This window comes from Schistocerca americana, chromosome 1 (assembly GCF_021461395.2).
Source record: "Schistocerca americana isolate TAMUIC-IGC-003095 chromosome 1, iqSchAmer2.1, whole genome shotgun sequence".
NCBI lineage: Eukaryota > Metazoa > Arthropoda > Insecta > Orthoptera > Acrididae > Schistocerca > Schistocerca americana.
The window spans coordinates 12,964,863-13,109,041 of NC_060119.1; the positions used below are offsets into that span (position 1 = coordinate 12,964,863).

Below are 144,179 nucleotides of genomic sequence, written 5' to 3' on the forward strand. Positions count from 1 at the left end.
TAGATGAGGACTGTCCCATACTTTCTAATATCTAAAAATCTTCCTTCAATGTGCCTGTCTGCCACTCAGTGTTTCCTCTAGGTGGGGAGCAGAAAGCTATCCTATTCCATATTATTGTTATTCCATCCCAGATTTCCCAATGCTTAAAAATTAATTTTAGGCTTGCCGTAAAGTATTACACAAACACTAATTGGTTATTTTTTCTGATATTCAAATTATATTTTGCTCTCATTTTTGTCCCTTTATCTAATCAACTTTGCATTGTGACATTTCTGACGAAAGTACGAGTTATTCAGAAAGTAGGTAAAAAGTAGTGAATTCTTCCTTTGAATCACTCTCACTTTGTCTCAGGCGCGAGCAAATGTGTGTACCTGTATATGCATTTAGCTGTATCAAATTATCTTCCCCAACACATAAAATGGGGGTCATTATTCAATTTATCTTGAAAGTATGTGTGAAACGCACTTTCCACAAAAATGCTCAGATGCATAACTCTCAAAATATGTTTGAAAAATAGGTCTGGAATTTTTAAAGACAAGGTGAAGAAACCATTGGATCGTATAATTTTTTTATTAATCACAAAGAAATAACATGATTCAAAGACATCAACAACAGCAATGGAAGTTCAAGTGAATTGTCTGCCTCCAATTCTGATCACAGAGAAACACTCCAATAGGAAAGAGGGCACAACATCCTGCTCCATTTTCAAAAGCTGCAATGTCAAATATTACAACCTGTAACAAAAAAAGGTCATGTGATAAATATTGTTTACATATCGATTACAGTAAGAGAGGCATATATGGTCTAATAGGAAGGGGGAACAGAAGGGCAGGACATGGGGAACAATGAACAGATGAGATGTGAAACCACGGTAAGTTAATAGTGGTGATAATGGCAGTTAATTACATGTGTGGGAAAAGCAACCACTCTTGCAACTCAGAGCTATTCTTGTTTCTGCAACTGATCTTCCATTCCTTCATTGTTCCCATTTTTCTCATATTAATAATTCTAGTTATAGAAGGTTTTCTAACTAAAAGCTTATTAGCATTTTGTAATGAAACCGATAAACAATACAGTCTCATTCTCTAATGGAAGAACACAGTACATCGTGTTCGTAAATAACTCGATCCAACAAAACTTTTTATATGAGTATCTGGACATTCATTACATGACATTTAATTTTAAGTATCAATACAAACACTTACATAAAACATTATTTACACTCAAAACCCATTATTCAAAACTGATGTCCATTTGTGTAACTGTTTACAGTAGCAATTATTAATATAGTTACTATTGCTAGCTTTAATATGGATTGTTAAAAAGTTTAGAAATGTTAACTTAAAAATGAACTGTAAGCAAAATCTTTTCTGTTAAAAAGTTAATGTTGTAACCACTGGAGAAACATTATAATGTATTATTGTAGTCATCATGTACACTGAAAAAAAAAAAAAAAAAGAAAAAAAATTGCAACACCAAAAAGTAATTAATGTAGAGTAAAGAAATTTCAGGAACATATATGTCTAAGTAACTTATTTAAGTGATTAACGTTGCAAGATCACAGGATAATATAAGTGCGAGATACACCATTGCAAATGTGATACACTAATACATTGAAATCCAGTGTAACTGCCCAAATGTAAGCATGCAAACGTGCATGCATTGTGCTGGATATGAGTTTGTGGGATGAAGTTCCATGCCTGTTTCACATTGTTATCAAAACAGAGATGGTTAATGCTGTTTTTGGGAGACACTGGAGTTGTTCGATGATGTCCCGTGTGCACTGAATTGGAGCCAGACCTGGTGATCAAACAGGTCAAGGCAACATGTTGACATACTGTAGAGTATACACCCATGCCTCCATCTTTGCTACCCTCCCTGTTTACCTCTACCCTGTTGCTTCATAACCTGGGTTGTGAGTAACTGAATCCACTTTCTCTTCTTCCCCTTCTTTCCCCTCTCTCCTCCCTGACGAAGAAACAAAGTTCCAAAAGCTATGATACGTAAATTTTCTGTTATGTTTTGTGTATCTATTGGCTGTACTGGCCAGCCCCTCTATCTCTTTGTTAGTATTTGTTTCACGTCTTTATATGAGATTTTCCATCATCACAATAATGTTTATAATTTATGGACAGCCTAATCCATTATTTCCTGTCAAGGTTTGAAACTTTAGTAAATCATAATTTTTGTCTTGGTAAAATAAAGGTGATTAGATGTTTCCCTTATGCACATGTAAAAGACTGTCAGTTCACATCTACGTTTATAATCTGCAATCCACCAGGAGGTGCATGGTACAGGGTAAGTCCCATTGTACCAGTTATCAGGGTTTCTTGCTGTTTCATTCATGTATGGAGCGTGGAAGAATGATTGTCTGAATTTGTCTGAATGCCTCTGTGTGAGCAGTAATCATTCTAATCTTATCTTCACGACCCCTGTGAGAGCAATATGTGGGGGGTTGTAGTATATCCCTAGAGTAATCATTTAAAGACAGTTCTTGAAACTTTGCTAATACACTTTCTTGGGATAGTTTACACCTGTCTTCAACAGTCTGCCATTTCAGTTCTTTCAGTGTCTCTCTGACACTTTCCAATGGAATAAGCAAACCTGTGACCATGCTGCCTTTCTTTGTATACATTCAATGTCTCCTGCTAGTCTCATCTGGTACAAGTCCCACACACTTTAGCAATAATCTAGGGGGGGGGGGGGCGGGGGGGGGGGGGGGGTGGTCACACGAATGACTTGTAAGCATCTCTTTAGTAGACTGATTGCACTTCCCCATTACTATACCAATACACCAAGGTCTACAACCTGCTTTATCCACAACTGAACCTATGTGATCATGCCATTTCATATTTCTACAAAGTGTTACACACAGGTATTTGTACGAGTTGGCAGATTCCGACAGTGACTCACCAATATTATAGTCACAGGATTCTAAGTTTATACATTTCTAAACATTCAGAGCAAGTTGCCAATCACTGCACCATGTTGAAATCTCATCAAGATCTGACTGAATATTTATGCAGCTTCTCTGAAATAGCACTTCATTACAGATAACTGCATCATCTGCAAAAAATTTACAGCAAGATCATTAATGGACAAGAACTGGAACCGCCCCAACACACTTCCCTGGGGCACACCTGAAGTTACTTCTACATCTGATGATGACTCTCCATCCAAGATAACATGCTGTGTCCTTCCTATCAAAAAGTCCTCAATCCAGTCACGAATTTCACTTGATACCCCATATGATCGTACTTTTCACAGTAAGTGTAGGTGTGGAACAGAATCAAATACTGTTAGGAAATCAAGAAACACTATCTACCTGTTGCCTTGATCCAACACTTTCAGCAAGTTATGTGAGAAAAGTGAGAGTTGGATTTCATATCATCTATGGTTTTGAAAACCATGCTGGTTGATTCAAGGAGGTAGTTCCGTTCAAGATACCTCATTATGTTTGAGCTCAAAATATTTTCTAAGAATCTACAACAAATTGATGTCAAGGCTACTGGATGGTAGTTTTGTCACTCCTACAACCCTACTTGTAGACGGGTGTGATCTGTAACTTTTTCCAAAAACTAGGTAAGGTTTTTTGGATAGATTACAGTGAGAAGAGAGGATAACTCAGCCACAAATTCAATATAGAATCTGACTGTGATTCCATCGGGGTCTGGAGCTTTGTTTAATGATTTCAACTGTTTCTCAACACAACTGACACTAATACCTATTTTGTTCATTTTTTCAGTGTACGAGGATTGAATTGGGGCAGTTCTCCTGGGTTTTTATTTGCAAAGGGACATTTGAAAATCGAGTTCAGAATTTCAGCTTTTACTTTGCTACCCTCAATTTCAGTTCCTGTCTCACTTGCTAGGGACTGGACACTAACTTTTGTGCCACTAACAGCCCTTACATACGACCAGAATTTATTTGGATTTTGTGAAATGTCATTTGACAATATTCTGCTACAGTAGTCATTGAAGGCTTCATGCATTGCTCTCTTGACAGCCAAACATGTTTCATCCAGCGTCTCTCAATCTATAATCCTACACTTTGTTTTACACCTATTATGCAGTAATCTCTGTTCCTTTAGAAGTTTTCTTTACAGTGACTGTATACCACGGAGGTTCCATCCCATTATGAACTGTTCTACTAGGAACCTATCTACTCAGTGCGTGGTCAACTGTTCTTTTCAAGTAGAGGAAGAGCACCTCTACATGCTCCTGACCTGTGCTGAAACTTTCAAGTTCCTCACTGAGATAAGATATTACTGATTTCTACTCAGTTAACTGAATGCATAATAAGAGGGAAACATTCCAAGCAGGAAAATATATCTAAAAACAAAAATGATGTGACTTACCATACGAAAGCGCTGGCAGGTCGATAGACACACAAACAAACACAATCATACACACAAAATTCTAGCTTTCGCAACCAACGGTTGCTTCATCAGGAAAGAGGGAAAGACGAAAGGATGTGGGTTTTAAGGGAGAGGGTAAGGAGTCATTCCAATCCCAGGTGCGGAAAGACTTACCTTAGGGGGAAAAAAGAACAGGTATACACTTGCACACGCACCCATATCCAACCACACATACAAAGACACAAGCAGACATTTGTAAAGGCAAAGAGATTCGGCAGAGATGTCAGTCGAGGCAGAAGTACAGAGGCAAAGATGTTGTTGAAAGACAGGTGAGCTATGAGCAGCGGCAACTTGAAATTAGCAGAGGTTGAGGCCTGGCGGATAACGAGAAGAGAGGATAGACTGAAGGGCAAGTTCCCATCTCCGGAGTTCTGCCAACGCAGAAAATCTTTTTGGTTTCTCCATAGATGACTCTGTCAATATTGTCTCTGACGCTATTCCTTATGCTCAACTGGATTCCTTGTCAACTACATTTTTGTCCCTTTTTTCTCCCAGTTTAGGTCGTGCGAACGACTTTGAAGCTCATATCACGCTCAAACCCACTGCTCGGCCTAAGTTTTTTCGGGCTCTGCCCATTCCTGTGGCCCTTCGAGATCGGGTAAAACGGGACTTGGATCATCTCACTGCATCAGGGGTCTTACTTCCTGTCACTTCCAGTGAGTGGTCCTCTCCTGTTGTTGTAGTTGCTAAGCCCAATGGTGATATTTGTCTCTGTGGCGATTTCAAAGCCACTGTAAATGCTCAATGCCTCATCGACACTTACCCTATGCCCCATCCTGAAGAACTGTTCACTAAACTCGCTGGAGGACAGTATTTTTCTAAAATTGACCTGTCAGAAGCTTATCATCAACTTCCTCTCAATGCTGCTTCCCGGCAGTTTCTGGTCCTTAACACGCCTTTCGGCCTCTATCAATACCAACGCTTGCCATTCGGGGTTGCTAGCGCCCCTGCTCTCTTTCAGCGATTCTTGGAACAATTATTGCTCCCTGTCCCTGGGTGTATCAATTACATGGACGACATTGTTGTCACTGCCTCCACCACTGACGAACATCTTCAAAATCTCCGCACACTTTTTAACGTCTTACAGACTGCCAGTCTTAAGTGTAATCTTCAGAAATCACAATTTTTTCAGGCATCTATCATGTACTTTGGGTTCCAACTCTCTCGCGATGGTATTCGTCTGCTTCAACACATTGTCGCTGTGATCAATGCCCTTCCTCGCCCTACATCTGTTAAGGAACTGCAGGCCTTCTTGGGGAAAATAGCATATTATCACAAGTTTTTACCATCTGCGGCGTCGGTGGCTTAGCCGTTGCATCCCCTGTTGCATAAAAACGTGCCTTTTCACTAGTCCGCGTCAAGTGACGCGGCTTTCCGGAAATTAAAGACTATGCCTGGCTACTTATCGACCTGGCCAACATCTTGTTCTTGCCACAGACGCCTCTCAATACGGGGTCGGTGCAGTCCTTGCACACCATTTTTCTGACGGTTCGGAACAACCCATCGCTTATGCCTCCAAAACGCTCACGGATGCCCAACAAAGGTATTCTCAAATTGAGAAAGAAGCTTTGGCCATTATTTATGCTCTTCATAAGTTTGGTGTTTTTCTCTATGGCTCAAAATTTCATCTTGTTACGGATCACAAACCACTTGTTTCCTTGTTCCATCCATCAACGTCACTTCCCGACAAGGCTGCACACCGCCTCCAGTGTTGGGCTCTTTACTTGTCCCGTTTCAATTATGAGATTCATTTCTGGCCAACGGCTCAACATGCAAATGCTGATGCTTTGTCTCGCCTTCCCATGGGTCCTGATCAGGCATTCAATAGGGACGAACTTTTGTGTTTCCACCTGGATGTTGCCGAGCAGAGGGTTGTGGATGGGTTCCCCATCACTGGGGACAGGCTGGCAGCTGCTACGGGTTCTGACCCTACCCTCTCCCGGGTTTTACGCTGTATTCAGGAGGGTTGGCCAGATCGCCCGTCCGCTAAGACTTCTGATCTCTTGCGGAACTACTACACTTTGCGCTACCGGCTCATGGCTAGGGATGGTGTTATCCTCCTCTCCACTGACAATGCTTCGCCGCGTGTTGTGGTACCTGCATCTTTGCGTGTTGCAGTCTTGCGCCTCCTTCACCAGGGGCACTGGGGTGTGTCTCGCACAAAATCTCTGGCGCACCGTCATGTGTACTGGCCTGGCGCCAACTCTGAAATTGCACACATGGTGGCTGCCTGCGGCCCTTGTGCGTCACAGCCCGCTGCCCCGAAGTCATATTTGTCACCGTGGCCTTCGCCTGAGAAGCCCTGGGAGCTCATTCATGCTGACTTTGCGGGACCTTTTTTAGGTACTTACTGGCTCCTCGTAATTGACGCCCACTCTAACTTTCCTTTCACCGTCCGTTGCACGTCACCTACCACCGCGGCAACCACCAGTGCTTTCGCCCGCATTTTTTCTTTGGAAGGTCTCCCCTCTACTCTTGTTACTGATAATGGTCCGCAATTTGCCTCTTCCGACTTTGCAGATTTTTGTGCTCGTCACCGCGTTACTCATGTGACGGCCCCGCCGTTCCATCCACAATCCAACGGTGAGGCTGAACGGCTGGTCCGCACATTTAAGGCTCAGATGTGGAAACTCCTGACTTCTTCTTCTGATGATGATGCGCTTCTCCAGTTCCTGGCATCTTACCGTTTCACCCCCATGGGCGATCACAGCCCGGCTGAGCTCTTACATGGCGACAGCCCCGCACGCTACTTCATCTTCTGCGGCCTCCCACCTGACGGCCGCGGGTGCCTTCCCTTGGCCGGTTCACCGCCGACGACCTCGTCTGGGTACGGGGATATGGCAGGCGGCCAAAAAGGAGCCCGGGCTGCATCTTACGACACCGTGGCAGACGCCTGTATGAAATCCACCCGGACACGGGTGTTGCAGTGCGTCATTCGGACCAGCTTCGGCCTCGGGTGCCAGCAACGCCTGTTCCGAATGCCGCCACACCACCTTTGGCTCTACCTGATGCTCAGGATCTTGGCATCTCTCAATACTCACAACGCAGCCCTCTCACCGTCATCGCGATGCCAGCACCAGAACGGACGCCACCAGGAGACGTGCCCATGCAGGAACCAGAGGATCATCCTCTGTCAGAGTACATCTACTCGCCTCCTCCTCCAACGGATGCTGACACATCGCCCACGTCTCCTGTCATCTTGACCCGTTATCATCAGGGACACTTCCGTCCGTACGGGAAGCCTCCTCCTCGAGACTTTACGGCGAGTTAAAGAACACCTATGGACGTTAGCCATCTCCAGGACACCTCCATCAAGACCAGTGCAACAATTTCAAAGGGGGGAAAAGTGTTGTGACTCGCCAATTATTCAAAGTGCCGCCGCGCAATTACACACATCCTCTACATGCGGGACTGTCTGCCAGCCCTGCAGCAGCTGTGCCACCTAAGCGGCCAGCCGAGCAGCGGCCGCTAGACTGAGACTCAGTGTTGAATCGAATGCAGACTTGTACACAGGTCAACTTACTCAGTGACTTATATGTGTTGTTGTGTTGTTCCTAAATATATGTGTTAAACGTGAAGTTCTAACACTTCCCTTTGGCAGTAACCTTTTATACAATTCTATTCTACTAGAATGATCCTGCAGTTAATGAGGTCCCAAATGTTTCATTGTATCCTCAATTGACTGCTCTCTTTCTTGATTTTAGTTTCAATATTACATTTCTCCCCCCCCCCCCCCCCCCCCCCCCCTCCTCCCCCTCTCCACCCTCACTCCATCATTTTCTATGCTGATCACTTCTGCTTTGCAATCAATATTAGAGGTGAAACTGGCGACAGAAGACATGCAGAAAATGTAAGTCTATACGTCTGTCAGTTTAAATATTTTACAATAAAATATGAGCCTAAAGTATGCTTTGTGAGAAAAAGCTATCAGAAACATAATAGTATGTAAAATAACTACCTCTATGTTATTTATATGAAATCAAATAACAACACCAAAACATTTGATGATGAGCACTGTAAACAGAAATTGTAAATGGAAACCACTGAAATTGTAAGGTACCAAAAATGTTGTCTTACACTTGAGACTAAGAGAACTATGTCTACTCTAAGTGGCGTTAAAAGGGCAATATCACAGCCCTTGACCATTTGGTACCCCAAAGATTTCCAGTTCTTTGCCCACATTCTTCGCCAACTGAGAACATAAAGGGTGGATTTCACTTCATGGTCTTCTTTCCTGCACTTAGCTTCCAAACATCAACTCTCACATATAATTTAAAATCAACAGTACAGGATGTCAACAGCATAGAAACAAAACCAAATACACACAATTAAAATGTTGTTTTCAGACTTAGGCCTGTAAGTTCAATATTATATTCTCTTACTTTTTTGTTCTTTTCGAGGGTTTTGAATGGATTTAAGAACACTAGAAACACACAATTCTATGCCTTTAGCAAACACAAGTGGTCCACTTTTAACTAAATTTGAGTTTTCTTTTACACTGAATAAGATGCTGCACATTGTTCCCAATTTATTTCTTGGGTTGGTAATAAAATATTTAACCAATGGTGGTCCAAAATTTCTATACAGTTATTTTCTAGTTTCTGTTTTTAGGACTTTTCCAATTTAGGAACACAATAAGGATCTGTTGAACCACATGCTGAAAACTATAAATTTCTACATCAATTCTTTAAGTCTGAAGTCAACATAACCATACGATTAAACAGAGACTCACATTACACAGGACTGAAAGAATATGCACATAAAAACACACATCACTAAAAATAAAAATAAAATTATATTTATACACAGGTACTACTCAGGACAGTAAAATGTTATCATAAATGAATCAACCAAAAAGAAGACATCAGGGGTAACATGAGAAACTAAAACGGTTTACAGCTAGTGAAGGAGGCAAGTTGAAAGTATATTTTACAACAACAAGCATTATTGTTACATTCAAAACATTTGTGGTACATTCAAAACATAAATAAATCATGAAGCTAGTTGTTTATCTCACCATTTTTTCAAGTTGCGTGAAAATTGCAGAAAAGTAGGGAACACCATTTGTGCCGTAACAAAGAGCAGAACAGCATTAGATGAAATATAAAATAATCCATTCACTGTTCAATAAAACATATTAGATATTTATGGCAACTGAGTTTAAATTCACACTAACCACAAAAGCAAATCAGAGTAGTTAGAAACAGGATAAGTTTAAGGAAGAAAAGTTGAAGTACAAGATGGAGGAAAGGAAACATGAACAAGCTTTAATATCTGGTACAGTGAGATGTACCCTCTGTTATACTCTTCATAGTGGTTTGCAGAGAACATGTAGATAGCATCATCAAGAACGCAATCAACATGTATCTGAAACTTGAGCTTCTCCTAGTGTGTAGTGTCACAAACGTTTTGACATTATTATACATACTTCTGCCACTGGGGCAATCATAGGTAATGAATAATTTGGCAGTAATATGCAGTGCTAGATTTGTTAAAAGAAAAAAAAATAGACTTCTTAACATGTATTTATGGTAAGTAGCACTCTATCATTTCCTATATTTCTAAGTTCCTACCGAGAGTTTCCATAGTTTGATTTAGACTTCTGAAAAAGTTATAACACTTTTCTCAGTTTTTAACAGTGTGAATACAACATTTGTATCTTGCCGCTACAACTAGAGCAAAAGTTCTATTGTACCACATCTCAAAATCTTTGGGTCTAATTTTTTTTGTCATCAGCGTCTAATATCTCTTTATATTCGATGAATTATTCAGATACAATTCTATCCTTGAATGACGTTTACTAATTTTCTATCTTCATACTCGCAGAATCCATGCGAAAAGTGGCTCATACAATAGCTATGCCATGAGCGCATAAGTATTCTTTGTAGTACTCTCACTGGCGGTTGTTAGAAAAAAAAAAAAAAAAAAAAAAAAAAAAAAAAAAAAAAGAAAGGGAGCTTCCGAGATTGTCTTCGTTCCGATTAGCCTGAGCTTGGTTTGGAAGAACTGTAATCTGATTATTGAGATTTATCACAGAAGATAACTCATACAAACTGTACAATTAAGAGGAAATATATATAGATTGCTCCTTCAAATAAAAGGTGTGTATTGGAAATATGAGAATTAATGATATTTATCTCCCAATGTCAAAATACAAACACAATTAGAGATGAAAATGGGAAATGTAGCAATAAAATGCACGTTCCTTGTAGTGGAGAAGTTATTAGTGGACTGTATTCTTGGTATTGGGAGTATGCAGGAGTACGATTGTCAGATAGATTTTTTGGAGGGAATAGTTAAATTTAGATTAAATGGAGAAGAGATAGCACTGGATTTAAATAGAAAGGAAACGGTGCATGAGAAATATTGTCGTGGTGGCATAATTCAATTAATTGACACTACAAACGGTCATTGGAAGGAGCTTTCAAAGGATTTGATACAACAGGAGGACTTTAACCAAACAACAAAGATAAAAGCTAGTGAATCAAATCAGCTTACTGGAGAACAAAGGCAGCAGCTTCATTATTTGTTAGAGGCATATGAAGAGATTTTTGATGAGAAACCAGGAATTATTAAAGGGTATATTTGTCACCTACAAGTGAAGCCACATCAGACTTACTGTTACACGCACTACCTGATCCCCTGGCGTTTAAAACAATCTGTTCAAAGGGAGATAAATAGAATGTTAGAATGGAACTTGATTGAGCCATCAACTAGTCCATATTGTTCTCCGCTCTTAGTCGTCCCAAAACCTGGAGGTAACGTTAGATTAGTTTTGGATGCGAGAGAGATTAATAAAATAATAATACCTGTAAGAACTCATCCGGAAAATATAGATGAATTAATTCAAAATTTCCAGGATGTTTCGTACTTAACTAGTGCCGGAATATTTATCTCAGTGTTGGATTATGTTCTTGGACCAGAATTGCGTAGTCGTATAACTGTGTTTGTTGACGACTTATTAATAGCCACGAAACATGGGAAGAGCATTTGCATATTTTGGCAAGGATTTTTGCTGTTTTCAAGAAAACCGGAATTACAGTAAACTTACAAAAGTCTCATTTTGCTTTACCACAAATCAAGTTCTTAGGACATATGATAGATGCGAAAGGTATCCTGCCTACCGAGAAGAAGATAAGTGCAATTAACAATTTTCCATCACCACAGAATAAAAGACAGCTCAAGGGATTTATAGGTATGGCATCGTTCTTCCGTCATTTCATAAAGACTCAAGCCATGAATTCTGAGGCATTAAACCGGCTTCTACGGAAGGATGTGCCATGGCAATGGACTGAAGAATGTGAACTAGCTTTTCGAGACATTAAAGACCAACTCGTTAACGCATCCTTATTATATCACCCTGATATGAATTGTGAGTTCTGTCTGTCCACGGATTCATCGGATGTTGGATTAGGTGCTTGTCTCTTCCAAATAAGGAAAATAAAAGGGGTACCAACATTCTGTCCGATAGCATTTGCTAGTCGAGTGTTATCGCCCTGTGAAAGAGCCTATACGACCACAGAACTTGAAGCACTTGCGGTTATCTGGGCATTCAAGAAGTTTAACTATTATTTATATGGTTCAAAAACGATTGTGTATTGTGACCATCAATCACTAACCTTTTTGCAAACATGTAAATTATTACATCCTAGACTGTCACATTGGACAATGGCACTACAACAGTACCAATTTAAAATTATTCATGTGTCTGGCAAAGAAAATATTATTGCGGATGCGCTGTCAAGATCCCCAGAAGGTTTAACGCCGGAAATAGAATCAGTAAATACTTCGGATTTTCCAGTATTACTGTTGCAGGACAATATCTACAAGACTTATTATCTACATCTTTGTAGAGATATGGGAAATTTACAACGAAAAGACCCACGATGGAAGAAGATAATTCAGCTAAAGGAACAACAAAATTCAAGGGCTAGTTTAGATCATTATAAATTAGTAAATGGAGTATTATTCTTCAGACGTGGGAAGGACAACAATCCACGGTGGTGTGTATGTATCCCGAAGGAATATGAGGAAAAATTAATTTGGTTTACCCACTTATCATGGGGACATTTTGGTGTAATTAAATGTGCCAATAAAATAGGAGCATACTGTTATTTTCCAAATATTCGGAGAAAAGTGCACCAAACAATACAAAACTGTTTACTCTGTCAAAAGGCAAAACCGGATAATAGAGGTAGTAAGCATGTTCTGCATTCAATTATTCCATGAGAGCCAAGGGCGTTAATTTCGTGTGATATCTGCGGCCCTCTCCCACGATCAAGAGAAGGAGTCAAATTCATTGTTGGATTCTTTGACGTGTTTACAAAATATGTAAAACTATATTCATTAAAGTGTGCTACTGCCAGAGCTGTTGTAGTGAGATTGGTGCGTGACTATCTTCCGCATGTAGGTTTACCAAAATCCATAATTACAGATAATGCCAGAATTTTTACTGGATTTAAATGGAAGCAAACACTAACACAACTTGGTATTCAACAAATTTTGACATCATTTTACCATCCACAAGGTAGTCCAATAGAATGAGTTTTCCAAGAATTAAACCGATTTATACGTACATACTGTCACAGTAAACAAACATCATGGGCTGATTATTTGTCAGAATTTGAACAAATATTTAATAATCTGACACATACCTCAACTAACTTTACTCCAACAGAGCTTATGTTTAGTCAGACTGGAAAGAACTTCTGGATAAACCATCTGCCAAAGTATGAAGACCAGAATTTAAAATGGGAGGAAAAGATTCGACTCGCACTTGTCAATTTAACTAAAAAGGCAATACAACGGAAATTGACATATGATAAACGGATTCACCGGATTCAGACGTTTCATCTTGGAGAAAAGGTTTTATTGAGGCGACACATCCATTCCTCGAAACTGATGAAGAACATAAAGAAATGGAATCTTATTTATACCGGACCATATGTTATTGTAAATATACCAAATCCTGGATCATACTTGTTGGCATATCCCGAATCCTAAAGGATAAAGGGATTATTCCCGCATAATGATATTAAGAAATTTTTTGAAGGATCGTAGATCTGTGATACCAAATATGGAGAAGAACTTAGAGTGGAATTTGACTATGAGTCGAATGTGTATATAAATATCAAGAAGTTTATGTTGTCGAGAGGTTAAGAGACAGTGAGATTACTCCTGTGATACGTTCAGAGACAGTGAGATTGCTCCTGTGATAGGTTTAGAGACAGTGAGATTACTCCTGTGATAGGTTAGGAGACAGTGAGATTACTCTTGTGATAGGTTAAGAGACAGTGAGATTACTCCTGTGATAGTTTAGCACAAAAATTTTAAGATAGGTAGAAGGATTTGTTAATTACTAGCGTTTGTAAGTGTTGACTGTGAGCAGAAGCCACAGTGATATACAATGAAAGTGCATCTACATTTCCTCAAGACATGGCACTTATGTGAGAATTGTGTGTGAAACTTGAACAGTGTGGGATATGTAGGTAAATACGCTGTGTGTATGACGTGCGCTGTTCGCGCAAGAAAACAAATGAACTGTGAAATGAAGCAACAGTCGATAATGTCACTGTTGCAAACAACTGAAGAAACTCCCTGGTTGCGCGAGAGAAAATTATTATAATGTTTAGATTTTTCATTATGCCTTCTTTACCAGGAGAATTAATTTAAGAATTTTAATTAACTTTTTAAGAATAGCAGTTTGTGTGTTTCATATTATGGACATAATTGTTGAAATATATTTCCATAAATGTTCATGAGAGGATGAAGAAGATTCTACGAGTGGATGATTTGTTAAATGAACATACGTCATCATTAATGATATTTATTTGCAAGTGGATCTATAAATCAATTAATTATAAGAATAATGAAAATTTTTCAAATTATTCCTTTTGTGGAGTCAGTGTCATATGCCTATGTTTAAAATTTTTCATCAGGTGTAAACTTAAATTTTATCCATAATTTTGTAATTGAAAGCAAACCTCGGACAGATTCAATGCTCTACTTCCACCTGCACTATAACAAAACGAAGATTAGATTAAAATTTTTTTTTGAGAGGAATACATTCGATATGAGCTACAACAAAATTTAATTGCCCACAGTCTATTTGGCAATGTTTTGGACAATCAGCAGTTGTAATGCAAAACAACTTTGGTATTGAGGACTACAAAAAAATTCGTGATTGTCAGGACTGATGGATGTTCCAGTCTAGTACAGATGGAAGAATATAAGAATCCACTCCGATTTTGAGTTCAACGATGAAATATGGACTTCGTTGCCTTAATCCTCTCTCTTCCAGGGATTTATTCAGTCAGAACCTTTTCTTATTCCACTTTAAACCTGTTTCATGTTCACGTCCCTGACCATCTGTTCCTGAGATCATCTTCCTGTTTCTACGGCACGTTATCAGCTTCTATCCCGTACCATAAGCGATCGCCTGTCCTCCGTGCCGCCTCCACCAAACGCTGTACGTCGCCTACCCGGTGTCCGTACCAAGTGTTCCTGTTCCATCGACTTCACAACGAGATCGCCGACTACATCGTCGAAAGAAGAATTTTGATAATTTTTTTTTTTTTTAGCAATATTGTAATTTTTTTTTGGCTATGAGGCACTTTTCCTTCGATCTAATCTACAGAGCTTCTATATATTTCAAAATTACTGGATTTAGGCTTTCCTATCTTCTGTAATACCTGAGCTGGGGTCTATTCTTCCAGGTTTTCCAGGGTTTCCCTGTGAATGCTAGTTCCCAAATGAGTAGACCTTTTTCGTAATTACACCAATCTACATCTTCCCTGGTTATGTACTCGGGATGCGGGTATACCCCGGTACATGTAAAAGCTACAGCTTAGGTATTCTCGTAACTTATTGTCTTAACATGTTACCCATACTCTCTATAGTAAAATTCTACTAATTCAAAATATTCCTCTTTTGAATAAACAACCCAACAAATTTTTTCTGTTAGCTCGCAAAGTGTATTATCATTAACTTTGCTCGCTGCGAGGGGCAATTCTAATATCTCTTTATATTCGATGAATTATTCAGATACAATTCTACCCTTGAATGACGTTTACTAATTTTCTATCTTCATACTCGCAGAATCCATGCGAAAAGTAGCTCATACAATAGCTATGCCATGAGCGCATAAGTATTCTTTGTAGTACTCTCTCTGGTGGTTGTTAGAAAAAAAAGAAAAAAAAAAAAAAAAAAAAAGGGAGCTTCCGAGATTGTCTTCGTTCCGATTAGCCTGAGCTTGGTTTGGAAGAACTGTAATCTGATTATTGAGATTTATCACAGAAGATAACTGATACGAACTGTACAATTAAGAGGAAATATATATAGATTGCTCCTTCAAATAAAAGGTGTGTATTGGAAATATGAGAATTAATGATATTTATCGGTATATTGCGTAGTTGTTAATCAGAAGGGAACTTCCGAAAGACTGGATACGAACCTGCATTTAATAATCCAAGAGCTCCATTACTTCTTCGGAAGGTTAAACTTCATCAAAGCCAAATATCCGCTTGATATGAGGTTTCCCGACTGATTATACAATGCTCCCAAAATTATGAGGCATTTTATTTGTACAGATTAGCAGACTGCCGCAAAGCACGAGCCTGCAGAGGAGAAGAATCATCGCCTGATTTCATTCTAACAAGTAAAATTTCAGAATCACTTTGAGTGACTGAGCTATGACTGTATTTCCTATCATGAATGATTGATTGCTCGAACGAATTGAGAACTACAGAATTACGTAGAAAAGGAGGAGGAAAAATTACAAGCGGTATACTGTCACAAATCAAGACTTGGTTATGTGTATTGTTAGATTTTGTTTATTATTATTTACGTGGGGTGCATGAGCAATGCAGCTGACTGGGATTCACCTGCTGCAAGTCATAGACTGACCGCTGCTGTGTTCATTGCCTGGGTCAAAGGTGCTGAAAGGATGTGCTCATTGATGCTATGGAGACACTGTTCTGTGTTTTATTTTGATGACAATTATTGTCAGTTTCTTCTTGTTTTGTTTATAAGAAAGGAATGAGGACATCATTAGATCTTTTGAAAAGTACACAACATAAATCACAAAATGTTATTTCTGTATTAGCAAAAAATTGGACTACATTGTATGATAGAGATGAAAAAGAAACCGTGATTAAAATCTTTCTTTGTTAGATTCCTGAACCTGCCAATCTTTGAGAGAGAGAGAGAGAGAGAGAGAGAGAGAGAGAGAGAGAGAGAGAGAGAGAGAGGGGGGGGGGGGGGGGGGGGGGGATAGGATTTAATTGTATCTCCCCATGCAGCCGTAGCATTTTGGCATGTCGTACATTGAACAGATCATCAGTAGCTTGGAGGACTCGTATGTAGGGCATAAGCAACACACAAACACACACACTTAATAATAGTCAAGAAAATTTGCAATCGCAAAATATTGCCTCGGTACAGGTCATAGAATCTAATATACAACACAGATATTTCAATATGCATATCCAGTTACTGGAATAGTGTTATTAAGAAAGGTGTTGAGAGACAGAAGTTGTTGCTTAAATTCTTATAATTTACACCAGATGATGTACAAAATAAACTCCAAATTACTGTTACAACATAGTGCACAAGGCACTCATTCATTTTCTAATTACAACAATCATACCCCAAACTATAACAATTAAAATATCGAAGACCAGCATTTAATTTTAGCTGCTACAAAATTATGCCACAGATAACAGTTATTTAATTCACTTCTTAAACATAACAATTTAATTTAAAAAAGACAACAAATAACATTTTTAAGTACAATATTCAAGTTTAGGTGCTGCAAAGATGCATAACAATCATCTATGTTTCAACATTCTTATAAAAAATACAACATAAAAAGGAAGACCTGATTGTAGATCATGGCTGGGCTACGTAAAATAAATGACAAAAATCAGCAGCTGTAAAAGGCAGATTTTTTTTCCAACTACAACCAATTCCTCCATTTTACAACAGCATAAATGAATGCAGCTCTTTTTCCCCAAATTTGCTGCTTCAGAGTATTAGTGCCATAATGAAATCTTTTAAGAATTAGAGGCACAAACAGATTAATAAATACATACAAATGCAGGAATATTCAATTTGCTCGAGGCTACCAAATGAAAGAAGAAAGGGGGGTAGGGAGGAGAAAACAAGATCACGTAAGAAGGAAATAAACTGCCGATTGTTTGCATCATTCCTAGACTCAAAACCCTAAGCAAAAGAAACAGTGATGATAGCATTGATTTAAAATCATGTCAGAAAAGACGGCAGCTAATTCTAGGTGATCCTCCATAAAGCCATGGTCTCACGTTGTCAAATCCCTGCAGGATTGTTTGAGGGACAATGATTTGACATTGATTGTTAAGTCAAAAAGGCAATGCATCTCTGACTGAAGAAACAATCAAAAATATATTCTTTTAATGGAATATTTACATTGCAGTGTACTGATCTGAGAAACATACTGAAAAGAAACATGACTATGTTGAGAAATTTTCATTTTGTATTTTCTCATATTTGTAACCACAGTACATGAAAAAAGTGACACTTAACATTTGAGTTAACTGAAAGATGAAAGATTAGGGTTTCATGCCCTGCCAATCCTTGTCCCCAAACGGGGACAGCCCGCAAACAGAATTCTACCAGCCAGCTTGGACTGAAAACATAACACACAAGGATCGTGCCCGTGAGTGTAGATGACACTCGGAATATCACGCAACACGGATATCCGAGGATGGTGTCTGTCAGAGCAGATTGCAGATGAAGCACGAAGGCAGAGGGAACAAATTACAGGCCTGCTCCATCTGATGATCAGTCTCAAGTAGCAACCATCAAAAATTGAAACAATAGAGCAACACAGAGGACACTACCACACAGCTGGGGGAGGGCACAGAGAGAGAGAGAGAGTTTAATGACCTACTTACTCACTTTTTACTGGCAACAAGATAAGAGTGCAGGTGGTGTCATATCAAAATTGTAGAGAACATGCACGAGAAAAAGTTTTAACAATAGCAAATTAACGTACTTGCTAGTGCTTATTTTTTGTTTTAAATATCTCTCTCAAATTGATCAGGTATTGGAAAAAGAAAGATAAATATTTTGAATTAAGACTTAAAACAGGATGGAAACGGGTACCATACTGGCCTGAATATAAGATACACCATTTCTACAAAAAATCTCCAAAAAAATTAATGTATACAGCACACCCCATAAAAACTGGGACTTTTATGAATCATAGAAACCTCAACTGTAGTGCTTCTTCTTAAGTTTGAAATGAAACAAAAATATCACTACAGTTTGTAAATCAATTGTTGTGTATGAGGTAGCACTGCAAACATTCTCTTTGTTGCTATCCCATTTAGGTAGTGACTACAGAGGGATCCAGAGAAGTGTAGACATTTTCTGATTGTTATTACCTTTGGAACAATGTGTTATATGGCTGCAATTTTGAGTGGTAGCATAAACCACTGTTTTCCCAGCAGATGTTGTCGTGTGGGTTTCCAGCAGATGACAATGCAGCACTGAATGAAGTACAACTATTGTTTGAGCAATGCAAGGCTGTACTGAAACAACAATTTATTGTATTTGGTATAAATTTTAAGCCGACAATACTGTTTAAAATGTGCACAAGGAAAGGTCCTCCGAACAAGAACATCAACCTCCAGGTTCCAACACTGCTGTATTGCAACATTTTTCTAGATCATCTCAAAAATCTATGAAGCAGGGTGTATGGGGAAGTGGGATAAGCTGATCAAGTGCATGATAAATTCTGAAGACTGCAAAGTGGAAAGTGTACATTCCAAGATTGTTTCACACTATGAATGAGGACAACCCAAATCGAAGGATGGAGCACTACGAGTGGTCTGAAGGCATGCTTCACGAAGATGATGATTTGCAGGGAAGGTTATCTGGCCTAATGAGGCACAATTCAACCTGAATGGTAATGTAAACTGTCATAGCTGCGTGTATTGGCCTGCTGAAAATCCTCATGTTCACATGGACAAACGTGTTACTTCACTTGGTGTTAATGTGTGGTGTGGTCCGTCATAGTATTGTTTCTCTGACCCATTCTTCTTTGAAGGTACATAACTGGTGAGGTGTATCATATGCTGCAAACATTGATTTTATTAGCCATCCAAGAGGTGTTTGGAAACAAAAGATTTTTACCTACAAGACTGTACTCCGCCTCACCACCACAGAGATATCAGATTCCTCTTAGATGAAAATCTACCTGGGCGACGGATAAGTCGAAGAGGAGCTGTCAAGTGCCCACCAAGGTCACGGGACCATACAATTCTCGACTTCTACCAATGGGGGACCTCAACAAACAAAGTTTACCAACAGAACCCAGCTACACTGAATGAGATATGAGAACCCATCAAGACATCCTGTGCAGCTACCACACTGGCAACACTGACAGCTGTACTTCAGTCAACAATTCAGCAACATTGATGTTGCTTGGCTGCTAACAGGTGTCACTTTGAACACACAAAATGATCTTCCTCCCATGCAAGAATTTTGACACTATGCCATTTTGTTCCATCAATATTGACTATCAAAGAGAGTCTACATTTTTCTGGACCCCTCTGTATTACCATTCTCACAGTTTCACTATTTTAGACAATGGGACAGGCACAGTTTTTCTCTAACTAAAGAATATAATTTATTCTTCACCAATGAAGCACAACATTGAGAGAAAATTTTGGAATTCGGTACAGTTACGTTGCAAATTTCAAACTCACAGTTATTCATCTAACAGATGTGCTTTTTAAAGGTACGGTTCAAGAAATGCTGCACATGCAATGCCCGGGATTGTAGCGACGGCACTGTACTTTGGGAGGAGAGTGACAAAAATACTGACAGTGACAAAACAATGAATGTTAGTGAAGTTAAGAGTGTCTCACATGGAAACTGCAACTGAAAGCTTTGTTTTTGTGTGTAATTTATCTACAGTGTACTACAAAAAAAGTGGTTAAGGGTAAATCACATTTTGAAAAGCTTTTGTAAATGGGCAACTTGACAAATTATTTTTAGTTAAGTTTCTCTCTTTTTCGAAATTAAAGGTGCAACTTATATTCAGGCCAATTCGATGTGTATATAATTTATGATAACTACGAACAGACTTTGAAATTTGCCTACATCACACCAGGTATACTTAACTTATTTCACTGACCCACACAGATGCTCATGTCCGGTGGAAGTCTCCTCTAGTTCCCCCACTTTTGGTCAGAAGCATTATTTCAGATATCACAATGTCATGGCTCACAGCTTTGCACATATCGTACACTGTTAAGGTAGACACCGATACAGCAGTGAGAGCTTCCATCTCCACGCCCGTCTGCCCTCTACACTTTGCCGTGCCAGTTATAATCACACAGTTGAGAGCAGAGTCCAGTTCAATGTCCACAGCCACAGAGGATAAAGATATATTATGACACAGAGGGATAAGGCTGGACGTCTGCTTGGCCCCCACAATTCCCGCCAGGCGAGCAACGCTAAGTACGTCACCTTTCTTCAGGCCATTTTCTCGTACGAGTTTCATCAGTGCTCGTGCTCTAGCAGTCCATTCTGTCACCAGCTTCGAACCCACGTCGACCATTTTCGCCCTGCCGGTCCGGTCAACATGAGTCAGACTTCCGGACAGTGCTCCCAAACTGCAGAAACGGCAAGAGAAGACAGAGGGCTGTGCTCTGTGTGTTTGTCTTGTTAGGAGTCCTGCATTGCACATAGTGCTTGGGGTACAGGGAAGCAAAAGAAACTGTTTTCTAGATTCAGTCACTACACTCAAATTATGTGACAACAACTGAGACAACTGTGAATCCGACACAAACAGGGGCGAAATATTGGTATCTGAGAAGAAGTACTTTTGAAAATCTTGTTTCTGAAGGTTTAACAACTTCCGACTTTGTGCCTTCACGACATCACTACAGCCATCAAGTTCAGTGCCACCTGGAACAAAAATACAAGCTGTAACAAAGAACTCTTCATGATCAGAAAATAGGTTAACTACAAAAGAATTTTTAAGCAGTTGTGTTGAAACACCCCCGATTAATTCCTTTACTGGATTTTGGGTAATTTACCGAAGCCACCAAACAGTTAATTATTATGATATATGACCGTGTGCTTAATGGATGAAAGGCTATTGGTTGTTCTGCTGTGGTTTCAGGAGTATTTCAACCGAATGCGGCTGTTCTGAGACGGAATAGCTAATGATTGAAAGTTTGTCTATTGTTAAGTATCACAAAGGTTGCGAAGTACAACTGATATATATTTCCTACTAACACACAAATTCTGAGGCAGTTGCTACCTTTGCCTTACACGTCTAATTGCGGTTATCTCTTTTTATTGATTGCTGATTTTCAGTACTTTGTCACACGCAATGCTGATGTTTAACATTCACAACAATCCTCACTGCAATCCATGGTTGTTGCTGGCCGACGCGGTTGACGTGAAACACGTAATTCGGCACTTGTCACTTTCTGTTTCTTATCACTCGCGAATCGGCATTAGTGAGAGTCAACCCCACGACGATCAGGGGGACGTGCTCACTCATCATACTCCAGTGAATTTTACCATTTACAACTCACTCGACCACCATTCTTGACCGTCTTTCCCACTCTACTTCTCACTCGACACTCTACCATACTACTGCGCACTCAGCACTAGTGTCACTGCCTACTGCGGCTCTCGACAATCGACTCCTGTCCGCTATCGACCTGGGCGTCAGATACTAGCATCTATGTTTGTGGGATCACGGATCCCTTACAGTGTTCAAGACAAGTTCTTTGAACCTTAATGATCTGTGATGATTCTTTACTTTCCTAAGCTAAGGTCGAAAATCTGTTTTGTCTGCAGAAGTGTGCAATATGAATATTACATAAAGTTGATAGGAACATCTCACATAAATCTCCTCAGTGGCTGTAGATTTCACAATCTTGCAGGAGTGGATACAAGGGGAGGTCATAGCAATGATGGTAACTACCAAACACTTCCCAAACAACATGTTATACTGGGGTGCCCTTAAGAAGGCAGCAGTGTGGTGCATTCTGTGCAGAAAGAGATGGGGAATGCTTTATGGTGCTGTCTGTGTGTTCTCTCTCTCTCTCTCTCTTTCTCTCTATCCCACGACTCACATTTCAGCCACTTCCAACCCTCGTATCTGGCACAGGCCACTGTGTCTGCTTCTGACTCTGCCTAGTAGAATTTACGCGGTCGGAAAGCTATCGCTGTTGCTTTCTAATGTAATACTTGTCATGTTTCCTTTATGCCAGCCATTGTGAACACTAATGGCTAAGTAACCTCACCATACCTAAATGCCTTGTATCGTACACGCACCCCAAAATGCACACTACAGACAGATGTGGCAGAATGACACGATGTCTTTATATTTTTTACTTCACCAATTTCCAAATGCACACATAACTTTTGGAGAAGGAGGTAGCGTGGAAACAGAAGTGTGTCAAAAATGCCAAGTTCTTCCAGCAATGACAAGCTACATGTAATAAAGAACACTTTTCAGTTGCTCGTGCTAGGGTCTGCCCACAAGGACATGCTTTTGGTCTGATTGACAACATTCCAGCCGGGTAAAGCTGCACACCACTGGGTTGAACATACCAGCTGTCAACAACAGATCCGATACAACAACAACAGAAAGAATGACTTCCTGAACACAGTTGGAAATCACTGATAGAAACAGTATTCCCCTCATCACATGTGTTTGCAGACCTCTGTTCAGTCATAATGTTTATTGAAATAATGATGGTGAGCACACACTTTGACAGAGTTCAACTTGGTTGTTACGTGATTGTTCAGCTTTTTCCTTCTTTCCTCCTCCCTTTTCTCTTCCCAAAATCTTTTCATTCTTTGACTGTGTTCTTGTTACCTTTGATATGTACATATTTTCTCTGTTTTCTTCCTTCCCTTTACTTCAAGTTTTATGTTTATAATTTTGTTTCTGAATTTGTCTCTTTCATTCATCATTTCCATTCTGATTCCTGCTCGTTTTAGCATTCTTCTATTTCTTGAAACGACCGTGTTTTTTTGATTAAGGCATTTACTACATCCTAAATCCCTTTGTGAATCTGTCGCTGTTCATTGTGTGTATGTGTCCACAGAATGTTAGTCGGTGTTTTCTGATTGTGACTGAGTCTGCCTCTGTGTTCTTATAATTCTCTGGTTGATCTCTTCATTCATATGCCATCTCTGTGCACTGCTCCAAAAAATTTTCTGAGGATTTTGCATTGTATTCTTTCTGCTTTGTGGTGCCTGGTCCACAGATTGTGGTCATTTCTGATGCGAAGAGTGCTTCTGATATTATAACTGTATTGTAGCGCATGTGTTTGCCTTGTACTGAAATGTTTCTTTTATTATAGTGTGTCCATGTCAGTTTGTACACTTTCTGAAGTTCATTTGTTTGTTCTATGTTTTCTTCCTTCTTTGATTCACCTATTTGTATTGTTACTATTATATTGAATAATTTAATATATATTTGTGTGTTTATTATTGTTATTAAAATTGTAGATGTCTGTCGTATGCTAACAGCGAGGTTGCTAGCGAGTTGCATTTTTGAGGTAAGCTGGGCGAGGTGGGGTGGAAACAATAACAAACCGTCACTCCCCCCCCCCCCCCCCCCCAAATAACCAAACCCTGGATGCCAATACATTTGCCCTGTATAGGTGTTTGTGTCCACAAGTAAGAGTCAATTTAGCAAAAAAAAGCAAAGGAAAGCTTCATGTTCTGGCCCACATAAAAACCAGATGACCAACCACAGTGTAATCCTCTGCAATGGCATCACTGAAAGCAGTATGGTAGGGGGTGGAGGGGGGGGGGGGGGAAATCAGCACACCCTGTTCTGGTCACTGCCACCTTTCTTGACCTCAGAGTCACTACGTCTCAGTTCCTCAGTTCCTCAATGGGCATCACAAGGCTTGGTGCTCCTCGTTCCAGTCCTCCCACCAAGGAAAACCACGGGCAGTACTACGGGTGAGTTGCAGCTGAGCAGCTGCCTTCCCCCTGTACCTGCAGTAGCCACGAGAGGATATTTGTGTTACACATACGCTAAAACTGGCGTAGATGCCACAGGACACTCTTTGGAGTGTCACTAACAACCACACGCTGCTACACACTTTACAGTGCTAGGTGGCCAAGAGTTCTGGCTCAAAGTTCCTGCAACTGTGGTTGGAACTTCCCCAGTGTGACTCTCCCATTCTTTAATAGGGTATTTCAGTGTCCGGGGCACGTTCACATTGGACAACACTGTCCAGTACAGGCTGCTGTCTTCCACCCATGCTCTCTTGCACTGAGCATTGCATCTTGCACAAGTGAGTCATAAGGTCTCCCCTCTTCTGTATGTACACTAAAAAAAGCAAAATTGTCTTTTCAGATGAAAAAGTAAAATTGTCTCATATCCACATTCTATCCTTAAAAATATCTTTATGTCTGGGAGACGCAGATCCACCGAGCAGATGCCACCCGACGACCCGTAGCAAGACTGCAGCACAAGAGGCAGGAGTGCCATCTGTTCCCTTCGATGTTTCTGTCCTGCTTTGCCACCTATCAATAAGTGATGAACCAGCTAAATCTGGACTTTGCTGCCACAAATCAAGAAGCAATGGCTCGGAGACAGCATGAGCTCATTGTCCAAATGACGGGTGGAAGCAACGCAACAGCAACAGCAACACCAACACCAGTCACACCACCAGTGAATCTACTAGAGAGGCCCTCAATATCACCGCAGTAGTCCTCGAGCTGGAAGTGACAGCTCCGTGGAACAAAGATGGACCTTGGAAGCTGGTGGGTCCAAAATGCAATCAGCAGCAACATACATGAACAACTGTGCCTACTGACTCACACGGCAAATGCAGCGTGCTTTTACCAACACCAGTTCTGAGCATCGGTAATATGAGGGACCATACAAACAATTCTGCAGCACCTCAACTACACAACACTACGCCAGCCGCTATGCAGAACACTACACCGACTGGCTTCCCACTGGTCATAATACACAATTACACTTGCCTCGGCAAGCTAAACAAGACATTTGTAGAATGTCACTCCCCACCATATACCAAACACAAAACTCACAAGGGACCATGTATCACTGTATGTATGCAACAAAACAGATTGCACAAATCTCCTGAAATTCATCAAAGCTGGGGGAATTGAGTATCATAAATATAGCACCCAAGGAGGAAAACTCGAATGTACATCATGAAAGGAGTTGACACCACAACCCTCAATGACATTCTTCATGGTATAATCACAGCTCTCAGCTGGGACTGTGAGAGCATGAGATGATTTCTGGGATTTGTGACACACAGATTGCAGCCAAACTATTTAGTGGAGTTGGACAACACAGCTTACTCCTGCAACTTTCTGACGCAGATGCTATTGCTTCACATGGTCGTAGTAGAAATATACACACCTCCGTGTGTCCCCCAACAGTGCCACCACTGCCAGCAGTTTGGCCGTGCGGCACCCGATGTGATCTGGCACACGGTGCCGCAAATGCACTGGTAACCGTGTAGCACGACACTTTAAACTTGGTACAACTATCAAATGTACCAAATGTGGAGGGGTCCGTGTGCAAACTACAGATGGTGTGCAGCATACAAAGAAGCTCTAAGGTGCAAAAGTGCCAAAGACAGACAAGTGGTAACCAGAACAGCTCCAAGACACTCCCCACCCCCCAACCAGTAAGGTGTGGAATCTCTTTTACTGGCATTGTCAGTGGAAGTGGATGAACTGAGGATGCACAGAGCTCCACAAACTCATGGCACATTCCCACAACAGAACCACAACCCACCCCTGCAATGCTAGAAACTGCCCCTGTACTGATGACAACACTGCCGGTCCCAGACAACACCAAGTCAACTCTGTCTGGGCCAGATTGTGACACTTGTGATATCACAGAAGACACACCCAAACTAGGGCAAAAACAAACACACGAAATAAAATGGAGGTACCCAAAAAACAAAAGAGGGGACACTATCACACCACAACAAATACACCCACAACAGACCAGACAAACGTAGGAACACATTCAAAGGAACAATGTAACTGTAACTCACACTCTTGCCCCCCTCACCACAGCAATAACACAGGTGACCCCAGATGAAATACGAACCATGAATAACACACAAGCCAGCCCATCCAGTACACCAACATAAGGACCACCAGCCACCAACACCAGCGCCAGCACTTTGGCTGACATAACAAACATTCTCACCACAATCAGAGGCATAGTGGAGACACTATACCCCACTCACATGGCTTAAGATCCTCTTGAGGCTCTTCATCGTAACACATGCACAAACTCATGATGGCTACACACAGCCAGTGCATGGCTGCTATACAAACTGCTATCACCACACTGCCCACACACTTCCATAGATAATACACCACAAAACACAAACAACAGTACTTTGACCCAGATGCTATTCTGGAATGCAGATGGGATTGGCAACAAAAGGGCAGAGCTAGCTGCATTTATGGAGGAGAAGGGAATCTGGATTGCTCTCATGAACGAAGCTGAGCTCCAGTCACACAATCAACTACTCTTCCCAAGATATTACATCTATTGTACTGACCACCTGAAGGCACAACTGTGCGTGGAACAGCAATCATCATACATTGAGACAAAGAATACACAAATATTAAGATCCCTAAACCTGAAAGACTAGAAGCCACAGCTGTTAGGGTCAAGTCAACTGAGTGAAAACTACATTGATATCGATATACAATTGATCTGGTAACATCATAACAAGCGATATCAGCACAATACTCAACATAGCATAGTGACTAATAGCCACTGGTGATCTTAATGCTAAACACTCTGCTTGGAACTAACAAAGATCAAACACCAATAGCAAAAAAACTGTGCGAACATGCTCTGCGCCCAAACTACATTACACTAGTGCCAGCTGAGGTGACCCTTAAAACAGGGAACAGAGACTAGATGTGATAGGCATTATAGTCACAATCAACATTGAAATTATACGTGATTTGGCCTCACCAAACACCTGTAATACTTTACTCGCAAGAAACACAGCAGTATGATGAATCTGACAGGATACTGAGCAACAAGCATGTGAATTGGGCATTGTTCAAGGAAATGCTTGAAAAGTCGTATCCCACAAATTCCCAAAATTACACAAAGCAGGAAACTTGTTGAAGCTGTCAAAGCCCTTACCACCGTAGTTCAGGATGCAATAGCAGGTACCATTACAGTACTTATACCACAAGAATGCTCAATGGCCCTGCTCCCAGAAATACAGGGGCCAATGTCAATGAGAGATCATCTCGGGAGATACTGGCTGTACAAACAGCATATTAGCAGGCTCCAGGGGATCATACAGGGTAAATTAAAATTTTTAAAACCACTAACTGGGACAATACACTCGCAGGGCTCCATACCACATCACCTGGAGTGTGGCAAATAGCTGTCCACTCCACCAAGAAGAAATACTACACACCAAGTTTACAAATACCTTACAGACCAGCATACTCCATGGAGGAGAAGCATGAGCTGATGACCAGAACACTAGCAACATCTTTCACACTGAATCTGGCTCCTTCCAATCCAGCACTGCTACTTGAAATGGACCAGGAGGTTCCACGGCTTGTAACCCAGCACAAGTGCAATGTAACAATACATACTGCTACACATGAAATTACACAGGTTATTAAGCACAAAACAGCTAGAAAAGCTCCTGGTCCCAATCACTTTCAAAACCGTATCACCCAGGAGTTCACGAATAAAGCTATAGAGCATCTCACACATATGACGAATACCATTCTACAACATCAACACTTCCCTGTCCTGATGTTCAGGAAGCCAGGGAAATACCACTCCCTACCACAAAATTACAGAGCCATCAGCCTGCTGAGCTCCCTGAATAAGATTGTTGAGAAGATGATTCTCAAACATCTTACTATGCACTGCAACACCAATGACTCACTGAGACTGGAGCAATTTGGATTCAGCAATCACCACTCCACAACACAACATCTCCTCCGTGCAGTAGAACATATTACACACACCCCCAACACCAACAAAGCTACAGGAGCGCTGTTCCTGGTCTTCAGTCATCTGCGGCACAATCGTCTCATTCGCAAACTCTGCACTGCTAGTCTCTCCGACGAGCTCATACATCTTACACACTCATATCTCACCCACAGAAGTTTCAAGACCGACATTCAGGGCAAACAGTCAACACAACACAGTATACAAGTGGGAGTACCCCAAGGCAGCATCCAAGGGCCCCTCTTGTTTAATCTCTTCGTCAATGACTTTCCAACTGAACAAAACACAATGGCAATCATCTACGCAGATGACACTACCATCTTAGTGCAAGACTGAAAACCAGCAGGCATAATTCGCAACTGCAAACAAAACTGCCTAGCTGGAACGACAGTGTGTTAAAGCAAATGCTGACAAGTGTGAAGCAGTTCTGTTCACTGACAAACCATAACAACTGCACAAACATTAAGTGTTCTGGCATACCCACAAGCTCTGGAAAGAAAATTAAGATTGCAAGAGCAAAGAAGGCAGTGAACACACCGTCAGCCAATAGCCCACTGGCAAGGACCACACCACAACGGGAGCAGGCCCCTAGACAAAGAGAATATAAGTGCCGCTCCTGCCAGCCTCGGCCACTCAGTATTCGGACAGGATTAGGACAGTATACGGACAGGCCTAGTGCAGAATGCTACAATAACAGTTATTAGTGACCCACAAACTGTGTGTCAAACTTGCACAAACATTGTATATAGCAAAGGACTCGCATTTATACTGCATGTTGCCTATTGCTTGCGACACCATTGTAAATTCCAGTTTAAGCATTGTCAAGCTTCTTATTTGTAATAAAAACTATTAATGTTGTTTGCTTGAATTGTTGTATAGCATTTTGATAATGCAGCATCCTTTAGGCACCATATACGAGATGAGTGGGCAGGACCCCACATTAAGACTGCAGACAAATAACACTACACACACGCCCAATATGTTTCAGTGTGAAAGTCAAATACTTCAGTGACAGACCAACTGAGCAAATGCAAGGCTCAAACAGTGTTACTCTAAGCTCAACAGGTAAAGCACACTGAATAGGAGGGTATCGAGGTCCATGTACATGATACTGATTAGACCCATGATGATACATGCAGCTGCAGTCTGGGGTTACGTGGCTCTGACCACCTGTGCTGCCTACAGGTGATACAGAACGAAGTGCACCACAGTCCACACACACTGTCGACCTTCACAGAGAATAATGCCTTGAAACTCACACACAGATATTCAAAAAACTCACCACACGACTGTACAGGAACTTGAGACACTCTGACAATCACTTCATTCTTAACCTGGGAAACTACGACCACAACCACGGGTGAAAACACAACTGCTGAAAAACACTTCTATCTAGGGACAATTAATCACCTGTTGACAGCACAAGCTCACAGACAAAATAAACACTGGTGAATCCCTGCATTACAGCAAAACTAAATGGCATTGCCAGGTGCAAATATCTAGCTGACCAACTGGCAATACGGGAAAGCAGAATTGCACACTAAACATAAACATATCCAACCAAACCTCTTTATGGCCAATTGACCACTCGTGTAATGACCTTGGCATGTTACAAGTGCAGATGCTGCAGGTGGCCCAGGAGACACTCAGGTGCATAGCCCAGGAGTACCCCTCCTCAATAGGACTGACACTCGTAAAGAGTGTTTTAAGCTGCGACAATGGTATCGAGCATCGCACAATACCCAAAACTAACGACAACCTCAAGCTTGCAGACAGAAAGAAACTGCTACTGCTCTTACTATCTGTCCAGACAATTGCAGAACTTCTTTTCCTTCAGTGCTTGCCTCGGCACTTTTCTCCCTCTGCCCTTAAAACTGCTACCTTCTGATCACTTCTCGAACACTTCTATCGCCTCAAAGTGTCTGTATTAGTGGGTAATCCTACGGACAACATCATGACCCCACATCCTGTGCACTTCTCGATTGTAACAAAGCAAACGGAGGTGATGGTAGAACTTCGGTGATGGTCACCATGTCAGTGTGGGTGTGGAGTAGCTCCGCCCTTTAAAGAAAAAGGCATTACCACGAATTGGACCTGGGTCCTCCACATAGCAGCAAGATATGCTGACCTCTGAGCTGCTCAAATTGACAAGAGAGAATTTAGCATTAATTGCAAAGTTTGCAACCATAACAATCACAATATAAATAATTTCCATAGAGAATATGCATTGAAGCTTAGGGTTAAGAAAACTGTTTTATATTCAGGTGCAACACCCTATTAACATCTGCCAGCTGACATTAGGAGCAATCTGGAAATCCCCAAATATTCAAAATTAAAGTAAAAAATGTTTTATTAGCCAGTCCACCAATAATTTACCTGGATATGTGAATTTACCTACCTGTCCCACCTCAGATACACAACACACAAACACTTTCTAACAGAAAACCATATTTAGCCATGCAACATATTCTCTAGGAGCAGACAGGAATGGTAGACGGTTTACTCCACAGAGGGAAGCTGGCAGCAGCTTTGGAATGCCTTTTGAAGTGGTGATTCCATCATAATAATAGCCTATGTGCAGGTACGGTTGGTTCTCCATGGAACAGAAACTACTGTACCGGTCCCAACGTGGCATTGACAGCATGAAGGGCATTGCACAGGAAGGAAGTATATGAATTTATCAGAATAAGTTTAGATGACAGTATCCTGTGTAAAATTAAATGCCCATTTAGCATGAAGTATTAAATCAAAATAGTGGCAGAGCAGTTTAAGTAGCAGAGCATTGGCTTTTTTCAAGTAGTTGTTTCTCTGTATATTTATAAAAATAAAATGATGTAGAACTGATCCCCTTCAATAATGATTAAGGTGAGCAGATTAGTAGTAGATGAAAATGGTTGTTAGTAGTTCAGTGGCACTTCTCACTTACTCGTTTTACACCCCTGAAGGCTCTCATCGGTGATGGAGCTGTTGGAATATTACATGTGAATGAATGGCTGAACTCGATAATTTTCAATGTATTCAATATTCTTGTACAGTGCATTCAAAACAAAGTTATATAAAAATGAAGAGGGATGTGTACTTCATAAACTGGCTTGACAACAAGCACACAACGAAGCAGTGCGATGTAGCTTACTCAAGCACCTCAGTTTCGCAGGAGACCCCGAGGCAACAAGTACACACATCATGTTTGCTCACTGTTTTTTATTGCCTGTGCTCGAGCACAGCATGAAATGTATTAATTTTTATGGAGTCAGCTATCCGTCCAATTTCCTTCTCCAATCTGGGGCTGCTTCCCATCTCTAATTAATTTGTCATTAACAGGATGTTAATTGTAATATTCCCTTTAATGAACTCATTTTCAGCAAATTGCTAAGCTGGTAATCTTCCTTTCTGTATTGAATAATAATAGTAACTCTGACATTTACATGAAGAGGCATACCAGCAGCAGCAGTTAGCTGTCTTTTAAACTTCATTTGATGCATCCAGAACATTGGAGATATGCTGCAACGTCACTAGGACATATTTACTGAGAAAAATCATACACGACACACTTGCCTCCACTGAACGCATCCACACCCATTAATGTACAGCAAAAATCCACAAAACCTAACATTCTAGAAGTGGAACAAAATGAATAATATTTTTCAAATACAGTGCTTAAAAAAGTTTCACACTGCCCCCACAGCTTGCATACTTTGTTTTTAACCCATTTGTGGGCACATTTTTTGTAGCAGCCCTGTAAAGTTAATTGTTTTGGTATCATTTTAGAAGTTTCAACTACATTTAATTTTTGATTATTTTATTTTTGTGATTTAGGAGCAAAAAACTATAGTGGTAAGTATACTTCCCACTGTCTTTAGTAAGCTGTTATGAGTTACTACTACATGTGAAAAATAGGAATTTTCTGTTTTTTTTTTGACTATCTATTTTACAATCCTAGAAACTTCATTCAACACTACTTAAAGAAACGAGCTGAGACAAGTCACAATAGCATATATTGCAGAATGAAACAACGTGTTCTGTTGTAACAAGTGACAACAGCACTGATGTCATGACAAACAGACACCAGTTGTTTAGCATATTATCACAAAAGGTCAACCACATCCAGAGGAGGTACAACATTTTCCCAAGAGCATAGTAAAACAACTAAATTAGTGGTAAGTATGGTCAGTTGGTGGTAAGTACCTTTTCTGCAGTCCAAAAAAGAAATTAATTTTGTGGTAAGTATATTCCCCTTGTATCATGGAAAAATTACTTTGGTAGTAAGCATACTTCCCAGTGGCCTTCAAAACAACATTATTTGGTGGCACATATATTTGCAACTGCTTCTGAAAGGAACAAGTGACATTTAATGACAATTAAAAGCTACATTTCATAACAGACAGAAAGTTCAGCTGGTGCAGCAAACTAACTTCAGGTGCCAGGTGCATACAGAGCTCGTACGATGTGTTCTCAGGAATACAGTAAAGAAATACAGTTGATGGTAAGTACACTTCCCACATCCTGTGAAATGGTTAAATCAGGAACTTCTCTCACAATATATCGAGCGAGGTGGCACAGTGGTGAGCTCACTGGACTTACATTCAGGGCGACTAACAGTTAAAGTCCATGCATTACTCTCCTGTGGCAACCTGTTCATCTCAGAGTAGTCCTTTCAACCTACAGCCTCAATTATCTGCTGGATGTATTCCAATCTCTGTTTTCCTCTACAGTTTTTGCTCTCTACAGCTCCATCTAGTCCACCCAGACTTGGGTTTCCTGAGCTTTCTCTAAATCAGTACAGGCAAATGCCGAGATGGTTTCTCTGAAAGGGCACAATAAATAGCCTTCCCATCCTTGAAACAATCAGAGTTTGTGCTCAGACACTAAAGACCTCAATGTTTATGGGACATTAAACACTTATCTTCCTTCATTTCTCCTTTCTCAATATTCTTTTGTCTACCAGAAATCACTAAGTACAACTGACTGTGTAATGTAGGTGAAAGCGAACCTGCACTCTCATTTACTTTAGCAGAGTGCACTGTGTCTCCATTCATTAATGGGACAGTGTGACTCACATGGGCAGTACAGTCTGTCAACCTGCTGCAAAGAGTCACTTAAGGCTTTTACTGGTCATGAGAGATATACTTAGCAGTAGCTGCGTTTCTTTACTGCATTTATGGGAATACATTGAACCACTTCTACGTGCTCCTGGAAACCAGTGATAGTCCGCTGCACCAGTTTACTTTCTTTTTGTTATGAAATATAGCTTTTAGTGCTGTGAGAAATATACAGCCCACCAAATAACAGTGTTTTAATGGCTCTTGGAAAATATGCTTCCCATCAAAATAGTTTCTCAGAATGGTTTGGGAAGTACACCTACTGTATTTACCCGAATCTAAGCCGCACTCGAATCTAAGCCGCACCTGAAAAATGAGACTCGAAATCAAGGAAAAAAAATTTTCCCGAATCTAAGCAGCACTTGAAATTTGTGACTCGAAATTCATGGGGGAGAAACGTTTTAGACAACATCTCCAAACCGAAACAAAGTTGGTCCATTGCAATATGAGACAATTTAGGTCGAATGAATGACAATACAGCTACAGTAGTTTGGTGCGTGTGGTAAACTTAGCAGTTAAGCTTTACCACGTAGTCATTGCTCTGCGTCAGGCTCTCCATCCGTATTTATACTAGAGAGCCTTTTTCACGCCCTCTGGTTTGAATTGATTGCTTATTTTTCTTTGATCTGATAAGTGCCGTTCTCTTTGTTATAGGTGTTTCCATCACTCTAAGCTCAAAATGCATTATAGTACTGTGCCATGCATTGTTTTTCGCATTCTGATTATGCGTGTTTACGGCCTGTCGCCGCTCGCGGGATGGCTTGCTTTTGCGCACGCTACTGCCGCTTACAATTTAAAAAAAAAAAAAAAGAGAGAGAGGAATCGTCTCATCAGCAAAACAATGGCAAGAGACTGCTATTTGTTGTTACTTACACTGCCACTTTCTTTGATAATGATCAACAAGAACCATTTAATAGACTGCATATGATAGATGTTCCAAACGAAAGTTTAGCGAAAAACTTTCTCCGTTTGAAAATTTTTGCAGACGCCTCTTTAGTGCATTACATTCTGCACAGAAATTAGAGCCACCTTAGGTTTAAAAATCTAGTCAGTTGCCGTGCATCATTTCTGACTGTATCACTATTCAGCATAGGAATAATACGAATATAAACATGACATGATATATATATTCTTCCGCGTTTGCTGTTGTCTCACTCTAGTTTCGTAGTTTATTAGGAAGACAGGATTTAAATGAGATAGCAGGAAACACGTAGGAATACATGGCAAAATGTTTACATTCGTATTATTCTTATGGTGAAGAGAATACTGCATGTGATTCACAATTCATACAAGTTGCTATTAACAACCATCTCTTGTCACAGGTAGGACAAAAATTCAGAACGTAGACTTGGCCATATTGACAAACATCCCAAACAGTCTTCCAGTCGGATTTTCGTAGTTCATTGAAAGGCTGCAACATTCGGAGATGAAGAATATGGAATTTGTATTTACTTCATTGGATAAAGAATGAAAATGCAGTGGTCAAAACTCGTGGCAGAGAAAAAAACTCAGTTTTTTTTTAGTTTGTTTACTGACGCATAGGTTTTGGCGCCAGTATTTATCTTTGTGCCTGAAAAGCATGCCTGTGTAGTGCTACATATATTCGTCGGCAGAAGTTAGTTGTGGCGGCACCTACCAACATTTTTCAGAACTTCCGCTTACTTTGCACTTGATTCTAAGCCGCATGCGGTGTTTTGGATTACAAAAACCGGAAAAAAGTGCAGCTTAGATTCGAGTAAATATGGTATTACTCAATTATGTCTTTTGTGAATCTCGGGAAGCGTACTTGCCAACCACTTAGTGGTTTTACAAAGCTTTTGGGAATATATATTACCATCTGTAGATGTACCTGGTATCTTGTGATAGTACACTGTAGCAGATGCATAAAAATTGCTACAACAAACAGTTTTTGTTTATTGTCAGATCACTACTATCGTCACTTGTGTAGCTGGAAAAAAGAATTGCCTCATTTTCACAGAGGAAAATAGCAGCTCACAAAAGGGCTCTAGGAGAAATACACTACCACTACAGTTTTTGTCCTAATCCACAAAAATAAAATTACAAAAATAAATAAATAAACAAACTGATCACATGTCCAATATAACATCAAAAAATTTGACTTTGCAAAGGGATTACAGCGTTAATGCTTAAAGACTGCCCAAGCATTGTTACTTTACAGTAAGAATGTTTGTCAGCATGGAAAGTTACCACACAATTGGCAAACGCTACAGCAGCGTCATATGAACATTCCACAGCCTTTGCAGTAACAAAATGTTAAAAATCAGCACTACAGAGATTGCTCAGAGCCAACAACAACTGACAACTGCTAACTTCAAATTATAGCTGACAGGTAGTACCTCGGGAACTTACTGTAACTGCACTGTGACTTTTTTTGCAGATAATGGGGAGAGCTGTGTTGACTCACACAGTACACAACCATCTCGACACATTCAGTGGGGTCTCTAGGTGTCCATTATGTACTACAGTAAAACCCCCCGGGGAATGTAGTGCACAAAGAATCGTGGTGTACCTGGAAACCGGTGGATGGAAAGCGACATTCTTTTTGAGGAGCACTAGTGAGAAAATTTAGAGATATGGCTGTTGACGCTGACTGCAGAACAATCTACTGCGACTAATGTACATTCCATGTAAGGGCCATGAAGACAAGTTTAGAGAGATTAGGGCTCATTCAGAGGCATATAGACAAGTCATTTTGCCCTCAGTCTGTTTGTGGTACAACAGGAAAGGAAATTACTAGTGGTGATACAGGGTGTCCTCCAGCGGAATTTGGATCAGTGGTATTGTATTCCTTTCACAATATGTGAAGCATTTCTTTGATACCTGATGATCCTTGTAGAAGGGTGTGGAAATGGCCAGGTACCAATGCATGTCTCAAGTGTGAAGACCCACAGATTCAGCACATAGCTGAGTCAGTCTGGTTTTGGTCTGGTGTCACCTATGGATATCAAATGCCTCTAATAACTAGTAAGTATAATTTGAGAGCTGTGCAGTACCAGAACTGAATCCTCCAACCTACTGTCTAGCCAACATAATGTCAAAATTTCAGCAATGGGTCTCTCGACAAATAGTGCACTATGGCATAGGTCCTGTTCTTAGCATGCATTTATTGTAATTTCCTGCTTAATGCAAAGTCCTAGGCAATTGGATAAAAGCACGGTAATTCCTGTATATAAGAAGAGTAAAACAATGGACCCGCAACATTACAAACCAATATCCTTCTGCTTCTGTTCACAAATCAGCACAGATTTAGAAATCATCATTCGTGTGAAACTCAACTTGCCCCTTTCTCACAAGATATCCTGCAAATCACGGATGAAGGGAACAGGCTGATTCCACATTGTTATTTCCAGAAAGTGTTTGCCACAGTGCGCCACTGCAGACTACTGTTGATGAAGGTCTGAAATTACAGATTAGGTTTCAAGATATGTGAATGGCTCGAGATGACTTCTTGTGTAGTAGAAGCCAGAATGTCATCCTTGATGGTGAGTGTTCATCAGAGGCAGGGGTATTGGGGTTATTCTCAGGAGTGCCCCGGGGAAGTATGATAGGACCACTCTCATTCTCTATACAGGGTGTTACAAAAAGGTACGGCCAAACTTTCAGGAAACATTCCTCACACACAAATAAAGAAAATACGTTATGTGGACATGTGTCCGGAAATGCTTAATTTCCATGTTAGAGCTCATTTTAGTTTCATCAGTATGTACTGTACTTCCTCGATTCACCACCAGTTGGCCCAATTGAAGGAAGGTAATGTTGACTTCGGTGCTTGTGCTGACATGCGACTCATTGCTCTACAGTAATAGCATCAAGCACATCAATACGTAGCATCAACAGATTAGTGTTCATCAGGAACGTGGTTTTGCAGTCAGTGCAATGTTTACAAATGCAGAGTTGGCAGATGCCCATTTGATGTATGGATTAGCACTGGGCAATAGCCATGGCGCGGTACATTTGTATCGAGACAAATTTCCAGAACGAAGGTGTCCCGACAGGAAGACGTTCGAAGAAATTGATCGGCGTCTTAGGGAGCACGGAACATTCCAGCCTATGACTAAGCGACTGGGGAAGACCTAGAACGACAAGGACACCTGCAATGGACGAGGCAATTCTTCGTGCAGTTGACGATAATCCTAATGTCAGTGTCAGAGAAGCTACTGCTGTACAAGGTAACATTGACCACGTCACTGTATGGAGAGTGCTACGGGAGAACAAGTAGTTTCTGTACCATGTACAGCGTGTGCAGGCACTATCAGCAGCTGATTGGCCTCCATGGGTACACTTGTGCGAATGGTTCTCCAACATTGTGTCAATCCTCATTACAGTGCAAATGTTCTCTTTACGGATGAGGTTTCATTCCAACGTGATCAAATTGTAAATTTTCACAGTCAACATGAGTGGGCTGACGAGAATCTGCACGCAATTGTGCAATCACGTCATCGACACATATTTTCTGTGAACGTTTGGGCAGGCATTGTTGGTGATGTCTTGATTGGGCCCCATGTTCTTCCACCTAGGCTCTATGGAGCATGTTATCATGATTTCATACCTGTGCTGCTAGAACACGTGCCTTTACAAGTACAACACAACATGTGGTTCATGCACGATGGAGCTCCTGCACATTTCAGTCGAAGTGTTCGTACGCTTCTCAACAACAGATTCGGTGACCGATGGATTGGTAGAGGCAGACCAATACCATGGCCTCCACACACTCCCAACCTCAACCCTCTTGACTTTCATTTATGGGGGCATTTGAATGCTCTTGTCTACGCAACCCCAGTACCAAATGTAGAGACTGTTCGTGCTCATATTGTGGAAGGCTGTGATACAATACACCATTCTCCAGGGCTGCATCAGCGCATCAGGGATTCCATGGGACGGAGGGTGGATGCATGTATCCTCGGTAACGGAGGACATTTTGAACATTTCCTGTAACAAAGTGTTTGAAGTCATGCTGGTACATTCTGTTGCTGTGTGTTTCCATTCCATGATTAATGTGATTTGAAGAAAAGTAATAAAATAAGCTCTAACATGGAAAGTAAGCGTTTTCAGACACATGTCCACATAACATATTTTCTTTCTTTGTGTGTGAGGAATGTTTCCTGAAAGTTCGGCTGTACCTTTTTGCAACATCCTGTTTAGACTGGTGGTCCAAAACATTATGACCTGCTTAATAGCTTGTCTGTCCATCTTTGGGACAAAATACATCACTGATTCTGCATATCAGGGATCAGACAGCTTGTTGTTAGGTTTGAGGAGGTATGAAGCATTAGATGTCAATACACAGGTCTTAAAATTCACGTAAATAACATATCACTGATTTGCATACGTGGTAATGATGCTCGATAGCGATCCAGATGGGTTCTTTAGGATTACATCAGGCAAATTTGGCCACCAAGACATCAACATGACGTCACTATAATGCTTTTCAAACCTCTGTAGCATGATTCTGGCTCTGAGACACAGACATTTACACTGCTGAAAGATGACATCGCTATCGGGGAAGACATCGAGCATGAAGGGACATAGGTGATTCACAGCTGCCAGCATGTCTTCGATTACTACATGCAAGTGCAGGAGAAAGTCTCCCAAGCATAACGCTGCTCCCACCAGCCGGCATCCGTGGTGTGCTGCACATTTGGAGCTGTCATTCACCTCAATGATGGTTTTTGTGGAGACACCTATCAACCTAGTGTACCAAAAATGGGATTCACCCAAAGAGCCAACATTTCCATTGATTGATGGTTTAATCCAAATGGTCCTGTGCCCACTGCAATCACAACTGATGATGTTGTTGGGTAGACATGTGAACATGTAGGAGTGGTCTGCTGCGGAGCTCCGTGTTCCAGAATTTACAATGAACAGTGTGCTATGGAACACTTGTGCGTGCACCAGCATTGTTCTCTTTCAGCAGAGTTGCTACAAATCAGCTTCTATCCCACATTGCAGCCAGACATGCCTCCAAACCCAAAGTACTGTGAAGAGTCATGGATGTGTGATAGATAGCTCATGAACATTTGACCAGCACTGCCGCTTTTGAGATGTGTGTCACAGGCTCAGCATAATAATAATCTGCCATTTATCAAATCACTTATCTCAACTGATTTCCCCATTTGCAGCCCATATCTTCCTTAAAGTGAGCCCCCATCTGTGTCTGCTCTATTTACATATTTTTGTTACTGCATCACATGCCCGCAATGCCACCAGGCAGCATCCAACTCGCAGTGGGCAGTGGTCATAATGTTTTGGCTAATAAGTGTACATTAAGGATCTGACAGCCAATGTGGCCAGCACTATGAGGCTGTTTGCTGATGACGCTATTGTGTATGAGCAAATGTCGCCATTGAGTGACTATAGGAGGATATAAGATGACTTAGACAAAATTTGTGATTGGTGAGATGAATGGAAGCTTACTGTAAATATAAAAAAAATGTAGGTTAATGCAGATGAGAAGGAAAAAAAATCCCATGATGTTTGAATACAGCATCAGTAGTATGCTGCTTGACAGTCATGTCAATTAAATACCTAGGCATAATGTCCCAAAGCAGTAAGACATGAAATAAGCAAAATTGGTTGTAGGGAAGGCAAATGGCCAAATTGGTTTACTGCAAGAATTTTAGGAAAGTGTAGCTTATTTGTAAAGGACACAACACTAGTGTGACCCATTCTTTAGCATTGCTTCAGTGTTTGGGATCTGCATGACACTGGATTAAAGGAAGACATTGAAACAATTCAGAGATTTGGCACCAGTAAGTTTGACCAGCACATAAGTATTATAGAGATGCTTCATGAACTCAAATAGTAACCCCTGGAGGGAAGATGATATTCTTTTCACAAAACACCATTAAACTATTGAGGTACCTCGTACTTGAAGCTGACTTTAGGTCGATCCTACAGCGACCAATTTACAATTCATGTAAAGGCCACAAAGACAAGAGAAATTAGGGCTTGTACAGAGGCATATAGACTATTGCTTTTCCTAGCACTATTTGTCAGTGGAACAGGACAAGAAATTACTAAGGTGGCTTGTGGGGTACGTACGTAATTTTAATCAGCATGATGGATACATTTTTGTACATGTTTACTTTCAAGGAACTTTGTTGTGCTGTTCTTTTTTAATAAAAACAAATACAAAGCTCGTGTGGGGTATGTACATAATTTTAATCAGCATGATGGATACATTTTTGTACATGTTTACTTTCAAGGAACTTTGTTGTGCTGTTCTTTTTTAATAAAAACAAATACGAAGCTCGTGCTTATTCACTCCATTCCTGGCTGATGAAAGTATCTATTGTAATTATCATCTTTCTCATGTTCCCAGTACCTTGGAAACTCTCTGTCAATTGTATTTCTTTTTATTTGGCATTTATGGTGTGGACATCTTGGAATTCACGAGCATCTATTCTGTTATCAGAAACATTACATTCTCTTCAGACCATTCTGCTGCTCAAAGATCTTGAGTTGAAGACAAAAGTTCACTGATGAAACACCAGAATTTAGCTCTTTCTCTGCTGCTCTCACCAATGCAGAGATGATGGAGACTTCGTTTGACAGTTCATCGAAAGACTGATAATGGGCAGAACATGAGTGAACACCTGTGAATGCTAACCAAATGCAACATAATGGTGTCTGCTTGTGCTCAGCTACTGTTCAGAGCCACAGAGAATTCTTGTTCATTTGTGTCCGCTCCAGTGAAAAATGAGTTTCAGACCTGCAGTCCAGTCTTTTAAGTTTAGCAGGCAGATGGATCAGTCATGTTTTGGGCCAGTATGGTATACAGATGTCTGACACATCTTATTTTCTAATGAGGCTATTTGAGGGCTATGCAATATGATGATAGGATCCTCGAACCTACTGTCCTGTCATATAGTCGACATTTGGATGATCATTGGTTGTGTTTCAAGATGACAATGCACAAGTACACCATGGGATACGAATGATGGAGGAAATCAAAGTCAAAATGAGGGCAGCTCAGTCTGTATTATTGTAAAATATTAGGAGAGAGAGAGTCATGGACATGATATGCGAGTTGAGATGGTAATCACAAAAAGAAATACTTTTTTGCTGTGGCAAGATCTTTTCACAAAATTCCAGTCTCCAACTTCATCCTCCAAATGCAAAAACATTTTCATTTTCATAGCACTCACCTTCATAGGGAAAAATGATCGTTATAATAAAACACAACAAATCAGAGATCACACAGAGCAATTTAAGTGTTCCTTTTCCCCACACATTGTTCAAGAGTGGAACGGTAGAGAAACAGTATGAAAGTGGTTTGATAAATCCTCTGTCAGGCACTGAGTTGTGAAATGCAGAGTAGTCATATAGATGCAGACATTTCATATCCCATAAGCACGGTGGTTGTGGTGGTCTAGTGGGTAGCGCACTAGACTCCAATCAGGATGTCCTGGGCTCGATTCCCCATAAAACATATAAGGTGGGGATTTTTCCTTGTTCCAGTGACTCCTGGATGGCCCCAGGTGGCACCAACCTGCTATCAGATGACTCCTGGGGATGTCTCCCAGGGGTAAAAGGAAGCTGGGGTGATAGGCCATAACCCTCTCCCTCCTATTGCCACAGTGAACAAAGGCTGCACCCTACCTGCTGTCAGGACAACAGCCCAGTCACTGCCTGCCATCATAGACCTTACTTTAACTTTTATGTTGTATGCATCTGAACAATTACTTTAACGCAGAACAAATACGGAAATGAACAAGACCAGAATAATTAACATATTCTGTTGGATTTTCTGTTGCGGCTATATCATAAATTAAACAACAACAGGAAGACATCTTCAATCAATTTTCTAAAATTCATGACATAAAAGTATTGTATAAATCATTAAAACTCTACTGTACTCTATCGAAATTGTAATACTCCTGGGTAGATGCCAACGTTAGCATGCAGCTAGAGCCAGTGTGGACATGGTTTTTAGGCTGTTGTCCACATCCGACTAGATGAATAGCAGACTGGTATGCAGACCCCACATCAGTTACATGATCCTCAAACATTTTGAAAACATTCTCACACTTTCACACACGATAATATTAGATACATACAGATACGGGGCACATAACTTTCATCCTGGTGTGGGTTGGAAGGGGGGGAGGGGAGGGGGGGAGGTGGCATGGAAAGGGCATCTGGCCACAATTTACCACTAATACTGCCAAATCCACATTAACATGCTGAGACTGTGATAGCAGGGGATAATGACTAAGAAAAAGAAAAAGTAAAATGTATCAAAGTTGTGAGGTAAAAGTCTGTGCCCACTGCCAGAAGAAAATTCACTCCAGATTTAATGTTGCAACAGTGCATATGGAGTACATGAAATGATCACATTTACAGATCAATACTGCAAATGCTTCTCAGCTAACATGTATCGACCCGTGCCAAAACACACACATTAGTATGTGGTGTAGCCCTCACTGGTGACAATGCAGGCACTGACTATGGCATTCAGTCGATAGTACAGATGGCAAAAACTGTCCTGAGATAAATTATGTCACACATGCTCAATCTGTTCACATAGTTATGTAAGAGTTGTTGGTTGACAAGTTGCACGAGTCACTTCTCATCCCATGTTCCCACATGTGCTCGGTTGGAGACAAACTCGTAGAACATGCTGGCCCGGGAAGTCACTCCTCATCTTTCGGAGAACACTGAGTTTCGTGGGCAGCGTCTGGGTCAGCACTATACCGTTGGAACAGTACATTACCTTCCAGTTGCAAGAATGCAAAAATAACAGGTGTAACATCATTCTGCATGTACCAAGTGCAGAAACACCACAGACGAATGAGAGTTGTAGTTTATCGCACCCCAGACCGTAAGGCCTGGGGTGGGGCCACTGTATCTTGGACGAATGCACTCTACAAGAGAGTGCTCACCAGATTTATGTCATTTGCTGATACGACCATCACTTGTGTGTGAGCAGAATCTGCTTTCATCACTTACGACCATGGCGTGCCATGCCATCCTCAAAGAGATCCTCTGATGGCACAACTCGAGCCATGCATGTCAGTGCTGAGGCACGATTGGAAGACGGGATAGATGTGTGCACGTCCGTAACACAACTGGCAATAACTGCTTTGCAACAGTTTGTGTTGACACACCTGGGGCTCACAAGACCTTTTATCTGTGCTGTGGTAGCCGTACAATCTGCAACTGCTGCCCTTTCAGTACAACAATCCTAGTAAGCATCTGTGCTGTGTGGATGTCCAGAACCTCTACTACGTGTGTGAGAATGTTCACGTGACTACTGATACTAGCAACGTTGCATAACTGACGCAGCACGTCCAACCTGTGTGGCAATTCCCCCGAAAGGACCATTCTGCCACTCGGAAGCCTACAATTTGACCCCTTTTTAAACTCACTCGTTGGCTATAACAATCACGAGTGTGCCTTCCTGGCATGGTTGCCTGCTTGCTTCACATGTCTGCATCACACTGGCTGTGAGCATTTCCTATTAAAGGGTAGACACATATAGCACTCTGATAGCTATGCCATTACACTATCTGTTGGCGGATGACACTGAAACCATTGCCAGTACATCTACTATTCCCAGGTGGCATGTGTTGTCATCAGAACAAAATTGACATTGTATTTCCAGGTGTACAATATAAGCTGTATCAGCAGAAACATGTTACTAAAAAGATGCTAGCCTTACATTATTCTTGCACATTATCATTATCTTTGATGTTAATATGACAAGAAACATGAAAAATGCAATATCGAAAGTGAAGTTCACGGGAGAGATCTATGAACCGTTCAAAGTAAAGACAGGAGTGAGGCATGAGGATGGCCATCACCCACTCTATTTAACTCAGTTTTGGAGAAAATAATCAGGACATGGGACAAAAGAGACAGATGGGTGAAGACTGAACCGTCGCCCTAAAAGTGCCGTGCCAAACAAAGACTGCACTCTGCGTGTAGTCAGATCATGTCACACACCACACCATGGCTTGTGGAATATATATGCACATGTAGATAAAATGTCTGGCCTTTGCTGATGTTATAGCCATCATAACAAATAACAGAAAAGAAGACAAAAAAGCTCTACAAACTATTTATCAAATCTCAGTCAAAACGGGACTACAAATCTCACATGAAAAAAACTTGTACATTGACACAATGTAAAGAGACAGACACCCACTGGTAACAAAGTATGGAAAGATATCACATGAAGAAAGTTTCCAGTGCCTGGAAGAGATTGCACAGAAAATGGGACTGAACTCAACATCCAATGAAAAAAGAATCACAAAACTACATAAGGTATTTAGACTTATATGGAACAATTATAACACAAGAAGTTTTTCCATCAATGCCAAATTAAGACACTGTAGTACAGTAGTTACCACAGGCCTTGTACACCTCAGAACAACAGCAATGAAGGGAAGAACAAAAATCAAAGAGATGGAAAAACAGAAGGAAAGATCTACAGGCCAGTTCAGAGAGAGGGGATCTGGATAAACATATTGACAAAAGAACTGTACAACTACAAACAGAGGATTAAAAACAACACCAGGTAAAGAAGGGCAAGGTTCTAGAGACACATACAAATTATGCACAAAAACAGACTTACCAAGAATATTTTTTATATAGTTATGACTAATAAAGTGAAAACCAACTGGGTATAGGAAACCATGGAGGACCTCAAGAAATAAAACATCTCCACAGAAGACATCACAGACAGGAAAAAATACAGAGTAAAAAACTGGAAAACAGAAATTTCAGCAGATATTGAAAGAGAAGAAAACGGGGAAGAACGGTACAGAAGAGAGGAAGAGGAATCACAATGAATATATGAGAAGATTTTGAAAGACAAATGAAAGACACAGAAAAAAAGCCTTGAAAATTGATGGTGCTTTACTGCTCTCCTTAAGGGGGTATTAATTAACAATAATTCAATATAATAATAATAATATTAATAATAATAATAATAACAATAACAATAATAATAATGACACTGTCTCTGTCTCAAGAAACTGATCTTCGAAGATCAGCTGAAGTTATCTCCCATGTCTTACTCTGCCTCTGTCCATGTGAATAACAGTAAAATTTAGGCTTATTTGGGAAAACAGCATCAAAGAAATTGTTTATTACAAATGGAACAACAGTATTATAGATTGCACATGACAAAGACTTATTGTCACAAATTGATGTTTTCACCACTCTTGATAAATCCTGTTAATACAGTCCAATAAAAAATAACAACACCCGATAAATCTCAGTACACACGCCACATTACCACAAGTGAAACCTACATGGAGTGGAAACAGGGAGATACTACGGTGCAAAATTGTTTCCATCTTATGACCTTTTTGTTGTTGCTGTGGTAGTCTGAAGATTGGTTTGCTGCAGCTCTCAATACTAATCTATCCTGTGCAAGCCTCATCACCTCCACCTCTACATATCCATTACAACACCCACCCGTTTAAACCTGGTAGTTGTCGTGAAGTCTTGATCTATTTCTACAGTTTTTATACCCCTTCCCTTCCAACACACACACACACACAAACACACACACACACACACACACACACACACTAACCACCAAGGAAGAGCCTACAGCTTTGATTCAACCCCCTCAGTCATACCTTCATACCTCCCTAACTATGCTTCGTTCGATACTCCATCTTCCACAATCGCAACGAATTCCTCCATCCTCCATGAGATATATACATCCTAAACACCAATCCTGTAAAACTGTTGTCAACCTTTCTGCCACAACTCTTAGCCCTGCAGAAGTATTGGTATTTTCTAAAGGCCTCACCTTTAGCCCAAAACCTAAATTCAAGTGTGCTGGACTTGTAAAGGACCTTCTTTCCTTACCTAATCTCTGCAGCTGAAATTTCTTCAATGTGCATTAGGAAGGTATGAGGGTATGACTGGAAGAGGGGGAGGGGGGGGGGGTTGAATCAAAGCTGTAGGCTCTTCCTTGGTGGCTAGTGTGGGTGTGTTGGAAGGGAAGGGGTATAAAACTGTTGAAATAGATCAAGACTATGCTCCAGACTGAACGCTGAAAGGCATAATCAGTCTTCAATGATGATGATGATGCATCCCACTAATAACAGCCAACAAAAACCTCACATAGAACCTTGCTTAAAACAGTTCCAGCCTCCCTCCCACCCTGAACCTCCCATTCCAGCCAGTCATCTCTTGGTTATCTTTCAGGAATTCGTCACTTTTAACCCGGCCTTACTTTCCTTTCCTAAATCCTCCCTAATGAGACCAACATCACTCCTATCTAACACACAGCTACCCATATCCTGAAAATCAATCAGTGCCTTATCATCTTTCCCACAGATAAAAGCTTCATCACAGTGTTCAAGAATCATAGTGACTATGTGGCTGAGAGTCTTCACCAACTTTCTAACACCTCTGCTTACAAACCTTACAACCATGATCACATCCTAGAATTCCAACAAGACTCCAGCAGCTTTCCAAGACCTTAAGTCCATCCCATAACCTGACTCCTGGATCTATCTCCCTCCTCATACCACTCCTTCCTTTTTACCTATTCGCCAAACTACACAAACCCAACTACACAGGTCTCTCCACTTGTCCAACTGTGGCTGGGTACAATCCTCCCACTGAACATCACATGCAAACCATTGTCTGTAACCTCCCATCCTACAGTGAAGACAATGTTCACTTCCTTCACCGCCTTTCTGCAGTTCCTGTTTTGCTACCACATGACTCCTTGCTGGTTACTATGGATGCAACATCATTTTACAACATCCCCCATGCCCATGGCCTCATTTTCCAAACATCTTCCTGATACCAAACCCACCACGTCTTTCCTAATCCCCTTACCCAATCACATCCTGACCCACAATTATTTCACTTTTGAAGACCAAGTCACAGGGTGAAATGCCTAAAGCTCTCACCACAAGTATGAAGTGCTATTGATTTGCGGCTATGACAGAATGGATTGGTAGTCAGGGACTCATTATTGTTACCCAATCAACAGATTGTAAAAATCCTTTCTTGTGCAGATGTACACTTTTTAAATGAAACTGTGCTTACTGACATTAACAAACTAAAAATATGGTAAATCAGAATGCATGTGGGGTTTGTTGCAGGATTCTAGTACAAGTTGTCAATGAGATACAGTATTTTTAAAAGTTTCCACACCAATACTGGTTTGTGCCACTCAATCTGGGTAGTTACTAGGTATGATGTCGTTTGCTTACAGTGCGTTTGTGTGTGTGTGGGTAGTTGCTAGGTATGATGTTGTTTGCTTACAGTGTGTTTGTGTGTGTGGGTAGTTGCTAGGTATGATGTTGTTTGCTTACAGTGTGTTTGTGTGTGTGTTCCTCAAGTGCATTGTGACTTGCAAGTCAGTAAGTGTGTGACAGTCCAATCAGTAGGTCGTGAGTGGACGATGGGATTTACCAACGCAGAAAAAGGTGACATGCTCATGGTGTATGGAGAGTGTACGAAGAATGCAGTTCATTCTTGTACAGTATATGCGGCAATAAATCCCAATAAATGTCAAGCATCTCGGCAATCATTTATCAACCTCTTCAACCAGTTATGTGGAAGTCATAGCCTAACTCTTAGCAACATAACAGATGAAACAAGTAGTTGATCCACATGTTACTTCTTGCACAATCGCATGTGGAAATGGCATTAATCGGGCAAGTGTCCTATGCATTCTCCATTGATACAGGTTTATCCCTTTCTATAAAGAGCTGCATGGAATTGATCAAGAGAATTGTGTTAACTTCCATACATGGGCATTAAGACAGGATACTCCAGATGTATCATGTATCTTGTTTAGTGGTGAAGGAAATTTTAACAATCGTGGCCTGGCAAAGTGCTGAAATAAGCACAATTGGTCTGTTAAAAATTCTCTTTGGCTGTGGCAGGTGGAATGTCAGCATCCTTGGAGTGTAAACGTATGGTGTGGGGTAGTGAACCATCAGCTCATAGGCCCGTTTTTCTTAGAAAGAACACTGGATGCGCACAAGTATCACAGCTTCCTAACAAATCATCTTCCACGGATGCTAGAAGAGATTCCTCTGCAGACTAGGAGCAACTTGTGGTACCAATACGATGGCTGTACAACCCACAGTGCATGAAGCACAACATGGCTTCACAAACTGTTTGCAAATCATTAGATTGGATGCAGAGGACCTGTATCTCGGTTGACCCATTCGCCAAATTTCATGCCTGCAGACTTTTTTTCTATGGGGAAAGCTGAAAGACTGTCTACAAGGGCATACCAACTTCATCTGATGATATGCAATGATGTATTACTGCAGCCTGTTGGATTGCTCCTGCTGAAATACTGGTATGTGTGCAGCAGTCTTTCCATACCAGAATGGGAGCATATACTGGTGCTGCCAACACAGCCTGTGATGGTCAATTGTCTCATTACTGGTCACAATCCACATAACTAGTGTATGGACTTGGACTGTTCTTTGGTGTGTGCTACCGCAGCTAATGTACAAGTGTTGGCGTGGGAACTTTACAGCTAATGTACAAGTGTTGGCATGGGACCTTTTCAAAATATGATATCTCGTGAATGGCTCACACTAGACTCCTGCAACAAACACCGCTGATAGACTAATTTACCCTACTTCTAGTTAATACCGATAGGCATAGTTTCATTTAAAAAAGTTTATGTTTGCACAAAAAATGCACTTTCTAATATCACTACAACCTGTTGGTTGGTTACTAGCATAAGCCCCCAACTACCAATCCATCCTGTGAAAACCACACATCAATAGCACTTTCCAATTCTGCAATGTTTGTGGTGCAGGTTTTAAGTGATTATCCCTGTATAAACAAATCTGTAGTACTGCCATGGGTACTCGCATGGTGCCATCCTATGCCAGCTTTTGTATCGGCCATCAGGAGAAGTCCTTCCTATCCAGTAAACACCTAAAACCCATTGTCTGATTCAGAGTAATTGAGACATTTTCATGATCTGGACTCATGGTATAGACTGCTTCTTCCATAACCTAAAAACCTACTCCCAAATCATCTTAACCTGATTATTCTCAACTCAATGCACCATATCACTAGACATCGATATCCATAAATACATGTCAAGTGGACAAACCACCAACAGTACCTCCCTCCACTTTGACAGCCGTCACCCATTCCATGTCAAAAAGTCTCTTCCATACAGCCTTGTCACACGTGGACTCACTATCCACAGTGGAAAGCAGGAGTTGTCTAAATATGGCAATAGCACTACCAGAGCCACAGTATCCTATCCGTCTCATTCATAAATAGATCTCCCGTGCCATTTCCTCATCTCACACCTGTAACCCTGTTAACCAGACAATGGTCAGCACTCATCTAATCACCCAGGCCTTGAAAAGCTCAACCACATCCTTCACTGGGGCTTTGACTATCTCAGATGGGGTATACTGTACTCAAGATACTACCCACTTCCTGCAAAGTAGTGTTCCACTGCCCGCACAATCTAGAGAACATCCTTGTCCGCCCCTAATCCCGTGAGTGACCCAGGTGCAGGACCTGTCCCACAAATCCACCCACCACCTCCTACAGCAGTCCAGTCACAGGCATCTCCCACCATATAAAAGGCACGATCATGTGCAAAAGCAACCTGTTAAAAATCAGCTATGCTGCAATTACCATACAATTTTCCATGTAGGGATGACAAGTAACCAACTGTTCACTCGCAGTAATGTCTAGCACCAAACTGTGGCAATCCACAGACTTGACATTGCAGTTGCCAAGAGGCTGTACACCACTTCAACAACTGCTTCACTAGACATACCATTTGGATATTCCCTTCCAGTGCAAGTTTCTCTGACCTACGCAGGTGGAAATTGTCTCTCCAGCACATCTAGTGCCATCCACCTGACCTAAACCTCTGCTAATTTGTTTCCCACTGTATCACTTTACCTTTTCCCTTCTCTCTTCTGTACCCACCAATCTTTTCCCATTCAGACCATGTACTGTCTTCTCCAATCACTTTGTCCCCCCCCCCCCACCACCCCCCCCCCCCACCCCACCCCGTGCAGCTGCTGTGGGTGTGTACATTTGGCTGTTTGTGTGGTTTCCAAACTAAACCATGTGCATTTTAGATATGTTAGATCCATACACTTTACCTGAAACTAATTCTCTGAGGTGCTGAGACTACTGCTTCCTGGCTCAGGGTTTCTATTTTCAGCTAACACAGAAGTATTGTCTACAAACAAAAGTGTATGGGACAGGATATTTACCAGTGAATCATTCACACTGGACACCAAAAAGACTGTTGTGTGGCATGTAGACAACCCCCGAGATGGTGCACCAACGCAGTGTGACTGCAGGAGCATACAGCAAAAACTCTACACAAAAGATGGTCCAGCACTTCTCAGAGCTTACAGTCAAAAATTATCAGGCAGGGTGTCCATATTATGAAAATTAACGTAGGATTAACAAGTGACAAATGCAGTTACCAAAGCAAATTAGATGATGAGCATGCCATCAGTATTATAGCTCTATAGGAAAAGCATTTAGGTGATAATTCAGCAGCTACATGCAAGATTACGCAATATAAAGCAATATCAATACTCCTCTCAATTGTTAGGTGCATCCACAATAAATGAAAAAAGAAACAGCTCTTGGATTATGCTGGCTTAAGCTGTCAGAAAATTAGTGATGTAGAAGTAATTAGGATAAAACTCAAAGGCCTGGTTATTACATCAGTCCACAAATCACCTAACGGAAAGTGTCTGACACTAGTCTTACACACAGCAACTAGACAGCACGTATATGTTTAAGATTTTAATTCCAAAACAAAACCCGGAGATACATAAATAGAGACAAAAATAGAGAACCATTGTTCGAATGGATCAACACACAAGAAATTATCTAAGTTTGATGCCAAGGAATTTAAAACGTTTTGGGCAGGCAGATGGAAACTGATACAAAACCTGACCCATGCATCTTTTCCACTGATGAGAACAAATTACCACTGAATTACTCAATAGTAGTACTGAAACATTTTTCAAGGAGTGTACATTGGCTCACAAAAGTTATCATTGGTGCTGAAATATCAGTTACAAAATACATTGATAAACCCACATGGAAATTTGAAAAAGCTAACTTGACACAATACACCCAGGAAGTGGAGAGCAACCCACACTGGACACCTCAAAAGGCAGAACATTGGGAATTATTGTAGATGTAGCTAAATGGAATATCTGAAGGGAAGTAACAAAATAATGTGTACTAGGATGGGACAAACCTGCCCAAGTCCTCTACAAAGGATACCAAGGGTCTAAATAATGTTTTGATAACATTTTGTATTTGAAAATATTTGTGTGTATAAATTGTTCATGTTGATGTAAATTTGACAATTTAAGAAATGGTCATGCGTAGGAACAATGTAAGAAATAAGCGTTATGTGAAAGCCAGTGTGCTTTTGTTTGAAACGAAAATAGCTGTGGGGAGTGGAAAAGGTGCGAAAGGCGAATTGGCGTGCTACCTTGAGCAAGTGTGGGAAGTAAGTCACACAGTCTGTAGGCAGCAGTGATTGAGGTAACTCCTTTGTGGAGCAGAAGCTTTGCCTGCAGATTTTCATAAAAAGCCTCGGTTGAAGACTGCAAACAGCTTACAGCATAGCTGCGAGTTGTTGAGCTACTGTATGTAAAACTGAATGAAGCCAAGAAGAGAAATTGAGCCCATACAGCAAGAAACTTGCAGGCCATAGTGTGGGTAGTGTAGCCGTCATAACTGTTCGCCACACCCAAGCCTACAGCCACCAGATAAGATTTTTTTCTATTTTTACCTTTGTACAGCATGAACCATTAATTTAAACTGTGATTTAATAATCATTCTTGAACTTTACGGAAACTGGCTCACCCTGTCATTTCATCCTAATCATACATCTGTATAGGGTTCCTTCCTGGTGTTTGATTAATCCGAGTGTCCTGTTTTACAGACTTATGAAGTGCCAAGTTAATATAAAGAGGAACCATTTAAATTGCTTTAGTGTAAATAATAAAAATGTTTTCTTAACTATTGCAAAGTGTTATAGTTTGCTTACATAAAATTCAATCAGAGTGAAGTGCCAAGTTAATATAAAGAGGCACCATTTAAATTGCTTTAGTGTAAATAATAAAAATGTTTTCTTAACTATTGCAAAGTGTTATAGTTTGCTTACATAAAATTCAATCAGAGTGAAGCCAAGTTACTAGAACCTGTTAGATGGCTATACAGAATTAGTTCAAAGAATAATAGCTTTTGAAAGTAAATTTCACCAAGAAAGAGGTTTTCTTTAAGTGAAATGTTCAGTTAAAAAGTGTGTGCTTTAGTGTCTAAGTATTTAAGTTTCTTGATTATGGAAAGTGCTTCTCTAAAGATTGTTCCCCCCACCGCGGCTAATTTTTTTTACCTTCCTTGATGTTATCTACTGGACTTTTTCTTTTTTAAAAACATAATGTATAAAGATGTAGCCCATAATTGTTTAAGTGGGGTAATTTATTTGAAGAGCCAAACTAAACAGTAGCAAGAAAGTAGGCAAAATTCACATTTCTGCTTCTCCAATACTTCACTATTTCATTGCCAGGATAGGTTGGAGACCATTAAGTACATGTTTTAAACCACTAAATGAACTTGGAAATGAGTTGTCCTAGCTTCAGTATATTATTATTCATACTGTGTTTCTATCTAGCCACTGGGTAAGATCTTAGGAAAAGAAGTGAATAGTCCAATTTACTTATCCATTAGACGCAACGCACGGTAAATCCTGTAAGAAGGATAACTCTATTGATTATCTTTCCCTATAAACAGGACTAACCTTCCATAGTGTATTTTATTTGGAAACTAAACTAAATTTTAGTAAGAGGGTTATACGTGGCAACATAGAGACATGGTTTCTGTTATTTACGTAAAAGCATACTAATATCATAATGGTAGTGTTATAAGGTCCTATTAATGTGTGGTCATGACATTTGTTAAATGTCTCACCACATTCCTATTGAAACTATTTACTCTTCTTGTAAATAACACTTATGACAATTTTATACAAATGTCCACTAAGACTTTGCTCGTCAACTTTCATTTAGGTAACAGCAATCTTTTAGATGTATTTAAATCAGTACTGTTAAGAAATACTGACTAGCTTTATTTTCAAGAATCTCAAGTTTAAGTTATACATACTGTTATCCTCCAATAAGAATTATTGGCCGATTCTTCATCTTTGACAGGTTCATCATGCCTGCAATGCAAAACATTATCTTTTGTTTTAACAGATGAAATCCAACTTTTAAATTTAATAAATGCTTATACAAACATAACGTTTCTTCAAAAAATGTATTTATGACAACTTCCTGTCACAGATAATTTTCACTGAATGTTGCAAACCAGTTATATTGCTGATGAGAAGCAAATGTTGATCTTTTCCCTCTCTTCCTTCACCATCTCCTGTTTTGTTCACCTTGACATATTTCTACCAAAAAGACTACCCTAATGGATCCACTGCTTATATTTAACACACAGTAAATTCAGTTCAAATATTTCCTTAACACAGGATGTGCATTGACGAGCTTGAATTAATCAGAAAAATATAAACAGATACTAACCATTCCACAGCTCTTACAAAATACTTGCATTAAGTAATCATCAAAGCTACTTTTTGTACAGCAAGAGGACTAACAGTCAAAATGGTGCTACATGCTACAGGCAGTGCAATACAATTTATTTTACTCATTGCTACAGCAATAAATGTACTTATAAAAATATTCAGACTTAGACTATAATCAAATACAGAGAGAGAAAATATTCTAACTAAAGAGATATAGCAGCCATAGGCAGAAACAAATAAAAAAACTGATACTAATCTTAGCTTTGAGGACCAAAAGTTTCTTCATCTGGAAAATGTAAAAAGAGAAATGAGACTGTTCAAGAATTAAGGATGAAATTCCAGAATCTTGGGTCAAGGAAGATGGATGGTTAAATGAATGAAAAAACTAGACTGGACATAATGAAATTCAGTTGCGAAAGAGCAGCAGATGATGTAATTTTAAATGCTGAGAAATAAGATCTCTTCAAGAGGAGCCACCAAAAGGTCAAATAAGTGAAGAACAAGCTGAAAATACCGGTAAATGGGCTAAAATGGCGGCAAATAGATAAAGGAAACAGAAAGGAAGTGCTGAAGAACAGGCAACCAAACAACAACAACAACAACAACAATAATAATGAAACTTCCTGGCAGATTAAAACTGTGTGCCCGACCGAGACTCGAACTCGGGACCTTTGCCTTTCGCGGGCAAGTGCTCTACCAACTGAGCTACCGAAGCACGACTCACGCCCGGTACTCACAGCTTTACTTCTGCCAGTACCTCGTCTCCTACCTTCCAAACTTTACAGAAGCTCTCCTGTGAACCTTGCAGAACTAGCACTCCTGAAAGAAAGGATATTGCGGAGACATGGCTTAGCCACAGCCTGGGGGATGTGGCTAAGCCATGTCTCCGCAATATCCTTTCTTTCAGGAGTGCTAGTTCTGCAAGGTTCGCACGAGAGCTTCTGTAAAGTTTGGAAGGTAGGAGACGAGGTACTGGCAGAAGTAAAGCTGTGAGTACCGGGCGTGAGTCGTGCTTCGGTAGCTCAGTTGGTAGAGCACTTGCCCGCGAAAGGCAAAGGTCCCGAGTTCAAGTCTCAGTCAGGCACACAGTTTTAATCTGCAAGGAAGTTTCATATCAGCGCACACTCCGCTGCAGAGTGAAAATCTCATTCTGGAAACAATAATAATAATAACAGCACATTGTAGCAATATATAATAGCATTCCCACAACATCTGGAGCAAGATTTTCCACTAACAGAGCAATAAATTCATGAAGCCATCAAATCATTCCAAAACTTCAAAGCAACAAATGAAGACTCCACTACAGCAAAATTATTGAAATAGTCAGAACACACAAATGATCTACAACTGCTGTTTGAGAACATTTGGAAAGCTGAAGAGATTATGGAAAGCATTAATCCACAGCTATGAAAAAAAGGGGACACACAAAATGTCAACAATAGCAGAGATGCCTCACTTCTGCCAGTTGTATACAAAATATTATCAAAAATTCTCTGGACAGAGTTGTAGAAACTTTAGACAAATAACTGGGAGAATCTCAAGGAGCTCTAGAAAGGGAAGACCCTGCACAGAACAGAAGTTTATTAGAAAATTGATAATTCTCCACAGACTGTTAATCACCAAACCTATAATAGTATCATGTATTGGTTTCAAGAAAACATTTGATTTGGTAGGCAGAGAAATTATGGGTAAAATCATCAAAGAATTTTGTGTTAAGGCAAACATAATCCTCAAAACACTAGCAAATAGGATGACTGAAGCTAAATTTATGGGAGAAGTATCTCAACCATTTGAAATAAAAACTGGTGTTAGACAAGGGGACAGTTTATCACCTTTACTGTAACACTACATTCTAGAAAAAATAGAAAGTGTCTGGAATTTGGAGAAAAAAAAATCACAAAATTGAACCAATAATTTTAGGACGAAAAACAAATGGAATTAAGATAAACTGCCTGGCTTCTGCAGATGATTCTGATATACTTTCAAAACACTCTGACAGACAGTTATTAAAAGAAATCTTTTGGAAGAAATAGCAAAGAAAGCTGGTCCCAAAATTTCAGCCGAAAAAACAACATTGATGACAATTTCAAACAATGCATCAACATTCTTAGAAAAACAAAAATGTAAAATAGCATTAGTAAGTAAATTTAAATATATTGGACAAACTGTACAACAAAATGGACTAGAAGAATTAACAGTAGATGCAAGAGTCAGCAAACTGGAGAGAGCAAATCGTTTGACAAAGGATATTTACAACAAGAAATGTACAACTAAAAAAACAAAACTAAAACACTATCCCACAGTGGTATGACCAGGATGTTTACATGGATGAGGATGCCTAATGATGAACTATAAGCTGGACAGAACAGAGGTTCCTCAAAGGAGCATTATTAGAAAATAATGGTTGCAATACAGGCTACAGATGACTGGAAAATGAGAAGTAATGAGGAGATCTACAAAAATTTTGAGAAAATATCAGAAGTAATGGCTAAAAGAAGATTAATCTTTTTTTAGAGACCTCTACTGAAAGAGTAGTTCTGGAAGAAGGAATCAATGATAGCATGGATTACAGAAATAAGAAAGAAACAACATCAAACAATCAGAAATAATAGAAAGAAACCTTTTTACAGATAAAATACTGAATTTAAAAGGATCATCACCTCTCCAAGATCAAAATTAATTTCATCCCTCTCAATAAGACCGTGAAAACCGGAAATAAATTTCATAAATATGATATTGCGAAGCTCAAAATCAATCAAAACGTATTGGAACAATGCCACCAGTAACTGACAGTTGAATCCCATAAATGGGCAGACATTGCCTCCATGATCCAACAAGCAGCTAATACTACAATCCTGACAGCTAAAAAGAGGAATCATACATGGTGGAATGAGGTTTGTGGTGAGCCGGTGGCCCAAACAGCAAGTGCATGGAAAAAGTGGAACTCTACCAGGAGACCTGATGATTTTGATGTATTCCATGAAGTTCGAAAATATGCAGCCAGAACTCTACGAGGGGCTAAGCAGCTGCATGAGAAACAACAGTTAGAACAGATCGATCAGCGTTTCCAGATAAACAATGTCAGAGACTTCTATCAGACGTTCAAATCAAACTTGAAAGGATACCAAGCCCCTAGTTTTTGTATTAGAGACGGAAATGGAAAGCTGAGTGTTGTGTACATAGTTCCGCGTATTCAGTGCGTACACAAATTTCCCACTAGAGTGCGCCCCGCTAAGCACAACAGCGCAGGCGCAGCACTCGTCCATCTCCGCACTACGAGATGGCGCTGCCATAGAGACGGACCAAATTCTGCTTCCGCTGATCCGCGTATTAATATGTAACGCAGCCAATGAGATTGCTGCTAACATAGAACACTTTCTCCTCGCGCATCACACTCGCGCAGTGATACATGAACGTGCGAGGTATTATAACGAGTGTAAAGACCTTCGATCAGTCAGTCTGCATTTGTCTGCACCAGTCTGCATTCGTCTGTACCAGTCTGCATTAGTCGGTACCAGTCTGTACGAGTTCTACAATTGTCTGTACCAGTCCATAGTCAAGATTCAGTCTGCGCCTGATAAGATTACCATATTCCTGTACATAGCCATGAAGATAAATGTATAGACACTTTTGTCAAGTATCTGAGATATATGTGAGAATAAGATTAACGTACCAATCCCAAAGAACTTCAGATTGTCAATTGTAAATAGCATCCAGAACCAAGTTAAGTAATTTTTATATTTGTTATTATTTTAATAAATGTATGCGAAAATTAATCAAGTTCTGTTTAAAGTTGGTCACCGTCAATCTGCTACTATAAGCGTGCAAGTGGCATTTCTATCGTCTCACCTAATCGCAGAAGATAAACATGCCATGATAAGACCACGAGACATATTGCTGACACTCGCTTACTTTGTTAGAGCAACAAGTCAAATAATCTGATGGTGTGTGTACTGAAGGTCTTACAGTACGCACACCACACTCGGCCTGACCAACAAAGAAAACTGCAAGATAATGTCTCGTTACTTTGAAAACCTACTTAATTGTGATGAACCGAAAGAAAGATTCCCTGTATCTGCCCCAATCCACAAACTACCCCTCATCTCCATCTAGTAAAGAGGAGACCAAAGAGATCATCAACAACTTTAAGAATAATAAGGCAGCTGGAGAGGATTCAATAGTGGTGGAACTACTGAAGCTGGCAAATAATGAAACTCTAGATATACTAGTCCAACTTTTTGAGGAGATCTGGAGAGCTGGGATGATACCAACTGAATGGCAGTCAGCTATAATCCATCGTATACACAAAAAAGGTGATAAATAGAATGTCAATAACTATAAGGGTACCTCATTAGTATCTGTTCCATACAAGATTCTCTCCAAAGTGATACAGAATAGAATAGAAGATCATTGTAACCAACTGATTGGGGACTATCAAGCTGGTTTCCGAAAGGCCGATTCTTGCGCAGAACAAATCTTTAACCTGAAGAACATCATCAGGTACAAAAAAAATTGGAAAAATAACTATGTGGTCATGTTTGTTGATTTTCAGAAAGTATATGACTCCATCGACTGACAGGCATTAATGAATATTTTGGAAAAGTTTGGGGTGGATAATACATCAAGAAAGCTGATCAAACAAACTCTTACTAACACAGTGTCAAAAATTAAATTTATGGGTGAGGTATCTGAACCCTTTACAATCAGAACGGACATAAGACGAGGAGATGGACTATCCCTCTCCTTTTCAATTGTGTCTTGGAAAAGGTCATTCAAGAGTGGAGAAAGTTATTAGCCCAAGGAGAAACAAATGAAGAGTGGTTCAGACTTGGTCCTAAGAACAAAGGGGTGTGCATTGACTGCCTAGATTTTGTGGCTGACCTGGCCATTTTTGCTAACAACATAGAGTCAGCAGTCAACAAGATAAATAGGCTGTCAGAAATTGCTGAAAAAAGTTAGACTCCAGATCTCTATTCAAAAAACAGAATATATGACAAACATCTGTGATGGACCTGAATGGATGATAACCAACCTGGGAAAAAATCAGATGAGTTAAGAATTTCAGGTATCTCGGTGACGTCATCCACCAGGAGAATGGATTAAAAGAAGAAGCAATTGTCGGGATGAGGAAGTTAGACCAAGCATACCAACTGACAAAGAATACTTATAACAAAAAGTCTATGAGTATATGGGCCAAGTTCCAACATTATAATACAGTTGTAAAACCTGAGGGCTTATAAGCATCCAAAACTTTGACCACGAGTAGACAAGGTCAAGCTGAGCGGCTGGAAAAGCGTGAGTGTAGGATATTAAGGAAAATCCTAAGGTAATAGATGGGTCGATGGACAATGGCGAATGAGAGCAAATGAGGACTCGTGCAGCAAGACAGAACCTATCACAGCATCCATTACGAAGAAATGATTGTTATTTTATGGTCATCTCATGAAAATAGACGGTGATCGACTAACAAAAAGAATATGGATTTTCATCCTATCTAAGAAAACAAGGCCGAGATGGTTCAAAGAATGTGAAAAAGATCTTAAGCAGATTGGTATCTCAGAGAGAAATTCCTGAAAGGAACAAATTTAGAAGATTGGTGACCAACTACCAAGATTTTAACATGGCATCAACATCCGAAAGACAGTGAGGACCATTATCTGAAGAGCATATAAAGGCACTTCTTGGAGGGGCTCAGAAGATACTGGCAGGAAGTCAAAGCTGGAGCAAGAACAAGACCTGGACACTAGAGTGAAGTCGGTTGTTACCACGCAGTCCGTAGAGACTCACCTCGATAAAAAAAATAAATAAATAAAAATAAAAGGCTTTTGATGCAGAAGAAATAGGGGATTGAGAACAACACGAATAGAATAAAGTGGGAAAAACATGAGGAGGAGATGGACGAGTACTGGAAAAACAGGAGACTACAAGGGAAGAAGAAGAAGTGAAGTTATTACATGACGAGAGATGGTGATTGGATTTGATTTGATTCAGTTTTCGTTACATACACCGAAAAAATGAGATGATTCTCGAGGGTGTGGAACATGTCAGAATGTGTAACACAAAACATTTTAATATAATTAATACTACCCTGATCATTTGTCACAAGATTGTCAAAATAGGTGAACACAATACAGTAAATTGGAAAACTAATATTTACAGAATTAATACGCTGTCAGAATGAAACATTGTTATGCACTATTAATAAATTTATCATACACAAAATACCTAATATTGACTGTTGCAACCAAATGCTGTCAAAACTAAAATCTAACATATTTTTACTTTAGCTGGCCTAACAGTCTCTGTTAGGATATTCATCTATAGAGTAGAAGGCATTGCCTATCAAAAAGTCATTCAATCTCTGTTTAAACTGTGCTTTATCTGAAACCAAGTTTTTAATGGCTGCTGGTAATTTATTGAAAATGTGTGTTCCTGAATATTGGACCCCCTTTTGGACCAACATAAGTGATTTTAGGTCTTTATGTAGATTGTTCTTATTCCTAGTATTGATAATATGTATTGAGCTATTTGTTGGAAATATAGATATATAACTTGCAACAAATTTCATTAAGGAGTAAGTATACTGAGAAGCAATGGTTGGAATTCAAAGTTCCTCAAATAGGTTCTACACGATGTTCTTCAAAGACTGGTCCCAGATACTCCATTGCACCATTCACCGAACCTGATAACCCCGAGCCATCAGTAACAAAAATTAAGTCTTGCTTAAGAGATTTACAGCACTACATGCACTTGTTACCAAAGTCTCATTTACTTTTAGAGCTATCTGTTCCACTTCCTTTTTGGCCCCACTTCTCTGTCTTCACTATATCCCATACAGTTCTTATTTTGTTGCCCGATACAATTATCTTTTTCTCTTAATAAAGCTACTTCGATTTCTGGATTACTTGATTCAATATTTTGCAGTATTCTTTGTAATGCATTACAATTCTAATATCAGAAATGTTCCTAGATAGTAGATACATTCTCCTTTTTGCCCCACATGATATCTTTATTCCTTGTGTAATCCACGGTTTATCTTTTGACTTCTGTGTGATCTGAGTTACCTTTAGGGGAAAACAATTTTCAAAAGAGGAGGTAACTTTATTAATAAATGCTTTGTATTTTCCATTTGAGTCAGGTAAACATCTCTCCAGTTCATGTCTTTGAGCAATTTCCTGAATTCCTCAATTTCTGGCTTATTTATTATCCTCCTGTACTCAGATTTAATATTTTTTTATCCTGTCAAGTTTCAACATTTAACACAAGATGCTGCACGTCGTGATCAGATAGTCCATTTACTATTGGTTTTGTGATATGCCTTTTTTCCCCTAGATTTGTTCATAAAGATATTATCAATAGCAGTCTCAGAGCATTTACATATCCTAGTTGCAAAGTTCACAACAGGAACTAAATTGAATGATAGTGTTAAAAACACCAGCAACCACTATTTCCTCTTCTTTTGTTTTTTACACTAGCTATTCCTTTCGCTTTGTGAAATGAAGCACTGTCTAGTTCCAAAACACAGGACTAGTATGACAAGGTGAAATGTTCTCAGAGTGCTACATGTATGATAGTAAATGTAATCAGCACTATAGTTGTTTTCTGAGTAGTTATGCTGTGTGTGTTTCATTCAATCAGATGAAATGGAATAAAATCATCAATTTATTTATTTGGGCTCTTTATCACCAAAATACATTCAATGTTGGTTGAGGTTTATCTTTTAAATTCACTCCAGTGTAGATTGTCAAAATTTTATCAGTTGTCAAAGTACTTGTAACACAGTTTCCGAATTTACTGCCATCCAGGAAAGTATCGCACTCAAATTATTCTCAGAGACTAAGAGCTGGCTGAAACCCAGAGTAGAAAGCTCTGACATATTTAGTGATTAATGGAATATATATTGGAAAGGCAGGTTAGACACTGTAGGAGAGGGAGTGTCCATTGTCTCTATTGAGGTCAAAGCTGATTGTGACAGTGAAGTTATCTGGTTGCGTATAACAAGTCTACGTGAAATCAAGTTAATTAATGGATAATCAGCCACCCAGCTCTGCTATGACAGTTTTGGAGCCATTCACAGAAAGTCTACAGACAGTAGCATGTAAATACCTAGATCATGCAATACTAGTTGGAGGTGAATTTAGCCTACTGAGTATAGGTGGTAGCCTATGGCTTCATTGCAGGCGGTGCAGTCAATCTTGTGAAGCACTTTTGAATGTGGTTTTCGAAAATTGTCTTGAGCACCTAGTTTGGCACGCCACATGCAATGGAAATATCTTAGACCTTGTAGTTACAAACAGGCCAGATATCATCAATGACTTCAGCATAGAGATGGGGATTAATAATCATGATAACATCATAACAACTAAGGTTACAAAAATTAATAAATCAGTCAAGAAGGCTAGGAAAATGTTCATGCCAGAAAGAGCAGATAAGCAGATGTTAGCATCTTACTTAGACAGAACTGACATCACTTAGTTCCATTAAGATGGACGTAGAGAGATTATGGTCAAAGCTTAAACAGATCGTGAATTGCACTCTCAACAAGTCTGTACCTAGTAAACGAATTAAGGATGCAAAAGAGCCACTGCGGTTTAACAATGAAATTTGGAAAATACTGAGGAAGGAAAAGCTACTGCACTCTTGGTTCAAAAGAGAATGCCAAATGGAAACAAGGAAAGGTTACTACCACTGTCATACCTCAGCAAAAGATCTGGCTGAGAAGCAGGGGAAATTATTGTCCTATATAAAATCACTAAGTGAGTCAAAGGTTTCCATCAAGTCACTTGACCAGTCTGGTGTGGCAGTAGGAGATAAATGTTTTAAATTTTGCATTTAAGAAATCATTCATGCAAGAGAATCATATAAACATACCGTCATTTGACAATAGCACAAAGACACCTAACAACAGTCACCACAAGAGGCCAGCGCTAGCACAAGTTGTTCACATGATATTCGTTGGACTGTTGCCTGTAAACCCGTGCCATGTCAGTGCTCTTGGAAGAGAGCTGTGGCAGTGACACGGCTCTGTTGTTGTTCCTATGCAGTGATCTGCAAAGACGCGACGGTACGGGACGGGGGGTCGGGTCGAGATTCAAGCAGTGACTAAATACTTCATAAAGAAAGGTATGAAAGCGAAGGACATTCATGCCAATTTCCAGAATACACCAGGGGACTCTGCTCCTTTGTCTTCAACTGTTGCCAAGTGGATAAATGAATTTCAATTTGGTCAGGAGAGCTTAGATGATGATCATCCATGAATAGGTCAGCCAAGATGTGTCACTACTCTAGAAATCATTGCAAAAGTGCACATAATGATCAAGGAGGATCACCAATTTAGAGTGCATGAAATTGCTCACGCTTGCCAGATGTCATCTGAAAGGTATTCACAAGATGGGTGCCGCGATTCTTGACGCTGGGTCAAAAACGCATGAGAATGGACATATCACAACAATGTTTGGCCTGTTTTAGGAGAAACAAACAAGATCTTTTGTGCTGGTTTGTGACCACGAGGAAACTTTGGTTTACTACTATACCCCAGAGACAAAGCAACAATCAAGGCAGTGGAAACATGCTGAATCTCCGCCGCCAAACTCCTTCAGCAGGGAAGGACATGGCGTCAGTGTTCTGGGATGCGCCACCAAATTCCTTCAGCGGGGAAGAGCATGGCATCAGTGTTCTGGGATGAGAAGGGGATTCTGTTTGTACATTATCTCCCCACTGGGCAAACAATTACTGGAGAATACTATGCTAACCTTCTGGACAAATTGCAACAAATGATATGCGAAAAAGGCCAGGTTTAATAAGGAAGAAAGTCATCTAGCATCAAGCAAATGCACGCTCGCATGCATGTACCATCGCCATGGTAAAATTACACAAACTAAGGTATGAATTGTTGCCACACGTGCCTCTTCCCTAAACTGAAAATTTTTCTTTGTGGATGAAGATTCACTTAAATGAAGAATTGATAGCCTGAGTTGACAACTATTTTATAGGCCTGGAGGAAAATCATTGTCGAGATGGGATCAAGGTATTGGAACACTGTTGGACCAAGTGAATTAATCTACAAGCAGGGTACATTGAAAAACAAAAAAGTTTCAGTGACATAAGTACTTTTTTTCTATTCTGTTTCAAGAACTTTTCAAACCACCCTCGTAAGCATCCCTGATGCCTGAAATAATTAAAAACAAATAAGTCGCCAGTTGCAGATGGAATCTCAATTTGGTTTTACAAAGAGTGCTATATGGCATTGGACCCTTACTTAGCTTGTATTTTTTGTGACTCTCTCACCCAGCAGAAAGACCTAAGCAACTGGGGAAAAAAATACAGAGGCGTCTTGTGTATATACGAAGGGCGAAAGAACAGACCCACGAAATTACAGACCAATACCCGTAACATCAGTTTGCTGCAGAATTCTTGAACATATTCTGGGTTTGAATCTAATCAGTTTCATAGAGACCAATAAGTTTGTGTCCACAAATCAGTACAAAGCATCGCTCATGGGCAACTCAGCATGCCCTTTTGTCATACAACGTCTGTTCAAAAAATTCCAAAACTTTGTCCACAAAATTTTCTATGCTTATCTTTTAATTACTATGGATTGTCTCCTTCGAAATACTCTCCTCCACAACTGATACACTGCTCCCAATATCATTTCCACTTCCAGGAGCAGTCTTGACACACCTCTTGCTGGGTCGCATAAAGTGCCGTCTGCGAATTTTCTTTTATGTCATCTACCATTGCAAAACTTCATCCTTTTCAACTTTGGAAATAAAAAGAAGTCTGCAGGGGTCATACTATTCTCGCAAGGAACATCTCATTCTCATTTGTGAGATCCAAAAAGTTTTTTTGGTCTTGACTCATGAGCCGTGGAATGAACTTGGCGGCAGCACAATGCATTCCAAGATGCTGTGTCATTTCATAACATGATCCAATTGAAATGTTACATTCTTCTACAATCTCTCGGACAGTGAATCTTCGATTGGCACACACAATTTCGTTGACGTTCCTGACACAAGCGTCATCAGGGGACATCTAAGAGCGTCCTGAACAAGGATCATTTTTGACTTTTGTAAAGCCATTTTTAAAACGTGTGAATAATACATAACACCAAGTATGGCTTAAGCACTCATCGCTATAGGCTCTCTGCATCAAATGGTGTGTCTGTGTAAAGGTTTTCTTGAGTTTCACGCAAAATTTAATGCAGATGCATTGCTCCTCTAACTTTGCCATCAAAAATTCACAAACCCAGATTCCATATTTCTTGATTTCCGAGAAGCATTTGACATAGTGCCTCACTGCAGACTTTTAACAAAGGTACGAGCACATGGAATAGGTTCCCAGACATGTGAGTGGCTCAAAGACTTCTGAAGTAATAGAACCCACTACATTATCCCGACGGTGAGTGTCCATCAGTGACTAGGGTATCATTAGGATCATTCCAGGGATTCGTGATAGGAGCGCAATTACTCATATTTTCTATGTGCATAACTGATCTGATGGACAAAGTGGACAGTAATCTGTGGTTGTTTGCTGATGATGTTGTGGTGTATGGAAGGTGTCATCGTTGAGTGATTTAGGAGGATAAAAGATGACTTGGACAAAGTTCCCAGTTATTGTGATAAATGACAGCTAACCCTAAATGTAGAAAAATATAAGTTACTGCAGATGAGTTGGAAAAACTAATCCCTAATGCCAGAATCCAGCATTAGTAGTGTCATGAATGAAGTTACATTGTTTCAATATCTGGACATAACGTTGCAATGTGATATGAAATGGAACAGACTTGTGAGGGTCATGGTAGGGAAGGCGAATAATCATCTTTCGTTTGTTGGGTGGATTTTACTACAGTGTGGCTCAGCTGTGATGGACATCACATATAGGATGCTAGTGTCTGGGATCCGCAAGGGGTCGAATTAAAGCAGACATTGAGGTAATTCAGAGGCAGGATACTAGATTTGTTAACAGTAGGTTGAAACCACAACATACAAGTGTTATGGAGATGTTTCTGGAACTCAAATGGGAATCCCTGGAGGGATTTTGAGGAACACTGTGCTGACTGCAGAACAATTCTGCTTGCACCAACATACGTTACGCATAAGGACCACAAAGATAAGAGATGACAAATTAGGACTCATAGAGGGGCATATAGACATTCACTTTTTCCTCAGTCGATTGGCAGATGGAATGGGAAAGGAACTGACTACAGTCGAATCAAAATTACTTGATAGTTGGCACTTCAAACGCCAATAAGAGTAGTCAGCATCACACTTGAACTGTCTGCTGTTGCCAAACTCCACCAAAAATGGCCAGTCACTTCCAATTCCTGGTTCAGCATTGTTTCTTGATGTATTTGTATCCCGAATTACGAGGCCGACACTTTTATTATGTATTTCATGACACGCGATAACTACACCAAAAACAACACACATTAACAATGCTAATGAAAGACACACATTTCATTCATAGCACTAACCAAACACTACCGAATAACTCAGCACAAGGTGTAATTCAGTATCATACATATAGTTATCATATTCACAGAGATCATCTTACATTAGATAAGCTTTTCACTACACTGTGTGAAACTGAAATTTTTAAGGTTGCAATTCATAGTTGCAACTGGGTCACTACATTCACATACATAAATACTTCATGCAGTGCTGTGGCATAGCACAATGGTTGGCAGATTAATCTAATGTGTAGCATGTCATAGGTTTGAATCTCATCAATGTAGCAAAGTTTTTATTTCTAAATCTAACCAAAAGAGTGTGATTATTATTTTCATTCAATTAATTGGTTTAAATGTATTTTTTTATTTTTAATACTTTGCTGCATCATTTTTCATCATTGTTTTGACTGTTCTATTTGGTCTTATTTTTCTTCCTGTCATTATTTCTTCATTTGGAATCTGCCTCAGTCATCTATAATCCACGAACAAGTGCCCACACGGACTGTTCACTGGTTTCTAACATGGCAGCATGTGCAGCTAGAGTAAGGATAGTTACAGGTAACAAATGAAATGGAGAAATTTCAATTTGCTTTCAGCCTTGAAATTGAGTTTTTGTTGTCTTGAGTTTACCCTTAAGGGTTAGCTTTAATCACCATGAACAAAGCGATCATGATATTAGTACTGCTGCAGACTGTTGACCACAATTTTCTCGGCTGGGTTAGGACACAAGTTTACAGTCAGGGATACAAAACGGGTCGTCTGCCCCAGTTCAGTCACTGGTCACTTTAAATCAATAGTCGACAGAGTATCCAACATTTCTGACATACCTTGCACCAGCCACTAGAAAAATTGCTCTGTGTTAAACATTTAACATAATTTGTGAAGTGAGCCGCTTGTTTGTTGTCACCTGTAACCAAACGGTAGCTGGTAGCCAATGTGGCGACATTGTTGCAGCAGGTGATTGATGTCAACTATCAAGTAATTTTATTCAGACTATTGTAGTGAGACAGGGTACCTTCTGCCATGCACCATATGGTGGCTAGTGGAGTATGTATGTAGATGTGGAATCAGTCTTTCCTTCTCATTCCATCTGGAAAGTCTCTCCTAATCTGCAGTTCTGGGTAACTTTCCAAATTCTACCCTTTTTCCTAGACCTATCCTTCACCCCTCTTCCTTCCACTTCAACCCTTCTGCCTGAAGAATGAGCTACTGGCTCTGAAAGCTTGCCTAATTATAATCTTCTTTTATGTGTGTGTTCTGCCGCCACTCAGCGAGTAGATTGTTTATCTATCCAATTCAATTATCATGTAATAAAAAGCTGCATTTAACACACCAAGTCTCTTTTACCAATCACTTTTAATATGTCCTACAGAATGTACTGTCTATCCTTTCCTTTTTTGAGATTACTGTTTTGTTTTACTTTTCTACAGGCATCATCTTACTTATTAGGACTCAGTTCCTTCATGTTGTTGTTGTTGTGGTCTTCAGTCCTGAGACTGGTTTGATGCAGCTCTCCATGCTACTCTATCCTGTGCAAGCTTCTTCATCTTCCAGTACCTACTGCAACCTACATCCTTCTGAATCTGCCTAGTGTATTCATCTCTTGGTCTCCCTCTACGATTTTTACCCTCCACGCTGCCCTCCAATGCTAAATTTGTGATCCCTTGATGCCTCAAAACATGTCCTACCAACCGATCTCTTCTTCTAGTCAAGTTGTAGAGCTGCATGTACTCGGGAACAATTACGGCTGTAGTTTCCCCTTGCTTTCAGCCGTTCGCAGTACCAGCACAGCAAGGCCGTTTTGGCTAATGTAACAAGGCCAGATCAGTCAATCATCCAGACTGTTGCCCCTGCAACTACTGAAAAGGCTGCTGCCCCTCTTCAGGAACCACATGTTTGTCTGGCCTCTCAACAGATACCCCTCCATTGTGGTTGCACCTACGGTACGACCATCTGTATCGCTGAGGCACGAAAGCCTCCCCACCAATGGCAAGGTCCATGGTTCATGGGGGAGTTCCTTCATAGTCAACAGTTAAGGAATGGGTGGCTGAATTCATATGTAGCATATGTCTCTGTAAGATGACTCATGAACAACTTCCTAGAATTACAATCAAATATGAAAATGCTGAGAAAGAACACAGTGTGATATTGCAAGATCAGTAATTAAAAAGATGTGCAAAACAGTTGATGCCGTGGCCGTACCAGAAAGTGAGTGGAATGTCTGTTGAAGCCTGACTACAACCTAATGTGAAAAACAATTTGGGACAATCTGACACACAACTGATTCTATGCACCAATCTGTTCCTTTGGATGAGAGATGACCGAAATGAAACAGCAGTTGCACAAAAATAGCCCAGGTGACTTCATCGGAGAGAAAGAGTGGTCATTGTTTTCTAGGATGCAAAAGGGATTTGTATTTTAGATTAGCTTGCAAGACTGAAACAATACCTCACAAATACTATGCAAGTATTCTGACTCAACTGGATGAAAAAATATGGAGCCAAGACCCAGGGGGAAAAAAAAAGTTTATCGTCAGTGAAATGCATATGGTCACAAAGGCACTTTCAAAATAGCAAAACTGGGAGGTTCAAGTGTGAAGTCTTCAAATATCTATTCCATTCTCCAATTTTTTCACATTCTGACTTTAGCTTCTTCTTCTTTTCTTTTTGTATGAATGATTCACTTGAGACTACATGCGTCACAGCTCAAAACCGTTTTGTGAGTCAACAACTGGATATGTTTTCACTGCTCTGTCTCTTGTAACTCCATTGGACATGGAGGTAGCAAATGAGGATGTAGGATGTCCATGACATACTGCTGTGCTGTCAGAGTGACCTGAAGTCATATCCGATGCTGCCCCACACGCCCTCTCCCTATGTCGTTGTCATACTCACTGACAACTGTCATCGCGGGTCTTGTAGAATGTGACTCACTGCTGATCACATGACAGGTGCAGGTGTGAAAGGGTTACTATGTGCTCGGCGTACATTACAGCAATTCTCCCATGGGCTCGTCAGACATGGTCAACCGGAAGCTTGCTGACAAGCACACCGCCCTCACGTTCGTAAGCAGTCCAACATGGGGCCACTACCACATCTGAATGTCTCACAAATCTGCATATTGCATAATTCAATCAGCCTGGCAAATGGAGACACACAATTAGGCCCCTTCAAATTTTGTTACGTGCTGATAATGCTGACCCACAAAAGTACAGGGCATCTGTGTCATTCACAGGGATCACTCAACATCTTACACTCTTCACATCTCTTATAGCTCCTACCATTCATGGTAACAATCTGAGACACAAACAAAGCTAATGCAATCTGGTGGCCTTTGTATCCATTTCAGAGAGTTGCGACTCTCATAATTTATCACTGGTATGCACACTCATGAAACTACGTTGCTTCAGGGAGCTTCCCTTTTTCCTTCAAGCAGTTTAGTTCTTTAAATCCATTTTTGTTGTAGCTCAGAATAATTATTTTATTGTGTAGCAAACTTACAGACTAGCATTCTGCTCTGAGCTGTCAGAGTTGGCGGTCATGTGTGTGTGAGGTGTGCTTGCTTGTGTGAATGAATGGTGTGTATTTCTATTTCTTTTTCTGATGAAGGTTGTGGCCAAAAGCTTATGTGTAAGTGTCTTAACTGTGCCTGTCTGCATTTTAATGTGCCATCTTTATGGTAATTAGCACTCTATCTTTTCCTACACTGCTGATATTCCAACCTGGAGTTTCCATTGTTTGAACTTACGGTCTACTGTTTTATGTTGCAGTGCACTTCTACAAGTGTAATACACAAATGTTGCCTTAGGAAAGAGTCACAATAACATCCATGTCTACTGTTTGCTATTTTTTACGAAATAGCATGTCACACTCGAAATTTAACTTAGCCAATGAAATAGGTTTGAAGATTTATTGTGTGTAAAAGACACGAGGGCCCACTGTGTGGGAAACGTGGGAAGTTCTGTGCAGAGACGGAGTTATCCACAGACGTGGTAAGTCTGGGGAGCTATACGGGTGTTAAAACATCGCCACCTGCTGGGATGAGGGGCCACTTACTCTGTGGTGGTGCTGTGCCAGCAACGAGCTCGACCCATTGATTAGCACCACAGATGACAATGAGCAACCAGCTGCTTCTCTGTGCAGAGATATAAAATTTATCGATTTTGGACATCGGGTGACAATCTGTCACATGGAGAACAATGTTTACTCTGGCAATTTTAACACTAATCTAGTGTTCTGCAACATATTAATGTGAAATGTTGTCTATGATGTTGAAGAGTTTAAGTTAAACTGATATCTGAGAATTTGTTGTTTTTGTGGCATTATCTGGAAAATGGCCTCTCTTGCAGCTCCAAGCATAAATGTCAAGTGAAGAAGAATAATTAGCACAGCACACTGGAACCGAGTAGGGATCTGGTTTACTGCTCGGCCACTAAATTAGCATATCATGAGTACACCAGAAGAGACGCTGTACACACTTGCATATACTACGTACACAAGTACAAGCATCGATCAAGCTACTGTGAAACTGCACTCTGTGTGACACATCACTACATCAGAATACTGTAAATGTGGTGATTCCAATTTCTTAAGGTCTCTTCCTGTTTGTTTTCATCAGTAGGATCTTATTTTTCAAGTATGTGGGAATCCAATGAGCTGCCTGTCTGGACACATTCTTTCTGTATGTCCCACAAGTTGGATTCCTTGGAGACACATTGTAACAAGAGCTTTTAGGAATTTGCCTGGAGATTTCACACTGGGTTCTGTGTGATGTATCCCATCCTTTATTCTTGGACCTAAGATTTTTACTACAATTTTACATTCTTCTAATTCAGTTTGCTGTTTTCATGTCTTTTGTTGGACAAAGAGTCTCTCTCATGCATAAAGAAATTCTAATTTGATCACTGTTGTACAATGTTAGATTTTAGAGTTCCAGGAAAAATACTTTTAGTTAACTGAGAGACAGTTTGTATTTTCTGAAGTCTGGATTCTATGGCCCTCTTTTCATTATGATGTTCAGTGGTCTTTTTCACCAAATTATTGAAACTATTTAACACCGAATACTATGTCATTGCCTATATAAGTTCACCCAGTGCCATTTTGGTATCAGCCAAGAATTTTTTCTCCAGGTGAAATTAGTAGTCCAATTTTCCTAGCTTGCTCCCTTAATATTTCAATTTGCTTTAGCACATCAGTGATGTTTTTGTCAATTAGTATTATGTCATCGGTATAGGTTACACAATATAATTCTATCTTTAAGTTTACGTTCTAGTCAGTGTAATAGTGCACCTACTCTTCTCCATTACCTTACAATTTTCTTAGGGGCATAGTTGAATAGCAATGTGATATGCCATCCCATTTTCATATTCTTATGCCTGTCTTAAATTACACTGCTTGAAAAAAAGTGAGACACTCAGAAGGTGGGGAGAAAACAAATTGAAACATAGCTAATTTAGAGGGTATGTGATGTTAATTCAGTGATAACAAAACAGAGTCAAATTTACACAGAACTTATCAGTTTGAGCCCACTTATCAATACAGCAATGCACCCTGTCTTGCCTGGACAGTGCGGGAGGATGTCGTAAAGCTGCTGCATACCCTCCTGAGAAAGGTGATCCACAACTGTTGTAACTGGACATTGCAATCATGGATACAGGCAGTGGGATGGAGTTGACGTCCATGTTGGTCCCATAATGTTCTATCGGGGACAGATATGGGGATTTTGCTGGCCACAGGAGTATATCAACATCACACAGACAATTTAAAGAGCCACATACTACATGTGGACAAGCACTGGCCTGTTGAAAAATAGCATCACAATACTATTACACACTGCTGTACCATCAGAGTTCCCTCGGCCATTACAAGCCGTGACCTGAAGTCATACCCAATGGCTCCCCACACCATGGGACTCCTTTGTGACCTCCCCCCCCCCCCCCCCCCCCGCCCAAAAAAATGTGGAAGAATGGGACCTCTCCCAATCTCCCCGGGTCACTGTCAAACTTCTCCACGATAGTCATTTGGAGCAGTGCAGGACTGGGACTCATCAGTGAACATAATGTGACGCCATTCATTAGCAGTCCGTACTTCTTGATCATGGCACCACTTCACATGCAGTCATTTGCTTGGGTGTTAATGGCAGCCTATGCGCAGGACGGCAATTCCATAGTCTGGCTGCTCCTAGCTGTATGACACAGCATGTTGCAAGGAGTCTATTACAGTGAACTCCTGTTTATCCAAAATGATCGGGACGGTGGCCAGTTCCGATAACGAAAATTCCAGTTAAATCAAAGTCCCCCTGTTTTCACATGTGAACACTCCAAATTGCGTCAATATTGCGAAATAGGATCGTAAAACGTGCGTAGGGTATGTAAAACATTACTGATATGGTTGCAAATAACCCTGCACTTTTTTACTGAAAAAATTGAGTTGACATGTTAAAAAGGCACCAAACTATGATTGAAAACTCAAAGATTTTAAATGCTGTATAAAAAAGCTCATTTATTTCGCATTCTTACAGAAAAAATCTCCCTTATTTGGCAGCAGGAAAAAACAGGAGTTTTAATTTTATTACCTGCTCTTTTGAATACTGAACAAAATTATGAAACAAATCTAGAGATTACTCAAAGGAACGAAAAGTCTGTCTAGAGAAACTTTCAAGAGAAGTAAAAAAAAAAAACTTTTTAAGTTATGGACATAGAAGTTCTAGGATGCTTCATTAGAGTTTATTTTTTGGTAACGAAGTCACGAATGTCTTTTTTTTGTTTTTGTTTTTTTGCTTGAGAAACTATTGCTGCAACAATACATCTCCAACATTGAAATCAAACTATTTCAGGATAAATCGTCTCCTCCTGTTGGCTGATGTACTCCAGGGCAGTTTGGATCACTTCGTAACAGAATGTGTGAGGAATATTTTTCTCTGATTCATCATCAGAAACATAGTCTTCTAACGCTTTATGATCGGTCACAATTTGGACGATTTCATCCTCAGTCACATGAAAAAATGCCATTTTCCATCCACTCTTCAATGTCTTTGAAGTGTGTGTCTTTACAACCAGCTTCTCCAGTAAATTCACCAAAATTATGTCAGCTTGAGTTTCGGTGTTGCCTCCTCCTTCCCATCACTTAGGTTGCCTTATGATCTAAGAGTTTTTTCCAAGACCTAACAAGAGGAACTGGAGGAATTAGATTCCAAGCTTCAGCAATCAATGAATGACACTTAAAACATCGATTTTTTTAAGAGCTTCCACAAAATCATCTGCAGCATCAATCACACCTATTAAGTATTCCAGCATCTTGTGTCTGTAAAGTTTTTCCATCGCCTCAAGAATACCTTGGTCCATCGGTTGATATAGAGATGTGACATTTTGTGGGAGAAGTACAACTTTGATATCCCCATCTTGCAGATCACCTGGGTGAGAAGGAGCATTATCCACAAGAAGTAGCGCTTTTCAAGAAAGTCCTTTTCCTTCCATGTAATTTACTACAGCTGGAACAAACTCTGCCTGGATCTACTCTCTGAAGATGGCACTGTTCATACATGCCTTAAGACTGATTCGTGTACCTCAGTGGCAAAGCTGGTTGGTTGGTGTCTAAATGCTCTTGGTGTTTTGGATTTTCCAATTAAAGTAAGACACAGTTTAGATTGCCAGTGGCATTACTGCAAGTGAGGACAGTAAATCTTTCTTTGATTTTTTTGTATCCGGAAGCCATTTCTTCTTCTTTAGAGGCAAGGGTTTTCGTTGGCAGCATTTTGTAATTCAACCCAGTTTCATCACATTTGTAAAGTTGATTGCCAGTATAACCTCCTTTGTCAATGATTGTGTGCAGTTTCTTCTTAAAATCAGCATAGCAGCTTCATCCCCAGATAATGATTTGGCACTGATGGCAATTTCATGGATGCCATGCTGCTTCTTGAAACGATCCTGCCGGCCATTACTTCCGAGGAATTCTTGCTTCTTTCCTTCTGTCAGCTCATTAGCTAATTTGACAAATTAGAGGACCTGAAACTGACACACCTTTGGCTCTTATTTATTCGTGCCACAAAAATAATGCCTCTTCTAACTGAAGATGTGCACCTTTTCTCATTGTTTTTCAAGATTTCACTGCGCTGCCCAATGCTTGGATGGAACAAAATTTTTCAGTTCCTGATCGATTTGTCTTCCGATCAGTAATTGTACTCCTACTCTGCAGCAACTTTTGTGGGTGGCTCACCAGCATCAATTCTCTGCAAAGTGTGAAGCTCTTTTTCCAACAAGATCACATTCGTTTTATGTTTCGTGCCCGTAGTCACATTCAGTGTTCTTTTTACAGACACTCGACTGAGTCCTTTATGGTTTTTGGCCCCTTTTTTCTCTGGACACTTTAAGGCACATAGTGGGAGCACAAAACCTCAAATCAGAAACACACAGATGCACAACTTGACAACACTCGAGATGCACTAGACAAACTTTTGATTTTTGAAACCAGGCTGTGGCAGCCATCAAATGAAAGCATTCGAAACATCTACGCCATTTCCTCTGTTCTACCCAAGCCCACGTGGCAACACAACAGGGTGTTGTACATTCACTGTTAAACACTCAGCTTTGATGTACCGACAACAAGTGGAAAGTGTTAGGCGGCGCACTCTAATTGTCGGTTTCGACAGGGCTACGTTACACTGCATAGAACAATACTGTATGTACTGTAATTCCAAGGAGTTCCAATAGATGGCAGTGGCATGAAACCATGCAATACGAATAAGAAACACAATAGAGCTTCAACCAACACACGCACGAATTGACGATACGTGGACTTTTGACACGCACCAGTGCATTGATTAGTAGTAGATTGCCAAAAAACACCAGCAAATGCTTGGCTCCAGGTGCACGCAAATTGAAACTTGTCAAGTGTCAATCTAGCTAGCCAAAAGTGTAGCTGCACGAGAGTTTACTGTACTTGTTCTCAGATGGCAGTCACAGACGTGAACAGGTTACAAGGTACTCAGTACACTACACAGTGATGCTCCCTTGTAGTGGTCTGATGTAGTCAACTGGAACATTGATGATGAGTATGCCCTTACTTTCCAACATCAGGCCTCTGTCAGATCCAAATACTCCAAAAATACAGATGTTGCAAGGTTTAACCAGGTGACCAAATGGACATCCACAATGAGGTTTCTTTCAAACTCTCATCAGATAATGCTGTCTCACACCAATATGCAGCACCTTCATATCCTCCAGAGTGATGATTCAACATCTGACACTATTCACATCCCTTATATACCACAAGATGCTTGCTGAACAGCAATAAAAACAAAGAACACTAATGAATAATGAAGTAAAAGACAGACTGTTAATTACCATAAAGAAGATGCCTTAGGCTGCAGATGGGAAGAATTAAAAGACACTTACATAAAGCTTTCAGCCACAGCCTTCATCAGTAAGTAGTAATCTGTCTTTTCCAACATTGTTGATATTCCTACTGGAGTTTCCATTGTTTCAAGGACACTGATGCTTTTCTGTGAGTGTTTCCTTTATGATGTTTTCTGCATATTAGCTATTTTTTAAAAAAGAAAAAAAAGAAAGAAAGAAAAAAAAAATTTGTTGCTGGAAAACTTCTGAAGTCCAATAAAGGAGTTACAACAGCCATATATGGTTATCTGGTGGACCTTGCAGAACCAAATTCTAGGGCTGAAATATACTGTTGATCAATGGGCATTAATCAGAATGAATACTAAATAAAAAATTAAATCCAAGTTTACACAAAAAACACAGGTTCTATCACTGTTGTTTTTCGTTCTATTTTGCTCTTATGTTTGCTATGTCTTGTTAAGCAGAAATTTTCTTTCTATCTATAGAGTTACATTTGCTGTAATGTATCTTACCTCCATGTTGTTTCTTCTTTCTTCTCACTGCTGCCCCAATCATGGCAAGCAAGTCATCCTCACTGCATTTCCTTCATATTGCATCTCTGAAACAACAGTTAAAACACCCGTTAAACAGTACCAGGCAATTACCACACAGTGAAATGTTGGTACACTAAAAAGGAAGAAAAACTTTGCAGAAATCTTCAACAGTAATCTTGTTGTCTGCAGTAGGCAACAGCGGGATAACAAACCCACTGGACAAGAATGGGAAAGTCATGATAGAAGTTACTTTTATTTTTATAAATAAACAGGTATCTTACACAAATGCTCAAGAGTATACATAGGATCTCGGGCTGAAGAGGTGGAGCAGAAACTGACATTAGTTTTGTTGAAGAGGGAGTACTGGAACACAGCACAATTTCTTGCAAAATGAAGCCAAATTTATTGATAAACTCTTAATTAATTGCCAAGCTCACTAATGTGACCATTTTACAACAGGTACTTACTGCTTGGAGTATATGTGACTTTTCAGGCTTGCCTGATAGATCTGTTGCAAAAACACTTTGTGTTCCCCACCAGATAACATTATGCAAGTCCCTCCCTCAATATTTCAGTGACACAATGTTTTGGCATCTTCAGGTGGTGGTGATTTCCACCATCACTGCTGCAAGATGCAACTGGCAATTTCCACATGACAGCTTTGAAATTTATCATGTGGATGACTATGACAATCATATTTAGAATTCAGGGGATTTCATAGAATACCTGAAGATGGTTAAACTAGAACTTTCAGATCTTTTAGTTAGCTCAAATGTTATATCATTACTTACAAAAGTGCCCCTGCAGCCCTCATTAGAGGTTATTAGCAGCAAGTTTGAGAAAGAAATTGTGGTGCTGTTTAAACATGTGCATACCTCATCATATTTCTTATGTAACACCAACTACTTTGATCAAGTGGACAGTGTTCCCATGGGAGATCCTCTATTTCCCTTAGTAAATATCCAATATTCCTCCTTCTGGCAGAATGCTGAAGAGACATTTGTGGTGTGGCCCACATAATACAGACACTACCTATGTTCCTGCAGCATTTGCACTCGCTCCATCTGAATATTCAGTTCACTGTGGAAGTACAAAAAGATAGCAGCTTACCATTCCTGGATGTCACGGTTAGAAGAAAAGCTGACATAACACTGGGGAATAGTCTCTACTGCAAACTGATACACGCAGAGTTATATTTGCGGTCCAAAAGTTGCCGTCACTCTGCACAATGTGGTGGTGTCTTACACTCCCTGGCACATAGAGCACACGTGATCTCAGATACCGACAGTCTGCCTGGTGAACTGTAACACCTAAGAACAGTGTTCCAGCAGAATGGTTATTCTTGTAAACAGATTTGCAATGTGTTCTGAGCAAAGCAAGTTCAGTGTAGGGATGTAAATGAAGATACTTAGACAAGCACTGCAAATGGATTTCTTGCCATATTTCAGTGGCATGTTTTCAAAAATAGAAAGAATCGCTAAGAGAAACAGAATCAAGTGTGTTTTTCGACTACCAGCAAAACTAAGGAATTGTTTGTGTTCAGTTAAAGACAATCTTGACCTTAGAAAACACAGATCATATATAAGATCTTATGCCATTATGGGAAATCTTATATAGGGCAGACACCTCACATTGTGCAAGAACACTGTGTTCAACAGCGCTGACAAAAATGCCACCCAGTAAATTAGTGGTAGCAGAGCACTGCCTGAATACAGGGCACCACACGTTTCCCAAGAGGACTGAAATTTTATCCTCAGCATCATCACTCTAGGATTGTGTTTTTAAGAATGAGGCATGTATCCCTACGGTGGGCAATCTTACCAACAGGAATATGGAATTTTGACTAAGCACTGCCCAGAATCCAGCACTGACTGCCATGAAATTAAAACAGTAGAAACCAGATCCTCCGATGTATGACCTGATGCAGCACCTTGCAGAGAGTTAATTCAGCTTTTAACCACACGAGTGTCCAGAAGTGCAGTCATTGCCCACAACACATAAGCAGAAGGCCACTATGAATGGCATTTCCATCCAACTGGGAGTGCCTGTCCACACATACGTACTCCTGCTTCTAGCCTGACAAATTTCAATTCTGCTGTGCGAATATCACCAGCCACATCTTGCAGCAGTGATGACAGGACCCACCACTACCTGAAGATGACGAACAGTTGTGTTGGTGAAATATTGTGAGGCTTGCACAAAGTTATTCAGTGGCAAATCTGAGAAGATTTGTATACATTATTTTTCTGTGATGCATGTAATGTGCAGCAAAATGTGATAACTTTCTGCATTTGCCTTTTTGTACATTTCAAAATGCCCCAAAAATTGGTGAGAAACACTGAACATATGACGTAACCAGATGACATACCACACAGCATGTGCAGCAGTCGGGGTTGAGTGTAAAGGAATGATTGAGCATTGCAATACTTTCATTTGAGCAAACAGAGCAAATTTCGAAAACATTTTGTAAATATGATCTGTTGTAAATGTAGATGTTACAAAATTATTGTCCTTGCTGTAATCAAGCAAAAGCAGTTCTGATTTTGTGTTTTTTGCGTCTGTCCCTTCTCTTGTTAGTAAAGAAAACATAGGTCATTTAATGGCGATGATGCTATTCTGAAGTTTATACTCATCTACTTGTTATGCAATATGGTAGGTTTTCATTGTACTGTACTTTGCAAGAAATCAAGGAAACTGCAAGATCGGTAAATAAAATAATAAACTTCAATATAAATACATAATTGTTAAACACAATGAAAAAATACTGCCTGCCAGATGCAAGACTGAAATCCTGAACGCCATCACTAAAGTCGCACACGTGTGTCCATAGCCACAATGATATGAATACTTGACTTGGGTTGGGATGATCAAGTGTGACAGGCCGAGAGGCTCAACCACTGCAAGCATGGCAAGGTACATCATCTGGTGACATTTGTCATTCGCTTTTGACACATTTCCCAACATTTGTATCGTATCCAACATTTGTGATCCCATGTGTCTTGTATTAAATTACTTGTCTCAGGGTCATCTACAGTGCTTTGGAGGTTTTTAAATGTTAATACGCATCACCCTGTCTGTGTGTGTGTGTGTGTGTGTGTGTGTGTGTGTGTGTGTGTGTGTGTGTGTGTTTATATGTATGAAACAAATACTAACAAAGAGATAGAGGGCCTGGCCAGTACTTACCTCAGCTCAGTACAGCCGATACATACACAAAACAGAACAGAAAATTGAAGTATCCTGGCTTTCGGAACTTCGTTCCTTCATCAGGGAGGAGAGAGGGGAAAAAAGGGGAAGAAGGGAAAGTGGATTCAGTTATTCACAACCCAGGTTATGAAGCAACAGGGGAAAGGTAAACAGGGAGGGTAGCAAAGATGGAGGCATGGATGTCAGAGGGAAGCCAAAGATATTCTACTGTAATTACTGTGCCAGCTTCAAACCAAGGAGGATGAATACAGAAGTAAAGAGGTACATAGTATAAAGATAAACGCATCTATGTAGGATGAAAAGATGCGTGAATGGCTAAAGAGGAAAGGGAAAGAGGAGAAGACTAAAGAGTAAACGAGAGTGAGGTTGGTTAACATAGGTTCAGTCCAGGGGGATGGCGGGATGAAAGGATGTGTTGGAGTGCAAGTTCCCATCTCTGCAGTTCCGAGGTAATGGTGTTGGGTGGGAGAAGCCAAATGGCACATATGGTGTAGCAGGTTCCTAGGTCCCTAGAATTATGCTGGAGGGCATGCTCCGCTACTGGGTATTGGACATCTCCTAGGCGGACAGTTCGTCTGTGCCCATTCATGCGCTCAGCCAGTTTAGTTGTCGTCATACCAATGTAAAAGGCTGTGCAGTGCAGGCATGTCAGCTGATAAATGACGTGTTGTCTCACATGTGGCCCTGCCTTGAGTTGTGTATGTTTTACCAGTAGCGGGGCTGGAGTAGTTGGTTGTGGGGGGATGCATGGGGCAGGTTTTGCATCGGGGTCGGTTACAGGGGTAGGAACCGCTGGGTAGAGAAGGTGGTCTGGGAATATTGTAGGGTTTGACAAGGATGTTACGGAGGTTAGGGGGTTGGCAAAAGGCAACTCTGGGTGGTGTGGGGAGAATATTGTCAAGGGATGATCTCATTTCAGGGCTTGACTTGAGAAAGTCATATCCCTGGCGGAGTAATTAGTTGATGTATTCGAGGCCAGGATAATATTGGGTGACAAGGAGGATGCTTCTGTGTGGTCTGGGGGTAGTAACATTGTTGTTGGGTGGGGAGGAATGTATTGCTTGGGAGATCTGTTTGTGGACAAGGTCTGCAGGATAGTTGTGGGAGAGGAAAGCACTGATATATAATATAATACAGGGAAACATTCCAAATGGGAAAAATATATCTAAAAACAAAGATGATGTAACTTACCAAATGAAAGCGTTGGTATGTTGATAGACACACAAACAAACACACACACAAAATTCAAGCTATTGCAACCCACAGTTGCTTCATCAGGAAAGAAGGAAGGAGAGGGAAAGACGAAAGGATGTGGGTTTTAAGGGAGAGGGTAAGGAGTCATTCCAATCCTGGAAGTGGAAAGACTTACCTTAGGGGGGAAAAAGGACAGGTATACACTCGCACACACACACACACACACACACACACACACACACACACACACACACACACACACACACATATATCCATCCGCACATATACAGACACAAGCAGGGTATATGTGCGGATGGATATGTGTGTGTGTGTGTGTGTGTGTGTGTGTGTGTGTGTGTGTGTGTGTGTGTGTGTGGCATACTGATCTGAACTATGCAGCCCTAAAATGGAAGTTTTTTGATCACTCCTTATTTTGCTCCCTGCCACCTTGGCAATATGTACCGCAAATCATCAGACAGACGACCTTCCTGCATGCTTCGAACATCCCCTGGTGCTGTTCCGAACCAATGCTAATCTTTGTAACTGTGACGAGCAGTGTGCAGATTGCATCTTTGTATCCCACAAAGAGGTGACAGTTCCCAGTGGCATAAATGGTTATTGTTTATTGACTGTCACTGAGTTGGTGAGTCATTTGCTACATTGTGGCCCACCTGTTCGCTGCTAAAGCCATGCTAGTCAGTGGTAACCCCTGTCAATGATATCCTGTTGCCCATAGCAGTTCACTCTGCTGATTGTGGTAGTATTTTCCTTGAATAAATCTACTTACAGTACACCTTTGACACTGTGGTACAAGAAAGCCCAATGACTACACACCCTTATAGAATAAGTGTCTCGAGCCATGGGTACCCACGATATGGCAGTGATAAAATCACCCTGTGATCAACTGTCACACTGCAGCTGTAAGCTGCACCTCCTTCTTCAGAATACTCAGGTTTATTAATTTGAAGTAAATCAGATCTTTTGAAGGAAGATTTAACAAAAAGAGCACATCCAGGAAAGGACGAAACCATGTCTAATTAACTGGAACACAAAATTAATAATTAGTGGTGACAAAGATCCTCTGCAATAGAAAATAATGTCCACTTACTTCATGTATTAGTCTTCAAGTGACAGAATATATGTAACTGTGTCCTTCTTATTTACACTGATTAAACAATGGAAATTCCAGGTAGGAATATCAACAGTGCAGGGAAAGATAGATCACTATTTACCGTAAAGAAAACAAAGTAGCAAACAGGCACAACACACAAGCAAGCACACCACGCGCGTGCACACACACGCACGCACACACACACAGAGAAAAAAAACTGCCAAGTCCAGCAGCTAGGGGCAAGCTGCTGGAGTTGTCAGTCATATGTGTGTGACATGTGCTTGCCTGTGTGTATGAATGTGTGTGTTTCTCTGTATCTCTTTTGCTGATGAAGGCTGTGGCCGAAAGCTTTGTGTAAGTGCCTTTTGAATTGTGCCTGTCTACAATGTAACATGTCTCCTTTACAGTAAGCAGCAATCTATGTTTTCCTATGTTTTTCATTTACACAGATGTAATTAACAAATCAGAGTCTATTTATTCCAGAGAAGTGACAGTTTGTTCATGACAGTTCAGCACAAATCTGATTTTTTATATACAGCAAGGCTACCTATTAATTATTCTGTGTGCCAGTGTTCATGCTAACTATAGGGATTCACACTGATCATGTGTAATTTGACATCTGGTCCTGTAAACTTACTTCTGCTCAACGTGAAAAATTCTCCAATCCACATTTTGTAATTAACCTTAACATATCAAATAATGCACCCTTCGATATAACTGCTTATTGTCCACTTCCCATCACTCTATTCCCAATGTCAACCCAGCTGACCTCTACTTCTAATCCAAAAACCATGGTTGACTCAATGTTTGCTATTGCAAGCTATTGCTATTGCAACACAAAAGTGCCAGAGGCACCAGTAATGATATATAATTAAAAATACTAGAAAGTAAGGCTCACCGGTTCGTACATGCTAAGACACACACTACAAGTGTCTAAGACACTGCACTCTCACACAACAAGTACGAGGTCTGAATACATTCCAGTTACGATACACTAAACTATTTCATTCACGGTGGCAATATACATACTCTCTCCCCAATAAACAGAATAGTTATAACTCAAATGTTCACAAGTGTATATTATGACTCTTGCCACAGCTATGCAGTCAGTATGCCACAGGCGTGCCATAGAAAGGGATCAGGTTCAATTCCTTGTAGAGCCGGGAAATTCTGCTCGGTGGACAGACTGGAATAGGGTACACTCTGCTTGTAGTTCCAGCTGAGGAGCTACTCAAGTGAGAAGTAGTGTCTTCAACTTCTGGAAGTTGATAACAGCCTGGAGAGTTGTATACTGACCCCCTAAGTCTCCATAGATTTATAGTAGAGGACATCTCTCGAAGAGCATTGCGTGGTCTTCTGGGCCCAATGCAGAGTTCCTTTATCAATGTATATTGTATATCACCACTTGTACACTTGTACACACTCATCAGCACAGTATCATATTGTCTCTTCACGTGGCAAATTTTTATTCCCTTGTTTCCAGATCAAGACTTTTCCTCTTCCTCTTCCTCTTCTTAATTTTTTTTTTTTTTTTTTTTTTTTTTTTTTTTTTTTTTTTTACTATCATTACCTGTACCACACATATTCCACAGGGTTTATGCTCACTCCTTCAATGGTACTTCCCATCCTCCTCTAGTGTGCGAGATGTCCCTGCTTTCCTGCGTGTTTGTTGGTTTAAACACCCTTGTTTCAAAAGGGAGTGACAGCTTAGATACAGTCTTGTCAACATTTTGTATTTTTATTTAGCAATTATTGTTTGAGCCTTATAGGCGAATGTCACAAGATATTGTCAACCACTGGATTCACTAGATTGGAATGGGGTTCATGGGGTTCATTTTTTAAGTTGCTGTTATCTTTTTCATCCTATCTTGGACTAGCTTTTCCATACTCCCACTCTATTTTACGTAGCCAAACAGTTATCTGCCCTTGCAAACTTGCTCCTTTACTACCAAGTTAACTAATAATGGGCAGCCTAACAGAAGTTCCAATATTCAGTCTTTCGCCACAATTCACCTACACACACTTTTCACTCACTGATTTTCTTTTTTCAATGTCATAAATATTTTGCTTTCACAGACTGCTGTGCTTTGAACATAAAATTGTAGGAACATCTGCCTCACATGTCATTTTTTTTTTTTATTAAAGAATATGTTCCTTGCTTATTCCTATTTGCTTCTGATACATTTCCATTCTCATTTTTATTTTGTTTTGATCCATTTCTTTTTTCTTTGATAGACAAGTCAAACAACAATGGCAATATGTTGCAGCCCCCTGTGTTTCACCCTACTTACTACGAACTTACTTTTCTTAGCTTCCAATTTTATTAGTCATTTGGTTTTTAAGATACTTAAATTAATTGTTTGACCCTGTATTTTTACATCTTATTTTACCTTCAGTTGATAAAGGATTTCTGGTATGCTCACAAAAAGAGAGCTGATTCTTCCCACCCCTCACCCCCCTTACCTTGTCCTGAAACAAACTTATCGCCAAGTATCTTGCAGTTTTTTTCCTATTATTAATCTCTTAGTCTAGTCATCAATTTAAAAGTGTCAATTGTTGGTCCCATTGTCTAATAATTTGTACATTTATACACATGAAGTTCCAATTTTTATTTGGAACATATAGACTCTGATAATCATGAATCACAGTTCAAATGGCTCTGGGCACTATGGGACTTAACATCTGAGCCAAGGCAGGATTCAAACCTGCAACCGTAGCAGTCGCGCAGTTCTGGACTGAAGTGCCTAGAACCGCTCGGCAACGGTGGCTGGCGAATCATAGTTACCATCACATGGACAGAAATACTGTGTTAACTTTATTACAACATAGGGACATAGCTAAAAATGTCTTTACATAATTTCCAGTTCTGATTACTTTCCTTTAATTTAATCTCACAAATAGGTTAGTGTAACATGATGTTGACAGAGGCAAATTATATATACTCACAAATTATTTAGCTAGAGGTATCTGGTTTGTATGTCTGGGAGGGAGGAGGGTGCAAGCTGAAAACTTCAAGAAAAGATTACTCATTTCATACCTGCTGGATTTAACTGCAGTTTATCTCTTCCATATAGCAAAAGAAATTGTAAGAAAATAGCTACTGCTGTTGTGAAAATACTATAAATGTGTTGCTCACCAAGTGGAGGAAGGAGAAAATGTGCATTAAGGGGAGTTTGAACGCCCTATCCTGACAATGTTAAATTTGGTGACTTAACTTCCCCGTATTTCAGGAACAGCTGTAGCCATTGACAAGAAACTTTTACAGGACATTAAACTATATGTTCTGAGTCTTACAATAATTGCATTTCAGCCACTGCTTTTGGAAATACAATTCTTTAATTACATGGTTAAAATTTTGTGTACTTTTTTGTATGTTATTCTAAATAATTTTATTTATGCATAACATAATGTTCTTCTTTTAGTTCAGAAGACTCAGGATACGTATGTTATTACTCCCTGAAAATTTGAATTCGCTACTCAAAGTAGTTTCTGAGATTTAGGGAAAAATGCAAGAGAAAATGTAAATTTTCAAGAAGAGTTTTTCAAGTTTTAATAGACTGTAACTCAATATATGCTTAACATATTATTTTTAGTCACTCAGAAGCACCCTGCACCATACTGTATATCATCCTCTTGATCTTTTTTAAGCTTTTTCTTGTTTTCTTCTTTCTGGACTCCATAGTGGCCAACTGTGCTGCATACACTGCTTTACCATTGCAAACCTTGTCCATCCATTCAAATTCTCTGATGCTGTTTGCTCCAGAATTAATTCCCATATGTTGTAGCACTTTCACGCTACCAATGTTGCCTTCATTAAAAGCAATAACAGCATGACTGACCCCCACTTTAGTGTCTTCATTACAAGAAAAACATTTTTTATTCTACATCTACATCTACATCCATACTCCTCAAGCCACCTGACGGTGTAGGCTACCTTGAGTACCTCTATTGGTTCTCCCTTCTATTCCAGTCTCGTATTGTTCGTGGAAAGAAGAATTGTTGGTATGCCTCTGTGCGGGCTCTAATCTCTCTCATTTTATCCTCATGGTCTCTTCGCGAGATATACATAGGAGGGAGCAATATACTGCTTGACTACTCGGTGAAGGTATGTTCTCGAAACTTCAACAAAAGCCCGTACCGAGCTACTGAGCGTCTCTCTCGCAGAGTCTTCCACTGGAGTTTATATAACATCTCCGTAATGCTTTCATGATTACTAAATGATCCTATAATGAAGCATGCTGCTCTCTGTTGGATCTCTACCTCTTCTATCAACCCTATCTGGTACGGATCCCACACTGTTGAGCAGTATTCAAACAGTGGGCGAACAAGTGTACTGTAACCTAATTCCTTTGTTTTCGGATTGCATTTCCTTAGGATTCTTCCAATGAATCTCAGTCTGGCATCTGATTTACCGACGATCAACTTTATATGATCATTCCATTTTAAATCACTCCTAATGCATACTCCCAGATAATTTATGGAATTAACTGCTTCCAGTTGCTCACCTGCTATATTGTAGCTAAATGATATGGGATCTTTCTTTCTATGTATTCACAGCACATTACACTTGTCTACATTGAGATTCAATTGCCATTCCCTGCACCATGCATCAATTCACTGCAGATCATCCTGCATTTCAGTACAATTTTCCATTGTTGCAACCTCTTGATATACAACAGCATCATCCACAAAAAGCCTCAGTGAACTTCCGATGTCATTCACAAGGTCATTTATGTATATTGTGAATAGCAACGGTCCTACGACACTCCCCTGCAGCACACCTGAAATTACTCTTACTTCGGAAGGCTTCTCTCCATTGAGAATGACATGCTGCATTCTGTTATCTAGCAACTCTTCAATCCAATCACATAATTGGTCTGATAGTCCATATGCTCTTACTTTGTTCATTAAACGATTGTGGGGAACTGTATCGAACGCCTTGCGGAAGTCAAGAAACACAGCATCTACCTGGGAACCCGTGTCTACGGTCCTCTGAGTCTCGTGGACGAATAGTGTGAGCTGGGTTTCACACAATCATCTTTTTCGAAACCCATGCTGATTCCTATAGAGTAGATTTCTAGTTTACAGAAAAGTCATAATACTCGAACATTATACATGTTCTAAAATTCTACAACTGATCGACGTTAGAGATATAGGTCTATAGTTCTGCACATCTGTTCGACGTCCCTTCTTGAAAATGGGGATGACCTGTGCCCTTTTCCAATTCTTTGGAATGCTACGCTCTTGTAGAGACCTACGGTACACTGCTGCAAGAATGGGGGCAAGTTCCTTCGCATACTCTGAGTAAAACTGAACTGATATCCCATCAGGTCCAGCGGCCTTTCCTCTTTTGAGTGATTTTAATTGTTTCTCTATCCCTCTGTCATCTATTTCAATATCTACCATTTTGTCATCTGTGCGACAATCTAGAGAAGGAACTACAGTGCAGTCTTCCTCTGTGAAACAGCTTTGGAAAAAGACATTTAGTATTTCGGCCTTTAGTCCATCATCCTCTGTTTCAGTACCTTTTTGGTCACAGAGTGTCTGGACATCTTGCTTTGATCCAGCTACCGCTTTGACATAAGAGCAAAATTTCTTAGTCAGTACATAGAACTTTGCTTTCAAATTCATTTAACACCTCTTGCATGGCCCTCCTCACATTACATTTCGCTTCGCGTAATTTTTGTTTGTCTGCAAGGTGTTGGCTATGTTTATGTTTGCTGTGAAGTTCCCTTTGCTTCCGCAGCAGTTTTCTAACTCGGTTGTTGTACCACGCTGGCTCTTTTCCATCTCTTACGATCTTGCTTGGCACATACTCATCTAACGCATATTGTACGATGGTTTTGAACTTTGTCCACTGATCCTCAACACCATCTGTACTTAAAACAAAACTTTTGTGTTGAGCCATCAGGTACTCTGAAATCTGATTTTTGTCACTTTTGCTAACCAGAAAAATCTTCGTACCTTTTTTAATATTTCTATTTACGGCTGAAATCATGGATGCAGTAACCGTTTTATGATCACTGATTCCCTGTTCTGCTTTAACTGTTTCAAATAGTTCGGGTCTGTTTGTCGCTAGAAGGTCTAATATGTTATCGCCACGAGTTGGTTCTCTGTTTAACTGCTCAAGGTAGTTTTCAGATAAAGCTCTTAAAAATTTTCACTGGATTCTTTGTCCCTGCCACCTGTTATGAAAGTTTGAGTCTCCCAGTCTATATCCGGCAAATTAATATCTCCACCCAGAACTACAACATGTTGGGTAAATCTACTCGAAATATTTTCCAAATTATCCTTCAGGTACTCAGCCACAACAGCTGCTGAGCCAGGGGGCCTATAGAGACATCCAATTACCATGTCTGAGCCTGCTTTTACCGTGACCTTCACCCAAATTATTTCACATTTCGGATCTCCGTCAATTTCCTTTGATACTATTGCACTTCTTATCGCTTTAAACTTGCCTCCCTCTTCACTGTCCAGCCCGTCTCTGCGGTATACATTCCAATCTGAGTTTAGAATTTCATTACTGTTTACATCTGGTTTCAGCCAACTTTCTGTCCCTAGTACTATGTGGGCATTGTGACCGCTTATTAATGAGAGCAGTTCTGGGACCTTTCTATAGATGCTCCTGCAGTTTACTATTAGCACATTAATATTGTTATTCCCTGTTGCACCAGACTCACCACTGACTGAAGACGGCTAACCGCGGCCATCAACACGTTCAGCTGTTTGCGAACAGTGGCCAGCTCCTCCTGTGTCCGTACACAGCAGTCTCACATCCTATCCATCCTAAGAAATCAATTTACTGTAGAGAGTTAATCAACTTATAACTAGACTGTTAATTCACTAAAGGCGGCTGATAGTTGACTAAACTGTGGTTACTAGACACTTCCTGTAGAAAACAATGAAAATAGCGCTACCTGTCTCTGGACTGTATTGAAAACAAACACTAGCACTACTGGCACTATGGCTGACTAAACGGACTTTCTCTGACTGTATTCAAAACAAACACAAAATCTATGGAACACTATTACTAGCACTCAACAATTAAAGCTTCCTAAAAGCAAAAGCACACGGAAGAAGAAGTGACAAGTAAGAAAAATAGAGTTAATACTTAAATTAGCATAGCTCGCTGCACAGCAGACGTGACGCAGACGGCAGTTACGACGACACTGACACTATAAGATTATTGAATGACTCATTGGGATTTTGAGTCTGACAATGCAGACACTTCTTCAATAATTCAGGATTGCCAGGTCTCTGTAAACAGATTTTATGATATCCACAACTGCTGCTGGGATAGAATGTTTATGGCTGTATGACCTGTTTGAGTACTGGGCATTGCGGTAATTGCACCATGAACCAGATCCAGGAGGGCAAAGATGGTGTACTGGTTTATCATCAGCTGACAGTCTCTGGAAGAAGGTAGCCCATACTGCCTGCTTCATTTTCAACAAATCCTCAGTATTATTTCTAATGCCAATCTCATAATACTGTTGTAGTTCATCAATCATGTTGTCTGTCAGCCTGCTTCTTATGGTCTTACCACCTGAAAGTTTCTTGTCTCTCAAACTTTGTTTCAACTTCCTCAATCTGGTACCCATCCTCTTCTAGACATGACCAACACATTCCAGTTCTGTGATAAGCTTCTCACCATAAGGCTGAGTGGCTACTACACTGTTATATGCATTTGAGTCTGCATTACCTAAGAACTTAGTGTAACACACTCCCCTTTAGTTTACAGATCGATTATAAATTTCAACAGCTGCACAGACCTCCGTACGACTAGTTGTCCTTCATAATTTCTGTCACAGATATGCCCTTCTTCATTCCCTGATTTATACTTATAACAATGTTTGGTTAAAATCTGGAAATCTATTAGCTTTCCAGTATCCACACTGGTCACTGTAGCAACAGAATTCTTAGAACTGCAGCTGCGCTTCTAACAAGTGCCCCAAAAGCTACTGATATGTCAATCATACCATTGTTTATTTCAGTAGCTTCATTTGCAGCACCCTTAATTGACTCACATGCAGCAGATTTCACAGCAGCTCCAATAAATTCTGCATACTTGTCCATTTTACAAAGTGGGCATGGCATATACATCACGACACACATTGTTTCTGCTGCAGTGTGTCCTTTGCCAATAGCTCTCAATCCATAAAACCACCTAACATTTATTTCAAAATAATTATCTTTACACTTATCAGAACTCCAAAATGAATGAGTATATTTACAACTGGCAGAATTAATGATAAGTTTCCTTGCTAGTCCATTTGATACCTCAATGTCTTCACGTAAACTAACTGGCCCTCCACATACATACAGCACTCACATTCACATAACACCCCTGTTAGGATGTGTAAATGTATCAGTATATAACCTAACCTACCATTTACATGAGTTTTGTTTTGAGATAACTGTGTTATCACTATGTTTTATTTTAATCTTCGAAGCACTAATGGGTGTTCCTCTAGATACTCATGAGTTTGCCAGTATTTCATTGTCTGTAACTTCACACACCACATGCTGAACACAATGTTTCTCTTTATTCAAAAATTTATTACCATGAAACCCACATTTCTTAAAAACACTTCATTTTGGAGTCATACTTTTTGAGAGATTTACCAGTCTATACGTCACTATTCCTCGGAAAAACGTTAGCACTTCGATATACAAAGCATGTTTATACTATGAAAAGATACGATACTATTTTTGACAGTGCTACCAATACAAACACATAATTTAACCTTTATAACACAGCAATCCACAGCTTTCTACAGGGTGGTCCATTGATAGTGACCGGGCCAAGTATCTCACGTAATAAGCATCAAATGAAAAAACTACAAAGAACGAAATTCGTCTGGCTTGAAGGAAGAAACCAGATGGCACTATGGTTGGCCTGCTAGATGGCGCTGCCATAGGTCAAACTCATATCAACTGCATTTTTTTAAAATAGGAACCCCAATTTTTATTACATACTCATGTAGTACGTAAAGAAATATGAATGTTTTAGCTGGACCACTTTTTTCGCTTTGTGATAGATGGGGCTGTAATAGTCAAAAATGGTTCAAATGGCTCTGAGCACTATGGGACTTAACTTCTGAGGTCATCAGTCCCCTAGAACTTAGAACTACTTAAACCTAACTAACCTAAGGACATTACACACATCCATGCCCAAGGCAGGATTCGAACCTGCGACCGTAGCGGTCGTGCGTTTCCAGACTGTAGCGCCTAGCACCGCTCGGCCACTTCGGCCAGCTGCTGTAATAGTCACAAACATATAAGTATGTAGTATCACATAACTTTCCGCCAGTGCGGACGGTATTTGCTTCGTGATACATTACCCGTGTTAAAATAGACCGTTTACCAATTGCGGAAAAGGACGATATCGTGTTGATGTATGGCCATTGTGATCAAAATGCCCAAGGGGCGTGTGCTATGTATGCTGCTTGGTAACCTGGACGACAGCATTGAAGTGTCCGAACCATTCGCCGGATAGTTACATTATTTAAGGAAACAGGAAGTGTCCAGCCACATGTGAAACATCAACCACGACCTGCAACAAATGATGATGCCCTAGTAGGTGTTTTAGCTGCTGGGGCAGCTAATCCACACATCAGTAGCAGACAAATTGCGCGAGAATTGGGAATCTCAAAAACGTCGGTGTTGAGAATGCTACATCAACATCGATTGCACCCGTACCATATTTCTATGCACCAGGAATTGCATGGCGATGACTTTGAACGTCATGTACAGTTCTGCCACTGGGCACAAGAGAAATTACAGGACGATGAAAGATTTTTTGCATGCGTTCTATTTAGCGATGAAGCATCGTTCCCCAACAGCGGTAACCTAAACCGCCATAATATGCACTATTGGGCAATGGAAAATCTACGATGGCAGCAACAAGTGGAACAGCAGCGACCTTGGCAAGTTAATGTATGGTGTGGCATTAAGGGAGGAAGGATAATTGGCCCCCATTTTATCGATGGCAATCTAAATGGTGCAATGTATGCTGATTTCCTGCGTAATGTTCTACCAATGTTACTACTAGATGTTTCACTGCATGACAGAATGGCGATGTACTTCCAACATGATGGATGTCTGGCAAATAGTTTGCGTGCAGTTGAAGCAGTATTGAATAGCATATTTCATGACAGGTGGATTGGTCGTCAAAGCACCATACCATGGCCCGCACGTTCACCGGATCTGACGTCCCCAGATTTCTTTCTGTGGGGAATGTTGAAGGATATTTGCTATCGTGATCCACTGACAATGCCTGACAACATGTGTCAGTGCATTGTCAATGCACGTGCGAACATTACGGAAGGCGAACTACTCACTGTTGAGAGGAATGTCGTTACACCTATTGCCAAAGGCATTGAGGTTGACTGACATCATTTTGAGCATTTATTGCATTAATGTGTATTCACAGGTAATCACGCCGTAACAGCATGCGTTCTCAGAAATGATAAGTTCACAAAGGTACATGTATCACATTGGAACAACCGAAATAAAATGTTCAAATGTACCTACGTTCTGTATTTTAATTTAAAAAACCTACCTGTTACCAACTGTTTGTCTAAAATTATGAGACATATGTTTGTGACTATTACAGCGCCATCTATCACAAAGCGAAAAAAGTGGTCCAACTAAAACATTCATATTTCTTTACGTATTACACGAATATGTAATAAAAAATGGGGTTCCTATTTAAAAAAACACAGTTGATATCAGTTTGAGCTATGGCAGCGCCTTATAGCAGGCCAACCATTGCGCCAGCTGGTTTCCCCCTTCGAGCTAGACAAATTTTGTTCTTTGTAGTTTTTTCGTTTGACACTTATTTCGTGAGATATTTGGCCCGGTCACGATCAATGGACTACCCTGTATATAAAAAATTACCGATTTTATTAGGTCTTGAAGTAATGCGTGTAAAAATTTTAACATTTTATATTTTAGCAAATAAAATAAAATACTTCCCACGCAAGTTTATAAGTAATATACATATCATTTTATTTGGAAAATTGCAAATTTTATAATCAGGTGTAAAACCCGAAAAAGTGAAAAAGAATGTTTTCCCCTTCTAACTCCCCTTAAAGTTATGGAAATGTGCAAGCTTTCGGAGCCAGTGGCTTCTTCTTCTGGCAGAAACAATGAAGGGGAAGGAAAAGGGAAGAAAGAAAAGGATTGTCAAGGTTTAGGGAATGGGGAGAGTTGCAGAAAAGCTGCAGAGAAACCCATGCCAGGACAGACTTACTGAATGGGATGAGAAATATGTAACTACACCAGTCCATCTCTCATACCACCAGCAGATGTGAAGTATTCTTGTGATTGGTAGTAAGTCATAAACATTAAATTATTTTCAATGCATGTTCATGTGTAATACTGCACGTACCTTTGAAGTATCATTGGGCCCATTGGGAAGAGGATCAAAATTAGGCCACTGCTTTCTAATTATTTGGAGCATTTCACTAAATGAGACCATCTTCCCCATCATTCCATTTGTTGCCACTGAAAGGCATGTACTCGATAAATCTTACATCAACATTTTTCTCTTTTGTTAACTCCACAAAACTGCACACTTCATCTTCATTAAAAACTCGCATTACAACACAATTTATCTGCAGAAGAAAGACACCATTAAAAACTTGGTATCAGATAAAGCATGGTTTAAACAGAGTTTGAAAGACTTTTTGATAGGTAACTCATCTTACTCTATAGATGAATATCTTAACAGTGGCTGTTAGGCCAGCTTAAATAAGAATGTCTGTTAGATTTCAGTTCTGAGAGCACTTTGTCATAACAGTCAAGATTATGTACTTTTTGTTTGATAAATTTATTAATAGTGCATAACAATGTTTCAGTCTGACAGCGTATCAATTCTGAAAATATTAGGTGTTCCAGTTTGTATTGTATTCACCTAGTTTGACAATCTCCTGACAAATGATCAGGGTATTCAAGTGTTTTATATTTTTTATGTTATACTTTCTGGCATGTTACTCACCCATGAGAATCATCTCATGTTTTGGGTCTTGGAACAAAAGCTGAATCTAATCTAATCTAACCTACAAAATAATGGTTCTACAAGTCTGTTGTTATATTTGTATACCTCACTGATTCTGTTAAATTAATCTTTTTCTCTCTTTTTAGAGAATGTCTGAATTTATCTTAGCATGCCAAGCTGTTAACCTTCTTAACAATTTACGAAAATTAAACTACATACATCTCCAATCTTTTTCCCCACTCCAACGCACACATCTTTTGCTGAAGGTATTATTTTAACTATTACATGAAATTAAGAAGCTTTCTTGAAACTGTGCTGCCATTTCTGAAACAAAGTTAAAAGTGTTCTCAAGATAAAAGGTCTTCACAAAAGGAGCATTTAGTATCTTTTAGTATACTGACAACCATCATATAAACAAGTCCAAATGGTAGAACATCCTGCTTTACACATACACGCAATGGCAGAAAAAAGGAAAATAGCACACCTTTCATTCAAGCATTGAATATATAAACTGATGAGACAAAACACTATGACCTCCTGTTTGATAATGTGTTTGTCCACTGTTGGAACACAATACAGCAGTGATTTTGTGTGGGACAAGTTCAACAAATTTCAGGTATGTTCCCAGCATTATGTGAGGTACGTTCCCAGCATTATGCAGCACCGCATGTCTAAGCACAGGTCATGTAATTCCCATAAATTGGAGATCAGTGGTTTCTGGGTGCAGAACTGGTATCTGATAGCATTGCAGATGTATTCCATCAGATTCAGAAAGGGTGAATTTGATTCTGGCCTCGTGACACTGAAAGTCATATTGTTGAAACATGTCACCTTCATTAGGGACAGGGTGCGGACAGTGCACAATAATGTTCACACAGAACAAAGCTGTTATGGAGCCTTCAGTTACTACCACAGGACCCACAGAAGACCAGGTGAATGTCCTCCATAGCATAATATTGCTCCCACTGGCCTAAGTCTGTAGCAAAGTGCACCTTTCAAGCACCAATTCACTCTGTTGACAGTGTATGTGCACAAAACCGTCAAGCAGGTGTAATGCGAAACACGAATGATTCAACCAGATGACACATTTCTATTGATTCACTGCCCAATCTCAATGCTCCTGAGCCACAGAAATTGTAATTCAACAGTGTTGTCAACATGGGAACATACAGGGGTTGTCTACAGCAGAGCCCTATGTTTAACAATGTGCAATGAATGGTGTGCTCTGAAATACTCGTGCTTCCATCAGCACTGTGTCATCAGACCTGCAACAGAAATTAGCTTCCTCAGCCGAATGTCATCTTTTTCAAAGGAACCATCCCAGCATTTGTCTTAAATCATTTAGGGAAATCAAGGAAAACCCAAATTTTGGTGGCCCCATGGGACTCAGGTCTGTTGTCCTCTCGAAGGCAAGTCCACTGTCTGACCACTGTGGTGGCATGACCTAGTCTTAATTAAGCCAGAAAATCCTGGGAAATGCTGACATACTTATTGATTTAAGATATAACAATTTAAAACAATCCTTTCATGAATTTCACTACAATTTCCTGCTCTTTTGAAAAACAATTTCTTTTGACTGTTTTGATGTTGTTTAGTATGTTTAAATAATGATGGCAGTCTCTATAAAAGGGCAGTTTGACTTTTAAGTTGAGTTATACTGTTTTAAACTACATCCCTCATCTATTTGTCCACCCAGAAGTGCTATAGGATATAACTTGAAGACTATGGTGAGATGGTGGGGGACAGTCATGTGTTGAGAAGGAGGTGCTGCCAGAAATGTAGTGTGTGAGGTGACGTTATTGACACTTCATACAGGGAGAATAAAAATACTCTATTCCATATTCATTTACGATCTACATCTGGCCCCCATATGGTTTTACTTTTCTCCAATAAGAAATTGTCAGTAACTGTCTTTATAAGGTCTTCAAAGGAAACAAACAATAGAAAATCTAGGCTGGAGTAATGACCATATTACAAAAAAGATACATTGCTATTCACTGTATACAGGAGATGTTAGGTCACAGACAAGCACAACAAAAAGACTACTAAACACGTAAGCTTTCCATCAGAAAGTCTTCTTCCAAAGTGGACAAACACACACACACACACACACACACACACACACACACACACACACACACACACACACACACACGACCGTTGTTTCTCCCATGATGCACAGTTGCTCCCAGTCTGGCCCTAGCAGCCGGAGACAGTGGTCATGTATGTGTGATCTGCATTTGCGCGCATGTGTGTGTGTGTGTGTGTGTGTGTGTGTGTGTGTGTGTGTGTGTGTGTGAGGGAAAGGGGGGGGGGTTTGCACCAAAAGCTTACGTGTTTAATAATAGGTGGTGTTCTTCCCCCCCCCCCCCCCCCCCCAGCCAGCAACACACCAACACTATACAGTGAGTGCCAATCTATCCTTTTCATAATACTGTCGTTACCACCTTGCCAAGAGGCATATTGTGGAGTAATCCGAAGGGCTCTACTAATTTGTACAAGAGGAAGGAGAGCACAATCTCAATGTAAGTTTTTAGAAAACTGGTATGTGCATTACTTCTGCAAACCTTTCAGAAAGGACACAGTATGCACTTCATTCAGCAAGATGAGTAATAAACAATATTAGCAATACTGCATCAAACTTGTTCACTTTCATCTTTGGATTAAACATTCGATTTCAGAGAGTACAGAATTTGGCAGAATCAAATTTTGGGCATATGTGGAACTGGGACAATGGCATATTTTTTACCCATTCAACAAACTAAGCACTGCTGATTGCTACTTTTATTGTGTCTGCTGCTGCAATGCATATATGAAACTATAAGTGCAGCATCTATGATGGAATAAAATGTTATACAAATGAAACGTACAGGTACAGTGAAATAGAGTAGTATGGCTCATCATTTCTGTCTCACAGATTAGCAGGTGTTGACTTGAAATATAATACTTAAGAAGTTGAATCCAAAGGAGAGGATGTACCGTATTTACTCAAATCTAAGCCGCACTTTTTTTCTGGTTTTTGTAATCCAAAAAACCGCCTGCAGCTTGGAATCGAGTGCAAAGCAAGTGGAAGTTCTGAAAAATGTCGGTAGGTGCTGAAACAACTAATTTCTGCCGTCGAATATATGTAGCACTACACAGGCATGCTTCGTAGGCAGAAAGATAAATACTGGCGCCAAAACCTCTGCGTCAATAAATAAATTTAAAAAAAAAAGGTGGAAGACGATTTTCATACAGTATCCAACGAAGTAAATACAAATTCCGTATTGTTCATCTTCGAATGTAGCAGAACTTCAATGTATTACGAAAATCTGACTGGCAAGGCTGTTTGGGATGTTTGTCAATATAGCCAACTCTACGTTCTGAATTTTTTCCTACCTGTGAGAAGAGATGGTTGCTAATAGGAACCTGATGAAATGTGAATCACATGCAGTATTCTCTTCATCATAAGAGTAATACGAATATAAACATTTTGCCACGTATTCTTTCATGTTTGCTGCTATCTTATTTAAATCCTGTCTGCCTAATAAACTACGAAACTAGAGTGAGACAACAGCAAACGCGGAAGAATATGCGTATCGTGTCATGTTTATATTCGTATTATTCTTATGCCTGATAGTGATACAGTCAGAAATGAAGCACGGCAACTGACTAGATTTTTATATCTAAGATGACTCTAATTTCTGTGCAGAATTTGATGTACTAAAGAAGCAGCCGCAAAGATTTTCAAATGGAGAAAAATTTTCGCCTAACTCTCGTTCAGAACATGTTGTATCATACGCAGTCTATTATTTGGTTCTTGTTGATCATTATCAAAGAAAGCAGCAGTGTAAGTAACACCAAATAGTAGTCTCTTGCCATTGTTTCGCTAATGAGATGATTTCTCTCTCTTTTTTTTTTTTTTTTAAATTGTAGGCAGCGGTAGCGTGCACAAAAGCAAGCCATGCCGCGAGCGACGACAAGCCGCAAACACGCACTATCAGAATGCAACAAACAATGCATGACACAGTACAGTAATGCATTTTCAGCTTAGAGTGACATAAACGCCTATAACAAGGAAAACGGCACTTATCAGATCAAAGGAAAATAAGCAATCGATTCAAACCAGACGAAGCACGTGAAAAAGGAAGGGTACCAGTATAAATACGGACGGAGCGCCTGACGCATAGCAAAGGCTACTTGGTAAAGCTTAACTGCTAAGCTTACGACTCGAACCAAACTACTGTAGCTGTATCGTCATTCATTCGACTTAAATTGTGTCTCATATTACAATGGACCGACTTTGTTTCGATTTGGAGGTGCGGCCAAAAACTTTTCCCTCCCCTTGAACTTCGAGTCTCAAATTTCAGGTGTGGCTTAGATTCGAGAATTTCTTTTTTCCTTCCTTTATTTCGAGTCTCATTTTTCAGGTTTGAGTGCGGATTAGATTTGAGTAAATACGGTAGGTGGTATTTCAACTAATTCTGACTATGAAATAAAACAAAGTACAGCAGGGCGCTCTGACGAATCAAAGAGCAGCGATGAAGATTCTGATGAATAGTAAAGTATGAGTTAAGAAATAAGATGCTACTGAGATCGTAAATTTTTGTTGTGTTGATGAATCTGTTAACAAACATATTCAAAAATGCACTGAAACATTGGCACATGTAGTGTTGGGAGGTGATAAACTGTCATTACTGTTAGAGGAGCTCCGTATTTCTTGCTGTTCTACTCCTACATGACACTGTATCTGAAGGTATAGAATGAATCTTCACTGGCTAGAGAAATGGGTAACACAAATTTACAAGTCTCTGCTGTCATGTAATCTCTTCAGGGAAATCATGACTGTACTAAGATTCGGTTTGTGGTTGACAAGGTCAGAGTCATTAAGAAATGCAAGGCAGCTACCATGTCAGTCCTAGAAGAGAGAGACGTAGCAAACTGTCAAAGCATGTACAGTCCCGGTCCATATGTTTGTGGTGATGTACTAACCAAGTAATACTGTGTGTCAGGCAGCGCATTACTCAAGAACCATCATGGAAAAAGGTGGAGTGGTAATTTATGTAAAAAACAACATATCTTACAATGCATTAGATTTAAAGAGCCATTGTATAGAGCAACAAATTGAAGTATGTGGTGTTGAGATTACTGTAAATGACTTCACGGCTGTAGTGTTAGCACTGTAAAGATCTCCCTCAGGGAATTTGACTGTATTTCTTAAGCACTTAGATTCTTTATTATCCATACTGTACTCAAAGTCCAAGAACTTGATAATTACTGGTGACTTTAATGTTGATTTCCTAAATGAGAGCAATAGTAAAGCTGATTTAGTACATTTAATGGAGTCTTATAATCTGATGGCAATAGTAGATTTCCCAACTAGGGTTACTGTTAAAAGTAAAAGTCTGATAGATAATATATTTATAGATAAGTCTACATGGAATGAGATCACTGTACATCCAATCCTTGGCCTCTCTGATCATGGCGGTCAATTGATTAGGCTCAATTACATCAGTGTGTGCAACAGTTCCGAGCATTCTTGGAAATCTTTTAGGATAATAAATGAACAGGGCCTTAAAAAATTCAATGACAGCCTAAAAGAGATAGACTGGAGCCGAGTTGATAGGGAAACAGATGTAAACAAAAAGTACAACTCATTTTTAAATGAATTCATGTCTGTATTTGAGTCCATCTTTCCCAAAAAAAGTAGTTAGAAATAGTCATATAGGCAATGCCAAGAAGTCTTGGATCACTACAGGGATAACAACATCTTGTAGAACAAAAAGGATGTTATACAGTTCTCTCAGGACTTGTGATGATCCAAAGAAACGACAACACTACAAACTTTACTGTAGCATTCTCAAGAAGGTTATAAATAAATCTAAAAGTATGTGCATAAAATCAGAAATTGAAAGCTCAGAAAATAAAATTAAAACTATAAGGAATGTAATAAAGAGGGAAACTGGCAGGACAACAGGGAATATGTCTCAGGTAGAGATTAAAACAGGGGACAGTATCATAAAGAAACCTGAGTTGGTTGCAGAAATATTTAATAACCACTTTTTGAGAGCAGCAGAGGAGACAGGCTGTAATGGTTCTATGGAAGAATCATTGTCCCTCCTACAGAAAGCTATTAGCAACAGAATCCCACAGTTATCCTTATCTCCAGTTACTGTACGTGAAGTCATAAGAGTAATTAGATCATTAAAAAACAAAAATTCTGCTGGTGTGGACAATATTTCTAGTAAAATACTGAAACACTGTTATAAATTTTTTAGTCCCGTCTTATGCAACATATACAATGCATCCCTACAAGATGGGATTGTCCCTGACAGACTTAAGTTGGCTGTAGTGATTCCTCTCTTTAAAAAAGGGGATAAAAGCATTGTTACAAACTATCGCTCAATATCCCTATTAACTACATTCTCAAAAATTCTAGAAAAACTCATGCACAGGAGGATTGTAGACCATCTCAACTTCCATAGTATCTTAAGCAAAAATCAGTTTGGTTTTCGTGCCAGTCTTTGTACTGAACAGGCAATATTCTCTTTTAGCAACCAAGTTTTGGAAGCCATTAACAAAAAAATGTCTCCAGTGGGTAATTTTTGCGATCTTACGAAAGCCTTTGACTGTGTAAACCACCAAATTCTTTGGAAAAAGGCAGAATACTATGGTTTAGGTGGTACTGTTGGCTTGTGGCTACAATCATATCTACAGGATCGGAAGCAGACTGTAATGCTAAATGGCTCTTCTGGAGAACCTGCCTCGTCTGAATGGGGCACGATAACGTGTGGTGTGCCTCAAGGCTCCGTTTTGGGCCCACTGCTTTTCCTCATCTTTATTAATGATCTTCCTCTTTGTTCTGAGACAAACAGCAAATTTACCCTGTTTGCCGATGATACCACAATTCTAATTGACGATTTTATTGATCATGATCTTGAAAAAACTACAAATACTGTTTTTAATGACATCTTAAATAGGTTCTCCTCAAATGGTCTCTCACTCAATACAGATAAAACTCATTATATGAGGTTCCATACATCACAAAGTAATCCCGATGAAATTGACATAAAATGTAGAGATCAACCAATACAGAAAGTTGAAGACACAAATTTCCTGGGTGCTTACATAGACAGTAAATGTAATTGGTCAGTTCACATTCTTCATCTATGTAACAAACTTAGCTCGGCAACATTTTCACTACGGGTAATTTCTTCAGTGTCTGAAGTTGACACTATTAAGGTTGCCTACTTTGGCTACTTCCACTCATTGATGTCATATGCTATCATATTCTGGGGGAACCAACCACTTGCAAAAAAAGTGTTCACCATCCAAAAAAAAGCAATCAGAATAACGTGTGGGGTCCATCAAAGACACTCTTGCAGGCACTTGTTTCAGAAGATAGGTATCCTAACAACTGCCTCACAGTATATTTTTTCCTTGCTGACCTTTGTGTGCAAAAATTATTCCATCTACCAACACAACAGTAAATTCCATGGTTATAACACCAGAAACAAAAACAATCTACATTTAGAAATGAAACGTCTCACTCTGGTACAAAAAGGAGTTTACTACTCCAGCATTAAGCTGTTCAATGCTCTACCACTACATATCAAATGTGTTCATACAGAACTGCCAGAATTTAAACGAGTTCTCAAAGATTACCTGACCGAGAAATCTTATTATACTGTGGATGAATACCTGAAAGAAAATGTATACCATCACTAAACTTATTGTGTCTAGAAGTAGTTCAATTGATTTTATTGCGCATTTGGGCATTAGCACACTTTTTGTAACAACAGATTGGCTGTACACGTATTTACTCTTGTGGGCCTAATATCTGATTTAACTTTGTGCTCTTATCTTTAACCTTTATTTGAAACTCCTTTTTCTGTCAAATGGTTGTTATGTTATCTAGCTGACATTGTATCTGTTACTTTATTTATAGTATGTCTTACTTAAACTATGTACAATTTGCCATTGAATTGCCCTTGTATAGTTTAAATTGAAACCTGTACAATTTGACACGTTCCATATCCTTGTGATTGACTCACTAACTGGATCTATGGAACAAGACATAAATAAATAAATAAATACTGAAGTGTGATCCAAGTCGCACAAATATGGCTTTAATAATAACCTCCGAACAATATGCCTCTAAGGACACAACAAGACACAGAACACTGATGTGCACATTACAAACTACAATCACACAGAGAATCAGTCAGCACTGTTCCACACTAATATATGTGCGAGTCACCAGCAGATGGCATGGCAGGGACCGCACCACACGCTTGGCTCCCAGAGACAGAATCCAGCAGCCAGCCTGCAATGATCAGTGGGTGGCAAATTTAAAGACCACTCTCGGTGCACTCACACTGACACGTACTAGTAGCACAATACAGCAGTGATGAGTAGTAGTACCCCTCCTGTCTCACGCGCCTTTTATCTGGCTCTACAATTTACTTTATTAGACCCACACAAATGCCTGATCCTCCTAATTCAATTTGCTCTGCAGACTATTTAAAATTTTTAAAGAAAAACGAGCCACAATTGCACTTTGTGTGCCAGTTACTTTCCAATACATTGGCACCAGCTGATCTCTTTTAAGAATACTCAACTTCCGTAGCCATACTTACAGCACATCCTTTGCTTCCTGGCCTAAATCCAAGTTAACTCCCAGCCCCCCTGCCCCCCCCCCCACACACACACCCCTCCCCCCCCCCCCCCCCTCGCCACCCTTGCAAATTAGCTAGTTGTGTGCTGATATCTCACGTCACACCCTAGTCTATGAGTGCCCAGCTGTCTGTCGCCTGACCCCTCTACCTGCACCCCTAGCTAGCCCACAGATGGCTCCCCACTCTCCCACGAGCCACTAAATGCTTCCCTCCAAACCCCTCCCATCTCTCTCCATCTCTCACATTGCCTCAACCCACCCCATCCTACCCCACTCTAAAGCCCCACCTCACTCCAGAACACTCACCGTGGGCCAGTAAAGGGCTGGCAGTTGAGCGACCACAGCATAAGGAGACATGCATGCGCATGTGAGTGTGTGTGTGTGTGTGTGTGTGTGTGTGTGTGTGCGCGCGCGTGCATGTTTTCCCTACAGCTAGAAAAAGAAAGTGCATTCTGGAAGCTCGCCAAGTAACGTACCTTTTAGTTTGGAAGGTAGAAGACGAGGTACTGGTGGAAGTAAAGCTGTGAGGATGGGTCGTGAGTCGTGCCTGAATAGCTCAAATGGTAGAGCACTTGCCCACGAAAGGCAAAGGTCCCAAGTTTGACTCTTGGTCCGGCACAGAGTTTTAATCTGCCAGGAAGTTTCATATCAGTGCACACTCCACTGCACGGTGAAAATCTCATTCTACATACCTTTTGTTCGTGTGCCTATCGATGAGACAGTGCTTCTGCCTTTTGGTGAGCCATCTCCTTTATTCCTAAATAATTCGTAATTTTCAACAGAAACTTTCCGTATGTTATTATTGCATCCTACATTACAATATGCAATTTCCACAATATGTGGTCATCTGTGAATATAATGGGGGTAACAACTGTAGGTGACCAAAAACTGACTGCAGTAAGCAAGTTCAAGTTATTGTACACTGCAGTAGTTACGCAGAGGTGAAGAGGGTCACAGAGGATAAGCTAGCATGGGCAACTCCATGAAACCAATCTTCAGATGTAAGACCACAACAATAAAAACATTTGATTCAGCATACACAAGACTCCAAACAGCGTACACAACCTGAATGCTCAGAAACACAGAAAATCATATTGGTTCCATCAGCAGGAAACTTCAGCCCGTAATTGTTATGGAACACTGCGGCGATTTTGTTCATTAATAAAACCCAAAACTGGGGAGTAATAAGTGAGTATTGTTGTAACTTCTTATCAACCTGGTTACCAAAATACATATTAAGAAGACTGGTAAAGTGTTATTTTAAAGGGGTCACTCCAAAGCGCCACGAAAGAATTTGAGCAATGTATAAAATTAGAGAATCGGTGCACAATATTGAAAGCCTATCTACATTATCTATATCTGCATGACTAGTCTGTAATTCACAATTAATTGCCGGCAGAGGGTTCAGAGAACCACCCTCAACCTATTTATCTACCATTCCATTCCCCTACAGCATTTGAGGAAAACCAAACACTTCAATATTTCCGTACAAGCTCTCATTTCTCTTACTTTATTACAATGATCATTTCTCCCTATGTAAGAGGGCTCAATCAAAATATTTTCACATTCGGAGGAGAAAGTTGATGATTGAAATTATAAGAACCTGCTCCAGCAAAATGCTTTTGCTTTGATGACTGCCACCCCAATTCACATGCGATATCTGTGGCATGCACTTTCCTGTTTCCCAATAATACAAAATGAGCTGCCCTTCTTTGAACTTTTAAATGATGTCTTTTGTCAGTCCTATCTGGTAAGGATCTCACACCATGCAGAATACTCCAAAAGAGGACAGACAAGTATAGTTGTAGATAGTCTCTTTAGTAATCCTAATCTTCTAAATGTTTTACTATTAAATCACAGTCTTTTGTTTGCTTTCCCACCGCATTATCTATGTGAGCATTACAATTTAAGTTATTTGTAAATGTAATTCCTAAGTATTCAGTAGACTTCACAGCCTTTAGATCTGCGTTAATTATCATGTAACCAAAATTTAGTACATGCCTTTTACTACTCATGCGGATGACATAACAATTTTTATTATTTAAGGTCAGTTACCACTTTTTGCATCATATGGATAGGTAGCCTAAATCATTTTGCAGTTCGTTTTGATCATCTGATCACTTTACAAGACAGTAAATGATTTGCAAGACTGTAAATGATAGCATCATCTAAGAGGACTGCTCAGATTCTCTCTTAAATTGTTAATGTAGATCGGCAACAGCAGGTGGTCTATAACACTTCCTTGAGGAATGTCAGATATCACTTCTGTTTTACTTGACGATTTTCAATCAATTACTATGAACTGTGACCTTTCTGACAGGAAACCACACATCCAGTTGCACAACTGAGACAATACACCATAGGCACACAATATGATTGGAAAATGCTCGAGAGGAACTGTTTCAAAAAGTCTTCTGGAAATCTACAAATATGGAATCAATTTGAGATCCCCAGTCGACAGCACTTATTACTTTGTGTGACTAAAGAGCTAGCTGTGTTTTAAAAGGTCGATATTTCTGAATCTATCTTGGCTATTTATCAATGAATGATTATCTTTGAGATAATTCATAATATTCAAACACAATATATGTTCCAAAATCCTAATGCAAATCAACATTAGTGATATGAGTCTGTTATTTAGTAGATTACTCCTCTTTTCTTTCTTGAGCATTGGTGTGACCTGAGCAACTTTTCAGTCTCTAGATATGGATCTTTATCAAATGAGTGGCTATATGTTGTTGTTGTGGTCTTCAGTCCTGAGACTGGTTTGATGCAGCTCTCCATGCTAGTCTATCCTGTGCAAGCTTCTTCATCTCCCAGTACCTACTGCAACCTACATCCTTCTGAATCTGCTTAGTGTATTCATCTCTTGGTCTCCCCCTACGATTTTTACCCTCCACGCTGCCCTCCAATACTAAATTGGTGATCCCTTGATGCCTCAGAACATGTCCTACCAACCAATCCCTTCTTCTGGTCAAGTTGTGCCACAAACTTCTTTTCTCCCCAATCCTATTCAATACTTCCTCATTAGTTATGTGATCTACCCATCTAATCTTCAGCATTCTTCTGTAGCACCACATTTCGAAAGCTTCTATTCTCTTCTTGTCCAAACTATTTACCGTCCATGTTTCACTTCCATACATGGCTACACTCCATACAAATACTTTCAGAAATGACTTCCTGACACTTACATCTATGCTCGATGTTAACAAATTTCTCTTCTTCAGAAACGCTTTCCTTGCCATTGCCAGTCTACATTTTATATCCTCTCTACTTCGACCATCATCAGTTACTTTGCTCCCCAAATAGCAAAACTCCTTTACTACTTTAAGTGTCTCATTTCCTAACCTAATTCCCTCAGCATCACCTTACTTCATTCGACTGCATTCCATTATCCTCGTTTTGCTTTTGTTGATGTCCATCTTATATCCTCCCTTCAAGACACCATCCATTCCATTCATCTGCTCTTCCAAGTCCTTTGCTGTCTCTGACAGAATTACAATGTCATCGGCAAACCTCAACGTTTTTATTTCTTCTCCATGGATTTTAATACCTACTCTGAATTTTTCTTTTGTTTCTTTTACTGCTTGCTCAATATACAGATTGAATAACATCGGGGAGAGGCTATAACCCTGTCTTACTCCCTTCCCAACCACTGCTTCCCTTTCATGTCCCTCGACTCTTATAACTGCCATCTGGTTTCTGTACAAATTGTAAATAGCCTTTCGCTCCCTGTATTTTACCCCTGCCACCTTTAGAATTTGAAAGAGAGTATTCCAGTCAACATTGTCAAAAGCTTTCTCTAAGTCTACAAATGTTAGAAACGTAGGTTTGCCTTTCTTTAATCTTTCTTCCAAGATAAGTCGTAAGGTCAGTAATGCCTCACATGTTCCAGTATTTCTACGGAATCCAAACTGATCTTCCCCGAGGTCGGCTTCTACCAGTTGTTCCATTCGTCTGTAAAGAATTCGTGTTAGTATTTTGCAGCTGTGGCTTATTAAACTGATTGTTCGGTGATTTTCACATCTGTCAACACCTGCTTTCTTTGGGATTGGAATTATTATATTCTTCTTGAAGTCTGATGGTATTTCGCCTGTTTCATACATCTTGCTCACCAGATGGTAGAGTTTTGTCAGGACTGGCTCTCCCAAGGCCGTCAGTAGTTCCAATGGAATGTTGTCTACTCCAGGGGCCTTGTTTCGACTCAGGTCTTTCAGTGCTCTGTCAAACTCTTCACACAGTGTTGTACCTCCCATTTCATCTTCATCTACATCCTCTTCCATTTCCATAATATTGTCCTCAAGTGTATCGCCCTTGTATAGACCCTCTATATACTCCTTCCACCTTTCTGCTTTCCCTTCTTTGCTTAGAACTGGGTTTCCATCTGAGCTCTTGATGTTCATACAAGTGGTTCTCTTATCTCCAAAGGTCTCTTTAATTTTCCTGTAGGCAGTGTCTATCTTACCCCTAGTGAGATAAGCCTCTACATCCCTACATTTGTCCTCTAGCCCTCCTTGCTTAGCCATTTTGCACTTCCTGTCGATCTCATTTTTGAGACGTTTGTATTCCTTTTTGCCTGCTTCATTTACTGCATTATTATATTTTCTCCTTTCATCAATTATATTCAATATTTCTTCTGTTACCCAAGGATTTCTACTAGCCCTCGTCTTTTTACGTACTTGATCCTCTGCTGCCTTCACTACTTCATCCATCAAAGCTACCCATTCTTCTTCTACTGCATTTCTGTCCCCCATTCCTGTCAATTGTTCCCTTATGCTCTCCCTGAAACTCTGTACAACCTCTGATTCTTTCAGTTTATCCAGGTCCCATCTCCTTAAATTCCCACCTTTTCGCAGTTTCTTCAGTTTTAATCTACAGGTCATAACCAATAGATTGTGGTCAGAGTCCACATCTGCCCCTGGAAATGTATTACAATTTAAAACCTGGTTCCTGTCTTACCATTATATAATCTATCTGATACCTTTTAGAATCTTCAGGGCTATATATGATTTCTAATGGAGCTATTGTATCACCATTCTCTGAAAGAAACATAACTGCTTTATGACACTGAGGTGAGCTACTACTAAGTTACTCACAGTTGCAGTTGTTCTTGATTTGAATACTGCAATATTTACTTTGTTGTCTTTGGTGAAGAAATTTCAGAAATCCGTGTTTGGTAACCCTGCTTTAGTAGCACTGTCATCAGTAAAATTACCACAGGTATTGCGCAGTGAAGGTATTGGTTGTGTCTTGCCATTGGTGTACTACACATGCAACCAGAACCTCTTTGGATTTTCTTCCAGATTTCAAAACGAAGTTTCACTATGAGAACCATTAAACACATCTTGCACTGAAACCCACCCTAAGTTTCGAGCTTCAGTAAAACATCGCTATTCTTGGAGATTTTGCATTCTTTTAAATTTTGACATGCTTTTTTTCATTGCTTCTGCAGCTGAGTTTTGACATATTTTGTGCACCACCCGTTTAATTTATTTGCTATCCATTCAATTTATTTGGTATATATCTCTTAATTGATGTCGATACTATTTCTCTGAATTTAAACCATGTCTGGTCTACACTTACAAAGTCAGACTTGAAGGAGTAGAGACTAAGTAGAGACCGTCTCCTTGGAAAGCATCAAGTTAATTTTTATGTGCTTTCTCATTAAATGCCCTATTCTGTAGGGCTGAAAATTAATAGGGATAAGGCAAACAGAATGTGCAAAGTAAGTGGAAATTACTCGTCTCTTCCCCGATTACAGTGCAATAGAAGATACAACAAGATGTTGACAGATTGCCATATCTCGGTGGCTTTATATGTAATAATGAGGTCACAGATGCAGAAATCACCAGTAGAACTGGAAAATCAGTCCATATGGCAATTAGGTCTGTAATATGCCAACAAAGCTTTGACTGTACTCCTTTATCGTTTATATGTGTGAGACTTGGAAAATGTCAGTAAAATCAGCACACAGTCTCCATATTTTTCACCAACAATGCTAGAGGTGAATTCTGAAGATGTTAACCCAACCAAGTTACAAACTATGAAGTGCTGAGAATACGAGGTCTACACAGCCTGCACAAAATTATTGTTGAAAGAAGACTGAGGATTGCAGGTTATGTTCTACGCATGTAAGGTGGAAGAATCCCAAAATCAACACTGTTGTTGAAATCAATGGACAGATACAGATGTACAGGAAGACCTTTTAACACCTGGAACTTTTGCAATGAATCTTCAATGCATGGACACAAACTTGGAGGAAGGTGAGAACTTGACAGCTGATCGAGTGAACTAGTGGAAACCAGTTCCTTGTATGGTACACAGCAAGTCTGAGTAAGTTAGTAAGTAAGTAAGTAAGTAAGTAAAGTAAGTACAACTGGGGATTTTGCAAAACTGTTGGATGATCGATATTATTGTCTAGATTTGACACTGTTGGAATTCTACCTTTTCCTTGATGTGTATTCTTCAAATTGTGAGTTTTACGAGAAAGCTGATAGATACTTACCAATCAACCTTCCCTCACATGAACTGACATTGTCTCTTTATAAATTCTACTGTGCTAACAATTATTTACTGAGAATCCTCGACTAGGTCTCCGCAGCTCAAATGAGCCAGTTTCTTTTAAATTTCTGTCTTTGGCTATAATTGTCTTCCAAGTATGGTGACACAACATCCTGTCATGAAACTTTTGCCTTTACACTTGTTTACTTTTCTGGACACTGCCTTTTTCTGCACTGTGCACTAAATACACTATGTGAGTAACGCCCAATCTCCAACAACCAATCGTGAACTGTAAACAGTTGTAAACTCTACCAGGGCACATAACAAACAATTAACATTTGTGTTTTAGTGTTATAAGCTGTGAGGTCATCAGCGGACAAATAATTTAGTACCTATTCCTGGACAGCCGGAGTGGCCGTGCGGTTCTAGGCGTTACAGTCTGGAACCGAGTGACCGCTACGTTCGCGGGTTCGAATCCTTCCTCGGGCATGGATGTGTGTGATGTCTTTAGGTTAGTTAGGTTTAGTTAGGTCTAAGTTCTAGGCGACTGATGACCTCAGAAGTTAAGTCGCCCCCTGCCACACACAGTTAGGTGGTTTTTGGAGCATGATGTCGATATGGAAACCTAATTGCATGCATATACACTGCAGATTGACGACATCACAATAGTAAATCAGAGTAGGAACTAAATAAAATGTTTCAGGCCTTAAATCAAGAAGTGGTAAAACTAAAGCTAAAAATGAATACAAAGAAGACAAAAGTTATGGCTACAGACAAGAAAGGAGGTGGAGGTAGGACTGACACAAGAACAGGCAATGAGCAACTCAAGAAAGGAACTGAAATTCAATATCTCAGTAGCATTTTGCAAGAAAACAATCAATATTTCAAGGCATTCAAGAAAAGAATAGCACAGGTGAAGAGTTCCTTCCAAAATAAGAAGAAGCTGCAACTGAATAAACATATCAGCTTCAACATTAAGAAAATATTTGTAAAGACCTTTGTGTGGAGTGTTCTGACACACAGATGCAAAATCTGTACATTAGAAAAGCCAAAGGAAGCTCGCCTCAAACCTGCTGAAATGTGGTTCTGGAGGAGAAGTACAAGAACTAGCTGCATTGACAGAAAAATTAAAGGAAATAGGAGAGAAGAAAGAACCACTGAAAGTTATAGGCCAGGGCAAAGCAAAATACACTGGACACTTAACTGGAGATGATAATCTTTTAAAAAACATTTCTCAAGGCAAGATCATAGGTAAGAAAACAAGGGGATGACTGAGAACATCCTACATAAACAATATGATCAATGAATGGGATTTTCTTCACACATGGAGATGAAGACAACTGCTGAAGAGAGGAAGCTGTGGCTGCAGAGACAAGGTTTAACCTTTTGGAAGATTAAGGACAAACTAATACAAAATATGAGTCTGCATGGTAGCTACATATGGAATAAATGACAACTTCTTGTGTGCAGTCATCAAGTCACTTACCCCAGTAGTTGTCTTATCTACTAAAAGTAAAGGTCACTGTTGTGCATTCAATAGATGTGAACTGCACCCTGAAAATGGTATGTCTAGTTTGCAGTTGTACAGAAGCTTTTTATTTTGCAAAATGGTTCAAATGGCTCTAAGCACTATGGGACTTAACATCTGAGGTCATCAGTCCCCCAGACTTAGAACTACTTAAACCTAACTAACCTAAGGACATCCCTGCCTGAGGCAGGATTCGAACCCACGACCGTAGCAGCAGCACGGTTCCGGACTGAAGTGCCTAGAACCGCTCGGCCACAGTGGTCAGCTTTTATTTTGCACAGAAATTTTTGATAATAAGATGAACTGATGCTGGCACTTGCTACTGAAACCAGTAGTACTTAGACACAACAAAAATGTGACTACAGAATTAAGAATAATTTTTCCAAACAATCGAGTATTTTTTCCAAAACAACACCACAATAGAGGAAACTTATTTTAAACTAAAGACACGAAAGAAAAAAAGAGAAACTGTAAAGATCTTGAGTCTCATAAGACTCTCTTGGGAGGAAGATATAAGATATTTAATTGGTAAACTTGCAAGGCATACTTTTTTATGTTGTATAAACTACGAAACTGTTAGCATCGTCAGTGAAAATTTACTTCTTCTGTATTAATATACCTTCCTTCACTTACAGCTGCAGTGTGGAGACAGGGGTGAGGGTGGGAGCGGGGATGGGGGCGAGGGTGGGGGCGTACTGCTTTAAAATGGTGATTCTTGTATTGATATTCTTAACAACAGATTTATATCTTTTGCTTATGAAAGTCTGCAAGCGATGACAGCTGCACTAGTAATACCTTCACAGGGTCGTATTCAAGTTGCAAGGCTAGATCTGTGCCAGCCATGACACGCTCCCAGCCTTTCCTCCTCATGATCTGGTTGTAGCGTTGGGACTGCAGGGTGTCTAAGCTGATGTTCAGACCATCAAGCCCTGCCCTCTGCAACGCAACCAGCTGTCTTGTCAACATGAGGCCATCGGTTGTCATTAAGACACTTTCGAGATCTTTTATTTTCTTCAAGGCACCTGTGAAACAGCAAATTATTCTAAGAAACTGAAACAAATAATTTGTAACATTGCTGCTGCATATGAAACAAAACTCCAGTTGATAAATTGAAAATACAAATTCCTTAAAAGTTAACTGTACATTTGCCCTAATACAAAGAGATAAGAAGGGTTAATAAACTGAATTGAAGAATGGAAGTTAAGATAGCAATGAAAAAATAATTAGAGGCATAAGATCACCTACTGCAACAGGGAAATGGGAATCAATATGAACCATTACCCAGCTACTGTCAACTGATTCCATGTGGAGAACTGTAGGGCCCCCCTAGACAGGTCAGGCGTGCACTACACACCGGAAGCAGCTACTAGGGTAGCAGAGTACGTGTGGCGTGCACACGGGGGTTTTTTAGGTTAGAGGGACCCCCCCTTGGGCGAAACGATAAAATACCTGACGGCTTACCAGAGAGGACATTATCATCGGTGATAAAGAACGTCCGTCCTCAGAGACCAAAAACAGGAAAAGTCAACATAATATTGGTAAACTGCAGGAGTATCCAGGGCAAGGTTTCTGAATTAGTATCTCTTATTGAAGGAAATAGTGCGCATATAGTATTAGGAACGGAAAGTTGGTTAAAACCGGAAGTGAACAGTAATGAAATCCTAGACACAGAATGGAATATATACCGCAAGGATAGGATAAACGCCAATGGTGGAGGAGTCTTTATAGCAGTAAAGAATTCAATAATATCCAGTGAAGTTATTAGCGAATGCGAATGTGAAATAATCTGGGTTATGTTAAGTATCAAAGGTGGGTCAGATATGATAGTCGGATGCTTCTATAGACCACCTGCATCAGCAACCGTAGTAGTTGAGCGCCTCAGAGAGAACCTTCAGAACGTCGTGAAGAAGTTTCGTGATCATACTATTGTAATAGGGGGAGACTTCAATCTACCAGGTATAGAATGGGATAGTCACACAATCAGAACTGGAGCCAGGGACAGAGACTCTTGTGACATTATCCTGACTGCCTTGTCCGAGAATTACTTCGAGCAGATAGTTAGAGAACCAACTCGTGAAGCTAACGTTTTAGACCTCATAGCAACAAATAGACCGGAACTTTTCGACTCCGTGAATGTAGAAGAGGGTATCAGTGATCATAAGTCAGTGGTTGCATCAATGACTACAAGTGTAATAAGAAATGCCAAGAAAGGAAGGAAAATATATTTGCTTAACAAGAGTGATAGGGCACAAATCACAGAATATCTGAGTGACCACCATCAAACGTTCATTTCTGAGGAAGAGGATGTGGAAAAAAAATGGAAAAAATTCTGAAACATCGTCCAGTACGCCTTAGATAAGTTCGTACCGACTAAGGTCCAAAGCGAGGGGAAAGATCCACCGTGGTACAACAATCATGTACGAAAGGTACTACGGAAACAAAGAAAGCTTCATCATAGGTTTAAGAGTAGTCGAATCATAGCTGATAAGGAAAAGCTGAACGAAGCAAAAAAGAGCGTAAAGAGAGCAATGAGAGAAGCATTCAACGAATTCGAACATAAAACATTGGCAAACAATCTAAACAAGAACCCTAAAAAGTTTTGGTCATATGTAAAATCGGTAAGCGGATCTAAATCCCCTATTCAGTCACTCGTTGACCACGATGGCACCGAAACAGAGGACGACCGAAGAAAGGCAGAAATGCTGAATTCAGTGTTCCGAAACTGTTTCACTGCGGAAAATCGTAACACGGTCCCTGACTTCAGCCGTCGCACGGACGCCAAAATGGAAAATATTGAAATAAACGATATCGGAATTGAAAAACAACTGCTATCACTTAGTAGCGGAAAAGCATCTGGACCAGACGAGATACCCTTAAGATTCTACAGTGATTATGCTAAAGAACTTGCCCCCTTTCTATCAGCAATTTATCGTAGATCGCTGGAAGAACGTAAAGTACCTAGCGACTGGAAGAAAGCGCAGGTCGTTCCCATTTTCAAGAAGGGTCATCAATCAGATGCGAATAATTATAGGCCTATTTCACTTACGTCAATCTGTTGTAGAATAATGGAACATGTTTTGTGTTCTCGTATTATGACGTTCTTAGATAATACAAATCTCCTTCATCATAACCAACATGGATTCCGCAAACAGAGATCATGTGAAACTTAGCTCGCCCTATTTGCCCAAGAAATTCACAGTGCCGTAGACACTGGCGAGCAGATTGATGCCGTATTCCTGGACTTCAGGAAGGCATTTGATACGGTTCCGCACTTACGTTTAGTGAAAAAAATACGAGCTTACGGAATATCGGACCAGGTTTGTGATTGGATTCAGGATTTCCTAGAAGAAAGAACACAACATGTCATTCTTAACGGTTCAAAATCTGCAGATGTAGAGGTAATTTTGGGAGTACCGCAGGGAAGCGTGATAGGACCTTTATTGTTTACAATATACATAAATGACTTAGTTGACAACATCGGTAGCTCCGTGAGGCTATTTGCAGATGACACGGTTGTCTACAAGAAAGTAGCAACATCAGAAGACTCGTACGTACTCCAGGAGGACCTCCAGAGGATTAATGCATGGTGCGACAGCTAGCAGCTTTCCCTAAACGTAGATAAATGTAATATAATGCGCATACATAGGGGCAGAAATCCATTCCAGTACGATTATGCCATAGGTGGTAAATCATTGGAAGCGGTAACGACCGTAAAATACTTAGGAGTTACTATCCGGAGCGATCTGAAGTGGAATGATCACATAAAACAAATAGTGGGAAAAGCAGGCGCCAGGTTGAGATTCATAGGAAGAATTCTAAGAAAATGTGACTCATCGACGAAAGAAGTAGCTTACAAAACGCTTGTTCGTCCGATTCTTGAGTATTGCTCATCAGTATGGGACCCTTACCAGGTTGGATTAATAGAAGAGATAGACATGATCCAGCGAAAAGCAGCGCGATTCGTCATGGGGACATTTAGTCAGCGCGAGAGCGTTACGGAGATGCTGAACAAGCTCCAGTGGCGGACACTTCAAGAAAGGCGTTACGCAATACGGAGAGGTTTATTATCGAAATTACGAGAGAGCACATTCCGGGAAGAGATGGGCAACATATTACTACCGCCCACATATATCTCGCGTAATGATCACAACGAAAAGATCCGAGAAATTAGAGCAAATACGGAGACTTACAAGCAGTCGTTCTTCCCACGCACAATTCGTGAATGGAACAGGGAAAGGGGGATCAGATAGTGGTACAATAAGTACCCTCTGCCACACACCGTAAGGTGGCTCGCGGAGTATAGATGTAGATGTAGATGTAGATGTCTCCATGCACACTGTATAAACCACTGTGGGTTGTACGACAAAGTACATTGTTGTACCACACATTACAGTTTTTCCCCATTCAATGCTCTTGTGGAGTGTGGGAAGAATGATTCTTTAAATGGTTCTGTGCATGCTGTAATTAATCTTGCCTTCATGGTCCCTATAGGAGTGATACATATGCGGTTATTGTATAATCCCTAAATACCTCACTTCATACAGGTTCCTGAAATTTCATAAGTTAGGTTTTGTCATATATTTGGCATCTATCTTCATTTGTCTGACATTTCCAATTTTTAGTAGCTTCTTGATGCTCTCCCATGCATCAAATAAATCTATGATCAATCATGCTACACTATTTTGTATACATTCAATGTCTGCCATTAGCCTTATTTGTTATGGGTCATACTTAAGCAATATTCTAGAATGGGCCACACAAGTATTTTGTAAGCAATGTCCTCTATAGACTGATTGCATTTTCCAGTATCTTACCAATGAATTGAAGTCTGCATTCTGCTTTGCCTACAAGTGAGTCTATGTCACCATTTCATTTCATCCAGATATTTGTATGAGTTGACCAATTAAAACTGTGATTAGTTGATAATGTAGTCATACAATACTGTCTTTTATTTGTTTTGTGATGTGCTCCAATTTACATCTCTGAAAACTTAAACTCAGTTGCCTATCTTTGGACCAATTTGAAATGTTATGATCTGACTCAAATTTGTGCAGATTTTTTTCAGGTAATAATTCATTATAGACAACTCTATCATCCAGGATAAGTATGAGGTTCCTTATAATATCATCTTCCAGAACATTAAGGTACAACATTAATGTAATGGTATAAATTACTATAACTGTATAAATAAGTTTATAAGTGTGTAAAATACATTGAACTATTAGTTACAACAAAACATTGTACCGATATACTCAGCAAGATGTTAAATCAGCAGATAGCTACACTTTATGTTCAACATTTTGTGTACAGCATATACGCTGGAAAGGATTTATGCCCAAATTAAATAAATCTGAAGAAATGGTAGTGTGTATCTGGAAAAAAAATCCGTAAAAACTCATACAGTCCAATTTGCTATTATGTCACTGTTACTGAAATATAATACAAAGTAACTGAATTAGATGAACATTCTCAGAGTGCAATATGCCTCAGAGTGAAATGCACAGTAATGTCAACATTATTTTTCAAGGCTATGTTTGTGAAAATGGATGAAAGCAAACCACACATTTTGTTCTCAATCTGCGGAAGCATTATGCACTCTGAAACACTGTACTGCTGTTATACATAAAAGCTGTCTCATTGCCGACATCTTTCCCCTGCTGGCTGTTCTACACTTCTCATCACTGATTCAACACGTTGTAAAATATTTTATGCTGTATGACACCACAGTCCAATCTGGTTAGGATAGCATAAAAATAATATATGAATTTCAGTATTGAACCTGGAACAGCAGAACAGCTCTCATCACACTGGATATCAAATCGAGGTTGGATTACAGCCATGGGTACATCATTTCATGCTACTCAACTGTATGTCATATGTCAGAGTTCATCAACTGTAGTGGCTGGCCACTGGTGGCATACCCATCTCTTGGCATCCTGTGAACAGACGTTCTCCACAGGTGACAGATTTGAAGAAAATGCTGGATACGGCAACAGTGGAACACTCTCTGTATCAAGGTAGCTCAGTACAGCTCAGGTGATGTGTAGTCTTGCATTATCTTGTTAAAAGATAACATCACGGAGCCCTTGAAAATAGGGCACAGCGATAGGCCTTAACAAATCACAAATGCAATGGCTGCTGTTCAAATTACTGGCTATGTGAACCAGAGGTTGTGACATGTATCCAGTTGCACCCCATACCATCACATCACATGCTGGACCCGCATGAGAATGACAGGTACAATCTGGCCAGGTCTGTTGGCATCAGAGCCTCCACACACATGTACATCAATTGTGACGATGTTGCAGAACCGAGACTTATCTGACATGATGACACAGTGCCATTTCTGTGTCTGGCATTGTTGTCAGTTGCACCGCTGTCAGTTCACCTCTCTCTAGAGCTGCATTAAGGGCTTGACAGTCTGTGTTGCTCCAGATGCCATCACATTGTCTGTGTGGATATTTGTCTCACTGTATACAAGCCCACTTCCTGACTAAATGTACACAACTTCACTGCAGGATCACATACACATGAGCGAACACTTGTCTGCCCTCTCAGGTGCTAGTTGGGTGGCACTACTGAGGCCCTGCAAGGCATTTAGCATGGCCCTCCTGAACCTACCAATTCTATGTTCGCACAAAATGAGATTCTGAGCAATGCAAGCAGCAATATAGTGAAACAATAAACAAGAGTCTCAGCAGACCATGAGCCTGCCACTGCCAAATCTGGAATGCTGATAAACATTTCTCCTTCTTCCATTATGCTTAACATGGTCTTCGTGTAAACAACCAACACTGAAATAGAATTTCTGAATGAGAAACCTGCTCCATAAGCTTTTCTTGCATACAGAATATGCATGGGAGTGCTGAAAAGTAATGCCTCTGAATTTTTTATTCTGTTCTCAATATTGGTCGAGGTATGACACGTCACGCATATTACTTGGTCAGCTTTCCCAGTTCACTGACTCGTGGCACAGCCCCCTCCCGCAAACAGATGGAGTCGCAATAGGCAGCCCACTCTGACCAGAGATTGTGAATATGTTTATGGTGCACTTCGAGGAAGAGGCCCTGATGTCATCCAAATGGAAATCCATCATCATCTTCTTCTTCTGTTATGTGGATAACACACTTGTCATCTGGCCTCATGGAAGAGACAATCTTCTTGACTTCTTTGTACATCTGAACTCCACATGCCACAAAATCAAATTCACTATGGAGACCAAAGAAGAAGGAAGACTACCATTCCTGGACATCATAGGGAGGAGAATAATGGACAGCACCCTGTGCCACAGCGTGTATCTGACTCTATAAAACACATAAACTCAGTTCTCCCCATGGCACTGTGAATAATTTCAATAACAAAAAGTGAGATGAATGTTGCAGCGTACATTTAATTTCCACTTTGGCTTTGCATTCAAGATCAGTCTTACCTGAGAGTGCAACATTACATCTTTAGTTAATTTAATTATATGTTCATTAGATTTTGGTTATAAGGCATGTTTTGCTGCCTAATGTTTCATCTCCAAATACTGGAAACAATCCATGGAGGAAGAGGAGTATGTAAGACATTGGTGGACCAGGTTGGAAGAATCTGTGAATTTCAGTACTCTGTAGAAGAGCTCAATCATTTGAAAATAACTTTGAGACCTTGTGGCTATTCTAACAGATATACATAAGGCACTACATTCTAAAATATTTGCATCTTTCACTGAAAAAGAAGCAACTAGAGAAAAAGTTCTCTTGCCATTTGTAAAAACAGTCGCAGATCGCGACCTCCAGAATTGTAGGTGACAGATGGATTGATGGCAAAGCCTTGTATCAATACCTCCTTAATTATTGAGCTGAAAAACTGAAAAAAACATTCATACAGTAAAATCACACAAAAAAATTTCCTATTTCTGCAGGTATTGTGCCTTCTGTTTCTTTTTCATTACAAAAATGTATTGATTCATGTTTATAAAGTCACAACTATGTCACTGTGATTTGAGTAACACACATTCTGGAACATGTTCCAGGAATGTCATGAAACAGATAGCTTTAAATACTTACTCTAGCTCATCTTTCAAGACTTGCATGCCAACAACAACACCATCTATCCAATCTGTTTTTATTTCACTTTCATGTAAAGATTTCTCCACAAAGGATATCATCTGCCATGTAGGCAGTGCCAGAGGAAATTCCACACTAACATTTGGGTAATCAAGTGGATTCTGTGTCTTGTCAGAACCAAGTACAATCAACCCAATTTCATCTTTACCACTGGTAAATATCTGGAAACATATTAAATGGTAAAAATAAGTTTTGTTTATAACAAGTTGTGTACCAATAATAACATCACACACAGGTACTCTTTATAAAATTATTTAATTGGATAGATAAAAAATCTACTCACCAAGCAGTGGCAGAACATACACATAAAAGACTGTTGTGATAGGCAAGCGTTTGGAGCCAGTGACTCCTTCTTCAGGCTGAAGGGTTGCAGGGGAATCAAGAAGGGTGAAGGAAAAGGACTGGAGAGGTCTAAGAAAAGGGGTAGATTTTGAGAAAGTTACCCAGAACCGTGGGTCATGGGTGACTTACCGTACAGGATGAGAAGGAAAGACTAATTGTTGGGGGGTGCATCGGGCAAGATTTGGAAACCTGAGAGATTAAAGGTGGAAGACAGGGTAATATGCAAGACAGAGATTACTACTAAAACTGTATATGAGTTAATAAGAGTGAGAAGCTAAGTGTATTGTATGCAACAGTTGTGGGAGGGGGCAGTGAAAAAAGACGGGAAAGACAATGAAAGATGTAGAAAGCTAAAACTGAGTGAAGCAAAGAGTAATTACAGTGAAGAAAAGCTGAGACAGGAGAAAGTAACGTAAATTAAAGCAAGGTGGGTGGTGAGAACCAAGCACACGTTGTAGTGCTAGCTCCCAGATGCGGAGTTCTGAGAAACTGGTGTCTTGCGGAAGAATCCAGGTGGCATGTGTGGTGAAACAAGTGCCGAGGTAACGTATGCCATGTTGTAGATCATGCTCTGCAACACAATATTGTGAGTTTCCAGTATATACACTATGCCTATGCCCACGTTTCCTAACTGATAATTTGGTGGTAGTCATGCAGATGTAGAAAGCTGAACAGTGTTTACATAATAGCTGGTATATGACATGTGCCGTTTCTATTTTTCGCCTGATCCGCAGTTATGGGTGACTTTTCCAAAATCTACACCTTTTCCTGGATCTCTCCAGGCCTTGTCCTTTACCCTTCTTCCTTCCCCTTCAACGCTTCTGTCTGGAGGAGCCACTGGCTCCGAAAGCTTGCCAATCACAAATAATTTATTGTTTTTGTTGTTATAGTCACTCTTTATAACCTACTTAAAATACATCATGTACCCTCCTCTCCACAATTCTTCAAACACATAGTTTTGCCTTTTGTAAAATATCACTGCGTTTCTGTATAACATACTTGGAGTCAAAGTGTCCAACATCTATTACAATTATAAACATAAGAAAGAAAGACATTGAATTTATTGGCAGTATTATGCAATCAAATATTTTGAAAGAGTTCCAGTGGTATAAATTTACAAAATCTTACAAATAAATATATACATTTATTCTTTAAATCAATTCTTAGCAATAACATAATAGTATAAATTGCAGAATCAATATAGCCAATTTTGATGTAATGACTGCAATACAAATACAATATAACAGCGGTAAGTTATAACTAATGAGAGAGAGAGAGAGAGAGAGAGAGAGAGGCATTTAGACAATGTTTCATTACATGTGAAACTTATTAGAATTAAAATGAAGCCATAGTGAATTATTACATTCCAAAAATAATAATTATTGTGTTCTTCCACCCCAAAATAATACATTCAGTAGGTAATATATACTTTTAATTTCAGAAATTTTTACAGCTCTGAACTTCACTGCTTTGATGAATTTATTACATGTGTCAATGAATGAGGGTTGATAACACTGCTTTAGTCATTCAATTGTTCGTCATGTGGTATTTGCAATGTTCTTAATAACTTCTTATGTAAAGTTCTATCATCAAAAACATAATCTACGTAAGTTTTAAAAGTCGCGAATCTTTAAACAACAACTTGAAAATGGGTATATCAGTATTTGGTATACATTATAGCATTGCTAGATTTACTTTTAAATTTTAAAGTATATAAGCAGATTGAGCGACTTTCCATCCAGAAAATTTGCTGTTGGCAAGACCTCACTACAAAGAAAAATGGTCTTTCTGGAGTCAAATGCTAAGAAATTCATAAATACCAGCATTGTAAGTGATACAAACAGGTATTAAGCAACGGGCATAAATATCGTTCTGCTTGATGAGAAAAAAAGTAGGTAGATGAAAGAGTAAATTGGGTGCAAGGATTGAACATAAACTCACCCAAATTGCAAAGGTTAACCAAAACATACAGCCATATCAAAGTAAAGTGGACCACACCGCTGAAGCATAGAAGAGCATTCAGGTGCGACCTACATGTCTGCTTTAGTTGACAAAGACGGGGAAGCCATGTCAACTAGGCATCAAAGACCGGTCCTAAAAAACACAATGACAGAAATGCATAACGTAGGTCATGGCAGCCAAAAAATGGATGCTATGAGTGAAAGGCCAGGATTGTGCTTGGTGTATTGCTCCCTGCATTCTGCCTCCAGCAATAGCCGTTGCGGACGAACAAAAACGATGGGGACACCATATGTCATGCAGCTGCCGCCAGATCATTGATAGCCACAAAAAGGAGAGCGACGCTCTAAACAGAACCTTGTGCAAGCCCCTTCTCCTGCAGGGGGGGATGCTACAGGAGGCACAAACCTGTACCCAAAAAGTGTGACATGGATGAAAGTTCTGGATAAAAATCAGGAGTGTGGTATCATAAGATATACACGCAGATCAATGAAAACTGCAACAAGGAACTGATGCTGAGCAAAAGCTGTTCAGATAGCACACTTCAAGTGGACTAAATTATCTTCAGTAGTGCGCCCTTGGCAAAAAGCACCCTGGATCGAAGCCAAAAGATCCGGGGATTCAAGGACACAATACAGCCTTCGACTAACCATATGTTCAAGTAACTTGCAGGACACTTAGTAAACAATTTGGACGACAGCTGTCTGTTTGAAGAGGCAATTTATCTGATTTCAAAATTGGAATAACGGCATTTTCACGCTACTGGGAAGAGAATTCTGCATTGCACCAGGGATGGTTAAAGAAAGGCCAGGTACACTGATGAAAAAATTTGCAACACCAAAAAATAATTAATGTAGAGTAATGAAATTCCAGGAATATATTTGTTGAGACAACGTATGTAAAGTGATTAACGTTGCAGGATCAATGTGAGTGTGAGATAAGCCACTGCAAATGTAAATGTAAATGCTGGTACGCTGTTGTACATGTGTCATGTGTCAGTTTTTGGGATGGAGTTCCATGCCTGTTGCACTTGGTTGGCCAATATAAGGACAGTTAATGATGTTTGTGGATGGGTTGAAGCTGTCATCAGATGATGTCCAATATGTGCTCGATTGGAGGTAGAGCTGGTTATCGAGCAAGCCAAGGCAATATGTTGACACACTATAGCATGTTGGCTTACAACAGCAGTATGTGAGCAAGTGTTATCCTGTAGGAAAACACCTCCTGGAATGCTGTTTGTGAATGGCAGCACAACAGATCAAATAACCAGACGGACATACAAATTTGCAGTCAGCGTTCGTGGGATTCATACAGACAGTTTTGTCAGTGGAAAAGCGAAAGCCATTGTCGATGCTCCAGGAGTAAAGACAATCAAGACATTGCTGAAGATGCCACTAAGTGAGACAGGTTCATAAAGAATTGCAATAGAAGGCAAAATCGTCCAAAAAAAGGGAGCCGGAGATGCCCAGTGGGAGACAGGCCATTATAGGGTTTATGGTGATAGCAAAGAGAATGACACTCAGAATGGAACCCTGAGACACACCATTTTCCTGGATAAAGGTGTCCGACAAGGCAGACCCTTCATGCACCTCGAAAACTCGGTCTTTTAAAAATGTCTGAAGGAAACAGGGTAGGTGGCCACGGAAGCCCCACATGTGAAGAGTATGGACGTTACTAGCTCTTTAGCAGGTGTCATAGGCCTTCTCCAAATCGAACAACACGGCGACAATCTGGGATTTCTGCAGAAAACCATTCATGACATGGGTGGGCAAAATAATGAGACGGTCCACTGCAGAATGCTGTGTTGAAAGCCACACTGTGCATTCATCAAAAATTGTGAGACTCGAGCCACCATATCATCCGGACATGAATCATATGTCCCATCACCTTGCGAACACACTGGTAAGAGAGATGGAGTGGTAGCTAGAAGGAAGAGTGTGTGTGTGTGTGTGTGTGTGTGTGTGTGTGTGTTTGTGTGTGTGTGTGTGTGTCAGAGAGAGAGAGAGCTAATTTCGGCAAGAGCTGGATTTCCAAGTAAAAGAAAGGGGGGGGGGGGGGGGGGGGCAGTTCTCAATTCTTGAGCAGTGACCCTCTCGTTGTTTTTTTCTTTTTTTTTTTTTTGTTTTGGTTAACCTTTGCAATTTGGGTGAGTTTATGTTCAATCCTTGCACCCAATTTACTCTTTCATCTACCTACATTTTTTCTCATCAAGCAGAACGATATTTATGCCCGTTGCTTAATACCTGTTTGTATCACTTACAATGCTGGTATTTATGAATTTTTTAGCATTTGACTCCGGAAAGACCATTTTTCTTTGTAGTGAGGTCTTGCCAACAGCAAATTTTCTGGATGGAAAGTCGCTCAATCTGCTCATATACTTTAAAATTTAAAAGTAAATCTAGCAATGCTAGAATGTATACAAAATACTGATATAACCATTTTCAAGTTGTAGTTTAAAGATTCGCGACTTTTAAAACTTACGTAGATTATGTTTTTGATGATAGAACTTTACATAAGAAGTTATTAAGAACATTTTGAATATCACATGATGAACAATTGAATGACTAAAGCAGTGTTATCAACCCTCATTCATTGACACAAGTAATAAATTCATCGAAACAGTGAAGTTCAGAGCTGTTGTAAAAATTTCTGAAGTTAAAAGTTGCCTAATGAATGTATTATTTTGGGGTGAAAAAACACAATAATTATTATTTTTGGAATGTAATAATTCACTATGGCTTCATTTAAATTCTAATAAATTTCACACCGTAATGAATCATTGTCTAAATGCCTCTCTCTCTCTCTCTCTCTCTCTCTCTCTCTCTCTCTCTCTCTCTCATTTGTTATAACTTACCGCTGTTATATTGTATTTGTATTGCAGTCATTACATTAAAATTGGCTATATTGATTCTGCAATTTATACTATTATGTTATTGATAAGAATTGATTTAAAGAATAAATGTATATATTTATTTGTAAGATTTTGTAAATTTATACCACTGGAACTCTTTCAAAATATTTGATTGTGTAATACTGCCAATAAATACAATGACTTTCCTTCTTCTGTTTATAATTGTAATAGATGTTGGACACTTTGACTCCAAGTATGTTATACAGAAATGCAGTGATTTTTTACAAAAGGCAAAACTATGTGTTCAAAGAATTGTGGAGAGGAGGGTACGTGATGTATTTTAAGTAGGTTATAAAGAGTAACTATAAAAACAAAAACAATAAATTATTGATAAAATTATTTGATTGAATAGATAAAAAATCTATTCACCAAGCGGCAGCAGAACATACACATAAAAGACTGTTGTGATTGGCAAGCTTTCGGAGCCAGTGGCTCCTCCAGGCAGAAGCGTTGAATGGGAAGGAAGAAGGGTAAAGGAAAAGGCCTGGAGAGTTCCAGGAAAAGGTGTAGATTTTGGAAAAGTCACCCAGAACTGCGGATCAGGTGAAAAATAGAAATGACACATGTTATATACCAGCTATTATGTAAACACTGTTCAGCTTTCTACATCTGCATGACTACCACCAAATTATCCGTTAGGATAAATGGGCTTAGGCATAGTGTATATACTGGAAACTCGCAATTTCCTGTTGCAGAGGATGCTCTACAACATGGCATACATGACCTCGGCACTTGTTTCACAACACATGCCACCTGGATTCTTCCGCAAGATACCAGTTTCTCAGAACTCCGCATTTGGGAACTAGCACTACAACGTGTCCTTGGTTCTCACCACCCACCTCACCTCAATTTACGTTAATTTCTCCTGTATCAGCTTTTCTACACTGTAATTACTCTTTGCTTCACTCCGTTTTAGCTTTCTACATCTTTCATTGTCTTTCCCGTCTATTTCCACTGCCCCCTCCCACAGCTGTTGCATACAATACACTTAGCTTCTCACTCTTATTAACTCATGCACAGTATTAGTAGTAATCTCTGTCTTGCATATTACCCTGTCTTCCACCTTTAAGCTCTCAGGTTTCCGAATCTTGCCCGATGCAGTCCCCAACAATTAGTCTTTCCTTCTCATCCTGTACGGTAAGTCACCCATGACCCACGGTTCTGGGTAACTTTCTCAAAATCTACCCCTTTTCTTAGACCTCTCCAGTCCTTTTCCTTCACCCTTCTTGCTTCCCCTGCAACCCTTCAGCCTGAAGAAGGAGTCACTGGCTCCAAACGCATGCCTATCACAACAGTTTTTTATGTGTGTGTTCTGCCACTGCTTGGTGAGTAGATTTTTTATCTATCCAATTAAATAATTTTATAAAGAGTATCTGTGTGTGATGTTTTTATTGGTATACAACTTGTTATAAACAAAACTTATTTTTACCATTTAATATGTTTCCAGATATTTACCAGTGGTAAAGATGAAATTGGGTTGATTGTATTTGGTTCTGACAAGACACAGAATCCACTTGATTACCCAAATGTTAGTGTGGAATTTCCTCTTGCACTGCCTACATGGCAGATGATATCCTTTGTGGAGAAATCTTTACATGAAAGCGAAATAAAAACAGATTGGATAGATGGTGTTGTTGTTGGCATGCAAGTCTTGAAAGATGAGCTAGAGTAAGTATTTAAAGCTGTCTGTTTCATGACATTCCTGGAACATGTTCTGGAATGTGTGTTAAACAAATCACAGTGACATAGTTGTGACTTTATAAACATGAATCAACATGTTTTTGTAATGAAAAAGAACCAGAAGCCACAATACCTGCAGAAATAGGAAATTTTTTTGTGTGATTTTACTGTATGAATGTTTTTTACAGTTTTTCAGCTCAATAATTAAGGAGGTATTGATACAAGGCTTTGCCAAAAATCCATCTGTCACCTACAATTCCAGCCCTGTCACTGGCATTCCCTACCCCACAATATGGATGGGCCACCATGAAAGCAGCCACATCATTGTCAACTTCACTGAAACTACTGCATAGCATTTTACTTGAGTATGGCTGCTGTTGTGGTCTTCAGTTTGGTTTAAGCACTGCGTCAATACCTTCTCTTCATAGCACTCGGAGATCATGATCTGCGACTGTTTTTACAAATGGCAAGAGAGCTTTTCCTCTAGTTGCTTGTTTTTCAGTGAAAGATGCAAATATTTTAGAATGTAGTGCCTTATGTATATCTGTTAGAATAGCCACAAGGTCTGAAAGTTATTTTCAAATGATTGAGCTCTTCTACAGAGTATTGAAATTCACAGATTCTTGCAACCTGGTCCACCAATGTCTTACATACTCCTCTTCCTCCATGGATTGTTTCCAGCATTTGGAGATGAAACATTAGGCAGCAAAACGTGCCTTATAACCAAAATCTAATGAACATATAATTAAATTAACCAAAGATGTAATGTTGCACTCTCAGGTAAGACTGATCTTGAATGCAAAGCCACAGTGGAAATTAAATATCCGCTGCAACATTCATCTCACTTTTTGTTATTGAAATTATTCACAGTGCCATAGTGAGAACTGAGTTTATGTGTTTTATAGAGTCAGATACATGCTGTGGCACAGGGTGCTGTCCATTATCCTCCTGACTATGATGTCCAGGAATGGTAGTCTTCCTTCTTCTTTGGTCTCCATAGTGAATTTGATTTTGTGGCATGTGGAGTTCAGATGTACAAAGAAGTCAAGAAGTTTGTCTCTTCCATGAGGCCAGATGACAAGTGTGTTATCCACATAACAGAAGAAGAAGATGATGATGGATTTCCATTTGGATGACATCAGGGCCTCTTCCTCGAAGTGCACCGTAAACATATTCACAATCTCTGGTCAGAGTGGGCTGCCTATTGCGACTCCATCTGTTTGCGGGAGGGGGGTGTGCCACGAGTCAGTGAAGTGGGAAAGTTGACCAAGTAATATGCGTGATATGTCATACCTCGACCAATATTGAGAACAGGATAAAAAATTCAGAGGCATTACTTTTCAGCTCTCCCATGCATATTCTGTATGCAAGAAAAGCTTATGGAGCAGGTTTCTCATTCAGAAATTCTATTTCAGTGTTGGTTGTTTACACGAAGACCGTGTTAAGCATAATGGAAGAAGGAGAAATGTTTATCAGCATTCCAGATTTGGCAGTGGCAGGCTCATGGTCTGCTGAGACTCTTGTTTATTGTTTCACTATATTGCTGCTTGCATTGCTCAGAATCTCATTTTGTGCGAACATAGAATTGGTAGGTTCAGGAGGGCCATGCTAAATGCCTTGCAGGGCCTCAGTAGTGCCACCCAACTAGCACCTGAGAGGGCAGACAAGTGTTCGCTCATGTGTATGTGATCCTGCAGTGAAGTTGTGTACATTTAGTCAGGAAGTGGGCTTGTATACAGTGAGACAAATATCCACACAGACAATGTGATGGCATCTGGAGCAGCACAGACTGTCAAGCCCTCAATGCAGCTCTAGAGAGAGGTGAACTGACAGCGGGGCAACTGACAACAATGCCAGACACAGGAATGGCACTGTGTCATCATGTCAGATAAGTCTCGGTTCTGCAACATCGTCACAATTGATGTACTTGTGTGTGGAGGCTCTGATGCCAACAGACCTGGCCAGATTGTACCTGTCATTCTCATGCGGGTCCAGCATGTGATGTGATGGTATGGGGTGCAACTGGATACATGTCACAACCTCTGGTTCTCATAGCCAGTAATTTGAACAGCAGCCATTGCATTTGTGATTTGTTAAGGCCTATCGCTGTGCCCTATTTTCAAGGGCTCCGTGATGTTATCTTTTAACAAGATAATGCAAGACTACACATCACCTGAGCTGTACTGAGCTACCTCGATACAGAGAGTGTTCCACTGTTGCCGTATCCAGCATTTTCTTCAAATCTGTAACCTGTGGAGAACGTCTGTTCACAGGATGCCAAGAGATGGGTATGCCACCAGTCGCCAGCCACTACAGTTGATGACTCTGACATATGACATACAGTTGAGTAGCATGAAATGATGTACCCATGGCTGTAAACCAACCTCAATTTGATATCCAGTGTGATGAGAGTTGTTCTGCTGTTCCAGTTTCAATACTGAAATTCATATATTATTTTTATGCTATCCTAACCAGATTGGACTTTGGTGTCATACAGCATAAAATATCTTACAACGTGTTGAATCAGTGATGAGAAGTGTAGAACAGCCAGCAGGGGAAAGATGTTGGCAATGAGACAGCTTTTATGTATAACAGCAGTACAGTGTTTCAGAGTGCATAATGCTTCCGCAGATTGAGAACAAAATGTGTGGTTTGCTTTCATCCATTTTCACAAACATAGCCTTGAAAAATAATGTTGACATTACTGTGCATTTCACTCTGAGGCATATTGCACTCTGAGAATGTTCATCGAATTCAGTTACTTTGTATTATATTTCAGTGACAGTGACATAATAGCAAATTGGACTGTATGAGTTTTTACGGATTTTTTTTCCAGACACACACTACCATTTCTGCAGATTTATTTAATTTGGGTATAAATCCTTTCCAGCATATATGCTGTACACAAAATGTTGAACATAAAATGTAGCTATCTGCTGATTTAACATCTTGCTGAGTATACCGGTACAATGTTTTGTTGTAACAAATAGTTCAATGTATTTTACACACTTATAAACTTATTTATACAGTTATAGTAATTTATACCATTACATTAATGTTGTACCTTAATGTTCTGGAAGACGATATTATAAGGAACTTCATACTTTTCCTGGATGATAGAGTTGTCTATAATGAATTATTGCCTGAAAAAAATCTGCACAAATTTGAGTCAGATCATAACATTTCAAATTGGTCCAAAGATAGGCAACTGAGTTTAAGTTTTCAGAGATGTAAATTGGAGCACATCACAAAACAAATAAAAGACAGTATTGTATGACTACATTATCAACTAATCACAGTTTTAATTGGTCAACTCACACAAATATCTGGATGAAATGAAGTGGTGACATAGACTCACTTGTAGGCAAAGCAGAATGCAGACTTCAATTCGTTGGTAAGATACTGGAAAATGCAATCAGTCTATAGAGGACATTGCTTACAAAATACTTGTGTGGCCCATTCTAGAATATTGCTTAAGTATGACCCATAACAAATAAGGCTAATGGCAGACATTGAATGTATAAAAATTAGTGTAGCATCATTGATCACAGATTTATTTGATGCATGGGAGAGCATCAAGAAGCTACTAAAAATTGGAAATGCCAGACAAGTGAAGATAGACGCCAAATATATGACAAAACCCAACTTATGATATTTCAGGAACCTGTATTAAGCGAGGTATTTAGGGATTATACAATAACCACATAATTACCACTCCTATAGGGACCATGAAGGCAAGATTAATTACAGCATGCACAGAACCATTTGAAGAATCATTCTTCCCACACTCCACATGAGCATTGAATGGAAAAAAACCATAATTTGTGGTACAACAATGTACTGCGGTAGCACACACCAAAGAACAGTCCAAGTCCATGCACTAGTTACGTGGATTGTGACCAGTAATGAGACAATTGACCATCACAGGCTGTGTTCAAAATGAGCACTGGCAGCACCAGTATATGCTCCCATTCTAGTATGGAAAGACTGCTGCACACATACCAGTATTTCAGCAGGAGCAATCCGACAGGCTGCAGTAATACATCATTGCATATCATCAGATGACGTTGGTATGCCCTTGTAGACAGTCTTTCAGCTTTCCCCATAGAAAAAAAGTCTGCAGGCATGAAATTTGGCGAATGGGTCAACCGAGATACAGGTCCTCTGCATCCAATCTAATGATTTGTAAACAGTTTGTGAAGCCATGTTGTACTTTGTGCACTGTGAGTTGTACAGCCATCGTATTGGTACCACAAGTTGCTCCTAGTCTGCAGAGGAATCTCTTCTAGCATCCGTGGAAGATGATTTGTTAGGAGGCTGTGATACTTGTGCACATCCAGTGTTCTTTCTAAGAAAAACGGGCCTATGAGCTGATGGTTCACTGCCCCACACCACACGTTTACTCTCCAAGGATGCTGACATTCCACCTGCCACAGCCAAAGAGAATTTTTAACAGACCAGTTGTGCTTATTTCAGCAATTTACCAGGCCACGATTGTTAAAATTTCCTTCACCACTAAACAAGATACATGATACATCTGGAGTATCCTGTCTTAACGCCCTTGTATGGAAGTTAACACAATTCTCTTGATCAATTCCATGCAGCTCTTTATAGAAAGGGATAAATTTATATCAATGGAGAATGCATAGGACACTTGCCCGATTAATGCCATTTCCACATGCGATTGTGCAAGAGGTAACATGTGGATCAACTACTTGTTTCATCTGTTATGTTGCTAAGTGTTAGGCTATGACTTCCACATAACTGGTTGAAGAGGTTGATAAATGACTGCCGAGATGCTTGACATTAATTGGGATTTATTGCCGCATATACTGTACAAGAATGAACTGCATTTTTCGTACACTCTCCATACACCATGAGCATGTCACCTTTTTCTGCGTTGGTAAATCCCATCGCCCACTCATGACCTACTGATTGGACTGTCACACACTTACTGACTTGCAAGTCACAATGCACTTGAGGAACACACACACAAACACACTGTAAGCAAACAACATCTTACGTAGCAACTACACCCACACACACAAACACACTGTAAGCAAACAACATCATACCTAGCAACTACTCACACACACACACAAACACACTGTAAGCAAACAACATCATACCTAGCAACTACCCAGATTGAGTGGCACAAACTAGAATTGGTGTGGAAACTTTTAAAAATACTGTATCTCATTGACAACTTGTACTAGAATCCTGCAACAAACCCCACTGACATTCTGATTTACCATATTTTTAGTTTGTTAATGTCAGTAAGCACAGTTTCATTTAAAAAGTGTACATCTGCACAAGAAAGGATATTTACAATCTGTTGATTGGGTAACAATAATGAATCCCTGACTACGAATCCATTCAGTCAAAGCCGCAAATCAATAGCACTTCATACTTGTGGTGGGAGCTTTAGGCATTTCTCCCTGTGATTTAGTCTTCAAAAGTGAAATAATTGTGGGTCAGGATGTGATTGGGTAAGGGGATTAGGAAAGAGGTGGTGGGTTTGGTATCAGGAGGATGTTTGCAAAGTGAGGCCACGGGCATCGGGGATGTTGTAAAATGATGTTGCATCCATAGTAACCAAGAAGGAGTCATGTGGTAGCAAAACAGGAAATGCAGAAAGGCGGTGAAGGAAGTGAACATTGTCTTCACTGTAGGATGGGAGGTTACAGACAATGGTTGTATGTGATGTTCAGTGGGAGGATTGTACCCAGCCACAGTTGGACAAGTGGAGAGACCTGTGTAGTTGGGTTTGTGTAGTTTGGCGAATAGGTAAAAAGGAAGGAGTGGTGTGAGGAGGGAGATTGATCCAGGAGTCAGGTTATGGGATGGACTTAAGGTCTTGGAGAGCTGCTGGAGTCTTGTTGGAATTCTAGGATGCGATCATGGTTGTATGGTTTGTATGCAGAGGTGTTAGAAAGTTGGTGAAGACTCTCAGCCACAAAGTCACTATGATTCATGAACACTGTGATGAAGCTTTTATCTGTGGGAAAGATGATAAGGCACAGATTGATTTTCAGGATATGGGTAGCTGTGTGTTAGATAGGAGTGATGTTGGTCTCATTAGGGAGGATTTAGGAAAGGAAAGTAAGGCCGGGTTAGAAGTGATGAATTCCTGAAAGATAACCAAGAGATGACTGGCTGGAAGGGGAGGTTCAGGGTGGGAGGGAGGCTGGAACTGTTTTAAGGAAGGTTCTATGTGAGGTTTTTGTTGGCTGTTATTAGTGGGATGCATCATCATCATCATTTAAGACTGATTATGCCTTTCAGCGTTCAGTCTGGACCATAGTCTTGATCTATTTCCACAGTTTTTATACCCCTTCCCTTCCAACACACACACACTAGCCACCAAGGAAGAGCCTACAGCTTTGATTCAACCCCCCCGCCCCCCTCTTCCAGTCATACCCTCACACCTCCCTAATGCACATTGAAGAAATTTCAGCTGCAGAGATTAGGTAAGGAAAGAAGGTCCTTTACAAGTCCAGCAGACTTGAATTTAGGTTTTGGGCTAAAGGTGAGGCCTTTAGAAAGTACCAAGACTTCTGCAGGGCTAAGAGTTGTGGCAGAAAGGTTGACAACAGTTTTACAGGATTGGTGCTTAAGATGTATATATCTCATGGAGGATGGAGGAATTCGTAGTGATTGTGGAAGATGGAGTAATGAACAAAGCATAGTTAGGGAGGTATGAGGGTATGACTGGGGGGAGGTTGAATCAAAGCTGTAGGCTCTTCCTTGGTGGCTTGTGTGTGTGTGTGTGTGTGTGTGTGTGTGTGTGTGTGTGTGTGTGTTGGAAGGGAAGGGGTATAAAAACTGTAGAAATAGATCAAGTCTTCACGACAACTAGCAGGTTTAAATGGGTGGGTGTTGTAATAGATATGTAAAGGTGGAGGTGATGAGGCTTGCACAAGATAGATTAGTATTGAGAGCTGCAGCAAACCAATCTTCAGACTACCACAGCAACAACAAGAAGGTCATAAGATGGAAACAATTTTGTGTCGTAGTATCTCCCTCTGTTTCCACTCCATGTAGTTTTCACTTGTGGTAATGTGGCGTGTGTACAGAGATTTATCGGGTGTTGTTATTTTTTATTGGACTGAATTAACAGGATTTATCAAGAGTGGTGATAACATCAATTTGTGACAATAAATCTTTGTCATGTGCAATCTATAATACTGTTGTTCCATTTGTAATAAACAATTTCTTTGATGCTGTTTTCCCAAATAAGCCTAAATTTTACTGTTATTCACATGGACAGAGGCAGAGTAAGACATGGGAGATAACTTCAGCTGATCTTTGAAGATCAGTTTCTTGAGACAGAGACAGTATCAGTATTATTATTGTTATTCTTTACTTTCTCAGACGTTAAGTCTGGTTAAAAATGGAAAGTGACGCGGACCTTGATCAAGCATCACTTCCTTTCAACTGTATGGTATGTGTTATATTGCATTTAGGAACTTTCGGGTAATTGAACATGTATCAATAATTACGGATTTCTGTAGTTGTATATATAAGTTTGGATGTAGCTGTATTGCATTGATGTACTGGTGGATATTGTGTGGCATGACTCCTGTAGTTGATAGTATAATTGGTATAATGTCAACTTTATCCTGATGCCACATATCCTTTACTTCCTCAGCCAGTTGGATGTATTTTTCAATTTTTTCTCCTGTTTTCTTCTGTATATTTGTTGTATTGGGTATGGATATTTCGATTAGTTGTGTTAATTTCTTCTTTTTATTGGTGAGTATGACGTCAGGTTTGTTATGTGGTGTTGTTTTATCTGTTATAATGGTTCTGTTCCAGTATAATTTGTATTCATCATTCTCCAGTACATTTTGTGGTGCATACTTGTATGTGGGAACGTGTTGTTTTATAAGTTTATGTTGTAAGGCAAGCTGTTGATGTATTATTTTTGCTACATTGTCATGTCTTCTGGGGTATTCTGTATTTGCTAGTATTGTACATCCGCATGTGATGTGATCTACTGTTTCTATTTGTTGTTTGCAAAGTCTGCATTTATTTGTTGTGGTATTGGGATCTTTAATAATATGCTTGCTGTAATATCTGGTGTTTATTGTTTGATCCTGTAATGCAATCATGAATCCTTCCGTTTCACTGTATATATTGCCTTTACTTAGCCATGTGTTGGATGCGTCTTGATCGATGTGTGGCTGTGTTAAATGATATGGGTGCTTGCCATGTAGTGTTTTCTTTTTCCAATTTATTTTCTTCATGTCTGTTGATGTTATGTGATCCAAGGGGTTGTAGAAGTGGTTATGAAATTGCAGTGGTGTAGCCGATGTATTTATATGAGTGATTGCTTTGTGTATTTTGCTAGTTTCTGCTCGTTCTATAAAGAATTTTCTTAAATTGTCTACCTGTCCATAATGCAGGTTTTTTATGTCGATAAATCCCCTTCCTCCTTCCTTTCTGCTTAATGTGAATCTTTCTGTTGCTGAATGTATGTGATGTATTCTATATTTGTGGCATTGTGATCGTGTAAGTGTATTGAGCGCTTCTAGGTCTGTGTTACTCCATTTCACTACTCCATATGAGTAGGTCAATATTGGTATGGCATAAGTATTTATAGCTTTTGTCTTGTTTCTTGCTGTCAATTCTGTTTTCAGTATTTTTTTGGTCTTTGTCTATATTTTTCTTTTAGTTTTTCTTTAATATTAGTATTATCTATTCCTACTTTTTGTCTGTATCCTAGATATTTATAGGCATCTGATTTTTTCCATCGCTTCTATGCAGTCGCTGTGGTTATCTAGTATGTAATCTTCTTGTTTAGTGTGTTTTCCCTTGACTATGCTATTTTTCTTACATTTGTCTGTTCCAAAACCCATATTTATATCATTGCTGAATACTTCTGTAATCTTTAGTAATTGGTTGAGTTGTTGATTTGTTGCTGCCAGTAGTTTTAGATCATCCATGTATAGCAAATGTGTCATTTTGTGTGGGTATGTTCCAGTAATATTGTATCCATAATTTGTATTATTTAGCATGTTGATAGTGGGTTCAGGGCAAGGCAGAACCAGATAGGACTTAATGAGTCTCCTTGGTATATCCCACGCTTAATCTGTATTGGCTGTGATGTGATATTATTTGAATTTGTTTGGATATTAAGTGTGGTTTTCCAATTTCTCATTACTATGTTTAGGAACTGTATCAATTTAGGATCTACTTTGTATATTTCCAATATTCGTAGTAACCATGAGTGGGGTACACTATCAAAAGCTTTTTGGTAATCAATGTATGCATAGTTTAGTGACCTTTGTTTAGTTTTAGCTTGATATGTCACCTCTGTATCTATTATCAGTTGCTCTTTACATTCTCATGCTCCTTTGCAACAGCCTTTTTGTTCTTCATTTATAATTTTGTTCTGTGTTGTATGTGTCATTAATTTCTGTTTAATGACTGAAGTTAATATTTTGTATATTGTTGGTAGGCATGTTATGGGGCGATATTTTGCTGGGTTTGCTGTGTCTGCTTGATCTTTAGGTTTCAGATAAGTTATTCCATGTGTAAGTGTATCAGGGAATGTGTATGGGTCTGCAGTGTAACTGTTAAATAATTTAGTTAGATGTGAATGTGTTGAGGTGAACTTCTTTAGCCAGAAATTTGCTATTTTATCTTTTCCAGGGGCTTTCCAATTGTGAGTAGAATTAATTGCTTGGGTGACTTCATGTTGCAAAATTATCACTTCAGGCATTTGTGGTATCACCTTGTATGTGTCTGTTTCTGCTTGCATCCACCGTGAATGCCTGTTATGTTGTACCGGGTTTGACAATATGTTGCTCCAGAAGTGTTCCATGTCTGTTATGTTTGGTGGATTGTCTATTTTAATGTGTTTGTTATCTATTGTCTGGTTAGATTTCTTTTGGTTTGTGTTGAATGTTTGGTTTTGTTTCCTTCTATTTTCACTTTTTTTGTATCTTCAAAGTCGTTTGGCCAATGGTTGTAATTTCTGTTTCTTTTCATCTAATTGCTCTGTCGCTTCCGTGAGATTTTACCTAACCTTTTTGGTTTTCTATCTGACATTTCATTTCTAATAAATTGTGTTAGCTGTCCGATGTCCTTTCTCAGTTTCTCTATTCTGATCTGTAGCCTGTGTTGCCATGCTGGTTTTGTGGGTTTCTTCTGTGTGTTGGTTGGTTCTGATCTCTGCCTAGTGTGTATATTTAGTACAGTGAGTGCTCCTATATAAACCAGTAGTTGTAACTCTTCCATAGTTGTGTTTTCATTTATTTTGTTGTGTATGATTGTGTTGATAGTTTTTATTGTTGTTTCGACTTGTGGGTTATTTGGTGGTCTTTGCAAGAATGGTCTAATGTCTGTATTTGTGTCTTTGTATTCTATATATGTCAGCTGAAATTTTTCTTCTATATCTAACATGTGTGTCACTTCGTGTTCTATTTGTGCTTGTTCTGGTGGCCATCTTAAGATTTCGTTTTCCTCTCATTGTTTAACTGATGCGTGTTGTTCTTTGTTTGTTTGCTCTGGGATGTTTGAGTCCATTACTGTATTTTCTTCTTCTTCTGATTGCACATTATTTTGTTCCAGCATTTGCTGTACTTGTTGTTTGATGATTTCTAAAGTACAACAAATATTATTATTATTATTATATTGAATTATTGTTAATTAATACTCCCTTAAGGAGAGCAGTAAAGCACCATCAATTTTCAAGGCTTTTTTTCTGTCTCTTTCATTTGTCTTTCAAAAACTTCTCATATATTCATTGTGATTCTTCTTCCTCTCTTCTGTACAGTTCTTCCCCATTTCCTTCTTTCAATATCTGCTGAAATTTCTGTTATCCAGTTTTTTACTCTGTATTTTTTCCTGTCTGTGATGTCTTCTGCGGAGATGTTTAGTTTCTTGATGTCCTCCATGGTTTCCTATACCCAGTTGGTTTTCACTTTATTAGTCATAACTATATTAAAAATATTCTTGGTAAGTCTGTTTTTGTGCATAATTTGTATGTGTCTCTAGAACTTTGTCCTTCTTTACCTAGTGTTGTTTTTAATCCTCTGTTTGTATTTGTACAATTCTTTTGTCAATATGTTTATCCAGATCCCTTCTCTCTGAACTGGCCTGTAGATCTTTCCTTCTGTTTTTCCATCTCTTTGATTTTTGTTCTTCCATTCATGGCTGTTGTTCTGAGGTGTACAAGGCCTGTGGTAACTACTGTACTACAGTGTCTTAATTTGGCATTGATGGAAAAACTTCTATTGTTATAATTTTTCCATATAAGTCTGATTACCTTATGTAGTTTTGTGATTCTTTTTTCATTGGATGTTGAGTTCAGTTCCATTTTCTGTGTAATCTCTTCCAGCCACTGGAAACTTTCTTCATGTGATATCTTTCCATACTTTGTTACTAGTGGGTGTCTGTCTCTTTACATTGTGTCAATGTACAAGTTTTTTTCATGTCAGATTTGTAGTCCCATTTTGACTGAGATTTGATAAATAGTTTGTAGAGCTTTTTTGTCTTCTTTTCTGTTATTTGTTATGATGGCTATATCATCAGCAAAGGCCAGACATTTTATCTACATGTGCATATATATTCCGCAAGCTGTGTGGTGTGTGACATGATCTAACTACACGCAGAGTGCAGTCTTTGTTTGGCACGGCACTTGGAGGGCGATGGTTCAGTCTTCACCCATCTGTCTCTTTTGTCCCATGTCCTGATTATTTTCTTGTCATGCCTCACTCCTGTCTTTACTTTGAACGGTTCATAGATCTCTCCCATGAACTTCACTTTCGATATTGCATTTTGCATGTTTCTTGTCATATTAACATAAAAGATAACGATAATGTGCAAGAATAATGTAAGGATAGCATCTTTTTAGTCACATGTTTCTGCTGATACAGCTTATATTGTACACCTGGAAATACAATGTCAATTTTGTTCTGATGACAACACATGTCACCTGGGAATAGTAGATGTACTGGCAATAGTTTCAGTGTCATCCGCCAACAGATAGTGTAATGGCATAGCTATCAGAGTGCTATATGAGTCTACCCTTTAATAGGAAATGCTCACAGCCAGTGTGATGCAGACATGTGAAGCAAGCAGGCAACCATGCCAGGAAGGTTCTGGACATCCACACAGCACAGATGCTCACTAGGATTGTTGTACTGAAAGGGCAGCAGTTGCAGATCGTACGGCTACCACAGCACAGATAAAAGGTCTTGTGAGCCCCAGATGTGTCAACACAAACTGTTGCGAAGCAGTTATTGCCAGTTGCGTTACGGACGTGCACACATCCATCCCGTCTTCCAATCGTGCCTCAGCACTGACATGCATGGCTCGAGTGGTGCCATCAGAGGATCTCTTTGAGGATGACATGGCACGCCATGGTCGGAAGTGATGAAAGCAGATTCTGCTCGCACACAAGTGATGGTCGTATCAGCAAATGACATAAATCTGGTGAGCACTCTCTTCTAGAGTGCATTCGTCCAAGATACAGTGGCCCAACCCCAGGCCTTATGGTCTGGGGTGCGATAAACTACAACTCTCATTTGTCTGTGGTGTTTCTGCACTTGGTACATGCAGAATGATGTTACACTTGTTATTTTTGCATTTTTGCAACTGGAAGGTAATGTACTGTTCCAACAGTGTAGTGCTGACCCACACGCTGCCCACGAAACTCAGTGTTCTCCGAAAGATAAGCAGTGACTTCCCGGGCCAGCATGTTCTACTAGTTTGTCTCCAACCGAGCACATGTGAGAACATGGGATGAGAAGTGACTCATGCAACTTGTCAACCAACAACTCTTACATAACTATGTGAACAGATTGAGCATGTGTGACATAATTTATCAAAGGACAGTATTTGCCATCTGTACTATCCACTGAATGCCATAGTCAGTGCCTGCATTGTCACCAGTGAGGGCTACACCACATACTAATGTATGTGTTTTGGCACGGGTCGATACATGCTAGCTGAGAAGCATTTGCAGTATTGATCTGTAAATGTGATCATTTCATGTACTCCATATGCACTGTTGCAACATTAAATCTGGAGTGAATTTTCTTCTGGCAGTGGGCACAGACTTTTACCTCACAACTTTGATACATTTTACTTTTTCTTTTTCTTAGTCTTTATCCCCTGCTATCACAGTCTCAGCATGTTAATGTGGATTTGGCAGTATTAGTGGTAAATTGTGGCCAGATGCCCTTTCCATGCCACCTCCCCCCCCTCCCCCCATTCCAACCCACACCAGGATGAATGTTATGTACCTTGTATCTGTATGTATCTAATATTATCATGTGTGAAAGTGTGAGAATGTTTTCAAAATGTTTGAGGATCATGTAACTGATGTGGGGTGTGCATACCAGTCTGCTATTCATCTAGTCGGATATGGACAACAGCCTAAAAACCATGTCCACACTGGCTCTAGCTGCATGCTAACGTTGGCATCTACCCAGGAGTATTACAATTTCGATAGAGTACAGTAGAGTTTTAATGATTTATACAATACTTTTATGTCATGAATTTTAGAAAATTGATTGAAGATGTCTTTCTGTTGTTGTTTAGTTTATGATATAGCAGCAACAGAAAATCCAACAGAATATGTTAATTATTCTGGTCTTGTTCATTTCCGTATTTGTTCTGTGTTAAAGTAATTGTTCAGATGCATACAACATAAAAGTTAAAGTAAGGTCTATGATGGCAGGCAGTGACTGGGCTGTTGTCCTGACAGCAGGTAGGGTGCAGCCTTTGTTCACCGTGGCACTAGGAGGGAGAGGGTTATGGCCTATCACCTCAGCTTCCTTTTACCCCTGGGAAATATCTCCAGGAGTCATCTGATAGCAGGTTGGCGTCACCTGGGGCCATCCTGCAGTCACTGGAACAAGGAAAAATCCCCACCTTTTATGTTTTATGGGGAATCGAGCCCAGGACATCCTGATTGGAGTCTAGTGCGCTACCCACTAGACCTCCACAACCACCGTGCTTATGGGATATGAAATGTCTGCATCTATATGACTACTCTGCATTTCACAGCTCAGTGCCTGACAGAGGATTTATCAAACCACTTTCATACTGTTTCTCTACTGTTCCACTCTTGAACAATGTGTGGGGAAAAGGAACACTTAAATTGCTCTGTGTGATCTCTGATTTGTTGTGTTTTATTATAACGATCATATTTCCCTATGAAGGTGAGTGCTATGAAAATTAAAATGTTTTTGCATTTGGAGGATGAAGTATGAGACTGGAATTTTGTGAAAAGATCTTGCCACAGCAAAAAAGTATTCCTTTTTGTGATTACCATCTCAACTCGCATATCATGTCCTTGACTCTCTCTCTCGTAATATTTTACAATAATACAGACTGAGCTGCCCTCATTTTGACTTTGATTTCCTCCATCATTCATATCCCATGGTGTACTTGTGCATTGTCATCTTGAAACACAACCAATGATCATCCAAATGTCGACTATATGACAGGACAGTAGGATCGAGGATCCTATCATCATATTGCACAGCCCTCAAATAGCCTCATTAGAAATGAGATGTGTCAGACATCTGTATACCATACTGGCCCAAAACATGACTGATCCATCTGCCTGCTAAACTTAAAAGACTGGACTGCAGGTCTGAAACTCATTTTTCACTGGAGCAGACACAAATGAACAAGAATTCTCTGTGGCTCTGAACAGTAGCTGAGCACAAGCAGACACCATTCTGTTGCATTTGGTTAGCATTCACAGGTGTTCACTCATGTTCTGCCCATTATCAGTCTTTCGATGAACTGTCAAACGAAGTGTCCATCGTCTCTGCATTGGTGAGAGCAGGAGAGAGAGAGCTAAATTCTGGTGTTTCATCAGTGAACTTTTGTCTTCAACTCAAGATCTTTGAGCAGCAGAATGGTCTGAAGAGAATGTAATGTTTCTGATAACAGAATAGATGCTCGTGAATTCCAAGATGTCCACACCATAAATGCAAAATTAAAAGAAATACAATTGACAGGGAGTTTCCGAGGTACTGGGAACATGAGAAAGATGATAATTACATTAGATACTTTCATCAGCCAGGAATGGAGTGAATAAGCACGAGCTTCGTATTTGTTTTTATTATAAAAGAACAGCACAACAAAGTTCCTTGAAAGTAAACATGTACAAAAATGTATCTATCATGCTGATTAAAATTACGTACATACCCCACAAGCCACTTTAGTAATTTCTTGTCCTGTTTCACTGACAAATAGTGCTAGGAAAAATGATAGTCTATATGCCTCTGTACAAGCCCTAATTTCTCTTGTCTTTGTGGCCTTTACATGAATTGTAAATTGGTGGCTGTAGGATCGTCCTGCAGTCAGCTTCAAGTACGAGGTACCTAAATAGTTTAATAGTGTTTTGTGAAAAGAATATCATCTTCCCTCCAGGGGTTCCTATTTGAGTTCATGAAGCATCTCTATAATACTTATGTGCTGGTCAAACTTACTGGTGACAAATCTCTGAATTGTTTCAATGTCTTAATTTAATCCAGTGTCATGCAGATCCCAAACACTCAAGCAATGCTAAAGAATGGGTCACACTAGTGTTGTGTCCTTTACAGATAAGCTACACTTTCCTAAAATTCTTGCAATAAACCAGTTTGGCCATTTGCCTTCCCTACAACCAAATTTGCTTGTTTCATGTCTTACTGCTTTGCAACATTATGCCTAGGTATTTAATTGACATGACTGTCAAGCAGCATACTACTGATGCTGTATTCAAACATCATGGGATTTTTTTTCCTTCTCATCTGCATTAAGCTACATTTATTTTATATTTACAATAAGCTTCCATTCATCTCACCAATCACTAATTTTGTCCAAGTCATCTTATATCCTCCTATAGTCACTCAATGGCGACATTTGCTCATACACAATAGCGTCATCAGCAAACAGCCTCATAGTGCTGGTCACGTTAGCTGTCAGATCCTTAATGTACACTTATTAGCCAAAACATTATGACCACTGCCCACTGCGAGTTGGATGCTGCCTTGTGGCATTGCGGGCATGTGATGCGGTAACAAAAATATGTAAATAGAGCAGACACAGATGGGGGCTCACTTTAGGGAAGATATGGTCTACAAATGGGGAAATCAGTTGAGATAAGTGATTCTGATAAATGGCAGATTATTATTATGCTGAGCCTGTGACACACATCTCAAAAGCGGCAATGCTGGTCAAATGTTCATGTGCTATCTATCACTAGGTGCTAAATGGTTAGACATCCATGACTCTTCACAGTACTTGGGGTTTGGAGGCATGTCTGGCTGCAATGTAGGATAGACGGTGATTTGTAGCAACTCTGCTGAAAGAGCACAATGCTGGTGCACGCGCAAGTGTTCCATACCACACTGTTCATTGTAAATTCTGGAACACGGAGCTCTGCAGCAGACCACTCCTACATGTTCACATGTCTACCCAACAACATCATCAGTTGTGATTGCAGTGGGCAAAGGACCATTCGGATTAATCCATCAATCAATGGAAATGTTGGCTCTTTGGGTGAATCCCATTTTTGCTACACTAGGTTGATAGGTGTCTCCACAAAAACCATCATTGAGGTGAATGGCAGCTCCGAATGTGCAGCACACCATGGATGCTGGCTGGTGGGAGCAGCATTATGCTTGGGAGACATTCTCCTGCACTTGCATGTAGTAATGGAAGACATGCCGACAGCTGTGAATCACCTATGTCCCTTCATGCTTAATGTCTTCCCCGACAGCGATGTCATCTTTCAGCAGTGTAAATGTCTGTGTCTCAGAGCCAGAATCATGCTACAGAGGTTTGAAAAGCATTATAGTGACGTCACGTTGATGTCTTGGTGGCTAAATTTGCCTGATGTAAACCTAAGGAACCCATCTGGATCGCTATCGAGCATCATTACCACGTATGCAAATCAGTGATATGTTATTTACGTGAATTACAAGACCTGTGTGTAGACATCTAATGCTTCATACCTCCTCAAACCTAACAACAAGCTGTCTGATCCCTCATACGCAAAATCAGTGATGTATTTTGTGCCAAAGATGGACAAACAAGCTATTAAGCAGGTCATAATGTTTTGGACCACCAGTCTATACAGGATGTTACAAAAAGGTACGGCCAAACTTTCAGGAAACATTCCTCATACACAAAGAAAGAAAATATGTTATGTGGACATGTGTCCGAAAACGGTTACTTTCCATGTTAGAGCGTATTTTATTACTTTTCTTCAAATCACATTAATCATGGAATGGAAACAAACAGCAAAAGAATGTACCAGCATGACTTCAAACACTTCGTTACAGGAAATGTTCAAAATGTCCTCCGTTAGCGAGGATACATGCATCCACCCTCCATTGCATGGAATCCCTGATGCGCTGATGCAGCCTTGGAGAATGGCGTATTGTATCACAGCCATCCACAATATGAGCACGAAGAGTCTCTACATTTGGTACTGGGGTTGCGTAGACAAGAGCATTCAAATGCCCCCATAAATGAAAGTCAAGAGGGTTGAGGTCGGGAGAGTGAGGAGGCCATGGAATTCGTCTGCCTCTACCAATCCATCGGTCACCGAATCTGTTGTTGAGAAGCATACGAACACTTTGACTGAAATGTGCAGGAGCTCCATCGTGCATGAACCACATGTTGTGTTGTACTTGTAAAGGCACATGTTCTAGCAGCACAGGTATGAAATCATGATAACATGCTCCATAGACTGTAGGTGGAGGAACATGGGGCCCAATCAACACATCACCAACAATTCCTGCCCAAACGTTCACAGAAAATATGTGTCGATAACGTGATTGCACAATTGCGTGCGGATTCTCGTCAGCCCATTCATGTTGACTGTGAAAATTTACAATTTGATCACGTTGGAATGAATCCTCATCCGTAAAGAGAACATTTGCACTGTGTTGAGGATTGACACAATGTAGGAGAACCATTAGGACAAGTGTACCCGTGAAGGCCAATCAGCTGCTGATAGTGCCTGCACACGCTGTACATGGTACGGAAACAACTGGTTCTCCCGTAGCACTCTCCATACAGTGACGTGGTCTACGTTACCTTGTACAGCAGCAACGTCTCTGATGCTGACATTAGGGTTATAGTCAACTGCACGAAGAATTGCCTCGTCCATTGCAGGTGTCCTTGTCGTTCTAGGTCTTCCCAGTCGCTTAGTCATAGGCTGGAATGTTCCGTGCTCCCTAAGACACCGATCAATTTCTTCGAATGTCTTCCTGTCGGGACACCTTCGTTCTGGAAATTTGTCTCGATACAAACGTACCGCGCCATGGCTATTGCCCTGTGCTAATCCATACATCAAATGGGCATCTGCCCACTCTGCATTTGTAAACATTGCACCGACTGCAAAACCATGTTCCTGACGAACACTAACCTGTTGATGCTACATATTGATGTGCTTGATGCTATTACTGTAGAGCAATGAGTCGCATGTCAACACAAGCACCGAAGTCAACATTACCTTCCTTCAATTGGGCCAACTGGCGGTGAATCGAGGAAGTACAGTACA

General features: G+C 39.9%; 1 protein-coding gene and 1 pseudogene across 1 annotated transcript; both read right to left on the minus strand.

Annotated features, from left to right (window-relative positions):
- Positions 1-20,609: 20,609 nt before the first annotated feature.
- Positions 20,610-21,023, minus strand: LOC124621995 (cyclic pyranopterin monophosphate synthase-like). Its single transcript, XM_047147544.1, has one exon. It carries the CDS (start codon positions 21,021-21,023, stop codon positions 20,610-20,612), a length of 414 nt encoding a protein of 137 aa, XP_047003500.1.
- A 314-nt stretch (positions 21,024-21,337) lies between these two features.
- Positions 21,338-121,079, minus strand: LOC124622013 (annotated as a pseudogene).
- Between the last annotated feature and the right edge of the window lie 23,100 nt (positions 121,080-144,179).

What these genes read in the sequence shown, in the direction of transcription:
- LOC124621995 (XM_047147544.1), bottom strand. Translation starts at nt 21,023, where the DNA reads ATGGTCGACGTGGGTTCGAAGCTGGTGACAGAATGGACTGCTAGAGCA.